Source organism: Pyrus communis, chromosome 2 (genome assembly GCF_963583255.1).
Source record: "Pyrus communis chromosome 2, drPyrComm1.1, whole genome shotgun sequence".
Taxonomy (NCBI): Eukaryota; Viridiplantae; Streptophyta; class Magnoliopsida; order Rosales; family Rosaceae; genus Pyrus; species Pyrus communis.
The window spans coordinates 13,156,361-13,268,341 of NC_084804.1; the positions used below are offsets into that span (position 1 = coordinate 13,156,361).

A 111,981-nucleotide genomic window follows, 5' to 3' on the forward strand; every position below is an offset into this window, starting at 1 on the left:
GCTCAAAGTCTCTGCATCAACCGCGTTCTATTCTTGTTTTCTTTCCCGTTTTCTTCGGGTTCAGACCGTGAGAGCCACGGCGTCGTCTTGAGAGATCCGTGAGAGTAAATCACGGTCGTCGAACACAGGATCGTTGAATGATCTTGATTGGTTTATGACACTTGAGCTCTGATGCACTTGCCCACAGCGTAAAACTTTACTTTTGCACAAACCGAGTTCCGGTCCTTATGTTATTATTTTGGGCTTGCAGGCCTTTCGGGCTTTTCCTTGGAAGTGAACCTATGACCCAAATAAACATCCTAAAAGTTTTGTTTTTTCTTTCTTTTAGTGAAGTTTTCACTTTTCAGATGACGTATGATTACTTACTCGAAATGAAAGAAGTTGCTATTAGATAGAAAAAAATCGACCAAAACTGATGACAGGGAAAGAAAAAGAAGATTTTGAGTGCATTGAAGATAGTGTATGTGATGCACGATAAATTTGGACAGGTCATGGTTGGATTTTGATAATCTAAATTCAAGTATTTAAATACCAGTGCATCTATATACGCATACACTAGTGCTTTGAACGACTATATTTGCATGACTGAATTTGAGCAGTTTCAATTAAACCGTCTAAATACCAGTTAAGAGAATTCAAGCGATTGTAATAATTCTTTTTGTACAGTGGATTTAATTGTTAAATCATTCGATCGACTTTGTAATATAAATGCTAATTGATCTTTTGAATGATAATATATACTTACTTAGTTGTATATCAGTGTTGATCCCCACTAACATTTTAATCACCGAAAGGGATATTCTAGGAGAGGCCAACAAAAGAACGTTTCAATATACATCTCTCTTTGGACACAGAAAATCATACATCCATGACTATGAGTAGACTTCTAATGCATTGGCGTGTATAGATTTTGATAGTTTTAATTCAAAAATTCTACTTTTATCATGCATTTGTTTTATTATTTGTATCATTTATTTAATAGAAATATGACTCACATGTGTTAGTAGGCTTTACCTTTATTAGAAAGATAATATAAACAATGATATTAAATACCGATGTATCTTGTGCTCACATATATGGAAACATTGAATGCTTGGACTTTCATGGCCAAGTTTTGATAGTGTCATTTTAGTCGTTTAAACACTAATATGTGTCATACACTCCTACAGTTTAGTGCATTGAACAACTAAATTTTAGTAATTTCAGTTTGGGTGGATATTTAACAATGGACCCAATGCAATTGAAGGCTTAGGCGTGCGCAAAACAGAAAGGGGTTGGGCTGGGAAAGGTGGCAGCCCATGATGAATTTAAAAACCCTTTTCTGGCAATTAATAGGCAGCAAACATATGTGAGAAGTGACAAGTAACAGAAGGCAACTCACCTTCAGCAAAAAGCACTTTTCCATGGCATGGGTAGGTAATTAATAAAGCAGATGATGACTCACCATGCTCTGGAGGCCATCACCAAAAGGGAAAGCTTGAACACTCGTGCTAAGAAATCTATAAAAGTAGCAAAGGATACGAGCATAAGTCTCTCTGTCAACCAATCAGAAAAGCCATACTTAACTTTGTACTCAACAGCAAAAAGCTAGAAAGCCTTAGTTTGTTCACCCCCTTACCCCTTGTTAGTTGTAGGTCCACCATAGAAAGCTATCTTGTCAGTTTTTTAGAAACTCTGCTACCATCCCCTTTGTTGTAGTATCGAATCCCTTTAAATATAAACCTTGTTTGTATTTTCATTTTCCAAGACTTCAATCTTTGTAAAATACAAGAAGTGTTTGCAAGAAAACAAACATTGCCAGCCAAGATTGTAATCTTGCCCGAATCTCCTCTATTTGTACTTACATAAAGTAAATCTGTTGGTTATGCATCTTTCATTAGTTCTTATGTGATTTTTAACTACATTTGCTATTAATTTTATTTATGATTAACCCTGTTGACTAATAATTCTTGTTTTCTTGTTGTCGGCCTAAATTGATAACTAAGGAAATAACTTGAATAATCTTGATTCCCTTCGTAAACTAACATATGGTATTATAAATAAAAATTCTTTGATCTAAAAGGCAAGAAAAGAACTTGTAAACACGAAAATTCTTGTAACGAATGAAACGAGAACCCGTGTACAAAGTAGATTTGTATTGATTTGAATTTGTAGGGTTACAATCTTTGTTTACAATTTTCCTTTGATTCAATCTTCAAATTTGATGTACATGCGTAGGCTGTTGATCCAGGGGTCACGATGACTTGATCTCAGACGAACGATTGAACGATTGCCTCAAGTTTCAAGCTTGAAACAACACTTGGATGGTCTTCACCTCAAAGCTGCGGCAAAGGGTGATGTTGATGCAGGATTTCGTTGATTCAAGGGTGTCATGCCCCGATCCCGACATACGTCCAGGATCGACACGTGATATCATCAAATACCCGTCTCTAACATACCTCGCCTCCGGAAAAAAGGCAAAACATAACCTAAGATCCAACTGCACAATAATTCTTTGTAGACTTTATGGCTGCATTTAACATTCTCGTTAGACTACCTACGTACCCTAAATAGGGATCAAGCCATTCGTAGTTCATTACTTCACTACACTTGAACATTCATCACATAAGTCATTATGTCCCAACAAAATATCACAAAGCATATCATGCAATATTTCAAAGAACAAACGACGAAACACAATCATATTCTCTCGCCATATTTATCAACAAGTCTAGTCATAACAATAACAATGATATCCAACATAATAATCCCACAAGACGAATAACATTTCCACTTCATCCATCGCATAAATCATCACGTTCCCACATAAAATCACAATTCATAGCGTGTAACATATTAAAGAATTAACAAAGCACAATATTATTCTCTAGAAATATTAATCAACCAAAATAATCATAATAACAACACTCATATCCAACGTCATTCCACAATACCGTCAATTAATCAATTCGTGAATCAAGATGCACAATCTTAGCATTTAATTACGTTAATCAAGCAATAAAATAACAAAACATTTCATGAATTTAACCAAGGAACTCCATATAATTCCCCACTTGGATTATGAGTAATAAACATGGTAATTCTAATTTATATTCACAATATCTATTGTGGGTAATTCCCATCCACTCGAATTTAGGATTCTAAGATCACCTTACGGAAATGAACAAGTGCAAGGATTCCGGACCACTCAACGGAATCCAACAACATCGGGTTCCGAACCACTCAACGGAACCAAAATATCAAGCGGTTTCTCGTAATCTACCTAGACCTGTCATATGTCAATGCCTACATTATGGGATTGGTGCACTAGCAAATTAGGCACTCAGATAAGCTGCGAGGCTCAGGTGAGTGACAATAATATAAGCATGTGATACAATAATAAAACCAACCATCAATCACAATTTATAAACCTTGAATATAAATCATTCATAAGAAATCAATACCAAACTGTTGAAAATTCCGAGGGAGTCACCCAAACATCCAACAGTTTGTCTGAAACAATCACAACATCTCACAACCATATTCTCATACACACAATGAAAAGTAGGGTTAGAGCGACACAATTCGGCCGAAGCCTACATCTTTGAAGCTATCTCAATCCAAACTCAATGAAACCTAAGGTGGATACAATCCCGGACCATCACTCAACGGAATCGCAGAGTAAGAGGGATTCCAGACCATCACTCAACGGAATTGCGAAGTAATAGGGATTCCGGAATTGCGGAAGGCTAACAACCATAATGTACGATGGCTCAAAGGAATGAGACCATCACAAGTTACTTAATTTACAAAAGCTCAACCAAGGGAAATAAGGCACAAATACTAAATTTAGAACGGATCAACAAAGCTGAAATGAAACAACATCAAAGCAACAAATCCCCATCACAATGGGTTAACGGACCTCATCATTTCATCACATCATGCCATTCAAACAAATTAAACCATATTTCAATATATATACGTCAAATCTCATTTCATAAACTTAATCAAAGGCTAAGCATAAAAATAACAATTCAATAGGAAACATATGTATAACACCAAGTCATATCCACACAGGATAACAATTACGAAAACAAGGTAATCACCAATATCACATATATTAAAGTCACTCACCGAGATAAGCCGCAAAGCCTCACAGAGCCTCCATTAATACTAATTTTAACTGAATATTAAGTTCTATAATGCATTGAGGTTTGGTGACGATCCAACGGTCGAATTATCGTCAATCACCCAAACAAGTGGTGGTCCAATTTGATCACCACACCAAACAATTGAATTTTGGGAAACCGAGCTAGACATAGGTTCACAAGGTCACTAGAAGGTATTTGGAACCTAGACAACACTCGTGAACGATCCCACGCACCGCCACACGCGATGGTAGTCAAGATGGAGGGTTTGGAAATCCCAAATTTTCAACATTAACTAGATGAGCTCAAATTTACGTGATAGCTAGAGCTCAACAAGGGAAACATTTTTCACAATTAGGCCAACGATAAATTCTAACCGGAAACCGTCCAAATTCACCGGAGAATACCGGATTTCTAGGGTTCTAAACACCCAACTCTAAAATGAATACGAAAGCACAAACTAAGCATACCAACTCAAAGATTATGAAGAGTAGATGAAGTTTCATAGCTCATTCGAAGGAAATGGTTGCCGGAATCACCGGAAAAATGATAAAATCGCCGGAAAAATCATGGGCTTTGTGGCTTCGAACTGCAAAGATGGAAAAGAAAATGGGAAATCTAATACTACAGAGATGTATGGCTCGTCAAGAGCTTTCCATGGACACCAAGATCACCCAAAACAGAGCTCGGATGAAGGAGATACAAGTGGGTCAAGTTTTTGGGTTAACGGGTCCAATTAGCCTCTAAAACGGGTGAGCAGCAGCCCCTTCCCCATTTTTCAGAAAACCTCCCCTTTTCTGGAGGTTTCACTCCCATTTATAGCATTTTGGTAAAATTCCCAAAATGCCACCAACTTTAAATGACTCTAACTTCTCCGTTCTGATTTGGAAATAAGATCCGTTTACGCCTACGCGTTCATGGAATTGAACTCTACCTAATCAACTCAAGCGTTGACCGAAAAGGTCGAGAAAATTTGAAATGACTAAGGTATCCCTCACTTTGATTTTCTCAAATTTCGAAAATTAATGAACTAGTTTCAATTAAATCTCCGAAATACGTCAAGAATAAAATAAAATACTAATTTTGGGGACGGAATATCACAAAGGGTCTTGGCGATTGATCTTGAAACGAATGTCGGTACACATTTTGAGCTTGCAACAAAGTCTTGAAGGAATGGGCACGAGTGCTTGTTGATTCTTCAAAGGAGTGTTTCGGCTTTGGTCGAAAGAAAGCTTCGGCTTTCTTTGTACGTTCTTCAAAGAGAGCTTTGGCAATGTATTAATCTTCAAAGATTTGTGTAGAGGTTCTTCTCAATGTCCCTATGCTTGTGGGAGGAACTTATATTTATAAACTTCTCAAAGCTTGCATTTGGATGGATTTAGCTTTGATTTGTGTCTTGATTCGTTCATGGGATAATTTAGGCATATTTTGTGTCTTAATTTCAGCCACCTTTACTCCCTTGGCCGAAATTTAGAGGCTTTATTGCCTATTTTGTGAACAATCTTCAATTCTTGCTTGTTTTGTGAAGATGCCTTAGCTTTCTTTCTAGTTTTAGGATCACTTTAGACCTTTTTGCTGAAATTAAGGGAGTTTTCTCCCTTGAGCCGAATTTTGGGAATGTTTTATACTTCCTTTGCTTGATTTATGTCACATGTTATTGATGACCTGTCCATTTGTGATGAGTCATATGCCATATAGAGCTTTGTGATGCATCATTTGTATGCAACAAAATTTACATGTCTACAAATGGCCCCACTTCAAGAAACGTTGTAGGCATGTGCTTGTCACGTGTAAGAAACGTGTTTTGAAGTCCTGCAATATGAATGTTCTAACTCAACGGTCGTCGAGACTTGATCTTGAATTAGTTTGATTCTTCAAGGGCCGTAGAGGCGTATTTCTTGAATTGACAAGATGAATTTCGTCAAGGGCCATTGAGGCATCTTTTTTTAACGAAACATTTCTTCAAGGGCCATTAAGGCTTGATCTTGAATTGAAGTGATGAATTTTGTCAAGGGTTGTTGAGGCGTATTTATTGAACGGAATATTTCTTCAAGGGCAGTTGAGGCTTGGTCTTGAATTAAACAAAAAATTTCTTCAACGGCCGTAGAGGTTTGATCTTAAATGAAATGAAAATTTCTTTTTCAAGCTTCTCCTCTGCTTTCTCCACCAGAGGCTCTTCATTTTCGTTGGTTTCCTCCTTTAGTGGGTCAACCTTCGGGTCAGCTTTTATCATCATGTTGGGCCTCCAAACAATTGATGAGCGTAGCAATTTGCAAGTCATTCTCCTCTACGGTCATTCTCAGCCTTGCAATTGCTTCACTCATTCAAGCCAATTGCTCCTCGATGGAAGTCGCGCCAGTAGTCATGAATTGCATAACTACGGGACATAAACTGCTTGAGTTAACGTCAGAAGTCAAAGACTCAGGGTACCTCCTCAGACTTTCTTCCCTTGGCGCCCTTAGCGAGGCTAGGGTGATCACAGGTTCGTGCCTCAAGTGCTCTTGCTCCTTCGGTAGAGTTGATGGAGGGGTGGAAGGCACGACAGAAAGAGTTCTTGCCTTGCTTTGGGTTGTGATGCCCGAAGTGCCACCACTTGCGGCAAGGATGCCCTTGTTCTTCGCGTTGGTAGTGGGAACAACTTGATTTTTCTTGATGCCATTTGTGCTTTTTGCGAGTTTGAAGACAGAGATATGAGGCAGCGAGGTCCTACTGGGCGTGCCAAATTTGTAAACACGAAAATTCTTGTAACGAATGAAACGAAAACAAGTGTACAAAGTAGATTTATATTGATTTGAATTTGTAGGGTTACAATCTTTGTTTACAATTTTCCTCTGATTCAGTCTTCAACTTTGATGTAGATGCGTAGGCTGTTGATCCAAGATTTGATGTAGATGCATAGGTTGTTGATCCAAGGGTCGCGATGACTTGATCTCAGATGAAGGATTGAACGATTGCTTCAAGTTTCGAGCTTGAAACAACACTTGGATGGTCTTCACCTCAAAGTTGTGGCAAAGGGTGATGTTGATGCAGGATTTCGTTGATTCAAGGGTCTTGGCGACTTGATCTTAAAACGAACATCGTCACAAGTTTTGAGCTTGCAACAAAGTCTTGAAGGAATCAACACGAGTGCTTGTTGATTCTTCAAGGAAGTGTTTCGGCTTTGGTCAAAAGAAAGCTTCGGTTTTGGTTGTACGTTCTTCGAAGAGAGCTTTGGCAGCGTATTAGTCTTCAAAGATTTGTGCAGAGGTTCTTCTCAATGTAGAATTTTTGACCCTATGCTTGTGGGAGGAAATTGTATTTATAGACTTCTCAAAGCTTGCATTTGGATGGATTTAGCTTTGATTTGTGTCTTGATTCATCCATGGGATAATTTAGGCATATTTTGTGTCTTAATTTCAACCACCTTTACTCCCTTGGCCGAAATTTAGAGGCTTTATTGCCTATTTTGTGAACAGTCTTCAATTCTTACTTGTTTTGTGAAGATGTCTTTGCTTTCTTTCCGGTTTTAGGATCACTTACCCTTTTGCTGAAATTAAGGGAATTTTTGCCCTTGAGCCGAATTTTGGGAATGTTTTATACTTCTCTTGCTTGATTTATGTCACATGTCATTGATGACTTGTCCATTTGTGATGAATCATATGCCACGTGGAGCTTTGTGATGCATCATTTGTATGCAATGAAATTTACATGTCTACAAAACTTAATATAGACTTAACCCATCTGTGAACAATTATGATAAGTCAAGGAGTCAAAGTGACTTGTGGTGCAAGTAAACAGTAACCTAAACAACCAATAAAACAATCTGTTAAATAAAAAGCACAGTGGTACGCTCAAACTTAAATTAGCTTTGATTGTGAGTCTTAAGGTCTAACAAAAGCTCTAAAAAGGCATCATTCAAACTAGTGACAAACTTATATTATAGAAAACCAAACAACAGACCTTACCCAACATGCAAAACAAGAAAAGTTATGCAAGAAATAATTCTAGCCCGAACAATTTCAATCTAACTACTTAAATATCAGTGCTTCTCATACACTACCAGAATGAATTCTTGATTCAGTAGTCAAACATACGAAAGAATAAATCTGCCAAATGACTGTCGGTGCCCTTTGATTCATGATTTAGCTAGGAGAGTGACGAGAGACAATTAGATGGGTCCCATACAGGTGTGAAAAAGCCACGGACCAAGGATGCAATTGCGTGACGGGTACTCGAGTGACAATGAGTACACTTCCCATGTGCACCTAATTGACCTCAATCCACACCTTATGTTTCTTCTTCTTGTAGACTTTTTAAGGAGAAAAACTGTTATGAATATATTGTTACAATGACGTTTTATGTTTATGATATACAAATTTGTATAATGTTTATTCACACAGCATTGTACTATTGACATAGAACACCACAACAACACAGTTTACTCGTGCCTTATATGTTTGCTTTCAGTTCTTCTTCTTGCTTTTTAAGAAGAAAAAATTATATAATATGGTTACACTCATACAATAACGTTTTATGTCAATAATACAAATATATAATATTAATTAACACAACATCGTATTATTAACATAAACGCCGCAACAACACGATCTACTCGTGCGGTTGCTTTCATTTCGTAGATGTTAATTGTTGCTCCCACACATTTGTTTCATCATCTTTTATCTACATCGTGTCCCATGTCTCCCATTCGATTATTGACTTCTTCAGTAACTTGGTTTCAAAGAAAAAGGAAAAAGCTGGCGATGATAGGTGCAACTTGTGGAGAAGTAGGAAGTCGTACATAGTGCATAGGATGCTAATTATGCTGTAGTAATAATCATTAACTAGCCTTAATTAGTTATTATACTTGACCATTCAATAACTAACCGATATTCCCCCGATGTTATCGATAATTTTTTTTGTGTGTTTGAAACATAAGGTGGTATACCATATGTTATTATATAATTAGAGGGAGGTTTTTTATTTTTTATTTTAAATTTTAAAGTGTTCATCCAATTGTATAATAAAATATGACATACTGCCCTGTATTCCGAACATACTGAAAAATCTCTTGAGATTATCAAGGCAGAGTTGCTAATAAAGCTCCGTTTTATTATTTTTTATCCGAAGGTGCAAGCAAAGGTGGAGTTCAAACTGGTTAGTACGAAAATTTAGCTTCCATTGAAGTTGCTCTAAATAACATTTATATATGATGCCTGGACCATGATCTGTTACTGTTGAATATAAGTCTTAAATCTGGAAATTGAGAAAATAAAATGCAATGTGATTTGTTACTGAAGTCTTTTGTGATAAAATTCGACACTTAGCTTTAAATGGTTAAATTACAATAATATCAGTGTGGTTAAGAGTAGGTTAGCAGCTCGTCTCTATGATATGTGGTAGTTACATCCATTCATGATCTGAATTGCTAGTCCATGTTTAAGATGGCATCCACCGGTTTTCAATGCCAAAATTATTACTGGACTGTCGTAACTTAAAAGGAGTAGTTATTGTAGCTAGGTAATTTTGTACAAAATTCAAATACTCCAACATTCCGGATGATACTTGCCTCCACCCTTTGAATTGATGCATTTTCTTGTTCACTCAGTTATGATTAATTTGTTTTCTTCGTACAAATGTCGCAAGCATATTTGTTTATTTTCTTAATCATCACCGAAAGACTTTATTTGCAATAAAAAAAAAAATTCAATCCAGTTGGAGATTTTTAAGTCGTTCATATGCATCAATTAACTGAACAACATCCTAAGAGAGTTACTAGTCACCAAAATTATTAATTCACTCGATAAATATAACTAACTAAGCAATTAATCTTTAATTAAAAAAATGCGTTAATCACAACCAAACAATGAGGTGAATATACCCCTCTAGTAAACACAAGTGTAGTCCCTTCCAATATAACTACCTTCGTATGTGAATAATTAGTAATTAAATTTCATTGATGGGATTTGTACTAATGTAATTCAGATGGGGTGAGTTAGGGAGTTAGGTAAATCCAAATTAGAAAGAATCATGCTAGTAAAATCAAATTTTACAAGTTATATGATGTGCTACCAATAAAAAGTAAACACGTTAATTAATATTTAAGTAATAATTTAATCATTAATAACCACGTCATGTGATTTACAAAATTTGATCTCTCCTATTACGCCCAAACGGCACACATAATTGGATGGTTGTTGATGGGAAGGAAAAGCAAAAGAAAGTTTCCAGACATGTTCTTTTTTCTTTACTTCTTTTGATTAATCTAAAGTTACTTTTTAATTGGTTAATCTATCACTCTCACTTTCGTAATCTTCATATATTAATTCCCAGTCTATTTCCTTTACTCACGGCGCTCTCACTTCCAATCTCACTCACTCTCTCTCTCTCTATCCCCAACAAACCACACAAAACCTTTCTCTTCTTGTTCACCATATCACTATCCATCCATCCATCCATCCATCCATCCTTCTCAAATTTTCTTTCCTTTCTTAAGAAAATGTCAGAATTTTCTTTCCAACCAAACACGTCCAAGAAAATCAAAATCTCTAGTCTTCTTCTCGCCGACTTGTTCAATCTTTGTTTCTGCATTTTGTCGCACCCTCTTTACTTCTCCTACTTCATATTTTTCTCACCCTACCTCCTCAAGCTCCTTTCTTTTCTATCTCCTCTTTTCATCACCACAGCTCTTCTTGTGGTTGCCTATCTAACGGTCCAACACGAAGTTGCTGATTCCAAATCGTCGAAAGTCAAATTGGGTTGTCTTGTCACTGCGTACCAAACTGTTTTGGAAGGTTTGCACAAGTTTAGAGTTGATGACAGTGATGGCGGTGATCGTGATCATGATCATGAAGAATTCCGGTCTTCCGTGGAGCTTGAAGCGTATAGAATTGTGTTTGACACGTCCACGTTCGAAATCAACGAGACCCCAGCTGAGAAAAATTGCTCACAAGTCTTTGAAGCACAAGTTGAAGATGTGTCAAGTCATGAAGCTAATTGTGCTTCTGATGTTTCTGATGCTGCAAGTGATGTTTTTGACGACAAGTTCGAAATCCCAGCTGAGGCATTCATAGAAGAAGAAGAAGAGAATTGGCCAGAAAACTTGTGCAAAAAGGAAGAGAAAGAAGAAGTGATCAAGCCACCACCAAGCACAGAGTCCAAGAAAGTTGAAGTACAAGAAGTAAAAGAAAAAAGGTTTATGAGAAGAGGAGAATCCAAGGATTATTTGGGTGATGGAGATGAGTTAAATTCCAAATTATCCAGGGTAAATTCCCAAACCCTAGGAGCAAATCTTTGGGAATCCAGGTTAAATCCCCAAACCCTTGGAGCAAATGTAGGAGAATGTTACTACAACATGAGTCCAAATCTTGGAAGTTTTGGATCAATGAGGAAAGAGAAGGAGTGGAGAAGGACACTGGCATGCAAGCTTTTTGAGGAGAGGCATCAAAATGTGGATGGAGGAGGAGGAGGAGGAGGAGGAGAAGGGATGGACATGCTTTGGGAGACATATGATGAGACAGAATCATTAAAAGTGGTGAAAGGTAAAAAAAGCAAGTCAAAGAAGGGGAAAGATGGGAAAGCTGAAAGCAATGATGGTGAAGAGGAAGAGTTTGATGGGCAATTGTGCTGCTTACAGGCATTGAAATTCTCAGCTGGGAAGATGAATTTGGGGATGGGAAGGCCTAATCTTGTCAAGTTTTCCAAGGCACTCAAAGGGTTTGGATGGTTACACCATGTCACCAAGCATGGCAAGAAGGGGCACCATTGATACCAGTTGGTCAGGGCAGTGAATCAGCCTCTCTTGTCTCCAAATTCAAATCTCTTTTCTGCTAAATTAGAGAGCAGTTTAGAATATATTTCGTTTTGTCAAAAAAAAAAAAAAAAGATTTCTAAATTTACTTTGGTTAATGCTAAATTAAGTGGTAATTTTTGTGTGTACTTTGAGTAAGAGTATCACGAGTAAATATGTTTTGTGTTTCATGATCTAGTGCTTAAATTAACTATAAAATCAGATTGTTCCTCTATTTCCATCTATCTCTTTCTTATCTCATCCTTAATCAAGTTTTCTAGTTACCAATTTATTTGCTATATAAAGTTACTTAAGAAGTCAACTCATCGTGTACAATTTAGGGTTGGTGTATGCCCGAATGACTTTAAAAGAGTGGTCTCAAGCTAACAAAGCTTCCCGCTTTGTGAGGGTCGAATTGGGTGACGTCTATCGTACACAGCCTCACTTTTACTTTTGAATATGTGACATTTCCATCACAAAAGAGCAACCTTTCTACCCGCACAACTTTAGCTAGTGGTTTTATTTCAATGACTTTGGGTCATTCATCATTTACGTACCATCTAGAACATATAGTGAGTGCATAGAGGTTCTTTGATATTTCTCTGGTCTTGGTTTTCTAATAATGGAGTTAAGAGGATGCTCTTTTAATGATGACTCCCCTTGGGTTATAAAAAGTCACATGCTATGCTTTAATTGTTTGCAATATAACAAGGTAGGGTTTTGTGCCCCCAACTGCAATGGTATGGAAAAATGCTTTGATTCAATAAAGAAATTTTGCCCGTATTCAAACGGATATTTCACATGTTATAAAATAAGTGTAAGGAATTTTTTTAACTTGTATTATAATAGGTGGATTACCGCTTGAATACCTAGTACTAGAAAAAATTTCTCGATTCAATGGGCCTCGTCAATCATCCAAACACACATATAAGGAAGGAATTTTTGTATTGGGAGTTGAACTAACAAGCGAATGTCTAAGACAATACACAAGGTCCCATTTTTATGTGTGACCTATGAGTGACGTGATCCACCCGTCAGACCCAAAAAAAAAAAAAATCATAATGGTATGAATGTCACAATGTATATGATACCCTTCAAGATTGCAACTTTTATAATAGCTTATACCTTGACGTTGTTCTCATTGAGAGTCCCATTAAGACTTAAGACAAGAACCAATTTACCACTTTGAGTTGTGAATGGCCAAACATGAATGAAATTAGTAATATTATTAATTCACGTCAAAATAATTAACAAAGATAAATTAATAATATTACACGATGATCACGCTTGAAGACTTTTATACAACATAGCAATTAATGTGGAGTGAACAATGAATCTTAAGAGCATCTCCAAAAGAGATGTCAAATTCAAAACAATTTCAGTTTGATGGCTGAATTGGCAATTTGACATATTGCCAATATTTTCCTTTGTGCCAAAATTTATTGCTTCATTTATGTTTTTTTTTCAAACAAAAATAATAAAAGTTGGGCTAAAAACACTTAAATATGATAGGCATTTAAGGTGAGGTAAGTTGAATGCCTTTGGAGATAAGAAAAAACTTATTTGACGCCATTGCTTCATGGCATCAATTTGGACGCTTGAAGTTCAGCCTTCTTCTTTGTGTCAATTTTGACATATCAATTAGAATAAATTGTAAATCATTTATTATTGTTATAAGTCTATTTGACATTTTTTAAATCTACTTTGAAGATGGTCTAATTGAGTCATCTTTTGGGTTTTTTTTTTTTTTTTTCTCTAGCAATAACTCACGTTAATTAACAGATATTAAACTGCGTATTATGCGGTAGATTAATAAAGGAAGGTAGAAAATTTGGTGAATGCCACTCGAGTTAACATTGCGCAACTCCGGTGATAATGCGTAGTTAACTAATTAATAAACACCCAAATCCCACTAACCGACAAGTGAAAATGTCAATTACATGGGCCCCACATGATTAGGTTTTAATGAGCACCGCCAAGTGGCAGTCGCCAATCCGCGTTTTACAGTTAACCATTAACAGAAACAAAGAATCAAAAAGTTAATGTCAGACTCCGAGTCCGAGACCGACACTGAGTCTGAGTGAATGAGAGAGCCTCACAGAGAAGCAACAACTCGAAAAATGCCGAACCTTCGAATCTCCGGCAGCGGTAGAGGAGGAGCCGCGCGGAGCTCCGTCGCCTCGTTCAGAGTGCTTGCCATGGCCATTGCAGTCGCCGTCGTCTTCTTCTTTTCGCTCTCCTTCGTCTTTGCCTCCCGAACCGACTCCTCCGATGTCCGCGACTCGGTAAGTGTTTCTCTACTGTTCTTTCACACTCTCGCTGCTTCAATGGAGTTTGAAGTTCATGATTTGTATTTCCCGATCTAATCTAATCGTTTTTCGTTCCCGCGCTGGAACTGGATTTAGTACCAAAGTACCAAATTTTCCAATAAAAATAAGAGCAATTTTTGATATTTTGATGGTAATTGTGATTAGGGTTTGGATTCCGGTTCGTTTGGTGGATTTGGATCGACGAGAAGGACCGTACTAGCTCTGAAATCGGACCCACTGAAGCCCCGACTGGACCAGATCCGGAAGCAGGCAGACGATCATCGGACCCTAGCCCTAGCGTACGCGAGCTATGCGCGGAAGCTGAAGCTCGAGAACTCCAAGCTGGTTCGGGTCTTCGCCGATCTCTCCCGAAATTACTGGGATCTCATGAACAAACCTGCCTATCGCTCCCTATTCGAATCAGACGCTCTCAACATTGACGAATCGGTGCTGCGACAGTTCGAGAAAGAAGTGAAAGAGCGAATCAAAGTTACTAGACAAGTAATTGCCGAAGCGAAAGAGTCTTTCGATAACCAGCTCAAGATTCAGAAGCTGAAGGACACCATTTTCCAAGTGAATGAGCAGCTGACGAAGGCTAAGAAGCAAGGGGCTTTCTCGAGCTTGATTGCCGCGAAGTCGATCCCCAAGAGCTTGCATTGCGTCGCAATGCGGCTGATGGAGGAGCGAATTGCGCATCCGGAGAAGTACACTGATGAAGGGAAGCTGATTCCCCCGGAAATTGAGGACCCCAATCTGTACCATTATGCTATATTTTCGGATAACGTGATTGCAGCGTCGGTGGTGGTGAATTCGGCGGTGAAGAACGCCAAGGAGCCATGGAAACATGTCTTCCATGTCGTGACTGATAAGATGAACCTTGGAGCAATGCAGGTTATGTTTAAAAGCAAGGACTATAATGGGTCACATGTTGAAGTGAAGGCTGTGGAGGATTATAAGTTTTTGAATTCTTCATATGTGCCGGTGTTAAAGCAATTGGAAAACGCAAAGTTGCAATCATTTTACTTTGAGAATAAGCTCGAGAATGCAACCAAAGACGCAACAAACATGAAGTTCAGGAACCCCAAGTATTTGTCCATATTGAACCACTTGAGGTTTTATTTGCCTGAAATGTACCCGAAATTGCATAGGATTCTATTTTTGGATGACGATATAGTGGTTCAGAAGGATTTAACTGGTCTGTGGAGGATTGATATGGATGGGAAGGTGAACGGGGCGGTTGAGACCTGTTTTGGGTCTTTCCATCGTTATGCACAGTACATGAATTTCTCACATCCTCTGATTAAGGAGAAGTTTAATCCTAATGCGTGCGCGTGGGCTTATGGAATGAACTTCTTTGATCTGGATGCGTGGAGAAAGCAAAATTGTACTGCCGATTATCATTACTGGCAAAATCTGGTAAGAGATTACTTTTCTTTTGGTCAAATTTGTGTTGCATTTTGAAATCAATAGCGGTATCTGATGTGTATATATGCATATGTTGTAAAAACTGCTTGGTTGTGCAAACTTTGTGCATTTGTTGTTTTTGTTGTTTCGAATCTGCAGCTTTTGGTTGCCGTAGTGGTACCTTAAAGGGATCCATAGTAAAGAATGTGCCACTAGCTGCAGTGAAAAAAGAAGGAAACTTACTCATAATGCTTTTTAGATGCTATAACGTCGTTCTTATAAATTATTCTGTTCTGCTATATCTCTGTTAATTGTGTGTTTTCCCATCTCTTGAGTAGCATTGACTAGGGATGTTGATCCTATTGCAGAACGAGAACCGTAGCCTGTGGAAATTGGGGACACTTCCGCCAGGTTTAATCACATTTTACTCGACAACAAAGCCACTAGACAAGTCATGGCACGTTCTGGGACTTGGCTATAATCCGAGCATCAGCATGGACGAGATTCGCAATGCTGCAGTGGTGCACTTCAACGGGAATATGAAGCCTTGGCTTGATATTGCCATGAGCCAGTTCAAGCCACTCTGGGAAAAACACGTCAGTTATGATATGGAGTTCGTTCAGGCCTGCAATTTTGGTCTTTAAACGAACCGGATTTGTTGAAGCTCTAGTTGGAGAATCTGCCAATGCTAGTCCTACAGCTAGTAAGCTATCCCTCTTTTGGATTCCGTAGTTGCTCGTTGCACGTTTACTAATTATTCTTAGTATAGGGACGATATGCATCAATCTAAGTGTAGCATACCTGTTTTCCATGTTAATCTAGGTCTTCTTTTTATTGTTTCATACAACTTAAGTTCACTTGGAAGATGATAATTACTGAAGTTGGTGGGAAATTTACGGTAAACTTTCAAACACGTTGTTTGTTGTTCGCTTATTTCTGCCATATCATTGTGATATTCGGCTATTAGACGATTCATCCAAAAGTTATATTGGTACTTTGTCATAAGAGGCTACTACTTACTACTAAGTTCTACCAATTTCCCCAAATTTAGTGAAATTATAAGCATCTCCCAGTCTGGATTAGCAGTGTTTGTACAAATTGTTAAAATTATCTTCAGATATTTTTACAAAACTTTGTGTGCATAGAGTATCCCTTACATTTCTATTCGTCACGGGACGGGAATCCAATTCTCGTCGAGGAAAGTCATCGGAATCGTTATTCTGATGTTGATGCTCAAAAGTTTGCTACTTGGAGGGATATATTATGCAAAAGCCTGAAAGTGCAATCATAGAAACAAAAATTTGTTGGCCAACATTTAAGCTCCATTGAAAACTCTAAAACCCATACGTTGGCCGATATGTAGGCACAACAACCATTCGCCGCCAACAAGTCAAAAGCACAGTTGCGATTCGCGGCCAACAAGTCAAAGCAAAGTTGCGATTCGCCGCCAACGGACCAAACCAGAGAATGCAAAACGGAAATAGATGTGTACAACGTTGAGTGGAATCCAAGAAGAGGAAAGTATGAAGAAAGCGGAGAACGCTCCATTTTTATTGAAATTTTCCCACACAATAAGCTTCCCATAGTTAGTCCATGATTTTTAGGTCCTTCAATTTACACAATCGAAAAACTTCACCGTACGAGCTCACACTCGACATGTTAGTGTACCGCGAGGGCCAATTCGGACCATACTAAGCCGAGCAACATTAGCATCACCTAGGACAAGCTTGAGCATTGGTTCTTCCAAAGCCGATCCTGACTAGCAGAACGACTTGAGAACCAGTGTTAACGTCGGGGCTCGGGGGGGTTCGCCATCCCCTTATCCCGGGCGTGCAAACAAACACTAGCGCGGCAAACCCTCGGGAGCAGCTTGAGCAGTCCACCTACCAGCCACACCATCTGAGTCGTCCGAGCCTTCGTATTTCAGCTGAAATGGAAGGTAACATGTTTTGGTATGGCGGTGGGCTCTCCTACCCTAGCCATCGCATCGTTTTCCATTAAACTTTTAATTCTAGGCAGCCGTTACTACATTCGTTAAAATTCGATTCTACAAAAACATAGAAAGCTATAAACTGCATGACAGAGATCACGGAAACCTGCAACACGAGGCAGCCATTACAACAGAAAAACCCTAAACAAAAATATGAGCACTTCCAAGTTTCCAACTCCTATCGTCATTTCCCAATTTCCATCCACATAAAAACCAATGGAGCTACAAACAGTTTATCCAAAATATAATAAGCACAAAATCTAACACCGCTATCGCCTCCAAAATAGCTTCGATATAAAAACCCGAAAAAAAAAAGGTTAAAAGAAAATCCTATGGACCATCCTAGGTGGCTGGTTCATCCGCCAAACGATCAGAAACGAACCTCTCAGTGCTATCCAATTAACTTCACCATCGATACACTTTCAAAGAAAAAAATTAATCTGTCACCGTTTGTGACCAAACTTCAAAAGCAGGCGTTCTCATGCTGAGGCATACACCTGTGGTGCTGTGCTTTTTGCTGCTGCATTAACCGCCACCCCACCAGCACGATTCACACGACCACCATTGTCAGACCTCTGATATCCATCTCCTCCACGGCCCGATGATCCTCCCCTATTGCTGCTCCTACTTCCATAATCAGACTTGAAATCACCACGACCGCCACTGAAATCACCACGGCCATAAGCCCTACCACCTCCATAGCCTCCACGTCCTCTTGGTCCCTCAGTCCTGTACCCATTCCCGTTGCCCTTCCCAGAAAACCGTCCCCTCCCTGTGTAAATAAAGAAAAGGATGAGCATAAAAAATTAGAATCAAGAAAGCTAGAAATAGACAAAACATAATGTTGGAACACAAAATTCAACTCACCTCGAGTAGATCTCTTTTCCTCAACATAAACTTGCCGTCCACTGATCTCGATGGGTGAAGCCTAAAACACCAATGCAGAAATATTATTAGCACAATAACTTAAAAATCTCCAAGAACATAAAGACATTGTTATATCAAAAGGATTAAATATATATGCATTCATAATTCACAAGCAAATTTCTTGGGTTCTCTGCTATTCCGTAGGGTTCAAACAAATACAGCAATAGATACGTTCAAACGTCCAAGAAGCAGATCATAAAAAGGATAATGGGTCAATGTCTATTAAGTACCTCCATCGCACTTTGCACAGAACTTGCAGCCTCAAATTCCACGAAGCCAAAACAGAACCCCTGTTGTAATGATGAAGAGACAATTAAGTATATCATTCACAGAAGGATTGCCAACATCAAACAACAGAGAAACTTGAGCTGATAGATCACAAACCCTTAGCATTCTAACTTGAACACCATTCTTCTTGATCTCTCCAAATTTCTTAAACTCGGTCTCGATTACAGTATTTGTACAATCCATTGGCAGACCTTTAATGTAGATAGAATGACCTTCAGCTGTTCACAACAAACAAAATTAACAATTGTATCAAACTAATGCAAACATACAACATGTGCAACAGAAAGTACGTTAACTCGTAATACAACGAACTGCTCACCTTCGGGCTCTAAATTCCCATTTTCTCTGGCATTTGTGCTGGATACTGTTTCTGAAACTGGAGCAGATATTGGAGCAGTAGCCACTTGGTGCTCCTGCTTCTTTGGGACAGACCTCACAGGTGCTGGAGTAGAAAATGGGACAGTACTCTCCTTCATGATCTTAAGCTGGAACAATTGGTAAAGACCCCAAATAAGCATGAACAATAACAAAGAAAGTAGAAAAGTATTGACTTCTTTTGCACAACTTAATTACAAAACTAATGAGAAATGTAGTACTACAACCAAAAACACATATCTAACAGATATAAAAAGATCTAGAGGCATGAGATGTTGCAAAACAGCTGCTTACAATTGAGGCATATGACTTCTTTGGTGCTTCAACTTTAGAGTTAGATTCAGCTTCAACTTTAGAACTAGACTCAACCTCAACTTTGGGGTTGGATTCAGCTTCAACTTTTGCGAATGATTCAGCTTCCACTTTAATCACTACTTGGGAATCATCAGGAATTTCATTGACGACTTCAGGTTCTGGTACTTCCTTCTCTTCAACAGAAACTACTCCATTTTCAGAAGGTTTGAACAGTTCCTCCTTGACAATGTCCTCAGACACTGAAATCACAGGCTCCGGGACATGATTGTCCTGCAAAGCAGTAGCATCTGCAAAAAGAATATTCTCAAACTCAATTAGATTGAACCAAAATTACCCAATTGAAAGACTTAAAGAAGCAGCAGTTTAAGCCATACCATGTTTGGGAGTAATAGGAGGTTCAACTTCAACATCAACAACCAATCCATTGTCCTCATTTTCAGGGTTGGAATCTTCAACATATCTAAAGACATCGTTCAAAACAAAGTAGCCTATGTCTTGTGGCGCCAAGAAAAAACTTTGAGTAAATGTCTTCCTTAAAAGGTCCTTTCCAGTTAAATACCCAGTGACAAGAACACATACTCCCCCATTGTAAGATTCTTGCGCATCCACAGTTTTGATATTTGCACTGAGCTCTCCGTAATCAAGTATCTTCTTGTTGATTTCCTGTCCAATAAAATGCAATAACACTCTCACAATTTCAGTGGACAAAATTTAAAGATACCCACAGCATAAACATCTACGCCACAAATACTGTACTTTAGTAACAATTACAAACATGATCTGGCGTAAACATGAAGTTGTCACAAAGGTAGGGTTTTGTAAGGAGCTTACCTCCATGGTGGTTGTAATGCTCATGATCCCATCATCTCCCGGACGACCAAGCTTACTGATATCTTGGTAAAATCGATGAACAAGCTCAGGAGATTGTTCCAAGATATTGTAGTACTGAAGAACAAAGGCATTGCCAACCTATATTTAACAAAATGTTACAACAAAATTCAGTTAGCAACCATCAAGATCCATACGGTAATCGATCATTGACAACTGTACACGTTTAATATCAATACATACAACGTCGGCAGTAGGAGTGAGACTCGCAGCTGGGGCTTGCTGCACCATCGTTGCCATCTCTGATCAACCTCCAGAACCAAACAAAAACAAAACCATTACATGTAGAACCATAAAAATTTAACTAGATCATTTATTCAAAACATAAATACAAAAATTACCAGCACCAAAAGAATTACTTTTAAAAAAAATTACATCAAACATATTTTCGTCAATTTAACTGAAGATACATTAACATATATATGTATATTCCTTAAATTAAATACATACTTTCCAAAATAAATATTAAGTGAAATTCAGCACAAGTTCGTACACTACAACATTTAAGCAAAAATTAAATTAAATAAAAAAAAATTGAAGCTCAAATCACTTCACTACAAGCTAAAGCATACGAGTTCAGATTTCTAGGAAACAAAGGGAGATCTAAAGCGAGCGAAAATCAACAAAAACACACTTGAAAATATGCAAAGCGTAATGAAATGTGTTAGATTTGAGAAGAGAGAAAGAGTTACCTAAGCGCGGATCGGCGGAAGTGAGGTGAGAGAAGAAGAAAAGGTAGGCGGAGAGCTCGGCGACTTCTCTCACCTCCTCTCGGCGGGGCTTGGCGGTTTCTAGGGTTTTGAGCGGATCTCCAAGAGGCGCAACAGCGTTGGTACACGAGGAGAGAGTGGGAGAGAGGAAGTGAGAAAAAGGGTTTTTGGGTCATTATATATGAGACAAGGAAATTGAAATTTTTTATCATTTTATTTCTCTTGCACAAATTTAAGTTTTTAATTTGACATTTTTACTTCTCAAACACTCTTCATTAACTTTTATCTTTTGATCTTCATCTTTTGATATTCTTTAATTCATTCGATCTGACAGTAAAAAATTTTAAAAAAATTTAAAAAACGTGTGAGAAGTAAAAAATAATGTGTAAATACCGTACCCTTTCAATTAAACTAATTCAATATTATTTAAAAAAATAATAAACAGTTTAGCTTGGCCTTGAGACCACGACCAAGGCAAGGACAAGTAGTGTGGAAAAATCAAATGAATAAAAATTTGAGGACGGAAAAATTAGAAAATAAAACAAAGGTGGAGTCCTAAGTGCAATTTTTAATCTAATCCTCATTAGACAAAATAAAACTTAATTATGACTAGTTGAAGCTCAGTAAACAATTTTTTTAAAAATAAATAATAATAATAAAAAATTATATATATATATATATATATATATATGTGACATCCCACATCGTCTAGGGGAGTGATCTTTATATGTATATTCTCATCCTTACCTAGCACGAGGCTTTTTGGGAGCTCACTGGCTTCGGGTTCCGTAGGTTAAGCAAGAAGGGGGCTAGAGCAATCCCATGATGGGTGACCCCCTGGGAAGTTGCTCGTGAGTTCCCAAAACAAAACCGTGAGGGAATGTTAAGCCCAAAGCGGACAATATCGTGCTACGGAGGAGTCGGGTTCGGGAAGTGGTCCCGCCTGGGCCGGGATGTGACAATTTGGTATCAGAGCCTAACCTTAGTCGCGTGTGTGCCGACGAGGACGTCGGGCCCCTAAGGGGGTGGATTGTGACATCCCACATTGTCCAGGTGAGTGATCCTTATATGTATATTCTCATCCTTATCTAGCACGAGACCTTTTGGGAGCTCACTGGCTTCGAGTTCCGTAGGAACTCTGAAGTTAAGCGAGAAGGGGGCTAGAGCAATCCCATGATGGGTGACCCTCTGGGAAGTTGCTCGTGAGTTTCCAAAAACAAAACCGTAAGGGAATGGTAAGCCTAAAACGGACAATATCATGCTACGGTGGAGTCGGGCCTGGAAAGTGGTCCCGCCTGGGCAGGAATGTGACAATATATATAGAAAAGAGAGAAGTTGGAAAGAAAATGTGAGGGAGATAAAGAGAGGGAGAATATGGGTTTTTAAAAAAAAATTAGAGATGGTACGATAATATGTGGGGTGAGGTTTGAAAAAGATAACAAAATTTAGTTCGTGCACAATTACAGTATGGCTACTGCTCATGATTTTATTTTGTGATAGAAGAACAATTTGACTCTTCATCCTCTTTTGGATCACAAAATCTTTTTAGGTAATTTGGATAAGGGAGTTTTAATGAAAAGGGTTTCTCAAAACTTTTAATTAACCAAAAATCATTTACTAATTTTATTTAATAAAAAATGTTCAAATTTTAATGAAAATGATAAAAGTTTTACATAACAACAACAACAACAAAAAAACAAAAAAAAAAAAAAAAACATACATTGACGCGCGGGACATCACACACGTAAGCTCTCTTCATCACTTAACCGTTCAACCTCTTTCTCTCTCTCCCTCTTTCATATATTCCCATGAATTTTTCTCTCTCCCTTCACCTCACCCATCCACATTAACTTTTTATTTTTATTTTTTCACCTCTCCCCACTCTTTCCCTCTCATTTCACCTCACTCCATACACAATTTATTTTTTATTTTATTATTTGTTTATTTGACTATTCTTTCAATTGTTTTAGAGCAAACTAAGTAATAATGTTACAAGATAAAAAATAAAGAAAATTTTCATTATTCAGTTATATGAACATTAATACTATCACTAGCTCTTAAACAGAACATTGACTACTTCATAAATAGTACATTGACTACTTCTTAAACCGAACACTATTTCTTAAATTGAACATTGACTGCTTCTTAAACTGAACAATATTTCTTAAACTAAACAATGACTATATCTTAAACGGAATACTAATACTATCATTACTTCTTGAACTGAACACTGACTATTTCTTATACTGAACGCTAGTACTATTACTATTTCGTAAATTAAACACTGACTATTTCTTAAACTGAACACCTTGTAAACTAAACATTGATTATTTCTTAAACCTAACACTAGTACTATCACTATTTCGTAAACTAAATAGACTATTTATTAAACCAAGTAATAGTAGTATTACTATTTCGTAAATTAAGCACTGACTATTTTTCAAACCAAATACTAGTATTATCACTATTTCGTAAACTAGTATTGTCACTATTTCGTAAACTAGTACTGTCGCTATTTTGTAAACTAAGCGTTGACTATTTTTCAAACCAAAATCAAGTTTCTAGCAGATCGACTAAACCTTAATCACCAAAGCGAAAATCACTAAAACCATAAGCCAAAATCACAGTAGTGCTGGCACTGCTGGAAGGGGAGGCTAGTAACAAACACACATGAAATTGAAATATGATGTTGCGTGCATGATGGGAGAAAGGTTGCAGTGCCTTGTGTGAAGAAGCACAACCAAAGGCTGCAGTGCCTTGTGCGAAGAAGCACAACCAAAAGTTGCAGTGCTGTGTCTCTTGGATTGAAGAAGCATGGCTGCAGTTCCGTGTCTTTTGGATTGAAGAAACATAACTAAGGGGTATGTCCCTTGTTATGAAATCAGAAAGTTATGACTTCTTGCAGTTCCGTGTCACTAGCAATGGGATTGCATCTTTTCAGAAAATGAAAGGATGCAGCAGGTTGTGATTTTAATTAAAAGATGCATCCATTCGGTGGTAATGATGCAGGAAAGAACATGACTTTTATATGCACACTTTGATCCATCTTCAAAGGGTTCCATAGTATCTATATATAGCCCAAGTTGGCTGCATATTCATATATACAATTGTTCAAACAATATTTTCTTATCCTCTTTCTCTCCATCAAAATTATACAGTTTCCTTTTAAAAGATTTTAAAGGAATTTTAGTTTTTGCTAAACTAAAATTCCAAATTTTGTTGTATCCTGAAAGTGATTTGCTTTAGATCTGTTAGCAAACTCATATTAGAGTGGAGGCAAATATCACTTTAAGGAAAACATATTAACGCGCCTCAAAGTCATTTTCCTGTCTAATTCTCAATCTTATTCAGAAAGTAAGCTTGCCCATGATGCTTTTATGACCCTTGGATCTTCTGACCTTCAAGGCTCAACATTGGGCCTTCATGGTATAGGTTAACCAAATCATAGATTAGCTAAATCAAATCAAAGATTAGCTAAATCAAATTAAATATAAATTCCATGTTGTATTGAAACAAATATACCCAAGAGCCAAATCAAATATACCCAAGAGCCTTCCTTGGATCTTCTGACCTTCGAAGCTCAACATTGAGCTTTCCTGGTATAGATTAGCCATGGCCGCGCGGTTGGCATCAAACATGTACGTAGTAGCGCTCAACAAAGGCCTTTAAAAGTGCGTTTGGATTACGCCGCACCTGATTTCTGCGCCAGGGAGGGAACTCGGCTGGAAATTTGTTAGAAGGGACTGCTGCAAAACAAAGTGATGTGAGGAGAAGGAGAATGCTGCAAAACAAAGTGATGGAGGAGACGGAGCAAGTTGACAACTAGGTTTGAGTTGCACGCGCTTTTTTTAGGTTTTTTTTTTTTTTTTTTTTTTTGTCCTTATCATTGAAAAGATTAGTGGATGGTTTTTAGTTAAAATTAAAAGTTTTGAAACCATTTTTATTAGTTTTCTTTTTAGATAATGATTATTGTTTTAAGCATTCCCTAATTCCTTACTTAGGGTACTTGAATATATAAGGACATGTTACTTATTTGAAATTGAAGGTGTCATAAATCAAAATGATATGTTGTTTAGTCCCTAAGTGATATGATATCTAGTTATTCATACATGGGTATCTAATTTTATTGTATGTTAAAAATTTAATTGATACGAGTCTATTGTATACTTATTTATGATAAATAAACGTGTCATAAGTAGGGCAGTGAGAGCTTCAAAGAAGGAATTTTATGATTGGCCAACCAATCGGCTAACTCTTTGAATCGATTGACAAGTAATGATTAGGTTTCCACGAATGATCAATAGGGTTTATTTTCATTCATTTATTTATTTCATTCTTCACATGGTTTATTATATTAGGATGAAAATTATTAGTGTTTAAAGTGTAAATTTTAACACAGACGACATTTTATTATAACGATGAAAAACAGCAATGTTTATGTAATTTGGAGCAATTTCGATCCTCACTAATTCTCTTTCTTCTAACAACGAACAAGTTAACCAACTAAAGTTATGGTTTTGAAAAGAAAAAAAGTATGATGAGCGCCCCTCAGCAAACCTTTGGGTGCGCGTAACGGTCTTGCTGCTACCGCACTATTGTGTGAGCCCAAAACAATCAATAGCCTGGGTACCCAATCATCTCTCTTTGGGCCCTCCATCAATACCACGTAGCCTATCTTGAATGTTCAGGTGATAGATATAAATTTTTATCTGTTAGAATATTATTAGCATTCTAAAAAATAATTTTATATATTTTATATTTTTTTCTATAAGATTCTGATAATGAGCCGTCCGATCCTAAAATACATGACACTCTCACGGTCCCATAGTTCATTCCTTGGGTAATAAAAAGAGTATAATGCCCAGCACTGAAGAGTGCAAAATGACTTTTTTTAGATGCATAGGATGATTTTCAATTTTTTGTTATAAACCATACTCAACAAATATTTCACTCTTGGAAAACGCATGTAAGATTTGCATAACATATATTGATCACAATTATGTCTCCAACATATGGTGAAAGCTTAGAAGCCGTTTGTTAAGCATTTCGTTCTTAGTTTATAGTTTTCAAAAAAGGTGAAAAGTGAAAACGAAATGGCTATCAAATGGCCCCTTAGTTAGTGAGAATGTGCCTCCATAGCAAATGTAGACGGTGCTAGCTCATCCCGATTTCACCTATGAGCTGTCTTCGCCTTCCGACCTTTTGGTCTCTAAACTATTCTCAATTTTTCTTACGCTTGTTGTGCTAAAAATTAGTGATTTAGAGAGTGGAGCAGATGGTACAAGAGCAGTCGCTTTGTTGTTCTTAGTTCTCTGGCACACTACACACGTTAATCTTAACTTACAACCAATGATACAAGACCCCATGAATGTGGAACTAAGTAACAAAGAAAACGATGTTATTAGCACTATAAAGGATTATTGTCGCTCCTATTTCCCTTATTTATTTCATTAGAGATGACTTTTTCAAAATGTCAATAACAATTTCATTTATCTTTTTCGTGCACAAATATGAAAAGATTTAGAGGCATGAGAAAATTACATAAAGGCTTCTTAGAAGTGAGCCACGCAACGTAGTCAGCACTTCTTCAATTCTACAGTTGGATTCAGCCACCTCCATCGAACTATTTGGAATTTCAAAGCCTTACAGAACGAGAGATATGACATGTCTAATTTTATATCATGCTCGAAGATGGAATGGTGTGATAGGTCTAACCGGGCGCCATAAAATGAGATGAGATTATACGATAGGTCTAACCGTGTATCATACTCGACGTATATCAAGTTATGCTTGTGGTTTTGCTTGGTTAATACGTAATGGGTGATCATATATATTTCAGGGTTCGTCATGCTTAGTAAATCCATAATTAGTGATCACTACCTAGTTGGATTACATTGCGCTGGTTTGGACTCCTATTTCCTATTAGGTTCCATTGAGTTGGTATGGTTACATCCTATGGATTCCATTGAATTGGTTTGAAATCCTATTTACTAGTCAGTTCCATTGAGTTGGTTTGGACCCCGTCGAAATCTTTCTTGCTGGTTCCTTTGAGTGAGTCTAGAACTATGTGACTACCTTCTATCCTGCTCCCTGAGTAATTCGGGAATCCAACCGTATATTAGCCTTATAGCTTATTTAAATGTATGAAAATGAGGATAGATAGTCTAGGAGAGTGACACGTGTAACCATACTTGAAAGCAACTGAGGATGAGGTAACATTGATGGACAACTGGTGGTTGTGAACAGATGATGGAAATTTCAAATTAGTATTTCTAGCTTCTTAGTATACTGTGGATAGTGAACCGTAGTTTATTACGAACTCTAGTGTTAGAGGAAATCTAGAAATGTATGAATATAGAGAATAATTTGGATGATGATTTTGAGGTACGAGTTGAATTGTTTCTTTAAAATGTTATTTGTCCCTACTCGAATGAGTTTGCTAAACGGTTTTTGGCAAACCACTTCCAGAATACAACAAAGTATGAAATATTCGATTAGCAAAACCGAATTGTATTCCCTTAGAAATAACTAGAAAGAAATTGTATGAATGTGATGGAGAGAGAAGAGAGCAAGGAATGTAGAAACAAATTTATGAAATTGTGTGAATGTTACATTATGCCATAATAGGTATTTATGGGCATTAAAGCACCCATTCATCGAATCCTTTTATTTTAGTTGAAGATATACAACCCTTTTTAATAATGTTGATCCAAAAGACATGTCTTCTATTTAAAATTTTCAGAAAATAAATATTGATTAATTACATCTTTTAATTCTACTCATACAATTTTAGTAAGTATCATATTTTTTAACAAAAAATTACAACTATTCAACAAAATATACGGCTGTAAAAGGTTGAATGAAGCCCAACCTTTTGTAAAGGTTGCCGCCCATATAGTTTCTGCACACCGCAACAACCTTTTATAGATTACACACACACATGCTGCACAATGCAGTACCAAGTCACATGTGTGTGTATATTATATATATATATGATAATAATTTATATATTTATTATTGAATCTCTAACAATACTTTTCAATTTCAATAATATGATAAATAATATAATAACATTTCTCTCTTTATAATTAACCACAAACATACTGATATAATCATGCATACAATAAATGTTTCTTTCGAATGAAACCTTTAATTGTGTAAGTAATTCAAAGTTATAACGAATGCGATGATGATCTAAGCTTAAACCAACTATTTTTATGTTAAAACCGAAATCACTACACACATGACTATGTCTTATTTCCTTAAAGAAATTTCTGAACTATTTAAGCACTATTATGGCTGTGAGATTCCACATCGACCATCAGAGAGGGGGTGATATGCCTTATATGTACATGCTCCCTTCCCTATAGCACAAGGCTTTTTGAGAGCTCACTAGCTTCGGGTTCCATCGGAACTCCGAAGTTAAGCGAGTTCGGGCAAGAGCAATCTTAGGATGGGTGACCCATTGAGAAGTTCTCACGTGAGATCCCAGAAACAAAACCATGAGGGTGTGGCCAAGGCCCAAAGTGGACAATATCGTGCTACGGTGGAGCTGGTCTGGGATGTGACAATGGTCTTGTGCTTCATCTTGGTTTCATGAACATTTACATGAGAAAACTTAACTCTTGGTAGAAGCAGCACCACTTCTTATGTTCATATAGATGAGGTTCATTCCCATGTCCCTGCTACCATATACCTAATTACAAATAACATCATTAAGAGATAAAACTCAACCTTCTAAACGTAGCAGTCTTACACTGATCATCTTGGAATGAGCTATATATATATATTTATATTAATTTTTAGTGTTTTGACAACCACTTATCAATAACTTGTTATTACCCATTAAACTTTTAAACTAGTGATGTTCTAGACAAAGTCGGGTTACCATTATTGGTGGCTAATTTTCAGTAAAGGGTTTTAGCCCCATTCTACTAGATGTACTAACTACCAAAGCTCTTGAAAGTGCTTTCGTTAACGGATCCGCCAAGTTATTACTTGATTTAACATAAATACTATTAATAACTCCATCAGCTATTAACTGCTTGACATAGTCATGTCTCAAGCTACTATGTCTAGACTTTCCATTGTATACCTTATTGTATGCTCTAGACAAAGTAACCTCACTACCACAGTATAAAGAAATGGATGGCATCGGTTGTGGCCACAAGTCTATTTCCAATAACAAATTTCTAATCCATTTGGCTTCTTTACCTACTGCTGCTAATTTCATAGTTGAATGTGCTATACATGTTTACTTCTTCGAAGCCCAAGAAATTGCTCTTCCAACAATTGTAAAAATCCACCTGATGTATACTTATTATCATTAGCACTTGTTATCCAACTTTGCATCTGAATAACCTTCAAGTACTGTTGGAAACTCAGAGGAAGTTAAACTCAGGTTAATAGTTCTTTTAAGATAACCAAAAATTCTATATATTGCTTTCCAATGAGTAGTACTTGAATGACTAATGTATCTAGAAAGTTTGTTTACTGCAAATGTGATATCTGGCCTGGTACAATGCATGACATATATTACACTTTCGATTACATTAGCATACTCAAGTTGTGCAACGGACCTACTAGAATTATTAAGCAAAGTTTCACTAGGGTCATAAGAGGTATTTGTTTCTTTTATTTGTAGATGCTTAAACTTAAGAAGCAATTTTTCTATATAATGTGACTGAACTCCGCTGCCGTGACATTCTTCAACGACATCTCCATACTCAAGTATCTTCCTGCTGATTCCCTTCCCAACAATATATAGTTCATAAACATATACTCAAGTATTTGCTTCTTTACAACTTCAAATGCTCCATTGGGACACTTGATGATGGGATCGAAAATGTTCAACTTTCTGACATTTTCAGCATTCAAGATAAAATTAAAACAACCTCTGAACCACTGAATCTAACTGTTAATTATAACTATAACTCTAAGATTGTGATTTCTTTCGTTAAGCGGTGGGCAATGCCCAAAAAATAGGAAGATATTTAGTATTGTTTGTGCTTGACGTACGAGGAAAGTAGTTAAAAAGGGAAGAAAGAGGAAGTATAATAGTATAAGAGATGCAGAAGAAATGTTTAAGAAAGACTAAACGCTAATAACAAAAAAATATTCATAGTTGTTTTCCAAGATTTAGTTAAAGCGCAGTAAGTAAAATGTTAAGAATTTAGGTAGCATTAAGTACTGGTTTGGTACTGTGTATTGTTATAAAAAATGGGTATAAAAAAAAATTGAGTTAAAATTTTTTTTTTGATAAATATTGAAAAATAGCTTATTTTCACAATTTTAGATGAAAAAAAGCTGAAAACATAAAACAGTCAAAATAAGTTTATTCTCGCATTATAATAGAAATAGTTTTTTTTCTTTTCAAAACATAACAATGCCAAACCAATCATATGTTAAGCAAAATCTTGGGAAAGTTAAAAAAAAGGAGCACACCATTTTACATGAACAAGAATATCTGATCTAAAAAGGTTAACTGTACGTTAATCACAGTTGATTTGCAGCTTTTACACACAACTAATGCAAAAAATGTAAGCCTGCCAGTCCCATTAATACCAGCAATTCTCATCAGCCACGATTAAAATAGAAGAGAAAACTAGGTAGCAAATTAGAAGAAATGAAACGGGTCAGTAGTTAACTCGATCATCTTTCAGCTCGGCTCATCATCCAAAAGCAGATGGGATCACAGTGATGTGCCTCAGCGGCTGGGAAACATCGGTGCCTCCGGCATGCTGCACGAATTCAGCCGGCGAGAATGTGGTTCCATGGCAGACGCACACGATGGTGATCTCCGATTCCGTGTATCTGTACAACAACCCATGAACCGTTTTCCCATTCGAGCCGGTCCCGGTCGTCGAGACGTAAGGCATTTGGGGAAAGGAAACGGTATTGCTGCCATGTTTCCTCATCGGGGGTTTTGGAGGCTTGGAAATTGGGTCCCTTTTGGCAATTTCCTTCCGTGGAGGAAATGGAGGAGAAGATTCTTGTTTTGGTGAGATGGGTTTTGGGATTGGAGCCGGTTCCGCGTGTTCTGATTTGGGTTCTGTTTTTGGATTCAGTTTTTGTTCATTCCCTTTGGAATTGGATTCCAAGGAATTTGAAACCGGCTCTATGTTTTCTTGTATGCTCTGGCTTGAATGGCTTCTGCTCTCACTGCTTCCACCACCTAAGAATTTCAAAAACCAAAAAGTCAGAATCATTTCCCGAGTTAAACCTTTTATTTCTGGCGTTTGGATCAATACAGTAAACGCATAACAAAAATAATGCGCGTAAATTATTTCCCGAGTTAAAACCTTTATTTCTGGCATTTGGATCAATACAATAAAAGACAAGAATTGTCTGCCCTCCACTTTTAGTGCCCTCCGTATTCTCTGTTTGTGTGGTCATACTTAAGTCACGTCTATATTTTATAATACTATTTATTTTTATCTTATTATCTTTATAAAAAATAACATAAAATATTAACGTGACTTAACTGTGACCACACAAAATAGGAAAGCAGCCGAAGTGAAAAGGCAAAAAATTCTTTTCCATGAATGCAAATAGTGCGCGGAAATTATTTCCCGATTAAACCCTTTATTTCTGGCGTTTGGATCAATACAATAAACGCATAAACAAAAATAGTGCGCGGAAATCATTTCCTGAGTTAAAAACATTTTAGCATACCTTCATGAGAAGCTGCGCTTTGATGATCTGACACGGTGGAGGAACTACACACTGGTGAAACATTTGTCGGCGCCGGTTTCTTACCCAACCCACCATTTACCGACGCCGTTTTACCCGACCCACCATTTGCCGACGCCGTTTTACCTGACCCACCATTCTGCTCCGTCTCACACCCGTTATTCAACTTCGGCTTATGCGCCTGAAAAGGCCGGAAACCCCAGCCGCCGCTTGGGCCCCAGCAAGGCATCACGCAAGGATTCGTGTACGGAACAAAATGGACCGGCAGGTACGGGTACTGAACCGGGTAGCGCAGCTCCCTTTGTCCGTTGCTCAAATTCAGATTCACATTCACATTCGTCTCCGTTCTCTCTTTCTTCACCCCAGGCTGCTCTTCCGCTTGGGAACCGTTCAGTCCCCGGATTTGCTTCTCCTCCCGCTTCCTCTTCGCTTCCTGCCTTCTCAACGCCTGCATCTCCCGCTTCGTCTGCGGATCCAGACGAGCGCTCTCCGGCTCCGACGGTTCGATCGGCGACGGAGAAGGCACGTGCGGTTGGGATGGCAGCGTTTGGTACTCCCTCTCTCTCGGAGCTACATCGAACCCGTTGGCCAGCTTCGAGTTCTCCGGCCTTCGAAAGCTGCCGCCGATCGACAGCCCCAAATCCAGCTCAATCTCCTCCTCTTTCAATCCCGATTTGGATACCTCTCCCATTTTTGCAGAACTCAAAATTTTAAAAAGCTTCAAGCTTCAAGTTCATTTTTTTTGTTTGCTCTGAAAATCCCTTAGGGTTTTTTAGGTTCAGAATTTCTGAGGGAGAGAAGGGGAAAGCGGGGAAATAGCCGGGGACCGAAGCGATTGAGAGCTGTACGTGGCAGAAAATCAGAACGAGACAGGGACGGTGGGTGGACACGTAGGATATTTTGAATATATTTAGCAAAAAGGATTAGCTACTAATCCTGGTTTAGCGCTAAAACTAATCATGTTTTGCCTGTTAATACGTTAATTTAGCGGGAACCAATCTCTTCTCAAGTGAAATGAGAAGTCCGGCGCACGCTCGTTGGTTCGCAGCGCGCGCCACGTGTCACACGTGCATGAAGAGCTTGGTGACAGACACGCGTGAGCACCTGGCTCCCGTGAAATTAACAGCGGATAGGCGGACAGCTCTGTAAAATCAGTCAGCCTGTCACCCGCGAATCTCAACCGTCCTTTTCAGTCCAGGTATCCCAGGAAGCAAAGTCTGCGTGGCAATGTGCTTTATCGACACGTGTCGTCGTCGGGTATCAGTCTGGGGCCTTGTCCCATATAGCAAAGGTCGAAACGTGGCGCGTCACAGCTCAGTAACGTCAAGTTGGTCTGCCTCTTTTAGGGAAAATGATGTTGAAGTGTGAGGTGGTTTATGTACGGTGATGCCGACACGCGGTGGAAGAGGAGTGGCTGGAGTCGGTTGTCCACGTAGGGCACTGGACACGTGGCGGCGTCTCCGGAGATGAGTTTGTTTCGAAAAGGAGAGGACAAGGTGTGTAGCGCATACACCAGGTTTGAAACGCGTACAACCGACGCTTCAGATGGTTCCCAAGGATCCAATATGAGCATTTAGATCTGCGTTGCCATGATATTGATTTATGGAAGCGGTGGGGTAGAAATTTGGCTCGGTTTTTTTGGGTGTCGCAAGGAAGGGGTTGGCCTTTCTAATGTACGATGGTTGGTTGCCATGTGTCGTTTTTTGGGAGTCATAAGTCACCGTGGGCCAATTTAGGAGACTTTCATAAAATTAAGACTTTTTATAGATAGATAGGTGTCGGATAGGTGTTTGAATAGAGCCCATAAATGCGCTTAAGTAATGTTTGACTGTTTATGCATGTTGGATTTGGGCAATTTCTTACCACCGGAGGATGACAGGCGCATATCTCATAAACAGTCAGATAAATGTTAGTAACTTATTTCAGAAACACACATGTGAGTAATTTCTAAACATTAATGCATGTGAGACTTACATATCATCCAGTTAGTTGTGTGTGTGAGCAATTAAGCTTAGTTAGGCCATCTCCAACCGAACGAGAGCCAGAGAGCTCGTTGTAGCCCTTTGGTCATTCAAGAAATTAATATTTTAATGAACAATGCATGATCATATTTCTTACTATCTCCAACCGAGGGGCTAGAGAACCATAGGCCAAACATAGTTTCGTAACAAAAAATCATATCTAAAGAATTGAAATAAAATGAAGTAATATAATATGGAAAGGTGAAAAATATGTGAGAAATGGTGTTGAAAAAAATTAGAAATTTAAAAAAAAAGTGGGTTGGGCCAAAAAAAAAAAAAAAAAAAAAAAAGTGGGCTGGCTGGCTGGAGATGGCTAGTCCGTTGGCCTGATTGGTTGGTTTTGACCCGGTGGAGCCTACAAGCCTTTTGGCCTAGCCCTCTGTTGGAGACAATTTTCGGACTATTTTCAAGATGGCCTTAGCTGAATTCATAGGTATCTACTTGTAGAGCTGACATAGCCACATCCATCGCCAACACACAAGTGTGATGTATGACTACTAATGATGTGAAATTCACATCTCATCAATAATCAATGCCTGTATGCGACTGACCACAACAAAATTCATCTTACATATGATGAGTGAAAAAAATAAAAATAAATAAACCACAACAACTCTGGTCTTTCGGTTTTCCTTTTCTTTTGTTTTGTACTAATCATGTCTTACTACACCCAAAAGCATAAATAAAGAAGAAGAAAAAAAGAAAAGAGGCCATTAGATAGCTTGGTTTCCTCGTTTGCTTCCTCATGTCACGTGATGTTTGTAACTTTGTATAGTCATCCGAAAACCGATGGCTGGTGTAATCCTAGACCGGAGGCATCCTCATGACCAGCTGCCCTTCCATTTTACTGCGAAACACACAATAAGTGTTCAAAGGGTTATGCGAACATGGGAGTCGGGTTTGGTAATTAGAGTGTAACGTATTGTATACAAGCTCCCGCTTACAAAAACGATCACATTAAGCGAGGGGCTGAATGTAAGAGAAGGGGTTGAATACGAGATTTTTCTTCTTCGTGACTTACCTCTTTATGTAGTAGTAGCAAAAGTCAGCTAAGATGAATGTTTGGACGATCTCACAGAGGAAAACTGCCAAAATCCAGAAATACCCGCTCCCGAGTAAAAATATATATCCTCCTCTGGTCTCGTAGATCTGCAAGAGAATGGCAAAGTATTGCATTATTCCGATACATGTCGTTATGTATGTACAAATATATATCTCCGTCTAGTCTCGTAGATCTGCAAGAAGTCATGCCTAACCTGAATAATCCAATGAGCACACGCGAAGAACCTTGAAATGCCCAATGCAAATACGTAATGTGAGGTAAATGGTTCGATCATCTGAAAGAAAATCATCAGCAGAAGAAAACAAAGATCAATTGATCTGGTAAATGAGTGGTTCAAGAGCTTTAATCTGATGTAATCGCAACCTTCGCATTCTGCATCAAACGGAGTTGAGGCAGTACTGAAACGGCTTCCATGTATGCACTAAATGCCCAAAGGATTCGACTGATGCGGTTATATAGTGTATACGGGTGGACAAGCACGCCAAGGACAGCAGCAGGCACCACCTGCAATTCAAATGAAATTAAGTTGCGGTTTTTGTGGTTAAAAACAAGTATAATAATCTCGCACCTTTTATAAAGTTGCAATGTAAATTCCAACTTCTTTGCTTCAAAGTTAAAGCAGAGCAAATACGTACATTCAAGATCATTGCACATTGTCAGTAAGGGGTATGAACTATGAACAGTGGATTGAGGTTGCCAGAGTTAATGCAACTCATGCACATGGAAGCAGCTTCAAATCTTCTCAAATCGGAAGTCTAATTTTCTTTTCCTATGTGCAGTTTGTAAGGAGACGCCATTTGGTTTTATTACATGAGGCAATGGCAAATCATGCTATGGAGATGCATGGTAGGGAAAAGAAAGTACAAATAATAAGCAATTTTACGTCCCCAGTTTAGTCTCACTCGAAAATTTTAATCTCTAAGAAGCGCTAAAGAGGATGGTATATTTGTCAATAGCACCAGTGTTTTAATATTGTCATCAAATAATTCCTACATATACAAAGCATATGATATTGATGAATCGACATATGAAATGTAGGGTACGCACATGTATACATATATGCATTTTCTCTTCAAACTATACTGGCCGATATATATACACAAACACTTACGACAAAGGGAGATTAATATAAATTTGATACTAATAACAATAAAAACCAGCAACAGATTAAAGATTTACCACATAATATAAGCGAAAATTGTCCAGTTCCTTGATGTAGGTTGACTTCAATTTAAACTGTATCATGTATATGACCCACACTGTTGAAACGAGAGTAGAAAAATCGAGCACGGTGTGAATGTCGCCCTCCATCATGGTACTGCAAAATAATCTTACTGCTAGGAAGAGAGCTGTGAGTTCCTGAGTCTTCAGGGAAAGACCTGAGAATGTAATAGAAACCAACTGATTAGCCAAAAAACTTGGCACATTGAAAATATATATGCACTAAAGCTGATAATTAGCAAATGTATTACTCTGAAACGATTACTTAGAATGTTAACTCATTTAACTACCTGATAAATGAGAGGTCAGATTAAACTCGAATTTAACCACCTGATCAAATGAGAGGTAAGATTAAACTCGAACTACCGGATCAAATTGGAGGGCAGATTAATCAATTGAATAATTGTACTGCAGAATCATGAGCCGTACTTACTTTCGATTTATTTACCACAATAATGAATGAGATTGATACAAAAAAGTCATCATGTACTCCAAATTTATTAAACATAGGCAATATTTTATAGAAAAGAGTGCATGATGGTATTTCTGGAGTGCTAATAACATCATCCTAATAATTTTATAATTTACAAAGATAAATTATTGACATATTTGTCGATTTGCTCTCTGAACTTGCATAGAGTTGTCAATTTTCCCAATAAACTTTAATTTTAGCCGATTATTCCATGAACTTTTATAGTTATTCAATTTCTTCTTTGAACTTTAATTTTAGTTGATTACTTATTTGAACTTTTATAAATAGCCAATTTTTCCCTGACGTTATATTTTGAAAAATTTCATCCAATTAACCATCCACCTTGATCACGCGAACAACACATGACAACCGCACAAGAAAAAAAAGAATGAAAAATTGGATGAAAAATATTAAAATCTAACGCTAGGAGAAAAATTGGCTATTTATAAAATTTTAGGTGGGGTAATCGGCTAAAGTTACTCTCCCAATATAGGGCTTGAGGCATGCGACTCTAGTGATATTAAAAATTGGATACAAAAACAAACCGATTCCAAACCAGCAGAAATCATGACAAATCAAATCAATAAAAACCCAAGAACTCAAATAATATCCCAAATAAAAAATCAAATTATGAAGAATTGAGCAATAGAAAGGGCTTGGATACCCGAGCAAGTCTTCTGAGTAGTGAGCTTGTAAATGAGGACGACGATCCCGGCGACATGCACGACTTCAGAGGCAATGAAAAAGTAGTTGTGATTCTTCACCCAAAACCTCAGTGCCACCAAAGCACACAATGCCAGCAGGCTACCCAGACAAACCTTGACTTTGATTGACTGCCTCCTCACCCATTGAAACAGCTCGTTCACCGGCGAGTTCCTCCTCCTCCCCATCGTAAATCTGGTGGCACAGCCGCGCGCCCGATCGATCCCTTTCTAGAGAAAGAAGAGAAACTGGCAGAGTCAAAAAAGACACAGAATTTATCTTGTGTGTTTTTTGTGCGTGGTGTTGGGGGTAAAGAGTGTGAGCGTTTTGACGGGGGATTGGGCATGCATTTGGTCCGATACGACGTGGCATTTATGCTGTTTCCATTTGGAGGACCAACGAGGAAGGGACACGTATGGAATATAGGTTTTTAGGGAAGGCAGAATTAGGTTGGATCCTGAAGTTAGTGGCTTGCCTTTTGGAGGCTATGGGTTGAGTATGAAATCCTTGACCTTTCTTAAATATGAAAACAACATGCTTAATTTAGAGAATAAGACCATAAAAGTTATTTTTATTTTGATTACAAACGAGATTCTGATTTTGAATTATACTATAGTGAAATGAAAAATCGTATGTATCACCTGCAAGACGATAAAAGTAAAAAAAAAAAAAAATGGTAAAATTTTGATTGCACAACTTCAATTTTTAAGAAAATTTTGAGTTTGTTAATTTGAATTTAGCTAAATTGGTTAGAGCAGAATGGTTATTGTCGCACACAAATTCAAATATCTTTCCAAGTACCTTTAAATGAATTCAACGTGGAATATGATTTGTAAATTTTTATTTTTATTTAAACACTACCGCCCATCTAAGTTCACCTGAATTTCTATCTACACATTTATTACCAAATTGCCATTAGGCGCCAACACACCACACCCACGATTTTAACAGTTTTCCAGTTCGGGTCTGATTCAATTCATCGGGTTCTTTTGGGGAGGTTTTGCGTTGATGGAACTTCCAAATATTGCAGCCTTGATTTGAGCGGGGAGGCTTCTAGTTTATTCCTTTGGCTAGAAAATAGTTTGTGGGTTTTTGTGTTTTGCATAAGTTGGTATATGATTACTACTACAAAAAACACTTTGCGCGACGAAATAAGTTTGTTGTGCAAAGTACAATTTCGTCGTGCAAAACCTTGGGCGACGAAATCTTGGTCGCGCATGGTTCGTCTAGCAAAGCTTGTGATGATAGGATTTGCGCGACGAAAATTAATTTGTCGCTCAAATTTTGTGTGACGATAGGTCATGCAAAGCTTTGCGCGACGAAATATTTTAAAATTTTGTTTTTAAATTTTTTTAATTAAAATAAATTAATTTAATATTTTGCTCGACGAAATATTTTGTTGTGCAAGGTTTTTGACTTCTTGTTTTATTATTTTTCTTATATTAATTTAATTATATTAATTGTTTACGCAACGAAATATTTGGTAGTGCAAGATTTTTGGAATTTTTACTTTTTAATTTAATTTAATTGTATGATTTTATTTTTTTAATTACTTTAATTTAAATTGACATATTCAAAATAAATTTACATATGAAAAATAGTGATCAAATTGTCCAATATATATAATATATTCAAAATGTACATATAAATTAACAAAGTATAATTATAAAATCCTAATACAAGTCTATTGTGGTGGTAGTGGTGGGGGATATGTTTTGATAGCGTCCTAATCCTCAACTTTAGCCGTTAAAGTCTCAATGATTCCCTACAAAAAAAAAATGGTCAAATAACAAAAAAATAACAAAAAATTGGCATTATCTCCCCTAAAATTGGTATACCCCAAATCCGACCCCAAACTCCACTCCTCATCCTATACTTGCCCCCAAACCCTGCACCAAACTCAAAACTAACTCCAAAAACACATATTAATGAAAAAAAATAAAAATTTGGGGAGAATATACCTTTTGGCAAGATTGAGAGTGGGTGAGAATGAGAGGGAGGAGTGAGTGTGAGAGAATAAAATGAGATAGTGAGAGAGAGATGAGAGAGGGAGTGAGAGTGAGAGATAGTGAAGAGAGAGAAGAGAGATTAATTGAGAGGAGTGAGTGTGAGAGAGAGGGTCAGATTTGGGGAGAGGGAAAGAGAGAGGAGAGGTAAGAGTAGAGAAAGACATTGAGAAAATGGTGAAGGAGTTATTTTGGTTTTAAAAGCCATATCACTTTGCGCGATGAAATATTGGTCACACAAAGTCTTAAAAAAATTTCCTGCGTCCCATTTTTGGTGCCCACCCAAATTTTTAGAGTTTTGCACGACGAAGTGTTGGTTGCGCAAAGTCTTAAAATTTCCCGTGTCCCATTTTTTGTGACATCCCAAAATTTTAGAGTTTTGTGCGACGAAAAATTGGTTGCACAAAGTCTTAAAAAAAAAAAAAATTCCCGCGTCCCATTTTTGGTGCCCGCCCAAATTTTTAGAGTTTTGAGCGACGAAGTGTTGGTTGCACAAAGTTTTGTGCGACGAATATTGGTCACACAAAGTCTTAAAAAAATTTTCCTGCGTCCCATATTTGGCTCCCGTCCAAATTTAAGAATTATACGCGACAAAATTTTGGTTTGTCGCGCAAAATTTATAAAAATAATTTTTATAAATAATAAAAAAGAAAATAATTTTTATAAATAAATTAAAATAAATAAGGTTTAGGCGACCAAATGTGTATTCGTCGCGCAAACAAAATAAAAAAATAATTTAATTTAACAATATAAAATATAAAAATAAATAAAAAATAAGTAAATAACGGTTAGGCAACAAAATATTAATATTCGTCGCGTAAATTTTTTAAAAAATAATAAAAACTTATGAAAACAACTATATTTTAAAATTTATAATATAAAATAAAATAAAAAACAAAAAGAAATTGGTTTGCACGACGCATGTATACAACTACACTTATATGAATAAACGAAAAATCACGATTTAACGGTTATTTTAACTCCAATTTTGATGATTTTTTTACAGTTACACTCCTTGACCCTATATGAATACAATGAATGAATTCGATCTTCAATTTAAAATATTTACACTAATGGATACCACAAAATCTTATGTTATACTTAATGAAAGTATAAATAAACTCTAAGTGTTAGTGAATCTATTGTTTTGATGGGATACGCATTCTACAAAACTATTTTCAACAATCCAACCATCAAACTTGTTTGTATATACTTCGAGATTGCATACGCCAAAAATCACAAAAAACAAACATTCATAGATCAAGTAACGGGACAAAACTTTACGACGGTTATAAACGAAAAATCACGATTTAACGGTTATTTTAACTTCGATTTAGATGATTTTTTACAGCTACACTCCTTGACCCTATATGAATACAATGAATGAATTCGATCTTCAATTTAAAATATTTACACTAATGGATACCACAAAATCTTATGTCATACTTATTGAAAGTATACATAAACTCTAAGTGTTAGTGAATCTAGTGTTTTGATGGGATATGCATTCTACGAAACTAGTTTCAACAGTCCAACAATCAAACTTGTTTGTATATACTTCGAGATCATATACGCCAAAAATCGCAAAAAACAAACATTCAGAGATCAAGGAATGGAACAAAACTTTTCGACGATTATAAACGAAAAATCACGATTTAACGATTATTTCAACTCCAATTTTGATGATTTTTTTTATAGCTACACTCCTTGACCCTATATGAATATAATGAACTAATTCGATCATCAATTTAAAATACATTTTTCTAACAAAAATCCAATCCGAACTACAATAATATATTTTTTCTAACAAAAACCCAATCTGAACTACAATAATAAATTTAAAGCTACTTAATAGAGATATATACCATTCAATTTTTTAAGTGTTATACGTACAAAATAAAAAAACGAAAATAAATTGGTTTAGGCGACGAAATATTTGAATCACGCCGCGCAAAGATTTAAAAAAATAATTTTTTTATTTTATTTATTTTTGTAAAGACTTTGCGCAACGATGTGTTTTTCGTCGCGCAAGGTTTTTTTTTTTACTAGTGGATTCTTCTGAGAAAATTATCCAGGTAGAACCAAATGGGATCCATCAGTGATAAAACATCTAACGTTTGTTTTCCTCTTTATGGATCAAACTTTTGTTTTAACAAAGCAACTTGAAGTAATCATCCTCGGAGTATATCACCGCGTTGATTGTTGGAATTCTATAGCCCTATGGTTTAGTTGATGGTTGAAATGTTGCTACAAGGCGGACATGCACACAGAGCTATTCCCTTTTCAATTTCAGGTTTTTATTTTCCCGGTCGAATGTTGTTGCTTAAGAATAAGCTAGGGTTTTCTATTTCTCTCCGTTAATTTAGAGAGATGTCCTCCCTAGCCAGTCTTGTGCTACGGTTGTCTCCTTGCTTTTTCTGTAAGGTTTTTATCTTATCTCTCAAAGTTGTCAACGGTGTTTTACCAGCGTATATTTTAGCTGGATGAATCGATCTTCTTTCCATGTCCTCTGGTGCGAATTGTTATTCTAGCGAAGGAACTGCTTGTTAGATGAAGTCAAATTGCAGTTTCACTCATCGTGCTTTGAGGACTCCAACGTGCTTTGAGGAGTTTAGTTCTGTTTGGAGTTCTATCTGATTAGGCTTCCTTGTTTATAGGATGTAATTTTCAAATATGTGCAAACTGTTGCTTTTCTGATTTGTATTATTTGAATTTCGAATCTCCTTGTAAATAGGGCTTTCAAACCCTCTGATGTAATCATGAAGCAAGTATAAATACAAGCATCCCATAGTTAAATGGGTATGCAATCATCTTGAAAAAACCTGAGTTCTTAAGTTTTACATGGTTCTAGAGCTTTTTTTGTCTGACGACAAGATCCTCGCATGTCGTCTTTTCTATCAACGCTTCCATGGCTGAAAATAATGTCCCCTCCATTATGCCAATCCAGAGATGTTTCGTAGTGTTGTTGGGACACTACAGTATCTTACAATAACTTGGCTTGATTTATCATACGCTGTGAATCAAGCGTGCCAATTCATGCACTCTCCAAAGACAACGCACTGGATGGCTGTTAAGAGAATCCTTCGTTATCTGAAGGCTACATATAATCATGGGCTATTGTACAAACCAGGAAATGCGATGTTGACAACTTATTCTGATGAGATTATGCTGGCAACCTCAATACGCATCACTCCACAGGTGGTTTATGTGTTTATTTAGGTTCCAACCTTGTATCCTGGAGTTCAAAAAAGTAAAAGACAGTATCGAGATCGAGTGCAGAGGCGGAGTATAGGTAGTTAGCTTATATTGCTGCTGAGTTATCATGGTTAATGTCCTTTTATAAAGATCTCCATATGCATCTACTTTAACCAACCATTTGGTGTGACAATGTTTCTTCCATTGCTCTTGTGTCCAATCCGGTTTTTCATTTGAGAACCAAGTATCTGGAGGTTGACTATCATTATGTTCGTGAGAAGGTTGTTCGTGGTCAATTGTTGGTTAATTATGTGTGTTCCCAAGACCAACTTACTGACATTTTCACTAAAGGATTGTCTTCGTCCAGATTTAAGTTACTTATCTCCAAACTTCCAATTGTTCCACCCTCTGTTAGCTTGCGGAGGGCTATTAGACGAAGTCAAAATGCAGTTTCACTCACCGTGCTTTGAGGACTCCAGCGTGCTTTGAGGAGTTTAGTTCTGTTTAGAGTTCTATCTGATTAGGCTTCCTTGTTTATAGGATGTAATTTTCAAATATGTGTAAACTGTTGTTTTTCTAATTTGTATTATTTGAATTTCGGATCTCCTTGTAAATAGGGGTTTCAAACCCTCTGATGTAATCATGAAGCAAGTATAAATACAAGCATCCCATAGTTAAATGGGTATGCAATCATCTTGAAAAAACCTGAGTTCTTAAGTTTTACACTACTTACCAAGACTTTTGATATGAAAGACTTAGGTGAAGCATCTTTTGTTTTGGGCATTGAGATAACAAGAGACAGGAAAAGAAAGCTTATGGGCTGTCACAAAAGTCTTTCATAGACAAAGTTTTGAAGAGATTTAACATGTAAGGCTACTCAAAAGGTGAAGTGCCAATGGGAGAGTGACACACTCAACAAAGATCAGTGCCCTAAGAACAATTTAGAAAGGCAAAGCATGCAAAATAAACGTTATGCATCACTTGTGGGGAGCTTAATGTATTTTCAAGTGTGCACTAGGCCTGATATAGCCTTTTCAATTAGTGCGTTGGGGAGATTTCAGTCTAATCCTGGTGAACAACATTGGGTGGTAGCTAAGAAAGTGATGAGGTACCTGCAAAGAACTAAAGCTTACAAACTCGTGTACAAGAATGTAGACAATTTGGAACTGTTTGGATATACAGATTCTGATTTTGTAGGGTGTCTAGGTGATCGGAGATCTATTAGTGGCTATATATTTTTCTTGGAAGGAGGAACAATATCATAGAGAAGTGCCAAGCAAAAGACACTAGCTACATCTACAATGCAGGTAGAATATATAGCATGTTTCGAAGCTATGGAACGAGGAATGCTGCTGAAAAACATTATATCTTTTCTGAAAGTGGTTGACACAATACCAAGACCTTTATTGATCTACTGTGATAACAATTTAGTAGTGTCATCTGCCACTCGATTAATGGATGTAAAGTATCTGTCAGTCAAAGATAATGTAAGAGCTGGGGTTGTATCTATTGAACATATTGATAAAACCTTGATGATAGCTGAACATCTTACAAAGCCATTAGTAGTGGGAGTTTTCAAAGAACATGTGGCGAAAATGGGAAGCCTTGAATCTCTTAAGTCAGCGGAAACGTGGGCGTAAAAGATAGTATGTTGTTCAAGTTCTTTAGTTTGTTGTTTCATGTTTAAGTTCTCTTTATAAATGAATATGTATGAACATATGTTAGTAATGTTGATTCAAAGAATGCTGGTTTTGGTCTGTGGTATTTGACTCATATATATATATATATATATATATATATGCAAACATGTATTATAAATATCAAGGGAGCGAATGACTGAGTGCCAATAAGGTTGATAAATGAGAGCATGATAAAAACTCTCCTTTTTCCAGAATGTATGAATATAGCATTATGTATGATGAACAAAGAAATTTGTGATTTTAGAGTGCTTGTACTAAAAGGAAGTACAAGATTTTCTGAAGTTCAATTTTACAAGTCAATCATGACAGATGTGTGAGGAAATGATTAATTATGTATTAACTCATGTGATCACTAAGGAACTGAACCTTATTATGAGTAGGTGGTAATTTTTATTTTTTTTGGTCTAATGATAGATTTTGTTAGATTAGATGTTAGATGGTGGTAATTGAATGTAATTAATAAAGTCCAAAGTAGGAGAATGTTGGAACTTAGTTTGGACTCTTACCAATTTTAAATAAGTTAATTATCCGATCTGATATAAGAGTTCAGTTAAGAGTTAATGACTGGATTAATTCTATCTTCTTTAAGGTAGGATCTTAAGGAATACGTGATGGAAACGTGGAACAACCCATGATTGCAAGTTAAGCACGATACTCGCAGTTACTGAAACTGCTATCCTTAATGGAGGGATGCAGTTATACGAGTGAGTATGTATATATATACTTGGTCCCTGCTCAAGGAATGTACGGGTTCCATTTGTGACAATTCTAGACCCATTAGTATTAGTGAAAGTAAGGCTTTCCATTGAGCAGAAGAATCGAATGTTAGAGAAACTTGAACCCTTGCAATGGCATCTTCAGGTACAAACCAGACACAAACACAGCACCATAATATTGTACTTTTACGATTGCATGGATCTGAATTCTTTGTAGTATTAACTCTAGGTCTTAATAGTTTTACACCCATTCCTTCAGTCATGTCCACCAGCAAGTCTAATGGTGTTGCCAATTCAAACCCTTGAAGCAATCTTCCAACTGTCGAGTGCATACCTTGCAATGCAAATTTGAAACCTGGACATGATCGTCTTCCAGACCAAAATGGAATAAACTCGATCGAAATGCTGACCAGAAGCATCAATGCTTACTTGGGTTGTAAGAAACCTATCTGGACAAAACACATCAGGATGTAACCACACACTTGGGTCTCTATGCAATTTCCATAAATTCACAAGCAATTATGTGTTAAAGTCCCACATCGGTGGGGATAAAGGAAACCAATAAGTTTAAATAGAATTACCCCATTTTAACAATATCGAGGCATTTTGTGGTAAAATCCCACACCTGACGGATTGGTCATGTGGTAAAATTGAGGATAGTATCGGTGTCGTTAAAGTGGGCCCCCCAGGCCCGTCGATCTAAAAAATTTCAACATGGTATCAGAGCCTATGGTTACGGCCTTGTGCAAGCCAAGGGTTGTCACAAGGAAGTGTGGGCTTGGAAACAAGCTTGGACTTTTAACATAGAATCGACTTCTGAGTTCTAAGAGTCATTTCCTAAAAAAAATTGAAAACAAGTTTGGACTCTTAATGTGAAGGGGTCGTTAGAGGGGGGGCCCCGGACCCGTCGATCTAAAAAATTTCAACATTGTGTGCCCCTTGGAATGTGAAAGTCGCAGACATTGCAGTCTTCGATTGCTTCGTGCGCAATTGAGAGTGGTGCTGGGGGATAAAGGCGAAGTGTTACGGCTTGGAGGTAAACCAAGTTTTTGATAGTAGTATCTTTAACCCATTTGCCGACTTTGCGGTCTCTCTCTTCTTGAGCACTCTTCAAAACATGCTTATGGTTTTTTTTTTTTTTTTTTTTGGAAAGAACGATAGCTTAGTGGTTAGATGTTAGATTAGAGAGGCGACGAGATTTGAACTCAAGCAGAGATGCAATGGTATAACTCTTTTCCATCACTGTGATAAAGGGTCATTTGCCATGCTTTTGGTTTAATAGTAAAGAGAGTGTCCATGTTAAGCTGATTGATATGGTTTTTGAACCAGCTAACATTATATTCTGCAAAATGAAAGAGATGATAATTGTGAACAATTAACAAAGTGCTGAAATTTCCCTATGACCCTATAAATTTATAAAGATGGAGATTTTTGCATTCTTATATTTGGAGTAGGTATTATAGGGTAAAAGATAGTGTCAAATTATCAAAGAGACGAGCCAAAGGCTCACTTCCAAGAACACCGATATTATCCCCAACTAGGTAATTACTACCGCACAATCCTTTAGGTGTGGGGTTTTATCACAAAGGTCTCGGTGTTAGTTTGACTGAGACGCTACATGCAGGGTCAAAGGACTCACCATCATCGGGCGGGGGCAAGGGACCTACCATCTACGCGAGGGGCCAAGAGACCCACCCATCACGTGGCAATACATTACGAGCCTACTCCCTAACTCTGATACCATGTCAAATTATCAGAGAGACGAGCCAAATACCCACTTCTAACAACACCGATATTGTCATCAACTTGGTAATTACCACTTGCACAATCCATTAAGTGTGGAGTTTTATCACAAAAGGTCTCAGTATTAGTTAGAGTGAGATTAGGATATTTAAACTATTATTTTTTGTTTTTCAACGACCAATGTGGGATTCATAGTACCCTTGTGTGAAATGAAAAAAAAAAAAAAAAAAAAAAAAAAAAAACAAATAAAATGGACTATATGTCTTGGCCTCTGTTGATGAATTTGGGTATAACTCGTTAAATTGGACAACAATCAAGTATCCAACACATTGTGGCTAAAATCTCTCGGGTAGAATGATGAGATTCTATGGAACTGGACTAGAATAATCCCTTCTTCCTTTTCCAATACAAAGACTCCAGTCCAAGTCACCAAATGAAGGTATGGACTTAACTTTATGTTTGGATGAGGAACTTTGACTTAGTAACTAATACACTATAAGAAGACTACCAATAAAGCACTCAAACACTACAAACTTTATTACTACAACATTACAAATGAATTAGAAGACTCTAAACAAGGGACTTTCAAAATGACACTTTCTAATGAGTCATTTGAAAATTCTGTCATATGTATTGCACATTTAGTCACTTGCAAGTCTCTCCATCTTTTTTTTTTTTTTTTTTTTTTTTGGTGGATTCTTTAGAAGTTTAGTCTAATTTTTTTTGTGCATTTTATTGCACATTTGGAAATTCCCTCATACATAGACGGTACACACACACACACACATACACAGAGAGAGAGAGAGAGAGAGAGAATAACAATGAGTTCATCAATTGACCTGGGTGTTCGCGTTTTTTTTAAGAGCATGGTATAAATTTTGATTATTTTTTATTAGTTTGAGCAGCAAAAGTTGCATACCAAACAAGATTTTGAATTTAAAAATTTTAAATAAAAATATGAATTTTAGAAATAAAAAAAAAATCAGAATTATGGGTTGTGTTTTCAAGTAAGTTATCAAACGAGCCATAGATCCCTGAGATCTCTTTGGATATATGTGTGGATGTTTCCATAACTCCATTTTTTTAGTGAAAAGGTGAAGTTTGGGCCTGGATCGATTTACGCATATAAGTACTCGACGTTTTGCCGTTGGGTATGCAAATTTGTGGTACATGGACCTACGACGAGGAGATACTTTGCCTATCTAACACGTAATAGAAGAAAATTGAGCAAAATTACCCTTATTTTCTTTAGGCATTTGTACAGATTATGCAAGCTCTGTACTGTTGGGTCCTATTGGGGCACTGAATTTCAATGTAAATAAGATCCTACTAATAATTTGTTATCGGTTCTAATGAGTTGGGTTACAATGTTAAAATGATGAGATTGTTCATTGTTACGTGGGCTTGGTCCTCCAAGCTCTATTAGAGCTCTATTCAACCTGCTCATGGCCAGATCGATTGGTTTCGTGAATTGGGTTACAACGTTAAAATGATGAGATTGTTCATTGATCTGGATTTTCTGTTATATAAGACCTTCCAAACATTTATTTGTGTGCCAAAGCCTTTTTGTTACAAATTCTTCTAAAGTATGGAAAGAGAAATTCGTATGTGTGCCAAAACTTTTAAGGTGTGCCAAAGCCTTTTTGTTACCAAATTACTACTATTAACAAAAAAAGTTTTATAGAGGCAGTTGCGCATACCCTACTATGGGACCTATATTCATTGACTGTTTTCACATGATAAGATATAAATATTACTCGCAAATAGACACAACGTTGAGAGTCTACAATTACATAGCATACAATCACAATCCAATGCCTATCTTTCATAGAATTGACAGGGCAAGCGTGGAGTTAGCACAACTTCAAGTGAAGTTGCCTTTGGCATAGTAACACCTAGTCCTTCAGCCATGTCCACAGGCATGTCCAAGGGAGTGGCCAATTCAAACCCTTGAATCAATCTACCAAGAGTCAAGTGTATAACTTGCATTGCGAATGTGAGACCTGGACAAGATCTTCTTCCAGATCCAAATGGAATGAACTCAAAATGTTGACCAGAGACATCAGTGCTTGCTTGGGTTGTAAGAAACCTATCTGGGCAAAACACTTCAGGGTCTGACCACACAGATGGATCTCTGTGCAATTTCCACAAATTTGCAAATAAACGTGTGCCCTTTGGAATGTAAAAGCCACAAACTTGGCAATCTTCCATTGCTTCATGTGGGACTGAGAGTGGGGCTGGAGGGTATAGACGAAGGGTTTCCTTGACAATGGCTTGGAGGTAAGTTAGGTCTTTGATATCAGTGTCTTCAACCCATCTCTCTGTGCCAACTTGTAGGTTTATCTCTTCTTGTGCATGCTTCAAAACATGCCTATTGTTTAATAATAAAGAAAGGATCCACGTCAAGCTGTTTGCTGTGGTATCTGAGCCTGCTAAGATCAGAACCTGCAACATAAAATACTATAAGTGGTGAACAACAGAATGGAGTGTTCCAGTTTGCAAACATGCACGTACTTCTAGTTAGGGATCATAATAAGAAAAACGCTTGGATCTTTATATCTCACGAGTCATTCTTTCCGACAGATAATTACAATTCAACAAGTGTGCAAATTTTTTTTTTTTTTGTAGTTTTAGTAAATTACTTTTGTACATGTGTCAGACTGTAATTTGTAAATAAGAAAGAAATTATTTATATGTAAGAAACCAAACAATATACTCCTAACAAAGTAAATTGCGTGGAGACTTTTTTTAATAAGCTTGTTATGAGTAGCTTGCTTGCTATTTGTGCTTAACTCAATATTTTTTTGGTCAAACTTAACTCACGCCTACTAGACAAGAGTACTATACACCAGTCACTAAAAAAAGGATAAAAAAATTACCGAAAAAACACTAACCTCTTGTAGGTACGGGAAAATGACTTCTTACATGTTAGAGTTGAGTAATGTTCTAATGAATTTACCAACGTATGCTAAAGAGATCTAGATCTAGAGATAAAGTCTCAATTAGAAGAACATACCTGCGATGTTGCCTTGATGATAGTTTCACGAGTACGACCAAGCACAGTATTGTCCTCAATCACAGAAAGCATGACATCAATGAAGTCAAGCTTGTCCCTTGAGTCAATTTCCTTCCTTGCATTCTTATGTTCTTCAATCCAACTTGCCATTAGAGAATCAAAATCCTTCCCGATACGCTTCATATTCTTCACTTGCCCCATTAGATCAATCCAATGCGGAAACCCAATTACATCAGAAACAGCTGGTTTCCCAGCCACACACATTAACTCCTTCACCATTTCCCGAATCCTCTTATTTTCTCCCTCATTATCTGAGTCATTTCCCACTTTACCCCAATCAAAATATCTCTTCCCAGCAATCATTTGAGTAATTACATTCAAAGTCAGGTGCTCAATCCACTCGCTAATCACCACCTTGCTTTGACCATTTTCCCCTTTTGTTTTGCAAATTTCGTACAACCCTTTGATAAAAGAATCAACCTCACAGATTTGGACATGTTTTAGTGTCTGAAGCCTGCGGCTAGAGAGCAACTCAACGATGATCATTTTTCTCATGTTACGCCAATACGTGCCGTATGGTGAGAACCCTAAATCTGCATAATTGTAACCAAGGTACCTTCCTTGCGCCGACTTTGATCTCGTTGCAAAAGCGATGTCGTTTTTGGTGAAGCATTCCTTGACTGCATCATAGTTGCTGATCACAAGTGCAGGGTGCTTGCCAAGCCGTATGGTGAAGATTGGACCGTACTTGTCAGCCATGGATGCTAGGGTTCTGCAAAGTGGCTTTTTGCCTCCAAGTTTGTGGAGGTGTCCTATGATTGGAAGGGCACCTGATGGTTGTGGGGCTAACATGCCCTTGGTTTTGCGACTTTGGATTTTTACCCTCCATAGATACAGAACAAAGAGTAAAATCCCTACAATTGCGAGAAGATGAGAAGGAAAATCCATAATGTGCCGCTGCTGGCTATGGTGACAATTAGTGCTCAAAATATATTGTGCATAAAGGTTGAACTTTCAATTTATTCATGGTTTGTAGATGGGGAAATCGTTGTATCATCATCACACAAGTTAAAATGATACAAGTCTATTGTTGGCCCCACGAATTAAGCATTCAAATGTTTTTGTATTGACTAAAGTTTCTAGTACTCATCTACTACGCAAGATACTTTTCTAGTACTCATCTACTACGCAAGATACTTGATTTGACTATATGGACATTTTCAATCCTCGTGTGTTGAAAATTCAGCAAAAGTTTGTTTTTTTTCCCTAAAAAAATCTTTGGAGTCGTTAGAATCAGTAATGGATCCAAGAAATATTATCTGAGGGGTTAGTAAGAATAGTACGTCCAACATTAAAATTTTTTGAACAGAAAAATATGCAAATTGACATTTCATTAAGTTTTGGTAGGTCTAAATTCATTTTTTAAGTCATATTGCACTTTTGTCGACATATGTCAATAGTTTCCGAGCGAGTATGTCGACTGATTTCAATAGCTTCCTAGCGAGGATGCCAACTTATGTTAAGTGGGTTAATCGATAGATGCTCATAGAAACGCATACAAAGGTATAAGACTAACAACTACGTTGTCCAGTATCCACAAAGAAACTCGTCGAGCAGTTAAAAAACCGCTTCTCATATTTTTTAAAAAGGCACCCAATTTTTCCGTAGAAGATTTCTTAGCTTGTCAGTTGACCCACCTTGCTCAAGTAAATCCGCCCTTGGTTAGAATTATAATCTTCGACGCAAATCCTTCCACGCAACTGGAAATTTCTTCTCAATGCATAATTAAATATTTACCATGAATATAAAAGTGAGTAGGTGGAGTGACCTGAGATCTCTTTGGACATATGTGTGGATGTTTCCATAACTCCATTTTTTAGTGAAAAGGCAAAGTTTGGGCTTGGATCGATTTACGCATATAAGTACTCGACGTTTTGCCGTTGGGTATGCAAATTTGTGGTACATGGACCTACGACGAGGAGATACTTTGCCTATCTAACACGTAATAGAAGAAAATTGAGCAAAATTACCCTTATTTTCTTTAGGCATTTGTACAGATTATGCAAGCTCTGTATCTGTTGGGTCCTATTGGGGCACTGAATTTCAATGTAAATAAGATCCTAGTAATAATTTGTTATCGGTTCTAATGAGTTGGGTTACAATGTTAAAATAATGAGATTGTTCATTGTTACGTGGGCTTGGTCCTCCAAGCCTTGTTAGAGCTCTCTTCAACCTGCTCATGGCTAGATTGATTGGTTTCGTGAATTGGGTTACAATGTTAAAATGATGAGATTGTTCATTGTTCTGGATTTTCTGTTATATAAGACCTTCCAAACATTTATTTGCGTGCCAAAGCCTTTTTGTCACAAATTCTTCTAAAGTATGGAAAGAGAAATTCATATGTGTGCCAAAACTTTTAAGGTGTGTTTCATTGTTATTCCAAATATGTATTTGTCCATTATTATGAATGAAAATTCCCTTTTCACAATTAAAAAAAAGTGATATTCATAAATTATACTTGTGATGCATTACATTACAGCCATATAAAAAATAAGGGAAAAATTAGGATCAAAACACTAATTTTTTTCTTCATCTCATATACTACCAAATTACTACTATTAACAAAAGAGTTTTATAGAGGCAGTTGCGCGTACCCTACTATGGGAGCTATATTCAATGACTGTTTTCATATGATAAGATATAAATATTACTCGCAAACAGACACAACATTGAGAGTCTACAATTACTTAGCATACAATCACAATCCAATGCCTATCTTTCATAGAATTGACAGGGCAAGCGTGGAGTTAGCACAACTTCAAGTGAAGTTGCCTTTGGCATAGTAACACCTAGTCCTTCAGCCATGTCCACAGGCATGTCCAAGGGAGTGGCCAATTCAAACCCTTGAATCAATCTACCAAGAGTCAAGTGGATAACTTGCATGGCGAATGTGAGACCTGGACAAGATCTTCTTCCAGATCCAAATGGAATGAACTCAAAATGTTGACCAGAGACATCAGTGCTTGCTTGGGTTGTAAGAAACCTATCTGGGCAAAACACTTCAGGGTCTGACCACACAGATGGATTTCTGTGCAATTTCCACAAATTTGTAAATAAACGTGTGCCCTTTGGAATGTAAAAGCCACAAACTTGGCAATCTTCCATTGCTTCATGTGAGGTTGAGAGTGGGGCTGGAGGGTATAGACGTAGGGTTTCCTTGACAATGGCTTGGAGGTAAGTTAGGTCTTTGATATCAGTGTCTTCAACCCATCTCTCTGTGCCAACTTGTAGGTTTATCTCTTCTTGTGCATGCTTCAAAACATGCCTATTGTTTAATAATAAAGAGAGAATCCACGTTAAGCTGGTCGCTGTGGTATCTGAGCCTGCTAAGATCAGAGTCTGCAACATAAAAGACTATAAGTGGTGACCAACAGAATGGAGTGTTCCAGTTTGCAAACATGCACGTACTTCTAGTTAGGGATCATAATAAGAAAAACCCTTGGATCTTTATATCTCATGAGTCATTCTTTTCGACAGATAATTACAATTTAACAAGTGTGCATAAGTTTTTTTTTTTGTAGTTTTAGTGAATTACTTTGGTACATGTGTCAGACTGTAATTTGTAAATAAGAAAGAAATTATTTATACGTAAGAAACCAAACAATATACTCCTAACAAAGTAAATTGGGTGGAGACTGTTTTTAATAAGCTTGTTATGAGTAGCTTGCTTGCTATTTGTGCTTAACTCAATATTTTTTTTGGTCAAACTTAACTCACGCTTACCAGACAAGAGTACTATACACCAGTCACTAAAAAAAGGATAAAAAAATTACCGAAAAAACACTAACCTCTTGTAGGTATGGGAAAATGACTTCTTACATGTTAGAGTTGAGTAACGTTCTAATGAATTTACCAACGTATGCTAAAGAGATCTAGATCTAGAGATAAAGTCTCAATTAGAAGAACATACCTGCGATGTTGCCTTGATGATAGTTTCACGAGTACGACCAAGCACAGTATTGTCCTCAATCACAGAAAGCATGACATCAATGAAGTCAAGCTTGTCCCTTGAGTCAATTTCCTTCCTTGCATTCTTATGTTCTTCAATCCAACTTGCCATTAGAGAATCAAAATCCTTCCCGATACGCTTCATATTCTTCACTTGCCCCATTAGATCAATCCAATGCGGAAACCCAATTACATCAGAAACAGCTGGTTTCCCAGCCACACACATAAACTCCTTCACCATTTCCCGAATCCTCTTATTTTCTCCCTCATTATCTGAGTCATTTCCCACTTTACCCCAATCAAAATATCTCTTCCCAGCAATCATTTGAGTAATTACATTCAAAGTCAGGTGCTCAATCCACTCGCTAATCACCACCTTGCTTTGACCATTTTCCCCTTTTGTTTTGCAAATTTCGTACAACCCTTTGATAAAAGAATCAACCTCACAGATTTGGACATGTTTTAGTGTCTGAAGCCTGCGGCTAGAGAGCAACTCAACGATGACCATTTTTCTCATGTTACGCCAATACGTGCCGTATGGTGCGAACCCGAAACCTGCATAATTGTAACCAAGGTACCTTCCTTGTGCCGACTTTGATCTCGATGCAAAAGCGATGTCGTTTTTGGTGAAGCATTCCTTGACTGCATCATAGTTGCTGATCACAAGTGCAGGGTGCTTGCCAAGCCGTATGGTGAAGATTGGACCGTACTTGTCAGCCATGGATGCTAGGGTTCTGCAAAGTGGCTTTTTGCCTCCAAGTTTGTGGAGGTGTCCTATGACTGGAAGGGCACCTGATGGTTGTGGGGCTAACATGCCCTTGGTTTTGCGACTTTGGATTTTTACCCTCCATAGATACAGAACAAAGAGTAAAATCCCTGCAATTGCTAGAAGATGAGAAGGAAAATCCATAATGTGCCGCTGCTGGCTATGGTGACAATTAGTGCTCAAAATATATTGTGCATAAAAGTTGAACTTTCAATTTATTCATGGTTTGTAGATGGGGAAATCGTTGTATCATCATCACACAAGTTAAAATGATACAAGTCTATTGTTGGCCCCACTAATTAAGCATTCAAATGTTTTTGTATTGACTAAAGTTTCTAGCACTCATCTACTACGCAAGTTACTTGATTTGACTATATGGACATTTTCAATCCTCGTGGGTTGAAAATTCAAATGTTTTTGTATTGACTAAAGTTTCTAGCACTCATCTACTACGCAAGTTACTTGATTTGACTATATGGACATTTTCAATCCTCGTGGGTTGAAAATTCAGCAGAAGTTTGTTTTTTCCCCAAAGATCTTTTGAGTCGTTAGAATCAGTAATGGATCCAAGAAATATTATTTGAGGGGTTAGTAAGAATAGCACGTCCAACATGTAAAATTTTTTGAACAGAAAAACATGCAAATTGACATTTCATTGAGCTTTGGTAGGTCTAAAGTCATTTGTCAAGTCATGTTGCACTTTTGTCGACATATGTCAATAGCTTCCGAGCGAGTATGTCAACTGATTTCAATAGCTTCCTAGCGAGGATGCCAACTTATGTTGAGTGGGCTAATCGATAGATGCTCATAGAAACGCATACAAATATATAAGACTAATAACTACGTTGCCCAGTACCCACAAAGAAACTCGTCGAGCAGTTTAAAAACAGTTTCTCATATTTTAAAAAAGGGCACCTAATTTTTCCATAGAAGATTTCTTAGCTTGTCAGTTGACCCACCTTGCCCAAGTAAATCCACCCTTGGTTAGAATTATAATCTTCAACGCAAATCCTTCCACGCAACTGGTGAGCCTGGTTAGAATTATAATCCACCCTTGTAGGCGACATTCCTCAAGTGAGCCTGGTTTCTGTGTTCCTCAACCAGATTCAAGTTGAAGGTGAGTTGTTTGTCATTTTCACTTTGCATGTAGTTCTGGACTCGGAACATTGCTTGCTCAAGCTCAACTGGGACAACAACCTCTGTACCAAAGGCAAGTGAGAATGGAGTTTTTCCTGTTGAAGTTCGATATGAAGTGCGGTATGACCAAAGAACTTGGGGTACAAATTCTGGCCAACAACCTTTAGCGTTGTCCAAGCTGGTTTTCAAAGTGCGCTTGATTATTTTGTTGATGGCTTCAACTTGTCCGTTAGACTAGGGATGAGCTGGGGAGGCAAAACATAAGTTGATGTTGAACTTAGAACAGAACATCCTGAACTTCTTGTTGTCGAACTGTCGCCCATTGTTCGTGATTATCGCATTAGGAATGCCAAATCTGCAAAGGATGTTCTTCCATACGAAGTCTTCTATTTTTGCCTCAGTAATGGTTGTCAAGGGTTCTACTTCGGCCCACTTTGTGAAATAGTCAACTGCAACGATTGCATAGCGGACCTTGCCCTTTCCTACAGGCATTGGGCTGATCAAATCAAGTCCCCATTGGGCGAAGGGACAAGGGCTGATCATAGGAATAAGAGGCTCAGGAGGGGAGTGATGAATAGTTGTGTAGCGTTGACACTTATCACATGAGCGGGATATTCTGATGGCATCTTGGTGAAGTGTTGGCCAGTAATATCCTTGGCGAAAAGCCTTGTGTGCTAGGGATCGAGATCCAGCATGATCTCTGCAGACTCCTTCATGTATTTCTCGAAGGACAATTTCCGCTTCCGCAGGTGTGAGGCACCGTAAGTATGGTAGGTTGAAACTTCGCTTGTAGAGTTGGTCATTAATGATCAGGTAGCGGGTAAGCTTGTATCGAATCTGTTTAGCTTGGACTTTATCATTTGGGAGAGTGCCATGAACAAGGAATTTATAAATTGGGGTGATCCAGCTATCCCCCTGTTGCAAGTTGCACACTTCTGTGACCATAGTGCTTGGTGTTGCCAACAATTCGACATGAATTTTTCTCCCAATCTTGTCTTCCACTGCTGAGGCGAGGCGAGCCAAAGCGTCTGCATGATTGTTTGCCGCTCGAGGGACTTGGGTAATCTGGTAGTGGAAGTGCTTGAGCAAAAGCTGCGTTTGCGCAAGATACGCTGTCATGGAGTTATCCTTAGCATCAAAGTTGTTCGTGACCTGGTTAACTACCAATTGGGAGTCACTGAAGATATTAATTTGTTTAACTCCAAGGTGTTTGGCCAAACGTAAGCCTACTAAAAGGGCCTCATACTCGGCTTCATTGTTTGACGCCTTGAATTTGAAGCGGAGAGCATACTCCATTGCCACTTAGTCGGGGGTAGTCAGGACTAGTCCTGCTCCACAACCCTGTTGGTTGGATGAGCCATCAACATATAGAGTCCATACTGGGAGTGTTGGTTTTACCTTCTGGGTTTCCAGGGGTGATGAAGCTGCTGCCTCAGGTGTAGGAGAAATGTCAACGGGATAAGTGAATTCCGCAATGAAATCTGCAACTGCTTGGCCCTTTTCAACTAGCTTTTGGTGGTAGGAGATGTCAAACTCTCCTAGTGCTATGGCCCATTTGATCATTCGCCCCGAAGTGTCAGGACTCTGAAGTATTTGTCAGAGGGGGTGATTGGTAAGCACGATGATGGAGTGTGCTTGGAAGTAGGGGCGAAGTTTCCGAGCAGACATGACTAATGCTAGAGCTAATTTCTCAATGTTGGAGTATCGTGTCTCTGCATCTTGTAGAGCCTTGCTAGCGTAGTAGACAGGTCGTTCGATACTACCATCCCAACGAATGAGGACGGAATTGACTGCTGAAGCTGAGACAGATAGATAGACAATTAGGGTGTCACCAACTTCAGGTTTGGAAAACAGATGGGCTTTACTCATGTACTCCTTGAGGATCTTAAATGCTTCGGCACATTCATCAGTCCACGTAATATACTTCTTACTTCCCTTAAATGCTTTGAAAAAAGGAGCGCATTTATCTGTGGCCTTAGAGATGAACCTGGTCAAGGCTGCTACCTTGCCAGTAAGGCTCTGGATGTCTCTTGAGGTTACTGGTTCTTTCATGTCCATGATTGCTTTGATCTTCTCGGGGTTAGCTTCAATGCCTCATTGGCTAATCATGAAGCCCAAGAATTTTTCAGAGCCCACACCGAAAGCGCATTTGTTGGGGTTCAACCTCATTCGATACTTCTTCAGGATGAAGAAGGTTTCAAAAAAGTTGGCAATGTGTTGGTCAGCATGTTTGCTTTTGACTAACATATCATCAACATAAACTTCCATGTTTTTCCCAATCTGTTCAGCGAACATTGAATTGACTAATCTTTGATAAGTCGCCCCTGCATTCTTTAGGCCGAATGGCATGACTTTATAGCAATATAGTCCTCTATCAGTGGTGAAGGTCGTATGTTCTTGGTCCGAAGGGTTCATGAAGATTTGATTGTACCCTGAGTAAGCATCCATGAAGCTCAAGAGTTGACACCCTGCTGTAGAGTCTACAAGTCTATCAATGAGAGGAAGGGGAAAGCTATCATTCGGGCATCCTTTGTTTAAGACGGTGTAGTCGACACACATTCTCCACAAGATCAACAACATATGCGTGGATACCATGGCCTTGAGATCATTAATGCCTGTGCGCCCAAAGATGACATTGTATGCCATTGGGCAGTCAACCACCAAGAAGTTAGTGGTGATGGTGGCTGTGTACGGGCCTGTAACGATGGTGAAGGGTAAATGTACGCTCCCTAAAGGTTGCACGACATCACCAGAGAAGCTTATCAAAGGAGAAACCGAGTGATCGAGCAAGTGTTCAGCTACATTAAGTGTTTTGAAAGCTTTAGCAAACATGATATTGACCGACGCCCCCGTGTCTACCAGGATTCGTCGTACGTCAAAGTTGGCTATGTGAGCCTCCACAATCAGTGGGTCGTTGTGAGGATAGACGATACCTCTTTCTTCCTCAGGGTAGAAACATATTGGATCCCAGTTAGGCTTTTGATACTTATTTCCCCTGATGTCTTCCACGTGAAACACTTGGTGGCCAAGCTTCAAAGTTCGTTCATTGTTTTTCATGGCCTTGTTGGAAGATTCAGATATGGGCGTGCCACCGCTTATGGAATATATCACATTCACTTGGCGTTGGTTGCGGTTATCCCTTGGAGAGTGAAGGAGGAACTGGTCAATTTTTCCTTCACGTGCCAAAGCTTCAATATGATTACAGAGGGTGATACATTTCTCGCCGACATGGCCATTATACTTGTGGTAACCACAAAACATGCCTGTGTTCTTCGTGGACTTGAAATCTAGCTCCCTCGGCCTTGGATTTGGTATCAAGTGAGCTATACTGGGGTAAATGGCCGTGCATATGGCGTTCAAAGGTGTGTATGTCTTATACCTCGGGGTAGGACCATTCTTGACACGTGTTTGGCCCACTGCATTGACCGCCTGGGGGCGGGTATTATCGTGGTGATACTTTTGGTTATCGCGATAGTGCCCCTTACTCTTTTTATTAAAATGAGACTGGTGAGGATGAAAGTCTTTCCTCTTACCCTGAGAATGATACACCTGTTGACTTGGCGAGGTATTAGGTATGGCAGGGGGAAGCGTCGCTGCTGTTTGGAAGGTTGAGGTTTTCTTATTCGGTTGGATTTGGCTTCCACTCCCTATTTGCTGATAAGGGATGGCTGTAGGGAGTTTCCCTTGATATGTCCTTGCCTCGACAGAGGCATGGTTATGAGCATGTGCCATTACCTCAGAGTAAGTCTTCCAAGTGTTAGCATTGATCATGTACTTGAAGAAACAGTCACGTAGGCCTGCCGTGAAGGCTTTAAGGGCGGTCTTGTCATCTGCCTCAGCGCAGCGAGAATACTCATGGCTGAAGCGGCCGGCATACTTTCGTAGTGACTCATCCGGCTTCTGGCGAATAGTGTACAAGTCATCTGCGGAATTCAAGCAATCTGTCTGGAAGATGTGTTGAGAGACAAATAGTTTCCTCAGTTCCTCAAATGAGTCTACTGTCTCAGGTGGAAGACGGCAATACTAATTCAGAGCTCCTCCAGAGAGGGTAGAGGGGAAGAGAAGACATCGTTCTTCGTCAGTATGTATCCGGTATGCCATGGTGGACTTAAAGAGGTTAAGGTGTTCAATCAAGTCGTCCCTTCCAGTGTAGAGTTGTAAGCCAAGCTTCTGCTTTGTCTTTGCTTGGAAGGGAGTGTCGAGGATCCTTCTTGTAAGAGGACCAGGCCTAGGTTGGTTCCAGTTAGGTATTTCGACTTGACGTTCAGCCTTCAACTTGTTCACTTCCTCAAGGAGTTGTAGGACAAGGGGGTCCTGAGTGAAGTCAGGTACTGCTGGATCCTTCTTCCGCAAGTCTCCATCTCCTCTTGGAAGTAGGAAAGCTTGGTCAAGGGCATGGGATTTTTTTTTGGACTCACCGTACTGACTTCCAGGGCGAGCCTGTCGAAACGCCCCCGAGTCCCCCGTACCTTCATATTCCTCTAGGACATGTCGCTCATTCCCTAGATTGGAAATTGGCTTGGGGCATGGAAGATGATCGAACCTTTCAAAAACCCTTGGATCATTGACCTTCGAGCTCATGTGGATGGGGTTCTCTCGACGTTGCCTCAGGAAGTCCCGACAGTCGCGATAAACGGCTTTTGATCCTTCTACTCCTTCTGCAAGTAGGTGCTTTCCTCCACTTCTTCTGCTTCGGGTTGAAGCAGCTGGGTCGAGAGAGGTCTCATGTTGATCAACACCTTGATGAGTAACTCGTTCCCCATTAAGGATATCCATGTTGAAGGCAGGTGATCCCCCGTGTTGGGGGTCACCCAGGTGATGGTTGACCTCCCCGGGGGCGATGAGTTCATGTGTTTGAGTATGCCTAGCTTCATGGAGCATTCCGAAAAGCTTCTCATACTGCTCCTGGAGGATCTCATTCTTTATCGCTATCTTGTTGTTCTGAGCCTCTAACTCATCGACTTTAGCCTGAAGAGCAAACCTCTTTCGTTCCTTCTTTCGTTGCTTTGCACTAAGTACAAGGGGGTGTCGTTCTGCGTGTTGTGGCTCCCTTCACTCCACATGTTTGAGAGGGGTGCCTGGTCGAAGGAAAGTGTGCGAATGGTGGAAACCAGCTTGACAAAGCTGGAGAGAGTAGGAATAAGTGCGATTCCCACAGACGGCGCCAAATGTTGATGCACAAAATCAACGAGGACTTTGATACAACAGAAAGTGTCAAGTTTGTGACCTTCGCTAGGTTGCTTTGGTCATTAGTGTGGATAAGTATGTAAATGAATAGAGACAGGGAAACAAATAACACAAGATGTACGTGGTTCACCCAGCTTGGCTACGTCCACAGAGTAGAGGAGTTCTCATTAGTTGTGAAGGGTTTACACAAATACATAGGTTCAAGCTCTTTTTTTGTGAGTTCTAGTGAATAGTTTAGTACAAATGACATTAGGGATTATTGTGGGAGAATGATCCCCTTTTATAAAAAAGAGTTTCTAGCTTTGTTCTGACATTGACACGTGTCGTGTTGTGATTGGCCTCTGATATCGACATGTGTCGCGCTGTGATTGGCTTTTGATACCGACATGTGTCGTGTTGTGATTGGCCTCCTGATTGGAGGAAAAGTCTTGTGGGTCTTTCACAGTATTGTTGACCGGTGCTTAGTAGTTTCGAGATTGGTCAAGTATGGTACAAACAAATACTGTAGTGGGGCATGAACTTGTCTTAAGGACAAAGTGTCCAACACTTGCCTCGATCGTATTTCCAGGTTTTTTTAATCCATTATATTATGTTCATTTAAAATTGGTTATCCATGTGCATGCATTACTTCGATATATAATTGCATGATTTTTTTTTTTTTTTTTTTGATATGATTTAATATAGTGATTAGACCCTAATTTTTCCAACACCATATGCGGTGCCATCACAATTCGCAACCTATCCATGTTCATAGAATTCAAAGTAGTGCCCATTGTTTCAGTCATGTCCGCCGGAAAGTCTAATGGTCTTGCCAATTCAAACCCTTGAAGCAATCTTCCAACTGTCAAGTGCATAACTTGCAAGCAAATGTGAAACCTAGACATGTCCGTCTTCCAAACCAAAATGCAATAAACTTGAAATGCTGATCAGAAGCATCAATGCTGGCTTGGGTCGTAATATGGACAAAACAAATCAAGGTCTAACCACACACTTGGGTCTCTATGCAATTTCGACAAATTCACAAGCCATTGTGTGCCCTTTGGAATGAGAAAGTCGCAGACATTGCAGTCTTCAATTATTTAGTGCGGAATTGAGAATGGTGATGAGGGATAAAGGCGAAGTGTTTGTTTGACAATGGCTTGGAGGTAAACCAAGTTTTTGATATCAGTAGCTTCAACCCATGTCTCCTTGCCGACTTTGTGGTCTATCTCTTCTTGGACACGCTTCAAAACATGCTAATGGTTTAATAGTAAAGAGAGTGTCCATGTTAAGCTAATTGATATGGTTCTTGAACTAGCAAAATGAAAGAAATGATAATTGTGAACAATAGGTATTATAGGGTAAGAGATAATACCCTTGTGTGACATGAAAAAAGCAACTAAAATGGAATATATGTCTTGTCTAATTTTTTTGGTGCATTCTTTAGAAATTTAGTCCAATTTTTTGGTACATTTTTGCACATTTGAAAAATTCTCTTATATATATATATATATATATATATAGAGAGAGAGAGAGAGAGAGAGAGAGAGAACCCGTTCATAGTTCTACGATTTTATAAATTTTTAAAATGTGAATTTACGAAAATATCCTAAAGGCAAGGGTATTGACTTTCGTTGATCAACGTATAGTGAGATGTACAAAGTATTCTTTTAGCGTATTCTTGAAGTAGAGAGAGAGAGAGAAAAAAAACCCGTTCATAGTTCTACGATTTTATAAATTTTTAAAATGTGAATTTATGAAAATATCTTAAAGGCAAGGGTATTGACTTTCGTTGATCAACGTATAGTGAGATATACGAAATATTCTTTTAGCGTATTCTTGAAGTACTCAACGATATGAACACGTAGGCGCAAACGGAATCGAATTCGGAGTTACGGTTAAAATTTTACGGAACTACAAATCTAAAAAGTACTTTTGTAAAAAATACTATATATTATTTTATATATCTCTCTTATTATTATTTTATTTTATTTTGGTTGAGGGAAATGATGGAAAGGGGAATGGTGGACGGAGGAAAGAAGAAAGGAGATCAAAGGAGAGAAAAGAGGAGAGTGAGACCCAATCGGAAAGGAGGAGAGAGAGAGATGGACCAATGGGTAGGAAGAGAAGGGAGGGGAAAGGAGAGAAAAGAAAAAGAGGGAACCGAAACCCACTTCATGTCAACCCGTATACCCGCGACAACCCGGTTTCGAACCGGTAAAATTCCGGCGGTTCTCAGCCATTTTTCAGGCGATTTTCACCCCACCTTCATTTGAAATCACCACCATACTTCTTCTATTTCATTTTTCACCCAAGATTCGATGGAAATTGGGCTAAATTCATGGCGTTTGGCTACGGTGACACCAACGGTTCTTGGCAGCTATCCGCCGTTACGGCGAGTTTCACCACCCACCACCACCTCCAGTTGACTCCCCTTGAACCCAGGAATAAGACCCAAACACTAGAAGGGGTGTCGGAACATCAATGGAGTCAAATCGAATCCCACCATTTCTAGGGTTTCCGGCGGGTTCAAGTGAAATTGGGGCTTTTGCCGGCGAAATTGGACTTGGCCACAAGTATAAAACTTGCTCTACTCATTAAGATATACATTCTGGTAAAATTTGAGAATTTTTGGAAATAGTTGATTTTTTCGGCGAGTTGAGGCGGCCGACCGCCACGTGCAGCGGCCCGTGGCCAGTGGGCTGACGCTGCCTTTTTAAGTTAAATTCGATGTTTTGATTTCAATTTGATCACCGTTTGTTATAGTTCGATAGTTTGAACATAGAATGGAATACTATGCCACTTGACTATTTTATGATTCGATGATCCGATCATTAGATCGTCACCAAACCTTAATAAGTTATAGTATGTAAAATTTGAGGATCATAGAAATTGACGGATTGGGAATATGACGTATGGATCTTCTCAAATTGAATTTCTAAGTTTGTAAAACAAACGTTGATAGCAACCCAATTCTAGCAATTGGCGGAGATCCAACTGTTGCATCGTTCCAAAACTTTAGGATGTTGTTCTAAAAACTTATTGAAACTTTTGGGAAGTTATGGATTGGAAATCCGTGGTGCGGATCTTCCGGATGGAGTTACGTAGGGTTGTGGACCCTACCGTCGACATTTGACCAACTTTTCACTTTTGACTTTTGATCAATGGGTTGTAAATCATTCTAAAACGTCATTGGGGATGTGTTTTATGTAAGTTACGTATTCTATCGATAATAATTCTGAGACGTGATTTGATATTTATTTTAGACGACGATCGTTCGTGACGCCTCGATATTTGTGCTAGGGAATTGTAGCGCGGACTTCAGGTGAGTGTGTTTTTTCTTTTATATAGTATTTACATATTTGTTAGTTTCCATTTATACATTGAAAGAGAATTTACTACGTATGCCTAGCTTAGACTAATGCTTATAAGAATTAGCTAAATAACGGAAAATTACAAAGTGATCATAAATCCTACGGGATGCACAGGTATGCATATGTCTATTGATGCCATGATTATACCTATGGCTATGAATGATATTATGTTGACTAGAATTGCAATACCCTGAAAAATATATATATATATATATATATATATATATGCGGAGAAAATCAAAAATAAATTGATATGGGTATGAAAAATTAAATTGAGAACTTCTAAAGTTTGTTTCTAGAAATTATTATAAATTATGTCGTAAAATTATCGTTAAGTTGAAAAGACAAAAATGCCCCTAGTTGTTTTAACGTAATTATACGAGGACATATTTTATCCTCATATATTTTGTCATGTTTCTTGACATATTTGGATAGAGTTCGATCTTACGAACGCGTAGGTGAAAACCATTCGTGAAACGGTATTATAATGAAGAAGTTATTAACGAATGAAGTTGAGGCAAAAATAGTCATTTTGCCATTTATTTTGGAAGGCTCCAGAAAATCTAGAGCAATGGGAGTGCCACGTGTGTGGCTAGGATGAAAGGAAAAGAAAAGAAGAAAGAGAGATGGACAGATGGGATGAGAAGGAGAGAAGAGAAATGAGAGAAATGAGGAATGGGACCGGCTAATGAGGAAAGAGGGAAATGAGGGGAAATGAGGGGGAAAAAGGGAAAGAATCGAGTCCTCTCTTTGACCCGCGTGACCCGACCCGGATACCCCACACTCATACGCCAATTCTGGCATTTCCCCGACGAATTGAGTATTGCCACCACCACCATTCAACTCAGCAACTCTCCCTCTTCCTTTTCCACCCAAACTCGACGAGGTTTGGGTTCCATTTCACGAAGAACCCCACTGGTGGGTATGGCGGTTCAAGGGTGGTGATTCCGTCAATCCCAAAGTTAACTCCGACCACCACCGCCATCAAACTACTTCTAGTGAGGCCAGGAACAAAGCCCAGGCATTGGTTGGGGCAGCGGAGCACCGGAGGTGATGGATTGAAACCACCCCTTTTTAGGGTTTTCTAGCCATCTTCGGCTAAACTAAAGTTTAGCCCAGGTATAAAAGTTGTTCCCCTTAACTTGATCTACATTTCTGTAAAATTTGAGAATTTTTAGAAATAGTGAAATTTTTCGACGAGTCGGGGCTGCTGATCCCTACCCGCGACGGCGCGTGCTGCAGCGCATGGCCAGTGAGCCAACATTGCGTTCTTATGTGAATTTCGTTATTCTAATTATGCTTTTGGTATCTAATTGACGTGTTTCAATTATTATCACAAATGTGGGATAATTTAGATAAATTGAATAATATGTGGAAGTTGGAATGAAGTTGAAATGTGAACTACAAAAAGCTTGATCTCGCTTAAGGGTACGTAGGCAGTCTAACAGAGTTTAGATGCAGCCTTAAATAATCGAGACAAATCTTTTGTTGAGAAATTGAACTAAGAAAATGAATTTGGTGAATAATTTGAGATTTAACCTTATGTTTTGGTAAACAAATGTTTTTATAATTTTTGTGAGGGAATAATAAATTGAGGTAGAGAATCGTGATTAATGGTAGTTAACTAAACAAGAGTTTAGTTTGGGCCTATCATCGATATTATTTTCCGAAATAAATATTTTGGGGCGGGGCGTTACAAGAATTATTGAATTGTTATGGCATGCTTATATTTATGTAGTCTGTTCATCATTGCTGCATCTCGGTATTAGTGCTCCCCAGGGCCAAGACTAGTTTTTCACGTGTATGCTCACCTCTGCACCGCATGCTCGCCTTAGATCCAAGTAGGTGTCAGTCCTATCGTACAGATTGCATTAGGCAACTCCGACTCATAGGTGACCACGAATAGCGCCAGTCTTTATGTGATTGTAGCACTAAAGCGTATATTATGATTACATCCAGTCATGTCTTACAGGTTGCATTAGGCAACTCCGACTCGTGTGCTAGCATAGATTGATGAGCATCAATTTAGTCGTATAGGTTGCATTAGGCGACTCTGACTTGTGTGCTAGTATAGATTGATTGAACACCTGATTTTACTTATATTACAGTTAAGATATTGTGATGTGGCATACTTCTGAATTTACTGTTGATTTGCATTTGATTTCATACCTATACGAAGTATGATTTTTTGGAAATTATACATGTTTTACGGCGAGGAGTTATAACGTTTTCAAAAAGTTTTTATAAAACTTTATTTTCAGGCCCATTCACGCTTGTTTTTCACCCTTCCAGGTTTTAGTGTTGAGCTTTCGTGTTGACGAGAATTCTTGGCAAATCTTGGTATAGGTGGCTACCTTGGATGGTATAATTCTTATTCTACCTTACTGTACTTTACTTATACGCTGACGTAACGTGTGAAATGGGATCATTCCTGCTCACAAGCACACCCTAATATTTAGGCACTTTTAGGTTTAAATTTATTCACATTTTCACATCACTACACTTTATGGCTTTGTCACCCTTCGGGTGTCGGCCAGTACAACTCGATTTGGAGTTCAGGTAGATATTCTGGGTTGGAGTGTGTCAGAGAGATAGATGATAACAATGAGTTCTTCAATGGACCTGAATATTCACGATTTTTTTTTATTTTTTTGGAAGAGCATAGTAGAAATTTTTATTAGTTCGAGCAGTTGCATTCCAAACAAGGTTTTGGATTTAGAAGTTTTAAATCAAAACATGAGTTTTAGAAGAAAAAAAAAATCAAAATCTTATAGATCCATGGGATCTCTTTGGATACGTGTAGATATTTCCATAACTCGATTTCTAGTGGAAAGGTAAAGTTTGGGCTTTGATCGATTTACGAATATACGTACTTGACGTTTTGCCGTTTTGCCGTTGGGTATGCAAATTTGTGGTACATGGACCTACGACAAGGAGATACTTTGCCTAACACACACGTAATAGAACAAAATTGAGCAAAATTTCCTTTATTTCTTTAGATGTGATTTGTCCAAATATGCAAGCTCTGTATCTTGGTGGGTCCTATTGCGGCACAGAATTTCAATGTACATAAGATCTTGGTAATAATTTGTTATCGGCTCTAATGAGTTGGGTTACAATATTAAGACGTTCCAAACATTTATTTGTGTGTCAAAATCTTTTTGTTACAAATTCTTTGGAAGTATGGGAAGAGAAATCCGTATGTGTGCCAATACCTTTAAAGTGTATTTCATTGTTATTCCGATATGTATTTGTCCATTGTTATGAATGAAAATCCCCTTTTCACAATAAAAAAAAATTGATATTCATAAATTATACTAGTGATGCATCACATTATAGCCATATAAAAAATAAGGGAAAATTAGGATCAAAACACTAAATTTTTTTAGTCATCTCATATACGACCAAATTACTACTTTTAACAAAAGAGTTTTATAGATGAAGTTGCGTGCACCCTACTATGGGGCCTATATTTATTGACGGTTTTCACATGATAAGATACAAATACCATTTACAAACAGGCAAAACATTAAGAGTCTACAATTACATAGCATATGATTACAACCCAATGCCTATCTTTCATAGAATTCAATGGGCAAGCGTGGAGTTAGCACAACTTCAAGTGAAGTTGCCTTTGGCAAAGTAACGCCTAGTCCTTCAGTCATGTCCACGGGCATGTCCAATGGAGTAGCCAATTCAAATCCTTGAATCAATCTACCAAGAGTCAAGTGGATAACTTGCATTGCGAATGTGAGACCTGGACAAGATCTTCTTCCGGACCCAAATGGAATGAACTCAAAATGGTTACCAAAGACATCAATGCTTGCTTGGGTTGTAAGAAACCTATCTGGGTAAAACATTTCAGGGTCTGACCACACAGTTGGGTCTCTGTGCAATTTCCACAAATTGACAAATAAACGTGTGCCCTTTGGAATGTGAAAGCCACAAACTTGGCAGTCTTCCATTGCTTCATGTGGGACTGAGAGTGGACCTGGAGGATATAGACGTAGGGTTTCCTTGACAATGGCTTGTAGGTAAGTTAGGTTTTCGATATCAGTGTCTTCAACCCATCTCTCTGTGCCAACTATTAGGTTTATCTCTTCTTGTGCGTGCTTCAAAACATGCCTGTTGTTTAATAATAAAGAGATGATCCACTTCAAGCTGATTGCTGTGGTATCTGAGCCAGCTATGATCAGATTCTGCAACATAAAAAATTATAAATGGTGAACAGAAAAATGGATTCCCCAATTTTCAAACATTTACTTCCAGTTAGGGATCATAATGAGGAAAATGCTTGTTTTTTTTATGTCACGAGTCATTCTTTCTCACATATAATTACAATTTGACAAGTGTGCATAAGTTTTTCTTTTTTGGTTTCGGTGAATTATTTGTGTACATGTGTCAATTCTAATGATTTTGCTTCTTTTGTTAGCAGGAGCAAGACGAGTAGAGATGCTTATACCGCACTCGGATTTGGTCGAATGCCGTCAGCCTGTGGGAGGTTTAATTTTTAGTAATTTTTGATGATTTGTTGTTTGAATTTCTGAAGTTTGTGTATGCTGTGTGGTTTTAAAGCTTTATGTATTGCATAATCGATCTGGTGTGATTAGAGTACAAGTGAATTGGAGTTGTTATATGGTTGCAGCAAATTCGCAGATAATTAACTTTGCAAGTAAAGTAGACTCATATGAGTATACTCATTTCCGCCTATTATTCTGTTTAATAAGCTTAATTTCTTCCTATATGCAGATGATAAGATATTTAGATTGACATTCAATTGGTTTTGAAGTTTGTATTGATTTTGACTTGGATTAACTTTGAGCCTTTTGTTTAGCTCTCAATTTTCTATTTGTTTGCTATTTTGGATTCTTTTTTCTTTCCATTTAAGCTGTAGTTAAACTACTTTGTTTTATTTGAGAGAGTTTGGTAGTTTATTGGGAGTTTTAACGAAACACTTATGGTACTGTTCACTTTTAAAGAAAATGACATCTTTACTCTAAAAAGTTACTTTTGGTACTATTCACTTACAACATCTTTTTGTCATTTTGATTAAAATTCAAAGTTTTCAAGCTATTTTCATGAGTTTTCCTTAGTTTATTCTCTTGAATATATATTGACTGTACCAATTGCTGATAAGGCCAAGTATTCGTTTCCAAATTCAGGTGATCTTCCCTATCTTTGGGGAGAGCTATCAACTGAAAGCTTGTTGTCAATGGAGGAAAATGAACTGAAATGTCCTAATTTGATTCTGTTTTTAGTGAATTTTCATTAAAAAAAAAAAAAAAAAAAAAACGAGTGAAACAACAATAATTTCTTGTAGATAAGAAAAAATGACTTCTTACACGTTATAGCAAGTAAAGTTGTAATGAATTTACCAACATATCCTAAAGAGACGTAGGTCTGGAGATGAAGACTCAGTTAGAAGAAGATACCTGCGATGTTGCCTTGATGATAGTTTCACGAGTATAACCAAGCACAGTATTGTCCTCAATCACAGAAAGCATGACATCAATGAAGTCGAGCTTGTCCCTTGAGTCAATCTCCTTCCTTGCATTATTATGTTCTTCAATCCAACTTGCCGTTAGAGAATCCAACTCCTTCCCTATACGCTTCATATTCTTCACTTGCCCCATAAAATCAATCCAATCCGGATACCCAATCATATCAGAAATAACTGGCATCCCAGACACAAGCATAAACTCCTTCACGATTTCCCGAATCCTCTTATTCTCTCCCTCATTATCTGAGTCATTTCCCACTTTACCCCAATCAAAATACCTCTTCCCAGCAATCATTTGAGTAATTACATTCAAAGTCAGGTGCTCAACCCACTCGCTAATCACCACCTTGCCTTGACCATTTTCCCCCTTTGTTTTGCAAATTTCGTACAACCCCTTGATAAAAGAATCAACCTCAGAGATTTGGACATGTTTTAATGTCTGAAGCCTGCGGCTAGATAGCAACTCAGCGATGACCACTTTTCTCATGTTACGCCAGTACGTGCCGTATGGTGAGAACCCGAAACCTGCATAATTGTAACCAAGGTACCTGCCATGTGCCGACTTTGGTCTCGCTGCGAAAACGATGTCGTTTTTGGTGAAGCATTCCTTGACTGCATCATAGTTGCTGATCACAAGTGCAGGGTCCTTGCCAAGCCGTATGGTGAAGATTGGACCGTACTTGTCAGCCATGGATGCTAGGGTTCTGCAAAGTGGCTTTTTGCCTCCAAGTTTGTGGAGGTGTCCTATGATTGGCAGGGCACCTGATGGTTGTGGGGTTAAGATGCCCTTGGTTTTGTGACTTTGGATTTTTACCCTCCATAGATACAGAATAAAGAGTAAAATCCCTCCAATTGCTACAAGATGAGAAGGCAAATCCATGCTGACTATGGTGACAAGTAGTGCTCGAAATATATTGTGCATAAAAGTTGAACCTTCAATTTGATCAATGTTTGTTGATGGTGAAATCGTTGTATCATCACACAAGTTTAAATGTGATGAGTTTGTTGTTGGCCCCACTAAGCATTCAAATGTTTTTGTATTGGCTAAAGTTTCTGGTGCTTATCTACAACGCAAGATATTTGATTTGGACTATATGGGCGTTTTTAAATCCATGTGGGTTGAAAATTCAGTAGATGTTAGTTTTTTCCACAACTGCTAGAAAAATTCAGTAGATATTTGATTTTAAAAGTGTTTTTATGGTTCGTTTAGATGTGCTTTTAAAATGATTGAAAGTATTTTTAAAGAAAATGTTTTTCGATTCCAAAAGTACTTAAAGTGATTCCTGGAAGAAGCATTAATAAAGTGTTTTTTTTTTTCAGAATTTACTTGCATTTTTTTTAAGGATTGGTTCTAGAAATATTTTTACCAAGATAACTTTCAGTTATTTTAAAAGAACATTCAAACAAAGAAGAACATACATGCGACGTTGCCTTGATGATAGTTTCATGGGTATGACCAAGCACGGTATAATCACAAATTAACATGTGTACATAAATGTTTCTTTTACGAATTTAATGAGTTGTTTTTAGGGTTGTGCTATCCACATATCTCATTTTACTTCTCACACACCCTTTGATAATTTATGTCCGTTGATCTTCTTCAATTCATTCGATCTGACGGTCGAAAATTCAAAAGGTGTGTGAGAAGTAAAATGGGGTGTGTGGATATCACACCCCTGTTTTTATATATGTTTCAAGTGTGATATGAAAGAAACATCTACGGTCACAACTATTACGATGACAACTAGTTTGGTCAAGTTGACTTTTATGTTTGGTTAAAGCTTTTTTAGATTGAGCACCTCTTGAATGTTATCTTGAATGTCCATTTTGATATTTGTATTTGTAAAGACATTACAAAAGGTGAATAGTACTTTTGGTGCCATCAAGTTTCAAAAAAAATATTTGGACAAAAATGCCTCTAATACAAAAAACTTCAAAGGCATCCCAAAAAAATACATCAAATAAGGCAGGGGCATTTTCATCATTTTACATTGCTTTTTTTTATAATAATTAATTTTTTTTATGATTTAAAAAATAATAATAATAAATAATTAGTACCTTACAATAAGCTAGCAATAATGTGATTTAATTTCTCTATTTTTAAACACCTTCATAACATTTTAAGAGACATATAATGCCAGTTATAAAAAAAAGTATTTCACACGTGGATAATAATGTGATTAAATTAGTTGTCAAATTATTATTATTTTTTTAACAAATACTGTGACAACCCGTTCCAAATTTTACGTTTTTATTTTATTTTAAAAGCATGAATTTACAAAAATGTCATAGAGGCAAAGATTTTGACTTATGTTGACCATCGTCTAGAGAGACGTATGACTTATTCTTTTAACATATTCTCGTAGTACTCGTTGGTGTGAACGCATAGACGAAAGCCGTTTGCGAGTCTGGATTATAACGGTATAGTTACGAACGTTTGAAATTGGTTATTCAAAGTTTAGTTTTAATTAAATTAAAATCCCCGTTTTGTGGGGGGAAGGAAAATCAGAAATAAGAAAGAAAGAAAGAAAGAAAGAAAGAGAGAAAAAAAAAAAAAAAAAAGCTCCCAACTTTCCATGGGTTTTCCACTATCAACCACCCATTTTCCAAGGCCGATTCTGGAGTTTTTCGTCGCCATCACTACCATCTTGAAGCTCTCATTCCCCTCTACAAAACTCACCTAAGAACCACCTTGATTAACCATGGTATGTGGCAGTTGGAGGCCATGAAAGTTGACGAAAATATACGGTGCTCCGGCCACTCTTTTCGATTTTCCAAAAAATGGGCAAAGCGATGGCCGATGCCACCACTTAGGCTTTGTAGCCCATCATCCCAGGAGCAAAACCCAACCAACCTTGACCCCGTTGGACCACTGTAGAAGACGAATCAACACCGGGAAGTTTTAGGCACCCGCCGGCTTTGTGGGCAAAATTGACCATCTTCCGTCCACTTTTGGACTTCGTGGCAGGCGCCAATCATTCGGGACGCCTCGATGCATACGCTAGAGAATCATAGCGTGGACTCCAGGTGAGTGGATCTTTTCCTTTTTATTGTACATATTATTGAGAGTTCTATCAACACTTTTAAATTGATTAGGTATATTACCTTCATATAATTATTATAAATGCTTGAAGTACTAATATGAACTACGAATGGCTTGATCCTGTTTAGGGTACGTAGGCAGTCTAACGAGACATTAGATGCAGCCATAATATATTTGAGACAAAAGCCTTATTTGGGAAATTGAGTAATGCGAAGGAGATTGGTAAAGGCAAGTTTTAGTTTTGTGAATTAGTTAATTAAATTAGTGTTAATTAGGTTGTCATGGATAATTATCTCTGAAAATAAGTAGTTCGAGAGTAGGGCGTTATTGATTGTACATTTCACACCGTATTGTATATAATTGAAAATGCTACGATATGGTTGAGTATTAGATTGCATCATGGTATATCCATATGTATATTACTTGCACATAATTATTAGGAATGCTTTCAAGTGCAAAGGTGAACGCAGGACACCCAGGTAAGTTCAGGTGAGTTTATGATATTAGTTAAATCGATTGAGTTATAGTATGACTACATTTATGTGTTAGGCAACTTCGATATTGTCGTACTGGTTGCCATAAGTTACACATGTTATATTAAGATGCACTGAGAGCTCATAAACCTGCACCCCGGTGTTAGTGCTCCCGCCCGTGGCCAGGGCACAGTCCTTCGCGTGATGTTCACCTCCTGTATTTTACGATCATCTTGGATTCAAGGTAGGTGCACAGGCCTATCGTACAGATCACTATAAGTGGTTCCGACTCGTAGGTGACCTGCGATTATTCGCCCAGTCTTCACGTGATCGTAGCACTTAAGCGTACTTATTTACACCCAGTCCTGTCATACAGACCACTAGAGGTGGTTCCGACTCGTGTGCAGGGATGTTTAATGAGCTATAGATTAAGTCGTACAGGTCACTATAGGTGACTCCCGACTTGTATGCTAGTATTGATTGATGAGATATGGATACCTGCACTCCGGTGTTAGTGTTCCCGCCCATGGCCAGGGCACAGTCCTTCACGTGATGTTCACCTCCCGCACCTTACGCTTACCTTGGATTCAAGGTAGGTGCACAGGCCTGTCGTACAGACCATTATAGGTGGTTCCGACTCGTAGGTGACCCGCGATTATTCGCCCAGTCTTCATGTGATCGTAGCACTTGAGCGTACTTATTTACACTCAGTCCTGTCATACAGACCACTAGAGGTGGTTCCGACTCGTGTGCAGGGATGATTGATGAGATATGGATAAGTCGTACAGGTTACTAGAGGTGATTCCTGTCTTATATGCTAGCATTGATTGTTGAGATATGAGAACAGTCGTACGGGTCACATTAGGTGATTTCGGTTGATATATCATTTTATATTGATTAAGTTCATTTGGCCTACTTGTTAATACATTGTAGAGTTTATGGGCATAGCATACTCATGGTTTTGGCCATTTTTGAGCATGAGTGGATATATATATGTATATATATATAGTATTATCCTATAGAAAACGATAAGAGAATTACAGTGAGGGGTTATTACTGTTAGAAAGGTAATAGTTTTGGGAAGCTTGGTTTTACTGCTTACTCACACTTTCTGTTTTGTACCCCTTCAGGTTTTAACTGCTGAGTTTGTATCGACAAGGATATATGGCTAATCTTAGTATTGGTGGCTATTTTTAAGGGTATGATTCTTACCCACACTACTGTACTTTACTTATGCTTTGACATCGCGTGTGAAATGGGTTCGCTCCCACTCGTAGCGCACTCTAGTATTTAGACACTTTTAGGTTCAAATTTATTCACATTTTATACACTATCACACTTTATGGCTTCGTCACCTTCCAGGTGTCGGCCAACACAGCTCGATTTTGGGGTCCTAGTGGACATTCCGAGTCGAGGTGTGTCAAATACTTTTGGTGTCACCAAGCTTCAACAAAAATATTTGGACAAAAATGCCCCCCAATATAAAACATCAAAGGCATCCCAAAATAATGCAAGGGCATTTTCTTCATTTTAACAGTGGTTTTTTTAATAATTAATTTTTTTGTGCTTTTAAAAAAAAAAATAGTACCTCACAATAGGCTAGCAATAATATGATTCAATTTCTCTATTTTTAAACACATTCATAACATCTTAAGAGGCATGTAATGCCGTTTATAAAAAGAGGTCTTTCGCACTCGCATAATAATGTGATTAAATTAGTTGTCAAATGATTTTTATTAACAAACAATATTATCTGCACTAAGGGAGAAGGGGTGGGTTTAGCCTCACAATGAGCTAGCAATAATGTAATTCAATCAGTTGTTTATTAAATATTATTTTCTCTATTTTTAAACGCATTCAAAACATCTTAAGAGGCGTGAAATACTGGTTATAAAAAAGGTCTTTCACATGCGGATAATAATGTGATTAAATTAGTTGTCAAATGATTGTTGTTTTAACAAGCGATATTATCTACACTAAGGAGGAGGGGGTGGGCTTAGCCTCACAATGGGTTAGCAATAATGTGATTCAATCAATTGCTTATTAATTACTATTTTCTCTGTTCTTAATGTAAATTCTATAAAGACTGATTTTATTATGTGAATTCAGCTGCTTTAATTAGTTTATGAAGGGTTTCTTCTAGCATGATCTAAGATTATTCATTTACTTCAAATATTTGACTTTTCTTTTGTCAATTTACTCATGTAAATACATTTCAAACGTATAAGTCGCGCGTAGCACGCCGTGATTTAAAAAATGCCTTCTGCACTCGTGTAAGCGCATGCATGAAGGCAAGTTATAATAAAACCTCTATCGTTTCATATAAAAAAATGAAAGCAACAGGTAAGAATCCAAGAGTATTCCCTTAATAACATCAACTAGATGAAGACTTTTGATTACTTAGCCTTAAACAATCAACACATGTTATAAGTAATTACTTGCAATTTGTGGTTTACGAGTTTCATAATTTTTCTTTCCTCCTGTGAGAGCTCTTCTCTCTATCATTGAGAGTCCCTTCTCACCTTAGTGTGAGTTTCAGCTTTCTCTTCCATTTTTCTGTGTAGCCGCTGGCCCTGCTATGGGCAGGACCGGTGACAGTCTATGCTTCTTCTGTTTTCTTCTTCTTGTTTTCCCTTTTTGTTGTCTGCAACAAGACCACTCCTTTTTCCTTCCCAATCTACAGTTTTCTTGCCTCTATTTTCACCATCTGGATCGCAAATTCCATATCTTCCATTTCCCATACCACCAGCAACATTTGGCCTCACTATCTTTCCACTAAATCTCAAATCGTCTCGCCTACCTTTTCTTGCGATTTTCCGCATTTTAAGGAATGGTGCATAGAGCTTTGGCTCGGGTGTCCACACCATCACCCTTGTTGACCTTTGTTAGTCTTTCTCGATGTTCGCCCTTGCTGGCGATGTCACTCGTCGGATATTTCTTCCTACGGGCTTCCTTTGTTTCTGGGTGGCGTACGTTTTGGTGGTCCATGGAGGATGGTGCGGCCTTCTTCTTCTTCTTCAACTTTGGTTTTGTGGATGGTGATGGAGATTGGCTTCTAAGCTTCATTCTGAGGTGTGTCGACTGTGGAGTGAGTTTCTACAATAACTTTAGAAACTTAAGGTTGCGTTTTGTTGTTTGTTGTTTGTGTATGCTGGGATACAATGTAGACTTGGGCTTGTTTGGTTGTTGTTTTTAGAGGTCCATGTTTGTTCTTTGTAATTATTGTAGTTTTGGACCTCTTCGTGTTTAATGTTTGTGTATTTTTCTTGTTGGTAATAAAATTACCTTTTCACTAAAAAGCAAAAAAGACAATGAGCTTCATTAGTCTAGAAAACTATACACTATTCACTAAAAAAAAAAAAAAGTTGCTGAATAAGACATGCTTCTGGATTCATGCAGACAAATCAAAACTTGACGAGTAAGCATAAATTTCTCTCTTGGTGGTTTTATAAAATACTTTCATATAAGTATGTGATACAATGATTAAGAATCAAGAAAAAATGACTCTTTACAACATCGTCCTAATGAAGTTACCACTAATCCTGTGTTAAGTCATAATTCAGATAAGAGATTTTCTAGGATGAAAAGACATCCTCTAGGAGCTCATCGACACTAAACTTTGGAGGAGAATCTAACCGAAGACACGGACTAACAGCCTTGAAAAGACAACCCCAGCAAAAAAAATCCCATTACAATCTTGCACAACAATTCCAGCTTCATTTTTACAGCTGTAAAACCAGTGGATAAGAGGGGTTTTGGTCGGCTCATGTGTAGAGATGAGCAAAATAACCAAGAGTTTGGGTAACCGTGGTTATCCGCCTATTTAAAATTTACGGTTATGGTTATGGGTAACCGTTTAGATAAATAAACAGTTATGAGTATAACCATTTATCTGTGAAATTTAAATGGGCAGTTATGGGTATTATTCACGGTTATAACGGGTATCCATCGGTTATGGGTATTACCCACAGTTATACAGGTATCCATTTACCCATTTAACTTAATATATGTAAAAATTAAAAAAAAAAATTACCGCAAGTGTTCGAAATTAAAATATTAAAAAAAAAAGACTTGAAAGCGTAAATGTTTTTTTCCAAATTTACCCCTGACAGAACCTACAATTACTCAGCGACTTTGAAAACACAGACACAGACACACATACACAAAACAACAAAAATAAAAAGTAAATAAACTGACACTGGTGGCCCTGGTGGGTGTGGAAAATGAGGCAACACCAAAAGCCCCATATGTGACAGAAAGAGGCAAAGACAGTGAACGGGCTTGGTTAGGTTCTGTCAGGGGTAAATCTGGAAAAAAATATTTACTGTTAGTTGGGCTTTTAATTTAGTCCGTGAGTTTTTTTTTATATGGCTTTTAATACATCAAAACATTTACTGTTAGATTATACGGTTATATAGGCATTATCCGCGGTTATAACGAGTCGATGATAGTTTGTCATTGAATGTGTTTGAAAGTGTTTAGTTTTGAAATTTTTTTTTTTTTGTAATTTTCAAGTTGTTAAAATAAAACATGTAGACGGGTGAAAAAAGAAGTAAATAGATAAAAAAAGGATAAACAGGTTCAAAAACGAGTAAAGGTGTAAATGATTATGGTTAAATAGATACACGGTTATGGGTATGGATAACCGTTTATGCAATTACCTAACGGGTAAACGGTTATGCGGGTATGAACATAAAAGGTTATGGGTAAATAACTGTGATTACCCGTCCGCCATAACCGTTGCCCATCCCTACTCATGAGCAGGGCGCTATGCTTAGGGTGAAACTTTGTCGGTAGATAATCATTTGTATTTTCTTCTAGTTGGGTTGGACCGCCTTGGTGGAATTGGATTCAAAGAGATGGGTTGCAAGGCCCATGGTCAATGAAATGGGCTCAATCCAAAGTCCAATTTCTACTTTCCCGGAAAACAGAATCTGAAGTTCGCAACGGCGGAATAATTGACGGTTGGGGGAACTCAGACTTGCAAGGCCCACGCTCTTTTCGATCCCGAAATTGTTTTCCGTGTTTCTGATTTTGTTGTTTGTTTTGATTTTCGTGGGTTTTGATTTATGTGGTTCTGTTTTTTTATTAACTCAGCAAACAGCTTTTGGAGCAGGAAGATGTTGATGTGGTGTACCCGCTTGATAAAGAGAAGGGCATCACTCTTGAAGATTTCAAGCTTATAAAGATGCATATGGCTAACTGTATTTCCTCCCTCCCTCTCTCTCTCTCTCATGTTTCTGTTTCGATTTGTGTGGATTGGGTTTTAAATGTGTTTCCCAACATGGATTTTTGTTATTTGTTGATTATATCTGTGGTGGATGCTGAATTGTTACATTTTTGTGCACTCGCCCGCATACAATCTGTCTACTCGAATGCCTCCCTTGTGCAGGGCTCGCATCTGTCTACTCGGGAGCGGGAGCATTTTCGCTCACCATAATTATGGTGTATGTTTACCATACATTTAATTAATTGACACATGTTATTTCACCTAACTTGAGTTAATTTTCATATTATATGTTAGTTTTTCAATTTGAAAAAAATTAACCAATATTAAGTGAAATGACACGTGTCAATTGATTAGGTGTATGGTGAACATACATCATAATTTATGATGGTGAGCAAAAATGCTCTCCTCGGGAGCATCCGTCAAACAATTGGTTTGCTTTTACTATAAATGTTAAATATCTGTATTTTCTACATTTTTTTTTTTTTCGTCAAACCATAAACTTCGTTGAATTAGAAATTAGATTAGTCACTTACGGGTTTTGAATTCATGCCGTCAAGTAAAAGCTCAACTCATTTCCACCACTATTGTAAAGGGCCACTTGCTATTTCCTATAATAGTAGGATAATTACCATAGTGAAAATATTAGGGTTAATTGAATGTAAAATAAGAATATTGTTGCTCCCAATCAAGTAGTACTTGATAAAAGCTGGAGTTTTTTTATTATAAAATAATTCACTGCATTGGAAATTGCTCAACTCTTTAGGTTAGAGTTAAGTGTTAAGACATGCGCCAAAAAAAAAAAAATGAAGGAGGAGACAGGAAAAAAAGACCCCATTTTCGGATCAGCAGACCCGCAGCCTTCACGATATATACTTCAATCTTGCAGCTGATAATCATCAAATCACATTATTACTTCAGCTGAATGACTAATCCATGCACGCCCGCATCATGATATCAAACCAAAGTACTTCAAAGGCGTTGGTAAAGCTGAAGAGGAAGGCGTGGAGCAAGCAGAACCTCCAGCGGATTTGCTTTAGGCAGGGCAAGTCCCAATCCTTCCTTCATATCCACTGGCCCATCACCAACTCTGCTCATGTTAAATCCCTGAATCAAACGAGCAAGAACCAATTGCACCACATGCAAACCTAGTGTCATACCAGGGCACGACCTTCTACCTGCACTAAACGGAACATACTCGAAATTACTTTGACCTTTGAAATCCACGTCAGCATGGGTGGTCATGAATCTCTCAGGTTGAAACTCACAAGGGTTGGCCCACATGCGTGGGTCCCGCTGCAACTTCCAAATGTTGACTATTAAACGAGTGCCTTTGGGGACGAAGTAGCCGCCGAGATGACAGTCCTCCATGGCCTCACGGAGGCCTGTGACTGGGCCAGGCGGGTATAAGCGTAGGGTTTCCTTGAGAATGGCTTGGAGGTATTTGAGGTTTGTGAGGTCTGATTCTTGTACCCATCGGTTTCTTCCTACGTGGATGTCCAACTCTTCCTGGGCAGATTTTAGGGCTTTTTGGTTGTTAAGGAGTAAGGAGATCGCCCATGTTAGTGTCACAGAAGTGCTTTCTGTGCCAGTTAACATTAGCACCTGCAGAAAAGGAAGGAAAATAGAAAACAAAATTATTCTAATTTTTCCAATCCCAAGTGATATGATATATAGAATTGAACCTTATTTATGTTTAACAAATAACCTATATATTACACGTTACATCGAATAACTTGTCACTTAGTTTACATTTGTCGTCAAATGTAACACACTTGTATTAAGTGTAATATATAGGTGTAATTAAGTGTAATATATATTGTCTTGGGTGCACCATTTTGTATTTATGGTTAGGTATTAAAATATGAAAGTGTGTTAGATTCTAGTGGACTCGTAACACCACGTCAAATATATAGTTTGCGCCATACATATATTACACCAAATGAACTTACCAGTGCTGTTGCTTTGATGACTTTATCACGGCAATGGCCAGAAATTTCATCTTCCTTAAAGTTGGATATCAGAACATCCATCAAGTCACTCTCAAGCCTATTAGTCTTGCTTTCCAATCTTCTTTGTCGATGTTCTTCGAGCCATTTCCCAAGCACGTAGTCCAATTCCTTAAAACATTTCTTCATAGAACTCACGTGACCAAACAAACCGTCCAGCCACTCAAAACATGGCATAGCATCTGACCAGACAAAAACCCCAAAGAGATGCAAAGCCTCTTTTAATGCCTTCTCAAAACGCCAAACGTCACTGTTTTTCTCGTTATATTGGCCAGCCGTGAATCTTTTCCCAACGATCAACTTCACATTTATGTTGAACGTCAAGTGCTCTAATAACTCAGTCATATGCACTGATGACGATGACGTGGAACTTGGACCCACATTATCCTTTGTGCAAAGTAAGTGCAAAGTTTTGATGAAGGAACCGACTTCTGAGGCTCTGATGTGGCTTAGGGTTTTAACTCTTTGGCTGGAGAGAAGCTCCAAGGTGGCAAGTTTCCGAACGTCGCGCCAGTAGCTTCCGTACGGTGCAAGGGAGAAAATGGCGTTGTCGTAACCCAAGTACTTGCCGCCGGCTGTACTCGGCCGTGTGGCGAAAACTCTGTCGTTTTTTGTGAACAATTCTTGGACTTGTTCCCATGCGCTGAGAAGAAGCAGTTCGTGCTGGCCAAGCTTGAGTGAGTAGATGGGTCCGTGTTGATCAGCCATGGCTCCGAGGATAAGTGCAACTGGGTTTTCGCCACGTAGCAGAGGGAGGTGACCTATGAAGGGCCATGCTCCCGAGGGTTGAGGGACTTTAGGCAACGTGGTATTTTTGTTGATGGTGTTCTTCTTAGTGTTTGCTATTGCTATGATTCTCAAGACACCATAGAGAATTAGAGAAGCTAATATTGTATGAATGATTTGGAATGGAGAAATGATCGAATCCATGGTGGTGAGAGAGAGTTGACTGGTGGTAAGATTGTGTGTAGGATATAGTAGATTTTGGGATGTGTATTTATAGGAAAAACTGATTGAGGAAGGTCATTCATTTGACTGTTCAACAGACAAAATTGAAGGAAATTGAGTTTCATACAAATATCGTGCTTGGCAATTGAAATCCACACATGTGTTTCATAAATGATTTACACTATGTTTGGGTGAAGAAATTTAAAATTATTAAGGAATTTAAAAATGACGAAAATTGAAATGATGATATTTTATTTTTTAGATTTTGTAAATTTTCTTGTTTGGTTAACCTAAAAGAACAATGGAATTGAATACAAAATTTGTTATTTTTAAATTATCAATCATAGAAATTGAGAAATGACATCTATTTACATGGAATTGAACTTGGGATTTGGAGGTCCCAAATTCCAAGTTTTTTTTTTTCCACGCTGAAATTCTAAATTTCTATGTTTATGAATCCAAACAAGAAAATTGGTGCTTGTCAATTTATAAATTCTGACTTTTACCAAAATTCTATGTTTATTTTCCTCATCCAAGCATAGTGTTACGTAAAAAATAATAAATGTTATTTGATTCAAAATAATTTTATATTTTACACAAAACTATAAGTCAATTATTTGCACATAAAATAATAATACATGCAAATAATTTATCTACAAACATAAATAACGTGCTAATCATTAATAAATTTAATTAGCACAAAAATAGAGACATGTTTTTTTATTCAAAATTCATTATCTATATTTTAAATAAAAAGTGTAGGTAAACATTTGCATATCATATATTTATAATTGTATAGTTAACTCTTGAAATAACACAGTTTTTCACTCCCGCAAATAGTGCATTACTGTTTGAATTTTAAAATGTTAGATTGCTTTAAAAAGAAGGCTAGATGGAAAAAATGATTTCACGGGAAGGATTTTTTATTTTATTGAAATTATGCATGTTAATACTTAACGAAATTCATCATTATTTTTGGTAATAACAAGATTCATTAGTTAAAACTAGCATTTGCCTACACACTTTGTGTGTATGAACACATTTTTTTAGAAAATGAGAAAGAGGGAGAGAGAGAGAGAGAGAGAGAGAGAAAACATGGGGGGGGGGAGTGAGAGGTTTTTGTTTTTGGTTTTTTTTTTTTTTTTTTGTATTTTTAATGTTAGAGGTATTTTAACATCACCTATAAGTGAGGCTTCAATAAAAAAGAGTAAAATTTGGACCTGTGAAAATACATTATTGCCCATCATTTTTTTTGTGTGATAGAAGACTAATTTGTTTTTTCACCCTCTTTTGATTGACAAAGAGGGTTTTATTAATTAGTAGAGATAATTAGGGTCTTTTAGATAATTTACTAGCATTTGCCTACACACTTTATGTTTATGAACACATTTTTTTAGAAAATGAGAAGGAGAGAGGGAGAGAGAGAGAACGTGGGGAAGTGGGAGGTTTTTGTTTTTGGTTTTTTTTTTTTTAATATTGGAGGTATTTTAACATCACATGTAGGTGAGGCTTCAATAAAAAACAGTAAAATTTGGACCTGTGAAATTACATTATTGCCCATAATTTTTTTTTTTTGTATGATAAAAGATTAATTTGTCTTTTCACCCTCTTTTGGTTGACAAAGAGAGTTTTATTAATTAGTAGAGATAATAATAGATTACTTGTTTCCCACAAGTTAACAAATTTTAATTTTGAGTTTTATTTGGATGTTTAAAGATATGAGTTTAAGTTTAAGAAACAAGAGTTACATGGCCTATCTTTAAGGAACTCTTTTATTTATTTTATTTTTTTTAATAAACGATAGTATCTAAGGTGGTGGGGGACTAGTTATGCCTCACCAATAAGCTAGCAATATTATGATTTAAAGTCACATTTGACGAAAATCAAATCCAAGATCTTTCACATTTAAGTGGCAGGAACTCTTTTATTTATATTTTTGCGTTTACTCCCTACTCATCAATATGCATTATCCTCACGTTTTTTATATTTTTTTATGCTTGTCACGCTGCAAACTTTTAATTTCGGAGACAAATGAGTATAATTAATTCTTAGCCACCCAACATGTTGTACCTAGTTGAACGACATGACACACGTACGTATGAATCGAAACATCATGAGTGGTGCTAGCTTCGAGATATTTAGGTTGAAGTTATACACATGCTTATTTTTATTTTTCATATAACTCTTATTATTTCTTATTATTTGATATTCTCCTATTTATTCAATACGAGATTCATAAATTAAGAAGGGCGTTTGAAACTACCACTCCTATCGAAAACTAGCGTACAACATTCTTTATCGTTATTAACTTTTTTCTTCCAATGATTCTTTCTTAATTCAACTGCCATATTTTTTTAATATATGAAGCACAATATTCAGTGTAAATGCCGACCATATTTTTTTTCCGTTACATTCCAAGAAGACTGGTGTTGGGAGAGAGAGTTGACTGGTGGTAAGATTGTGTGTAGGATATAGTAGATTTTGGGATGTGTATTTATGGGAAAAACTGATTGAGGTAGATCATTCATTTGACTATTCAAATGGACATACAAAATTGAAGGAAAATGAACCTCGCACAAAGGTCATGCTTGGCAATTGAAATCCACACATGTTTCGTGAATGATTTAACTACAAAAAAACAAATGTAGCTAGTTGAATGATATGACACATGCATGAATCCAAAGCTCGTGAGTAACGCTAGCTTCTAGTCAAGTTTTACATTTAAGGTAATGATATACATGTACTTATTTTTATCTCTTTCACACTTTCTGTTAATTTTTATTTTTAAATTTACTTTAATTAATTCAATCTGACGATCATATATTAAAAAAGATTTGAGAGGTAAAAAATGACGTGGATAGTACGACCCATTTTATGATGATTTCAAGTCATGTTAAGATGTCGTGTTTAAAACTACCATCCCTAACGAAAACTAGTGTACAACATTCTTTATCGTTATTATTTTTTTTCCTTCCAATGATTCTTTCTTATTTCAACTACCAGAGTTTACCTTTACATATGAAGCACAATATTCATGTAAATGTTTCACAGTGACCCAGCCCGGTCGACCGTATTTTTTTATATTACATTCCAAGAACCCTAACGTGTTTTGCTTTTAGAAATATAGATTTAACATTAATAGTGAAAGCAAATGAAACTCATCCACAGGTGTTTCGGTGAGAGCATCTCTTTTTAACTTAAGTTCGACCCCAATCAACCGCTAACCTAACTTAAACCTAACTCGTTTCCGTGTTCAAAAAAAAATAAAATAAATAACTCGTTTCCTATTCAGCCTCACTGGTTCGGCAAAACCAACGACGTGCGGATATGCATAAGTAAGTACGATGAACGTGGGAGAAAAAAGGGGCTGATGTTATATGTTAAAAATTATTGACCACATATTTATGCATGATTGGATTTGTTAGGTTTTGCCCCGGCCCCCCACCCCAAACCAAAACACTCCCACCACCTAAAAAAGGTATTATTACTTGGAAACTGATACAATGACAATACTCCGATGAAGGGCCCCCACCCCAAAAAACTCCCACCACAATAAAACACCCCACCACAATAAAAAAGAATTATTACATGGAAACTAGTACAATGACAAGACTTCGATGAAGGTGAATAAGGACAGAGTTAGAAAACCGAAAAATAATTAAGAAAATTTTATTATAGTATGATTTATACCCAAATGATAATAGGGACCATTTTGAATGATAATGGATTACAATTCCAATGTTACAAAAATTTCAGTGTAATAGTGGAAAATGACAAATTGATAAGAAAAATATTAATACATGACATGCGGGAAATGAGTTTTTTGGTTTATGATATGAAGTATAAGTAGTATGAATATATGTTGGATATTAAATACATATATTTTCTACAAAAATAGCACATGTATATTTATATAACCATAATCTGCAACTTAACAAACGAAAAAACATTACCGAGAGGAGCACATACCCAGTCCATTAGAATGAAAAGACATCCTCTAGGAGCTCATCGACAATAGACTTTGGAGGAGAATCTAACCGAAGACACAAACTAACAGCCTTGAAAAGACATCCCCAGCAAAAAAAAGTCCCATTACAATCTCGCACAAAAATTCCAGCTTAATTTTTACAGCTTTAAAACGAGTGGATGAGAGGGGTTTTGGTCGGCTCATGTGTAGGGCGCTATGCTCAGGGTGAAACTCTGTCGGTAGATTATCATTTGTATTTTTTCCTAGTTGGGTTGGACCGCTTTGGTTGAATTGGATTCAAATAGATGGGTTGCAAGGCCCATGGTCAACGAAATGGGCTCAATCCCAAGTCCAATTTCTACTTTCCCGGAAATCAGAATCTGAAGTTCGCAACGGCGGAATAATTGACAGTTCGGGGAACTCAGACTTGGAAATCTCCCAGAAAGGAATACATGGCGGCCAATTTCTGGACTTCGTCCCACTAGTACGCTCTTTTCGATCCCGAAACTGTTTCCCGTGTTTCTGATTTTGTTGTTTGTTTTGATTTTGGTGGGTTTTGATTTATGTGGTTCTGTTTTTTGATTAACTCAGCAAACAGCTTTTGGAGCAGGAAGATGTTGATGTGGTGTCCCCGCTTGATAAAGAGAAGGGCATCACTCTTGAAGATTTCAAGCTTATAAAGATGCATATGGCTAACTGTATTTCCTCCCTCCCTCTCTCTCTCTCATGTTTCTGTTTCGATTTGTGTGGATTGGGTTTTAAATGTGTTTCCCAACATGGGTTTTTGTTATTTGTTGATTATATCTGTGGTGGATGCTGAATTGTTACATTTTTGTTGAACTTTCTTGGTTTCGATTGAGCTTCTTATGCCCTTGCATTTAAGAACTTCATTAGATGTGAGTCAGCAGCTGCATTGAATTTGACATGCTAATCGATACAAAAGAATTAAAATTTGATAGTTCAGCTGTAGTTAATCAGAGTGTTGGGATGGATACACAGATTCTTGTTTGATCATGATATAACAATTCAGTGAATGGTACTATGCATTACCGAACGTGCTTGATTGCGGATTATTGTTTGGGTTAATGCACAGAATGAATTGTAACTTTTAGCAGGATTATCAAGAATTCCTAATTGATGAAATGTAACCTTTGGAGCTTTTTCACTGGATTGAAACGACAGAAGAAACTGATTGTTATTCTGTCATGCGGTTGTGTGAGTTGGTTCTCTGCTAAATGATCATTTCCCCTAGAAGTTGTCATATGGTTCTTGGCTTCTTACCATCTTACAAAGTTGGTTTGGGCATCTTCTTTGTTGAAGTGATGTTATTTTGCGATGAATATCCTTATACCATATTGTTATTATTTTCACGTAATTAAACTCTTAGGAATAGAGCTTCTGATACAAGATTAATGGATGTTGCTCAAATGCACGTGCATAATACTGCTGATCACTATATTTTTCATATCTGCTTTACTGTAAATCAATGTTTTAAAAGACGCGCCCTGAGACGCGCCTAGACGGCTTTGGAGGCGGGGCGGGAGTGATAACGCCTCTGCCCAGTGGGAGTGGGCGAAAACTTGCCGAGGCGTGGTCGAGGCGAGACTAGGCGGCTGAGGCGCGCCTAAAGGCGGTTGGTGGGCGTTCCTAGATCCATCTGCGACCCAAAATCGAAGTAGAATGCTCTGTTTTCAGGCTCTGCCATCTGGGTTTAGGGTTGCAGGTGTGCGGCGTCTTCACGAGGAAGATGACCGCGAAGAAGAAGAAGGAATTTTTTCGTTTTTTTTTTAAAGACTTGGTCCAAAACGACGTCGTTTTGGCCAAGTCTGTTTTTCTTTTATTTTTAAAACCCCAAGAGTCCTTGTTTGCTCTGTTTTTCTCACCTGTTTCCTCTGTTTTTCTCACATGTCCCCTATTATTTAAGGTCTCGTAAGGCTTCGCCTCACGCCTCACGCCTAGGCCGGGCTATCCCTCAGACGCCTCGCCCACGCCTCACGCTTTTAATACATTGCTGTAAATTAATCATTTTTTGCTCTTTTCCCTTTACCTTTCTTTCAGATATATCAAGATTGGCACAACTTGTAAAAGTGAGACAAAGGTCGGACTAATTTCCTCATCTGCTTATGTTCTGGAAAATCCTTAATTCACTTCTGCCTATCTATCTGATTTCTTATTTACTGGTTTCAGGGTTGTAGCTACCGCAGTTACATATATGAGACATGTGTACACCAAGTACGTTAACTAATTGTCCTATTGTACAAGAAATGCTCAGTCGCTAGCCATAAGTTCATGGCTTATTGCTTATTTGTGGTTGTTCTCTTTTGTTAGTCCTGAGGCTGTTAAACTTAACCCCCAAATCCTTCCTTTCATAACTGAGTTCATATCTGTCAAGTTAATAATTTCTTTAGCTAAGCTACGTTTTTTTTTTTTTTTTTTTTTTTTTTTTTTTTTTTTTTTTTTTTTTTTTTTTTTTTTTTTACTTTTTTTGTCTCTGAACTGATTTATCACAATAACTACTAACCTACGCATATCCTCGACTCATTGATTGTCAATCACGATTGGACCTGCCTGTTGTTTGTTTGTTTTCATCTGCTTATAGTTCACCCCACTTACTTATCAGATGTTGTTTAGATGAGTGTTTGAACTTATCAACTTCTTAGTACTTATTCCCCCCAAAAGTTGAGTGCCATGTATGCATGCGTATGGGTGTTCAATCTTTATTGTATTCTGATTGCATTGTTCTGATTGTTGTATTCTGGGTTCACAACACAATTTTGTCTCAATTCACTGCACAGTTATGGTTGACAGTCCTTTCTTTGGGCTTGCTGTTTAGTAATCTATCATCCCAGCACTTTGTATTTTAGTTGTGATTTTTCTTTCCAAGCATGACATTTCGTTATTGCTTCAGGAAGAGTATGTCTGAGTATGATCCACGTCTTGTAGCTCCAACCTGCCTGTACCTGGCATCTAAAGCGGAAGAAAGCACAAGGCAAGCTAAACTTCTAGTATTTTATATAAAAAAGATGTGTAAGTATTTGTTCCTGGAAATAATAGATGCCTTTCTCCAATTTTTGTTATGATTTACTTGTCGTTCTATTTATATTGAAACACTGACGTCGATCTGCCACATTTCTTTTACAGATTTGGATGATAAGTATAGATATGAGGTCAAAGACATACTCGAAATGGAAATGAAGATTTTAGAAGCTCTCAACTATTATCTGGTTGTATACCATCCTTATCGTTCATTGTCTCAGTACGTACTTTTTCTGTCAGTTTTGATTAGTGGATGCTTGGAAAGATGGATATCTCTTTACCTGCTAGTGCTTAGTTCCCACCTTGATAACGCTCTAACCACAGTAATTTTCTGTTTAATCCCCCTCGATTATTACTTAAAACAGTTTCACTCCATTTCTTTCCAGGTTGCTTCAAGATGCAGGCTTAAACGATATAAGTATGACTCAGTTTACTTGGTAAGAGTCCAATCTACCAAGCGTCTTATTTTCAAACGCTGTGATCCATATTCTATACATCATCTCCAGAAACCCACAACCCGTAGCCTTGTTATTTGGGGGCTGTTTCTTTAGGGCTCCGCTTGTTGTCAAGGGGTTTTAATATAGAAATGCCTCTTTGGTGTTTCTGATAAGCGAATTTTTGTCGCACTCTCTAGAACTTAAACGTGAGGTAACCTTGACATTTTTTATATACAGGGGAGTTGTAAATGACACTTACAAGATGGACCTTGCGCTTGTACATCCTCCACACCTGATTGCTTTAGCTTGCATATACATCGCTAGCGTACTTAGAGATAAAGATACCACAGCATGGTTTGAAGAGCTCCGTGTTGACATGAATGTGGTGAGTCTTCTGGATATATCTGCGTCTTTTCCTTATGATTATGTATGAAAAGAGAAAAAAGACCTTTGATCTGTTTAAGGCGCAACCCTAATTGGTTTCATCATTTGATTGCAAATGCTGATTTCATATACAACGTCTGGCTGTGCATTTGTTAAAGCAATACCGCCCTGGCCTTTGTTACTTGATATTTGGAGCAGCATTAATCGGGAACTTCTGTACAAATGGCTTGAAAATAGGGAAAAAAAATATGGTTTCGTTCAATCCAGTATACGTACTCGCGATGTCGCTTTAGATTATTGTATAAAAGATTATTTGTTTCTGCATTTAGTTTGTCATCATTCAATCCAAATAGAGTTGTTGCATCTTCATTTAGCATATCATCGTACTCTAGAGTTGGTAATAACAAATCAGTGTAGTGTGCCCTCTTTCTGTTCGTACCCTGGGAATTAATTATAACGCATATTTTGACAGGTGAAAAACATATCAATGGAGTTATTAGATTTCTACGAAAACCACCGCATGATCCCAGAGGAAAGGTTTAATGCTGGACTCAACAAGCTAGCCTACAAACCATAGATGGCCGGACAAGCCTTCCCGCTAGCACAGCCAGTCGATGTACGAAGAACTCTATCAATGTATCTTTCACGGTAAGCTTCTGGGAGAACAATAGTGTCATATAAATCAGAAAGTTTCCTTTCGATGAACATTGGAGTCACATTAGGGTTTTCTCTGGCTTAATTGCTACATTTTTCTACAAAAATTACTTCAACATTTCATCGTTGCCAATATTTCAAAAATAAAAAATAAAAACACCACTTACAAGTCAGGCTCGTAGCCAAAGGAAACTTATGATTTCACTCTTGACTTTGTTTATATTTTCCTTTCTTCTTCTTGGCCTGCTGCTTCTCTGCAATTACATACACCAAGCACACAATCATATTAATACAAGTCAATGTTCTCGAGATGCAAGGGAAGTGATTTCTGCGCACAAGAAAAAGTTGCCGGAAATTATTTTCCTCACGTGAAGTGAAAGAGTAGAGAACGGAGAGACTGAGAAAAGAGTACCTAGTTTCCTCTTAGATTCACATTTTGCTAAAAACTCCTTCCACTCGTCTGTTAAGACGAAAATCGGTTCATCATCCTCTTCCTCTTCCACCACACCATCACCGATTTCATCATACGTCTGCTCCGGCAATGTCCTGTTAACAAACTGATCAGAAACCAAATCTTGAATTGCCAAATCGAGGACAATAATTTGCTTGCATCCGGCATGTGTGAACCTAAATTGGAGTTTCTTGAGGTGCAAAAACGCCATATGCATTCATCTCACATTCCTAATTCCCTTGAAGAAAAAAAAAAATTGGTGGAATTAAGCTAGCTTCCAAGAATTGCAGCAATTAAGTATAACTAGAGGGACCAAAACCATACCTAGACCTTGAAGCAAAGAAGCTTTAGCTGCTCACAGAAAGGTAGGATCGTCGTAGTGCGCTTCTTTGAGCTCAGAAGGTTCTGAATACATAGGGGTTGGGAAAGGAATGGCGGCGGCAGCTGGGGGTTCTGGGTTTTGAGGAAAAGACGCAAAATTGAGGCGAAGATGGTGGAAGTGGTGGTGGTTATGGTGGTGGTGGTGGTGGCGGTGGTGGTGGTGCTGGTGGCGGTGGTGGAGAGGGCAGAGGAATAAAGGGTGGCGGTGGTGATGGTGGTGGAGGTGGTGGTGGGGATGGTGAAGCAAGCATGGCCTCCATCCATGTGGAGGATCCATGGGTTTTGTTGGAAGACTGATCAGCGATGGGCAGCTGGATGGTGTGAATTCAAGTTTCAAGATCCGAACTAGATATGGGTTGAAACAATGCGGCGGCCAAATGGGCTGGGTCCGGCCGATCTGGTCCAACTCGATCATTCTTTATCCAAGTGTAAATGGGCTCTTATTGATTAGTGGGTTATCATAAGCCACTTCTATAAAACTTCCAAGTGAGAATAGAAACGTGAAACCGCAATAAGAATTGTAGTTCAGTTAATTAAGAGCAATCGTTTTTTTTTATTCGGAGAAATGAAAAAATTGTTTTTTTATTCTTAATCCAAGTTTAAGTGGGCTTTTATTGATTAGAGAATTGTTATTGGCACTTTAAATTTCTCATTCTACACTCCAAATTTTCTTTATTTAAAAAGAAAAATACACCTGTAAGGAGTGTAGAATGAGATTTTTGAAGTGCTAATAACACTTCCCTCTTTTTATTGGAGATGTATTTTAACTTGAAAATATATATGTATATATCATATGGGGGCGGATCCGTGACATTATAAAAAAACACATATCTTTTTGGTCAAACATAACCAAATATCTAGTATCAAGTTTTGAAGTTGTATAAAAAAGTAGTGTCACGAATCCGCCTAATCTAACATAACTAAATATCTCATGTTGAAGGATAAAAGTCTAACTTAAATGTTGAAAAATCTTGGACATTTCCAGGCATTGAGAATTGATTTCGGGTTAGATGCATCCATCCATTGCTTAGTCCAAATAATGAAAGATAAATTTTTTTGACCCTTTAAAACAATCTTTATATACTTTTTTTTGCTTGACAACGGGCATAGGCCTGAAAAAATAAAAATAAAATAAATTTAAAAAAAAAAGAAAAAAAAAGGAAGATTACAATAGAATATCTCGAGGGCACGAGACTCCAGCTATATCTGCAATTAGCAGCCGATGACAAGAGGGAGGAGCTTGCTTAAAAAACACTGGACCCAAACTGCATGACAAACCCAAATGAGTCAAATCACCAACAACAAAAAATTTTTCACGATAGATATAATGAATTTCACAAGACCAGCTTTGGTGCATAAGGGCACAATAACTCAATACTAAACTTCCCAAAGGGTGATTATCTAATTTTACATTTGAAATCAATTGAACCGTAAGAGCAAAATCCAATTCTACCATAATCTTCTTAATTCCATTATTCCATGCAAGTTGCAGGCCAATAAGAACACCCCAAACTTCAGCACATAGAATCTCACCTCGATCAAGATTAGCACAAAACCTAGAAACCCATGCCCTCGACAAATTTCTGAGAACACCACCAACACTAATGAAGTTGGCATTTCCCTTGCGACACCCATCAACATTAAAACCTTTGGCAACCACTAATATCAACTTCATATACCTTACATATTTCTCTTAGATCCTCTAGAATAAAGTTTATATAAAAATAAAACCTTTGCCAACCACCAATATCTTATCAAAAGAAAAAATAGAATAAACTTTATATGCATACATTGCTATCCACCAAAAGAAAAAAAAATTGACATTGTCATTGCCATTGCCATCGTTGAAACACTAACGAGAGAAATTTTTGTACACCATACCCCATATTGTTTATATGTTTTTTTCTCTCTCTCATGTCATAGCTATGTTTTTTTTCTTTAAGATAATGAAAACTTAAACTATCGTTAGGTGGTGGTAAGTTACTGTATTAACCATAAAATACGTAAGTTAGTAACATCTTAATGCTAAATTATCGTCGCGCTAAAAAACTTCTCGTGTTAAATAAAAACAGAGTACAAATGGCACATAGAATACAAGGAAAACAATGCTATGAAGATCAAAAATTTTAAACCAAATGACATTGTTGTTGATATTAAATTATTATTTAAATATTTATTAACATATTTATTTTCTATTGGTATATAAACATATAAACACAAAGGAGCAAAAACCGAAGTACAGATCCGAGATATGCGGTTGGTGGGAGTGGTACTGTGGCAATGTCTTCTTTGGTGGTGGTGGGTTGGTGAAAGGTACTATTCCATACCAATAGGCCAATAGGCAAACACCGCGTCTGTTTTCTTTGCTTTTGGTGCTCTGACTTGTATGAGCGTCAAAATAGTAAATTGTAACAATAGTTTTTTAACTTTAATTCAATTAGAGTAATAATTCTTTAATTAAAAATTCTTTATCATTGGTCTCTTAACTCATCAAAACGTGCAGTTATGGTTTCTCAACTAAAAATCAATTATCATTGGTCCCTCAACTTTAATCCAACCAGAGAAATAGTCCCTCAATTTAACCCAATTGAATTAATGGTCCCTCAACTTTAACTCAATAGTAGCAATGGTCATTTCAACATAACTCATTTTGACAAAATTCTGACGAAGTTGACAAAAATGACCATAGCTACATATTGTGATGAGTTGAGGGACCGCAATTGTAACAATGATCCTTCCAACATAACTTATTTTGACAAAATTCTAACAAAGTTGACTAAAATGATCATAACTACACATTTTGATGAGTTGAGGGACCAATGGTAATGAATTTTTAGTTGAGAGATTATTACTCAAATTTGATTAAAGTTGAATAACCATTGCTACAATTTACTCGCGTCTAAATGTTCTAATCACACTCCTATCTCTCTCTCTTTGTGTATGGCCAATATATACATATACATCTGCAATGACATAAGAGAACTGAGCAGACACAACCGAACAGACCTAGGTCCTTCGGTCCCGTACAAAAAAAAAAAAAAAAAAAAAAAAAAAAAAAAAGAACAGAGACCCCCCAATCCCCAAATCACAACCTCTCTCTGCAATTTCTGTTTTCACGTGTATATCGCTACAAACCCAATTTCTGTCATCCGCCATTTTTGGAGAATCAAATCAACTTATTTTTAACCAATTTACAGAATCAGTTCAACATGTCTTCAACTATTTTTGCAGAATTAGTTTAACCTATCATCGATCATTTTTGAAATATCAGTTCAACTCGTCTTCGACTTTTTTGCAGAATCAGTTCAACCGGTCCTCGACCATTTTTGCAGAATCAGTTCAACCCTTCTCGACCATTTTTGCAAAATCAATTCAACCCGTCCTCAACCATTTTTGCATAATCAGTTCAACTCACTCTCGATCATGTTGGTAGAATCAGTTCAACTTGTCTTCAACAATTTTTGCATAATTAGTTTAACTTGTCATCGATCATTTTTGGAATGTCAGTTCAACTCGGCTTCGACTTTTTTTGCAGAATCAGTTCAACCGATCATCGACCATTTTTGCAGAATCAGCTCAACCCTCCTAGACCATTTTTGCAGAATCAGTTCAACCCGTCATTGACCATTTTTGTATAATCATTTCTACTCACTCTCGACCATGTTGGCAGAATCAGTTCAATCCGTCCTAGATCATTTTTGCAGAAATTTTATTTTTAATGTGGAAATAAGTATTTCAACATCAAAATAAAAAAAATTACGACGCTACAAATATGAATATGAGTAATATTGATTAATATTAGTAACATACTTGCATGGCATGTGATGTGTATAAGAATGGTTTCAATACGTACATAAATGATGGTGGTGGGATGATTATTTTTGTACAGTGATAACTTTTTTTTTTTCTAACGTTGACTTGTTTTTGGTTCCCTAAAATTCGGCCATTCCATGACCTGAATGGAAACTTCATCTTCTTTCATATTTCTCACAATATCCTTTGCACGTAGGCTTGATCCTTTCTTTTCTAAAAGGAATTAAAAAATTACAGTGAACTTTGGGGCTTCTTTCCAATATCTTCTGCCCAATATCCTTTGCACATAGCTTCAAGCTTCAAGCCTCTGCTACTCTTCTTGATGCAATTTTTTCAAAATTTCTCTGCGATATTACACTGATATTCAAGAAATAGAGATTAAAAGATAAATAACATATGCCCAATTTGTTTGGCAATCTAATTTTTTGTGAGATTGGATCCGTTTCTGTTCATAATTATTGAGCAGAGTGTTTAGTTTTCGTTTTTCTATTGGATGTTGGTGTTCCAACACATTCCAGTTCACAATTTTTTGCAAAGCAAATGGGAATCTGCGATGAAGGGGAGAGGCTAATTTTTGCGAATTTGGCGATGAAGGAGAGAGGCCGAGAATAAAGTGAAAGGCAACGTGAAAGGCTGAGATTAATTGGCCCGCAGGCTCCGCACCACAAGCATCCAGATAGGATCCGAGTCTGTAGCGAGGGACGTAGACAGAGCCGTACGAGGAAGGAGGCCCTTCATAGCCAGAAGCGAGGGTGTGGAGAAGGCGGCAATGGGTTCTGGATGTGAAGGCGACGACGGGTGAGGATATTGCAGAGATAGAAGAGAGAAAGACCAAGTGAAGGAGATAAGAAGTGTGAAAATACTTTACTATTATAAAGGGTATTTTTGTAACTTAAATTTCAAATGAAAAAGCTAATGATGTTATGTATTAACTTTTGTTTCTTTTTGAAATGTTTAAAAAGTGTTGTCTTAATTTAAAATTAAGTATTAAAGGTATACTCTAAGTGTAATTTTTTCTTGTTTTTTTATCCACGCAATATGTTTATGAATCCAAACAAGAGAATTAACGCATGTCAATTTATAAATTCTGATTTTTATCCAAATTTCAAGTTTATTTCTTTTATCCAAACATAATTATTATGACATCGTAACCACTAATGTGAAGAGCTGTTGTGTTTGTCGTGCATTCAAGGTTGCGAATGACTCTTCCTACGCAATATCACTTTCATAAGAAAAAGCACAAACCCCATTTGAAATTGGAATACGATGGGGAGAATTTGGTAGGTAAGGTTAATAAATCATTAGTATCTTCGATCTTCCAACCTCAGTCACTTCAAAAATAGTTAAAGAGATATTCTACGAAAAGACCTCGAACTTTAAAACATTTTTCAGCATTGATGAGATAAATATCACATGACCAAATGTCAGTTGCTAAACATATCAGATTATTTAAACATATGTGATTTCTTAATAATAGTGCTAATTAATCATAATAAAATATAAACATTATGTCATCCGGTGTTTGAAATATCCTGAATATGCTGATATTTCTATTGAAATATCTAAAAATTTAGGCACTAAATGAAATGGGGGGGAGGGGTGAAGTGTACATTTCACCCCATATTCCCAATATTTTTGGAATTCAATATTTTATGTATCCTTACAGACTAGTGGTTGAAATTTCTTCTTCCTTTCTTTTCACGTTTCCTTCTTTGTTTCTTTTTCTATTATGTGAATTCAGTTTTCAATCTATCATATATATATGGAGATTGGTGCAATTGGAAATTACTACACATGAATGCCTAATCAAAATGAAAGATGAAGATTAACTATCAGTTTTAACTCCATGAACTTATGCATTATGTATGGTATTAGTTTAATTCAATAAAATTTGTATTGCTTTCATGATGAAAGTTTCAATTAATTATGTGTAAATTATTCATTCTAGTGAAATATTTTATTCTAACTCCATGAACTTATGCATTATGTATGGTATTAGTTTAATTCAATAAAATTTGTATTGCTTTCATGATGAAAGTTTCAATTAATTATGTGTAAATTATTCATTCTAGTGAAATATTTTATTCTATTACTTGTCATTAGAAAAAAAAAAAAAAAAATCTTTCTCACATATCACATACTTATTTTTTACACAGTATCTAATCATTAATTCTTGATTTATACATGTGTTGTGGCTTCATATGACATCCCCTAAACAATAATTTCAAATTTTCATGTTTTTTTAGCAAATTTCCACAATTTCCATCGAAGGCAATTGATATCAATGTTGATATCAGATATATCCATTAATATTTTTGCAAATTTGCATATCGATATTTCCATCGATATCGATATTTTAAACACTGATGCCATCTAACATCACTCTTATACCAAGAACGTGCCATATTTAACATTTTATGAAGTCTCTTACTACGACTGAATTTTTTTTATTTGGTAAAAAAGATAAAAATAAATTTGACGACCGATAAGATATGACAAAATAGAATAAACTTTTAAAAAATACACAACTTCTTACTGTAAATATTTTTCGTTGCATATAGATAAGAGTTTGAAATGCATGCATAAACTTTTACGTTCATAATTTAAAAACAACTATTTTTATATGTATCAGACTATGAGTTTGTTTAAGACTGCTTCTAGAAGAAACTAAAAGTGATTTCTGGATGGTTAGTTTGTAGTACTGGTTTTAGGGGAGTTTATGTCAAATATGTCATTTAGTTTGTTTGGAAACGCTCTAACAAAGTGAGGTACTATTCATCCATCATCATTTTTATTCTTTGTGTAACATCCCGTCCCAAATTTCATTTTAACGTACGTGTGAAATTACAATTTTACCCCCCTAGTTGTTATTTTACGTGTAGTTTTGTGTTGTGTGGTGTTGTAGGACCACACACACACTCATACACCTCGTCTCACTCCCCTGGGATTCCCTCATTTCCTGTCTCTTCTCTGTCTCTTCTCTCTCTCTCTCACTCTCCCCGAGTTCTTCTTCTTCTTCCTTCTGCAAACATACGGACACACACACAAACCTAATCAAATCTTCACCAATCAAGAAACCAAGACCACCCTCGTGCTCGTGAGGCTGAGAGGAGTTCAGAGGTACCATTTTCAGGTAAGGATATAGTTGTTTTCACGTCGATATCGCCATGGCCGAATTATGTACTGTTCATGCAACCCTTAAACTAGCTTGTTTTTGGAATTTTGAAGCTTGTAGATGTGTTTGTGAGGTCCCAAGGAGCCTCGGAGTGGTTCGTTGGGTGAATTTGGACGTCGGGATCGTCCTGTTCAAAGTTGGCCGAACTTGAATCGTTGTTGCAGGTATGATCGTGTGATTTTTAGGCCTTAAAACTAGTCTAACGTTGTTCTACTAGTCCTAAGCTTCATTTTGGTATAAAGATCGTGAAAAATGGTTGAAAAACGAAGGAGAAAACTAAGTTGGAAAATTTCCCAGTTTTCCGGCGCCGTCGCCGGCGCCGGAGTCTCGCCGGAGAAGACAGGGGAATATTCCGTTAAGTTTAACGGAATATTCCTAACGGCAGTGGACGGCGTCAGTTAAGTCTAACGGAATATTCCGTCAGTTTAACGAAATATTCCTGACGGCGTCAGTTGACGCCGTCAGTGTGCATGTCACGTGGCCGCGCGTGGGGGCGCGTAGGTCCGTGCCTATTCAGGCGCGTGGGGGCGCGTGCGTGGTCCAAAAATTATTTTAAATTTATGGGTGTGATCCTGAGGTTGTGTAGAGCACGTTGGTATATTCAATTGTCCAATTTGAGCAATGTATGAGAAGTTATTACAAGAAGTTGGTTATGTGCTTTTAAATTAACGTTTTCGTAGCTTTTTCGCGTATAGGTGATTCGTATTCCGAGGACGAGCGTACACACTCGAGGCAGGGGGGCTACGACCCTTCCACTTATCAGTGAGTGGGCTTTTGTTTTCCGTATATACCTATATACATTTATATTCCCAGAAATTAAATAGAAAAGGTTATTTGTTTTATACCATGCATCATATGAATGTCGTTTACGCATCATCGCATGTATTAGTAGCGGCATACATTTATATATGTGTATTGGTGTTGTGGACGCACAGGTAAGTGTCAGGTAAGCGGTATTCATGTTGTTATGCAATAGTAATTTGAGATGCTTAGAGAGCTCATAATCTGCACCCCCGGTGTTAGTGCTCCCGCCCAGAGAGGGGCAGAGTCCTTCACGTGATGTTCACCCGCACCACACGCTCGCCTTGGATCCAAGTTAGGTGCAAGCCTTGTCGTGCAGACCACATTAGGTGGTTCCGACTCGTAGGTGACCCGCGATTATTCGCATAGTCTTCACGTGATCGTAGCACTAGAGCGTATATATTACACCCAGTCCTGTCGTACAGACCACGTTAGGTGGTCCCGACTCGTGTGCAGATTCAGATATTGAGTTGAGATTGGAGCTCTATATGCAGCGGTACATGTCACGTTAGGTGACTCCCGGCTGCCAGATTATATGTTATTAATGTGAATTACGCTTGAGCATTTATATTTGATTATGAGATTCTGTTGTGGCATATTCTCGAGCATGAATGGCATATTGTGAGCATGAATGGCATATTTTGGAGCATTATTGGCATACCTATACATACGTATATATGTTCATTTTCTGGGAAGTATACAGGTTTTACGGCGAGGGGTTAGAATGTATTTTGCTAAAGAGTTTTCAAAGAACTTTGTTTTTGCCCACTCACGCTTTTGTTTTTGCGCCCCTCCAGGTTCTAGTGGTCTAGAAGGTTCGGTGGTTTTTTTCCCAGAGGGCGTCCCGGCATTTCTGACAGACATTCACCATTGTAGGGTCACCTTTGGGTGTACATATGTCGTATCTTTTCCTTTTGGATTGTTGTAGATTTGCTCTGAATTGTGTCTCACATACACTAGTACTTTGTATGCTAGTTAGTTTTTAATTATTAGTACTTTTATATTACTATCTTAATCGCTTCCGCACGCGCACATGGCTACGTCACCTTCGTGTGACGGCCAGCACGCCCTGATTTCGGTCGGGGTGTGTCACTTTGACCCTAGTTTCTTGAAATAATTGAGATATAGGGATTCCATGTATAACATCCATGAATCTGTGGAGGGATTTGCAAATGCCAAAGGATTTAGCCTGGGTTAGTTAGAAATGTGGTGCAAAACATTTCGTTTGAGGAATTTGAAACGACCATATACAATGCATTGAAAGAGATTTACAAATGACTCATTTCGACTCCGTCTTCCTAATGTTCTGTAGTGTGTTTCAAATTCATTTTTATAATGTTTTGTAATTCATTTCTAACTAAAATTTTCAAATCTTATTGGTACTTACATATCTCTCATACAAACATAGTCTAGTTCCTTATATATATCTTTTTGGTCAAATATAACCAAATATCTAGTATCAAGTTTTGAAGTTGTGTAAAAAAGTGGTGTCACGAATCCGCTGGTTGAACATAACCAAACATCTCATATTGAAGGATAAAAGTCTAACTTAAGTGTTGAAAATTCTTGGACATTTCCAGCCATTGAGAATTGATTTTAAGTTAGAAGCATCCATCCATTGCTTGGTTCAAATAATGAAAGAGATTGGCCATTTACCACAATAATGGAAATGTATTGAGTCTTTACATGACGGCGTAGGTTCAAACCTTTTTTTTTTTTTTTTTTTTTGGTCAAATGATATATTTTGTTAAATTAACTGCTGGGGTTTGAACGCATGACATTCTGACATTTTTCCATCACTATGGTAAATGAACCACTTGCAAATAAAAAAAGTATATATATATATATATATTTATTTTATATTAGTAACATATTATTTAATTTGTAAATTTAATTTAAAATTTTTATCTTCTTAATATTAGTCTACAAAGAATTTATTAACCATAAACACAGAGCAAAAGGCAAAGTAGAGATCCGAGATCTGCGGTTGGTGGGAGTGGTAATGTCTTCTTTGGTGGTGATGGGTTGGTGAAAGGTACTATTTTATAGAAATAGGCCAATACGCTAACACCATATCTGTTTTCTTTGCTTTTGGTGCTCTGACTGGTATGAGCGTCAAATGTCTATCTCTCTCTATCTCTCTCTGTATGGTCTATATATATGCGTACATATCTGCATTGACAGAAGAGAACTGAGCAGACACAACCGAACCGACCCAGGTCCTTCGGTCCCGTGCAAAAAAACAGAGAGCCACCAAACCCCAATTCACAGCCTCTCTCTCTTCCCCCCTCATGTTGGCAATTGGGTCGGGTCCCACATTCTGATGAGAGATTCCCAAATCCTCAGAGACGAAGATCCACACATTCCTACGTAAGACCCAGCCCTACGTTTCCTTCTCCCATCCCCTTAAGCCTTTAGCCTCCTCCCTTTATAACTTCACTCCTCTCTGTTTTTTCTTCTTCTCTATCCTTGTTTCTGAACTCAATAGTTTGATTTTTTGTTAATTTCATCTGGGTACCTCGGGTTATTGGTTTTTCTCTCTTTGGTCCATCTGGGTAGCTCTGGTTTTGAGTGTTTTTATTGATTCGTCGCGGCTTTTTTGAAAGATTTGATTTTGATTTTCTTCATCTGGGCACCTTTGATTTCGATTGATTTAGCTGTGTATTTTGGGGATTTGGAATTTGGGGCCTGATTTGGGATCTGCGTCGGTGCTGTTTTTGGATTTGGAGGTCCGTCAATGGGCGCTTTGGATGAGGGGCATTTCTGCTCGGAGCTTGAGAATGGAGTGAAGCTGGGTTGCATTGAGCTGAGTTTCGAGGAAGAACCCGAAACCATAGCTATTGAGGATGCTGTCAAAGTTCTCATGCAGGGCTTGGGGGAGGATGTTAACAGAGAAGGCTTGAAGAAGACGCCTTTTCGGGTTGCGAAGGCCCTCAGAGAAGGAACAAGGGGTAATTACTCTCCTAACTTTTGTTTGACAAAGACGATATTTTAAACTTTTCTAATTTGCGGGAGATTCGAATTTGAATTTTACAAACTTTGTTCAGTTCTTTTATTTGCGGGATTTTCTGATTTTTGTTGTGTTATTGTGTGGACCATTGTTCTCAATTTTCGTTCTTTCCTTAGTTTTTGTATTACCTTTGAATTGTTGAGGGTTTTGGGTAGTTGGTTTAGTTGGTAGTATTTGGGTTTAGTTGTCAATCTCTGTTCAATAATTTGGAATTTTCATGTTAGTACCAAACTAGTCGTGTTCCAAGTATCTGGGACTCCATATGAAAAGAGGATCCTGACACGAAAACCGCTGTTATGCAATCCTCGTGGGCCTATATTGGTAGGAAGAGATTGTGGTAAACTTTTGACGTTTTGTGTTACTCTTTCAAGCTGCTGACACTATTCCCATTGATCAAGTTCCTGGATTGACCTTTGTTCTGGAAAATTGTTAGCAATGATACAAAATGCTTCCTACTTGCAGCCGGCTTCCGCAACTTATTGACCTCGAAAACTCTGACCTCAGATTTCAGGATTGCAATTGTATGCATTTTTCGGACCTCCAGTACACGGATCATCTTCTTTTGGAACTTCAAAAACATAGACTTTTCTTTTGGAATGCTGACTCTGTGTAATTTATTGGAAGCTAGATGCTGACCTTATTTTCCCTCCTATTTTTTATTCCTTTTAATCATCTTTTTTTTCTGTATACGCGTAAGTCTAAGTTTATCCATCATGGCTACCAAAAACATCTAGAATTGCTTCTGTTTCTAGGTTGCTAGGGGTGAGGAATTGTGCTCCAACTCTTTATGAGGCTAAGTTCTTCGTTGGCATATATGTATATGTGTGCGTGTGTTATCTCCAAGTTAAGAAGTTGTTCTCAATTGCCGTTTCGGAATTGATTCTTTATGCAGCATGAAGCATGTTTCCTGATTCATTCACCTGCTTTTAAAATGACATGGATGTTATTGGTGGTGCTGATTTCTTTTAAAATATTCACTTAAAAGTGAAGCTATCCCGAGTACTGATTCGGAAACCTTAATTATTTCCCAGGTTACAGACAAAAGGTTAAGGACATTGTGCAAGGTGCTTTATTTCCTGAAGCTGGTCTGGACAATGCAGTTGGTCATGCTGGAGGAGCTGGTGGACTTGTAGTCGTTCGAGATCTTGACCTCTTCTCGTATTGTGAATCTTGTATGCTACCGTTCCAGGTTAAATGTCATGTGGGTTATGTCCCTTCTGGTCAACGGGTTGTAGGCTTAAGCAAGCTCTCTCGAGTAGCTGATGTGTTCGCAAAACGTCTCCAAGATCCCCAACGTCTAGCGAATGAAGTGTGTTCAGCGTTGCAGCATGGAATCAAACCAGCAGGTGTTGCAGTCGTACTCCAATGTTTGCACGTCCATTTCCCAAATCTGGAATCAGTTTTTCTTGACTCGAACCACCAAGGATGGGTAGAGTTACTGGTCAGCGCAGGTTCAGGAGTCTTTGAAAATAAAAATGCCAATATTTGGGCTGATTTTTGGAGTCTGCTGAGATTCAGAGGCATAAATGTGGAGAAAACTCGCGTGAGAGACAAACAAAATCACCATTGGTGTCCATCTCGATCTTCTGCTGGTGCAATTGCTACCTTCAAGATGGAATCTGTCAATCCGGGCATGGTGACTGCGGTAGCTTCAATTCTTAGGTCACTGGGTGAAGACCCATTAAGGAAGGAGCTTGTAGGAACACCTGCTCGTTTTGTGAAGTGGTTGATGAACTTTCAAAATAGTAACTTCGATATGAAGCTGAATGGCTTTGTTTCTGACAATGGAGATAACTTCAAGGAAAAGCACATCCATTCCGAGCTGAACTTGTCATTCTGGTCTCAGTGTGAGCATCATCTACTTCCTTTCTACGGTGTTGTGCATATAGGATATATGTGCACCGAAGGATCCAATCCCATTGGAAAATCTCTTTTGCAATCGATTGTGCGTTTTTACGGTTTTAAGCTCCAAGTACAGGAAAGACTCACACGACAGATAGCAGAGGCAATATCACCACTGTTAGGTGGAGATGTGATTGTGGTTGTGGAGGCTAGCCACACCTGTATGATCTCTAGAGGAATCGAGAAGTTTGGAAGCAGTACAGCAACAATTGCTGTACTGGGTCGATTTTCAACTGACCCTGCTGCAAGAGCCAAGTTTATGCAGAGCATTCCAAACACCGCCGTTTCAGGACGATGATCCTAGTTCATCAACAAATTTTATTAAGATATCTATTTTTCTCACGTGATTTCTTTGCGAGGCATTTGATTATCCATCGTGCCAGCTTGACCGTGATAAGTCGAAGATCAAGGATGTCCTCCGAGCAAATCTCGGTAGTCTTGCCCATTTTTGGTGTTGGCGGGTGTTGAAGTTTTGATTCGAGGAGTCCAAAGTTTTGGTCTTTTATCTTCTTCTACTGTCTGTAGCATAAGCCCTTGCAAGATTCCAAGGCCTGTCTTTGTTTCAAAGATTATGTTTTCTCGGTGCTTTTTTTTGTTGTTCCTTTTCTGGAATACGATGGAAGAATGCTGAATACGAATAATACGTTCAACAATTTTTCAGATTGATTCTATTTATTCATCAACAGAAACACCATTACTACTTGGAGCAAATGTATTTCGAGTGTACGAATCTTTGGGAAATACGCGTAAATACAACTTTGAGTAATCTTAATACAATGCAGAGAATGAACAACATTATCAACAAGGGCGTTCGCTGCAAGCGAAACAGATCGAACGTGCTTATACAGATTACAAAACCATATAAACATACGCACTTAACAGGCGCATATACACAAAATGTCGGAACAACGCGATTATACCGCGTAGGAGTGAATTATAGACACTGAAACAAATTTACTTATTCATCTAACCACAAGTGTCGGATTTTACTCCAATCGATCCTGATATTCTGAAGTTCCACTCTCGGCAAAGGGCTATTGTCAATATGCTCTTCCGCCGAAGGATCATGCTGAATATACTCTTGGAGAGAAGTGGATGAAGGCGGTGAGGGGGGTGATGGGTTATTGTGAACATGTGCTTGCGGTGAAGGGACATGGCAATGTTGAATATGCGCTTGAGGCGAAGGGCAGTAGCCGTGCTGAAGAATATTAGCAGGAGCGTACATGATCATTATGGCAATGCTGAGGAATAGTAGCAGGAGCATACATGATAACAGCGACAAAGTTTCGACCTGCATGTAATTAACCACAATCAGCAAACCAACAAGGTACTGGAAAGATTTGGGAAAGATCATAGCAAACAGATGACAGATTCCATCAGTGTTTGCAAAAGTACTGACCTTTCTTTTACGAGGAAGATTTTTCTCCGCATGCTCAAGTGAATAGCGTATCATGTCAACTATTGTCAACTGAGTTACCGCATCACTGCTTTCTACTAGCACAAAGAGAAACATCAAATTTTGTAAAAACTAATTAATATGAAAACCGTAATGGAGAAGGGGATAACTTCAAGGGTCACCTGGGATGTCAAAAATTTGTGTTGTAGGAGGAATACCAAGCAGTTCTCCCAAATGGACACGAACACGAGCACGTTCATCAAGTGAAAGTAAATCACCATGTGTAACAACAAGAAGGGGTTTATCATCTGGAAGAAAAAATGGAGAGGTAGTGACTAAACACCTTAAATTCAAGCTTCCAACACTTCCCTTCAAATATTGAAATAAAGATTGAGTCATAAAACTTCAACATCCAAATACCTTTAAATGCCAAGTATCGAGATTTGAAGGCTGAGGCGATCATTTCATTATATTGCGTCTCTGCATCTTCATCACTTTCCATTGATTTCAGAACTGAAAGACCATTAACAACAAATATGACAAAATTAACGTTCTTGATCTCACTGGACAGATAACCATCATCACGATCTTTGTACATCATCATGTTCCTCAAACTTGGACTGTCTGAATCCCTGAGAGTCAATTGAGATAAATTAAAGTGAATGAAAGTAAACAAATTCATAAAGCCAAAATGAGACGGCTGTACAGACTTGGAAATGCAGACCTTACAACAAGCTCCCCGTGACGAACACCATGTTCCATCCAATGCTTCAGTATTTTTATGTTTTCAGGTGAATTATCAGACAAACTACGAGTATCATAAAGGCAAAAAGAACTCGAACATCTTGGTATCATATATTCATGGAGGAAAAAGGTTCCGTCTCCAATAGATGAATTATCTGGCACAATGAAACAATACAGGTTAAGCTGTGGAACATACATAACTAAGTTCATTTTAAAATAAGCGTCTTTCATGATTCACAACTGAAGCCGTACATGATACTTGGGCTCTTTCCGAAGCAAACTTGTCATCTTCAAACACCTTTGAGATTCTATTTACAAGACTGCTCTTTCCAGATCCTTTTGGACCAACCAATAAAAGTGTTGTTGTATTTGGCACATCATAGTCCCTCGGTTTCACAGCACCTACTCTATCAATCCACGCACCGGGGGTGTAGCTGTTAAATCCATGAGACCACATCACTTCAAGCAAACCATATAACCAATCTAGCCAATATAAACAATAAAAAGTCGTAAACACAGAAGATATCCTATATCGTTAAGTCCTAAAATGATACCAAAAATAGGCCTTAATTTCTGAAAATTCTACAACATCATTCTCAACGAGTTATTGTTCCACTATACTGATCACATATAGAAAAAGAGCATATCTTTGACACACATTACAAATAACATGCGTACAGCCCGAGGGATTTCAGGACAAAACATCTTGCGAAGTACTGGAATCGTTCTGATATGCACATAAATCTTAAACCGAAAGGTCTCGTACTAAACAAATATTATACCTCAAGATTTTGCTCTTGGCTTCTTCCAAATCTTTGCTTCGAATCCGCAAGTCATCATAACTTTGCAAAATCTTCCTATAAACATTTTCCATCCTCTGATCGGCTTCAAAATCCAAAGAAGCGGAAGAAATTTGACTTCCCACTCCGCAAAATTCTTGAAAACCCGGCCCAGTTTGTTCATCCACTGCAGCATCCTCCATATTCATGCTCACACCATTTCTGCCCCATTGAAAAACCAGAACCCACTTTAAAGTTTCAAACTTTCACAAACAGACATAAATTTGATCAGACTTCTACAAACCCAATTTCTGTTTTCGCGTGTATTACGCTACAAACAAGAAATTGAAACATGATTTCCGAGAATCTAGTCCTATAGTTCAAAACCAATTTTGATCATGTCTGTTTCATCATATTTTCTCAGGAACCAAACGGGAAGTAAGAAAACGAGAGAACGAATGGGAGTATGGGAATCCATGAGGTACCTTAGAAGTTGTGATGAGAGTTGGGAGGAATCTTCGCTGAGTAAGGAGTCTTCTTCTTGCTCCCCAGTAACTGTATTTTTACCATTAGAGAAATAGTCGGTTATTAACTTTACTTACCCAAATCACATGTGACAAAGCTATATATGGCTTATGGATGAGCTGATAACTCACCTCTGCCATCGCCACCCATGTCGGCTCGCTGGAAGTTGCAGTCTTCAGAGAAAGAGACAGTGTGAGAGAGGGAGGAGAGGGAGAAGGAATAAAGGCCTCGTTTGTTTTAGGTTCCATTCATGACTACTACTTCCCCATCTAAAATCCGTAATGAAAATGTCAAATTAACTAAGGAAGGTGTTAACTCAATTTCTTTAATTTTTTTTTTTTTTTTTTTCCATTCTGAATTATTCAACTTTTTATTTCTTCATTACTGACAAATGAACAAGCTTAAAAAGTAACTAAATTAGCAGAATGTTTTCAAGGAAGGAAGGATTGATAGTTTAGAAACCAGGTTGACAAAGACGGCGCACCTGCCACGTGTTGGGCATGACACCGTTGATTGATGTTTTCCTTTTAATTAATCTTTTTTTTCATCTTAACAGTCAAACTGGATGCGCACGATCCGGTTCGGCCAGTTCTGTTAACCTTTAGAAATGTAGTGAGAGAGAGAGAGAACTGGAGAGGCTTTAGAGAGAGAAGTAAAGAATGGAAAACTTCAGTGTATTAATTTCTTAGCAATTAAGCAAATACATTCATTCAATAGTATTTATACACTTCTCAATACTTCTAACAACCTAACTAACTAACTCTCTAACCTTCATACAAGTGGCATAATCTCAGCCACACAACTTATCTCTATCATCCTCCCTTAATCGCATGCTTGGATCTGGAGCACTGAGTCATTTGGTTAAAATATCAGCAAACGGCTCATTTGAGGACACAAACTGCACTAGAAGCTTGTTTTTGGCTACTTTCTCTCAAACAAAATGCACATCAACCTCGAAGTGTTTGGTCCGTTGATGTTGTACTAGATTGAAGGACGATGCTCTAGCTGAAAGGTTATCACAAAACAACACAAAAGGTGCAGATATGGGAAATTGAAGAAAAGCAAGAATTTGTTGAATCCAGTCAAGCTCTGCTACTGTAGAAGACAAAGCTCGATACTTAACCTTAGTTGAGGAACTTGATACGATTTGTTGCTTCTTGGAAGACCATGAAATAAGGTTATTCCCTAAGAACACAACCAATCTAGATGTAGTGCATCGATCATTAGGATCACCTGCCCAATCTGCATCACTAAAAGTATGTAATGCCAAATCTCTTCGTGAGTAAGAAACACCAACATCCATGGTTCCTTTCAAGTATCTCAAAATTCTCTTTACTGCAGTGAAATGAGAAACCATGAGATTCTGCATGAACTGGCACACTTGATGCATAGAAAGGGCAATATCGAGCCTTGTGAATGTAAGATATTGTAAGGCACCAACCACACTTCTATATAATGTTGGATTAGAATAGAGCTCACCATCATCCTTTAGTAACCTATTGTAGGGGAGGCAGAGTGTATCACAGGCCTTGGATTTAATCATTTATGTTTTAACAAGTAACTCCTGGATATACTTTTGTTGTGACAGAAACAAGCCATTGGTAGTCTTAGAAATCTGAATCCCCAAAAAGAAGTGAAGAAGACCTAAGTCCTTGATATCAAATTCAAAAGTTAAATCAGTGATCACTTGTTGTATCTCAATGGTTGCACTCCTTATGATGATAATATCATCAACATATAACAATAATATCACAATATTGGATCCAACAGTTTTAACAAATAAGGAAGAATCAGAATAAGTGTTGTGAAATCCCAATTTAGGCAGAGTAAACCTATCATTCCATGCCCTTGGGGCCTGCTTCAATCCATAGAAAGATTTGTGCAACTTACACACTAATAAGGGAATATGTGGATCTTCAAAGCCAGGTGGTTGAGCCATGAACACTTCCTCTTGGAGAATGCCATGTAGGAAGGCCTCTTGACATCAAGTTACCTAAGGGACATGTGCAGCAAGTGTTAGAGCAATCCTCATTGTGGTGGGTTTAACAACAAAACTAAAAGTGTCATTATAATCAATAACAGGTTCTTGACTGAATCCTTTAGCAACCACTCTGTCTTTATGCTTTGCTATTGACCCATCTGAATGTCTCTTTATTTTGAAGACCCATTTGCACCCCACTAGGTTCTTATTAACTAGTAATGGAACCAAACTCCATATACCTTGACATGTAATGCATTAATTTCCTCTTGCATGGCTTGAAACCAAACTGAACTCTTAAGAGCTGATTTGTATGTTGAGGGTTCACAGAGAGACAGATCAACATCCTTAGAAGCAGCAAGTGTGGACAAAAACACCTTTTTCTTACTGATACCACTCTTACTTCTAGTCTGCATAGGATGAAGATTGAGCGGTGATATGGAATGAACCACTTGAAATGTATCAGGACTATGGTCAAGTACCACAAGGATATGATTATCATAAATTGCACTAGTAATGGACTGAGGAGGCTGCTGTGTATCTAAGAATAGTGATGGTGATGGAGATATGTGTGGACACAATGCAACATATGATGAGTGGAATGATGACTGAGTATGACTTGGAGAATGAGACAATGAAGAAGGTATTGAATTTGTATTAGTGTCTTGGGGTAGTATAGTGACTACATTCGGGGATGTAACTTTAAGGGGAGAAGGTTGAACTAGGGTTGGGCACGGGCCGGGCCGGGCCGAAATTTGGAAGAACCGGACCTACCCGTTTTAAAATGTAACGGGCCGGGCCGGGCCGGGTGTAGGGATTTTAAAATTGGGAACCGGACGTAACCCGGCCCGTATCAAACGGGCCGGTTCGGGACGGGTCCAATACCTTTTTTTTTTTTTTTTTTTTAACATCATTTCTCCGTCGATCTGCAACCCCCCGCGTCTCCAGAACCTCGACCTGTCCAACAACTCCCTCTCCGGTCCGCTTCAGAAAGACTACTTGAAGAACTGCAAGCAATTGCAGCGGCTGATCCTCGCGAGAAACAGATTCGACGGAGAAATTCCGGCGGGAATTTGGTCCAGCATGGAGAATCTAAACCAATTGGATCTCTCCTCAAACGAGTTAACCGGATCGGTGCCGAACGATTTCAGCGAGTTGAAGTCTCTGTCGAGCGCGCTCAACCTATCGTACAATCACTTCTCGGGAAAGATTCCGAAATCCCTCGGCGATTTACCCTTGACGGCAACGAGAAGCGCCACCTCTGTAATCTCTGTCATCTCTGTTCTTGCACTTGCATCAATGGCGGGTTCGGGAACCAGGATTCGGATTCGGGCGACCCGAAAAAGGCAGAGAGGGGAAAAGGGGAGGGGGATCTCGTCGCGATCGACAAAGGGTTCACATTCGAGCTGGACGAGCTGTTGAGGGCGTCGGCGTACGTGCTGGGGAAGAGCGGACTGGGGATCGTGTACAAAGTGGTGCTCGGGAATGGAATCCCGGTGGAGGTGAGGAGGTTGGGGGAGGGCGGGGATCAGAGGTATAAGGAGTTCGCGGCGGAGATTCAGGCGATCGGGCGGGTGAAGCATCCGAATGTGGTGAATTTGAGAAAGGGTTGGAGTGTTGGAGAGATCGAGAAAGGGTTGAGAAAGGGTTGGAGTGAAGCATCCGTTGATTATAATATGAAACGGGCCGGTCGGGGCCCCGTTTTTCTGAGGTGTAGGAACCGGCCCGCCCCGTAAATAACCATGCCCCGGCCCGCCCCGCCCCGTTTGTTCCCAAAAAAAAAAGGACCCGGCCCGTACCCGCCCCGAACCTACACTACCCGCCCCTACCCGCGGTTCTTCTACCCGTTTGCCCACCCCTAGGTTGAACATCAAAATTCACAGAACATGATGATGTGGGATTGGTATATGCCAATAAATCTTTCTAATGGAATTCCTGTTCACTGAACACAACATGCCTAGAAATAAAGACTTGTGCTGAGAAACTGCATAACAAATGAACCTCTTATATTTGGATGCATAACCCAAAAATATACATTTTGTTGTCTTGGGTTGAACTTTGGTAGTGTTATATGGTCTGAGAAGAGGGTAACAAGCACATCCAAAAGTTCTTAAATGTTGAATCATTGGAACTGCACCATACAGGGCTTCAAATGGAGATTTATTGGATAAAATGGGAGTATGCATCCTATTAATAAGGTAAATGGCTGTTTGACATGTTAAAGACCAAAACTTAGGAGGCGTTTGAGCTGTTTGGAGTAGTGTAACTGAGGTTTCAATGACATGTCTGTGTTCTCGTTCAGCCATGCCATTTTGTTCTGGAGTGTAAAGGCAGGATTTTTTATGTGAGATGTCTTTTTGTAGAAGAAATGACTGAAGGGATTTACTTATGTACTCACCATTACCATCACTTTGCAATATTCTTATTGTTGCATAAAATTGAGTAAGAACATAAGCTAGAAACCAATAAAAGTAACACAAAGATCTGATTTATTGATCAAAATGAAGATCCAAGAATACTTGGTACATTCATCAATAAAGGTAACATAATACCTATATCCATCCATAGATACACAAGGTGAGGGACCCCAAAGATCACTGTGCACCACTTCAAAAGGAATGACAAATTTATTGAACTTGGTGAAAAAGGAAGTTTGCATAATTTACCTTCTAGACAGCTTTGACACATTATAGAACTGGAATTTTTAGTAAATGTAATATTGGATTTATGTAGCATGAAATACACAACAGACTTAGAAAGATGTCCTAGTCTATTGTGTCAGGTAATGGAGTTAACAAGCTAACCAAGAGGGCTTTATTGGAAACCATGCCTTAAGAAGCTGTAGGACAAACATTAGCAAGGGAAGAGATTGAGTAAAGTCCATTACTACACAGTCCTTTGTAGAGTATCCTCCATGTGGCCTTGTCCTAGATCCAAAAACAGAAGGCATCAAATATAAGCCAACAGTTATTGTCCAAGCAAATTTTATGCACTGATAAAAGATTATGTGATAATTAGGGCACATATAATACAAAATTCAGTTTGATAGGATGTATGGAAGGCTTGATAACAATGTTACCAATGTGTGATACATGCAAACCTTCACCATTTGTAGTCTGAATGATTTCATTGGTGGGATAAGGATAAGCCAAAGATAAGTTTGAGAGATCTGCAGTCGTATGATTTGTTGTGCCTGAATCCGTGATCCACACTTGTGAAGTAGATGAAGAAGCATATGAAGGATTTGGTTGT

At 37.9% G+C, this 111,981-nt stretch overlaps 13 protein-coding genes across 14 annotated transcripts in view; 4 read left to right on the top strand and 9 right to left on the bottom strand.

The window, feature by feature from the left end:
• The window catches only part of LOC137724791 (probable GPI-anchored adhesin-like protein PGA55), a 3,750-nt gene extending 2,289 nt beyond the window's left edge, over positions 1–1,461 (bottom strand). The window contains exon 1 of the mRNA XM_068463484.1: positions 1,445–1,461. Coding sequence (XP_068319585.1) covers positions 1,445–1,461 — 17 coding nt within the window. The remainder of the gene's footprint in view (positions 1–1,444) is intronic.
• A 9,141-nt stretch (positions 1,462–10,602) lies between these two features.
• On the top strand, positions 10,603–11,871 carry LOC137724792 (uncharacterized). The gene has a single exon (XM_068463485.1). The coding sequence runs from the start codon at positions 10,603–10,605 to the stop codon at positions 11,869–11,871; it is 1,269 nt and encodes a 422-aa protein (XP_068319586.1).
• Positions 11,872–13,904: 2,033 nt separating this feature from the next.
• Positions 13,905–16,595, top strand: LOC137726011 (galacturonosyltransferase 8-like). The gene is made up of 3 exons (XM_068464861.1): positions 13,905–14,177; positions 14,367–15,617; positions 15,974–16,595. Exons 1-3 carry the CDS (start codon positions 13,977–13,979, stop codon positions 16,247–16,249), a joined length of 1,728 nt encoding a protein of 575 aa, XP_068320962.1. The 5' UTR covers positions 13,905–13,976; the 3' UTR covers positions 16,250–16,595.
• A 1,142-nt stretch (positions 16,596–17,737) lies between these two features.
• On the bottom strand, positions 17,738–21,248 carry LOC137725249 (nuclear transport factor 2-like). Its single transcript, XM_068463876.1, has 10 exons — positions 21,081–21,248; positions 20,572–20,639; positions 20,332–20,469; positions 19,875–20,163; positions 19,480–19,787; positions 19,130–19,295; positions 18,907–19,028; positions 18,753–18,812; positions 18,463–18,523; positions 17,738–18,367 (listed from the first exon to the last, which is right to left on the bottom strand). The coding sequence occupies exons 2-10, from the start codon at positions 20,626–20,628 to the stop codon at positions 18,075–18,077; spliced, it is 1,494 nt and encodes a 497-aa protein (XP_068319977.1). The 5' UTR covers positions 20,629–20,639; positions 21,081–21,248; the 3' UTR covers positions 17,738–18,074.
• Positions 21,249–30,561: 9,313 nt separating this feature from the next.
• Positions 30,562–32,628, bottom strand: LOC137726985 (ninja-family protein 2-like). Its single transcript, XM_068465936.1, has 2 exons — positions 31,773–32,628; positions 30,562–31,272 (listed from the first exon to the last, which is right to left on the bottom strand). The coding sequence occupies exons 1-2, from the start codon at positions 32,479–32,481 to the stop codon at positions 30,770–30,772; spliced, it is 1,212 nt and encodes a 403-aa protein (XP_068322037.1). The 5' UTR covers positions 32,482–32,628; the 3' UTR covers positions 30,562–30,769.
• Positions 32,629–34,454: 1,826 nt separating this feature from the next.
• Positions 34,455–37,573, bottom strand: LOC137720939 (uncharacterized). The gene is made up of 6 exons (XM_068460066.1): positions 37,232–37,573; positions 36,054–36,253; positions 35,238–35,378; positions 35,068–35,148; positions 34,833–34,960; positions 34,455–34,658 (listed from the first exon to the last, which is right to left on the bottom strand). The coding sequence occupies exons 1-6, from the start codon at positions 37,455–37,457 to the stop codon at positions 34,616–34,618; spliced, it is 819 nt and encodes a 272-aa protein (XP_068316167.1). The 5' UTR covers positions 37,458–37,573; the 3' UTR covers positions 34,455–34,615.
• A 10,721-nt stretch (positions 37,574–48,294) lies between these two features.
• Positions 48,295–50,691, bottom strand: LOC137726635 (cytochrome P450 CYP82J17-like). The gene is made up of 2 exons (XM_068465574.1): positions 49,646–50,691; positions 48,295–49,074 (listed from the first exon to the last, which is right to left on the bottom strand). The coding sequence occupies exons 1-2, from the start codon at positions 50,591–50,593 to the stop codon at positions 48,448–48,450; spliced, it is 1,575 nt and encodes a 524-aa protein (XP_068321675.1). The 5' UTR covers positions 50,594–50,691; the 3' UTR covers positions 48,295–48,447.
• A 1,516-nt stretch (positions 50,692–52,207) lies between these two features.
• Positions 52,208–54,663, bottom strand: LOC137726472 (cytochrome P450 CYP82J17-like). Its single transcript, XM_068465409.1, has 2 exons — positions 53,616–54,663; positions 52,208–53,044 (listed from the first exon to the last, which is right to left on the bottom strand). The coding sequence occupies exons 1-2, from the start codon at positions 54,561–54,563 to the stop codon at positions 52,418–52,420; spliced, it is 1,575 nt and encodes a 524-aa protein (XP_068321510.1). The 5' UTR covers positions 54,564–54,663; the 3' UTR covers positions 52,208–52,417.
• Positions 54,664–67,463: 12,800 nt separating this feature from the next.
• Positions 67,464–70,558, bottom strand: LOC137725794 (cytochrome P450 CYP82J17-like). The gene is made up of 2 exons (XM_068464587.1): positions 69,529–70,558; positions 67,464–68,295 (listed from the first exon to the last, which is right to left on the bottom strand). Exons 1-2 carry the CDS (start codon positions 70,516–70,518, stop codon positions 67,669–67,671), a joined length of 1,617 nt encoding a protein of 538 aa, XP_068320688.1. The 5' UTR covers positions 70,519–70,558; the 3' UTR covers positions 67,464–67,668.
• An 8,502-nt stretch (positions 70,559–79,060) lies between these two features.
• On the bottom strand, positions 79,061–81,327 carry LOC137724429 (dimethylnonatriene synthase-like). Its single transcript, XM_068463170.1, has 2 exons — positions 80,292–81,327; positions 79,061–79,944 (listed from the first exon to the last, which is right to left on the bottom strand). Exons 1-2 carry the CDS (start codon positions 81,276–81,278, stop codon positions 79,312–79,314), a joined length of 1,620 nt encoding a protein of 539 aa, XP_068319271.1. The 5' UTR covers positions 81,279–81,327; the 3' UTR covers positions 79,061–79,311.
• Positions 81,328–85,377: 4,050 nt separating this feature from the next.
• LOC137726843 (cyclin-C1-2-like) lies at positions 85,378–89,825 on the top strand. The gene is made up of 9 exons (XM_068465800.1): positions 85,378–85,747; positions 85,855–85,961; positions 87,322–87,361; positions 87,451–87,495; positions 88,172–88,290; positions 88,405–88,519; positions 88,686–88,736; positions 88,974–89,121; positions 89,593–89,825. Exons 1-9 carry the CDS (start codon positions 85,716–85,718, stop codon positions 89,695–89,697), a joined length of 762 nt encoding a protein of 253 aa, XP_068321901.1. The 5' UTR covers positions 85,378–85,715; the 3' UTR covers positions 89,698–89,825.
• A 10,716-nt stretch (positions 89,826–100,541) lies between these two features.
• Positions 100,542–104,146, top strand: LOC137726555 (GTP cyclohydrolase 1-like). The gene is made up of 2 exons (XM_068465488.1): positions 100,542–101,346; positions 102,437–104,146. Exons 1-2 carry the CDS (start codon positions 101,133–101,135, stop codon positions 103,603–103,605), a joined length of 1,383 nt encoding a protein of 460 aa, XP_068321589.1. The 5' UTR covers positions 100,542–101,132; the 3' UTR covers positions 103,606–104,146.
• LOC137726554 (uncharacterized) lies at positions 104,071–107,132 on the bottom strand. Of its 2 annotated transcripts, none has more exons than XM_068465486.1 (9): positions 106,883–107,132; positions 106,712–106,781; positions 106,230–106,448; positions 105,700–105,881; positions 105,428–105,602; positions 105,124–105,335; positions 104,886–105,011; positions 104,707–104,801; positions 104,071–104,598 (listed from the first exon to the last, which is right to left on the bottom strand). In XM_068465486.1, exons 1-9 carry the CDS (start codon positions 106,899–106,901, stop codon positions 104,266–104,268), a joined length of 1,431 nt encoding a protein of 476 aa, XP_068321587.1. In that variant the 5' UTR covers positions 106,902–107,132; the 3' UTR covers positions 104,071–104,265. The 2 variants fall into 2 exon arrangements, with proteins under 2 accessions (XP_068321587.1, XP_068321588.1); XM_068465487.1 differs by having other exon boundaries at positions 104,707–104,798; positions 106,883–107,131.
• Between the last annotated feature and the right edge of the window lie 4,849 nt (positions 107,133–111,981).

Bases quoted from the DNA above. Each gene is read 5' to 3' on its own strand.
- LOC137725249 (XM_068463876.1), bottom strand. From the start codon at position 20,628: ATGGCAACGATGGTGCAGCAAGCCCCAGCTGCGAGTCTCACTCCTACT. The intron at 20,164-20,331 runs GTAAGCTCCTTA...TTTATTGGACAG, and splicing joins GCATTACAACCACCATGGAG to GAAATCAACAAGAAGATACT. The intron at 19,029-19,129 runs GTGAGCAGTTCG...TGTTGTGAACAG, and splicing joins TGGGAATTTAGAGCCCGAAG to CTGAAGGTCATTCTATCTAC.
- LOC137725794 (XM_068464587.1), bottom strand. From the start codon at position 70,518: ATGCACAATATATTTCGAGCACTACTTGTCACCATAGTCAGCATGGAT. The intron at 68,296-69,528 runs GTATCTTCTTCT...TTTATGTTGCAG, and splicing joins TCATCAAGGCAACATCGCAG to AATCTGATCATAGCTGGCTC.
- LOC137726985 (XM_068465936.1), bottom strand. From the start codon at position 32,481: ATGGGAGAGGTATCCAAATCGGGATTGAAAGAGGAGGAGATTGAGCTG. The intron at 31,273-31,772 runs GTATGCTAAAAT...TGAAATTCTTAG, and splicing joins AAGCGCAGCTTCTCATGAAG to GTGGTGGAAGCAGTGAGAGC.
- LOC137720939 (XM_068460066.1), bottom strand. From the start codon at position 37,457: ATGGGGAGGAGGAGGAACTCGCCGGTGAACGAGCTGTTTCAATGGGTG. The intron at 34,961-35,067 runs GTTAGGCATGAC...ATTCTCTTGCAG, and splicing joins GTGCTCATTGGATTATTCAG to ATCTACGAGACCAGAGGAGG. The intron at 34,659-34,832 runs GTAAGTCACGAA...TGTGTTTCGCAG, and splicing joins TGCTACTACTACATAAAGAG to TAAAATGGAAGGGCAGCTGG.
- LOC137724792 (XM_068463485.1), top strand. From the start codon at position 10,603: ATGTCAGAATTTTCTTTCCAACCAAACACGTCCAAGAAAATCAAAATC.
- LOC137726843 (XM_068465800.1), top strand. From the start codon at position 85,716: ATGGCGGCCAATTTCTGGACTTCGTCCCACTA. The intron at 85,748-85,854 runs GTACGCTCTTTT...TGATTAACTCAG, and splicing joins TTCTGGACTTCGTCCCACTA to CAAACAGCTTTTGGAGCAGG. The intron at 88,291-88,404 runs GTAAGTATTTGT...TTTCTTTTACAG, and splicing joins ATTTTATATAAAAAAGATGT to ATTTGGATGATAAGTATAGA.
- LOC137726472 (XM_068465409.1), bottom strand. From the start codon at position 54,563: ATGGATTTTCCTTCTCATCTTCTAGCAATTGCAGGGATTTTACTCTTT. The intron at 53,045-53,615 runs GTATGTTCTTCT...TTTATGTTGCAG, and splicing joins TCATCAAGGCAACATCGCAG to ACTCTGATCTTAGCAGGCTC.
- LOC137726011 (XM_068464861.1), top strand. From the start codon at position 13,977: ATGAGAGAGCCTCACAGAGAAGCAACAACTCGAAAAATGCCGAACCTT. The intron at 14,178-14,366 runs GTAAGTGTTTCT...AATTGTGATTAG, and splicing joins CCTCCGATGTCCGCGACTCG to GGTTTGGATTCCGGTTCGTT. The intron at 15,618-15,973 runs GTAAGAGATTAC...ATCCTATTGCAG, and splicing joins ATCATTACTGGCAAAATCTG to AACGAGAACCGTAGCCTGTG.
- LOC137726555 (XM_068465488.1), top strand. From the start codon at position 101,133: ATGGGCGCTTTGGATGAGGGGCATTTCTGCTCGGAGCTTGAGAATGGA. The intron at 101,347-102,436 runs GTAATTACTCTC...ATTATTTCCCAG, and splicing joins CCTCAGAGAAGGAACAAGGG to GTTACAGACAAAAGGTTAAG.
- LOC137726554 (XM_068465486.1), bottom strand. The intron at 105,336-105,427 runs GTCTGCATTTCC...ATTGACTCTCAG, and splicing joins CACGGGGAGCTTGTTGTAAG to GGATTCAGACAGTCCAAGTT. The intron at 104,599-104,706 runs GTCAGTACTTTT...AATTACATGCAG, and splicing joins ATCTTCCTCGTAAAAGAAAG to GTCGAAACTTTGTCGCTGTT.
- LOC137726635 (XM_068465574.1), bottom strand. From the start codon at position 50,593: ATGGATTTTCCTTCTCATCTTCTCGCAATTGTAGGGATTTTACTCTTT. The intron at 49,075-49,645 runs GTATGTTCTTCT...TTTATGTTGCAG, and splicing joins TCATCAAGGCAACATCGCAG to GTTCTGATCTTAGCAGGCTC.
- LOC137724429 (XM_068463170.1), bottom strand. From the start codon at position 81,278: ATGGATTCGATCATTTCTCCATTCCAAATCATTCATACAATATTAGCT. The intron at 79,945-80,291 runs GTAAGTTCATTT...CCTTTTCTGCAG, and splicing joins TCATCAAAGCAACAGCACTG to GTGCTAATGTTAACTGGCAC.